This window comes from Xyrauchen texanus, chromosome 11, assembly GCF_025860055.1.
Source record: "Xyrauchen texanus isolate HMW12.3.18 chromosome 11, RBS_HiC_50CHRs, whole genome shotgun sequence".
In the NCBI taxonomy this organism is placed as follows: domain Eukaryota; kingdom Metazoa; phylum Chordata; class Actinopteri; order Cypriniformes; family Catostomidae; genus Xyrauchen; species Xyrauchen texanus.
In genome coordinates, this window is record NC_068286.1 from 43,158,125 (window position 1) to 43,280,020 (window position 121,896).

General features: G+C 38.6%; 1 protein-coding gene across 1 annotated transcript; it reads right to left on the bottom strand.

Moving 5' to 3' along the window:
* Positions 1 to 4,930: 4,930 nt before the first annotated feature.
* On the bottom strand, positions 4,931 to 106,924 carry ptprdb (protein tyrosine phosphatase receptor type Db). The gene is made up of 37 exons (XM_052137734.1): positions 106,675 to 106,924; positions 104,317 to 104,339; positions 94,394 to 94,475; positions 92,232 to 92,271; positions 58,317 to 58,459; positions 53,085 to 53,230; positions 52,637 to 52,778; positions 51,831 to 52,016; positions 40,409 to 40,519; positions 37,106 to 37,375; positions 35,442 to 36,023; positions 34,619 to 34,761; positions 34,386 to 34,527; positions 33,332 to 33,634; positions 32,931 to 33,124; positions 30,949 to 30,972; positions 30,690 to 30,807; positions 28,664 to 29,341; positions 28,126 to 28,223; positions 26,486 to 26,742; positions 25,894 to 25,987; positions 25,512 to 25,721; positions 25,034 to 25,194; positions 23,502 to 23,513; positions 23,277 to 23,392; positions 22,581 to 22,678; positions 20,209 to 20,332; positions 19,799 to 19,974; positions 16,469 to 16,588; positions 14,015 to 14,169; positions 12,845 to 13,130; positions 9,632 to 9,810; positions 9,376 to 9,502; positions 9,151 to 9,276; positions 8,385 to 8,539; positions 8,109 to 8,244; positions 4,931 to 7,905 (listed from the first exon to the last, which is right to left on the bottom strand). Exons 5-37 carry the CDS (start codon positions 58,402 to 58,404, stop codon positions 7,837 to 7,839), a joined length of 5,826 nt encoding a protein of 1,941 aa, XP_051993694.1. The 5' UTR covers positions 58,405 to 58,459; positions 92,232 to 92,271; positions 94,394 to 94,475; positions 104,317 to 104,339; positions 106,675 to 106,924; the 3' UTR covers positions 4,931 to 7,836.
* Positions 106,925 to 121,896: the final 14,972 nt, after the last annotated feature.

Below are 121,896 nucleotides of genomic sequence, written 5' to 3' on the forward strand. Positions count from 1 at the left end.
TTATACTGTATGCATATTAAATTGCTGAAATGAATGCAAATTTACATGCTAAAAAAACTCTAGGCTGTCATTAAAGGGTTATTCATTCAGCACACCGAGTCATGTAACAAAACAACATGGTGCCGATCTCAGCAGAGTTTTGTCTTTCAGAGAAACGGCAACAAAACTACATCTGGTAAGAAACCAGCTTAAGTTTTCACATTAAAACCTGTTTGAGTCAAAAGAGTCTTTAGTTTAATCCAATATGCCATTTAAAAGATTGCATCGATGTATCATGAAACAGCACGCTGTTAAACACAATGCTCACGTACGTGGACAATAGGACTTTCCATAAAAATTCCCCATTGACTGCGCATTATCACATTGAGAATCAATGGATGTATCCAAAAGCTGGAAAATTTAGCTTTCATTGGCTGTATAATATGGAGTTTGGATGAAAATAAAGTGTGTTTCAAACTGTTCTGAGGCCAGTGACTACAGACAGCACACTGGAGGTTAAGTCATTCACTAATTAAAGAGCAATGGAGCATCCTCTTTTATAATGCAACATTTTATTTAAACATGTTTGGTAGTGATTTGGTTATGCTGGCCAATACATTTAATCAGAATGATTTATTTTGCTTTATAGAAAATCAGCTGTAATGTCTATAACCAGTGTTGTGTAGTAATGGAATACATGTAACAAGATTACGAATTTAAAATACTAAATATAAGTAACTGTATTCCATTTCAGTTATATTATTGCTAATTAGAATACAGTTACATTAAAGTAGTATTTTGATTACTGAAGAGATTACTTTGCATTTTATTGTCATTTGTTTCATTTAATATTTAGTCCTTTTCAGAAGGAAAATGTTTATACATACAAATGATGTGATCCAAAGTGTATTTGAACAGCGGTGAATCACTTTCTTATGATGTGTTACATTCATACGAGCAGACAGAGAAGTACGTTTGAAGTAAGTTTGGAGCAGAAGGAATAGAAATAAACCTTGTGTAAATTGTCAGCTTTATGCTAAGCTAAAATGCTATTTCTAGCCATTTTACATGCACATGTTACCAGACACGATCATATTTTTTTTATCAAGAAAATTAATGTTAGATCATAATTTATTTTTTCCTAGTAAAATCTTTGATATTAGGGCATAAATCACATTCTTGATAATAATTTTTGTATTTTTTCCTGTAAAAATATAAAAAAAAAATCCTTAAAATAAGATCAATTTTTTGAAACAACACTACATATGATATTTAGGTTTTTCAGAGAATATATTTTTAACGTGTATTTTGTCTTAATGTACAGACAGAGTTTTTATTGTCAAAACAAGTGCGAAAATCTGCCAGTGCTGAAGAAGAAATCCAAAGAATTAAGAATATGTTACTGACTTTGAGTAATCTAATGGAATGTGTTACAAATTACATTTTACAGCATGTATTCTGTAATCTGTAGTGCAATATATTTCAAAAGTAAGACTTGACAGTAAATGCCCGCTGTTCTGATTGGCTCTCTGCTCTTGACTGACCTGCTCTCTTAATGCCATCTCAGTGCTCATCACTACTGTGCGGGCTACGGAAGCGATAAGGTAAAGTAGGTGTTGATGTGTTGTGTGGGTGTTGGATGCAAATGTGTACCACAGTGTGACATCACAATGTGGAGGAAGTAGAGAACGAGTCGTTTTGGAAGCTTGGTTTCAACAAATGCTCTTTTTTGCAGTTAGGGGGAAGTTTTGAGTTCTGAAATTTGCCGTATGTTTTTATAGCACAATGACCTTATATATACGTGAAAAGATCAAGGAAATTTTGATTCCTCCTGTCATGACTCCTCTCAGGCTGTTGGTACATTTTAGAACTGACACGAGGTGGCGCTGATGCTTCTGTTAATATGCCAAGTGGACGCTGTTATCAGCGCCACGGAAATCTCAAAAAGGTCAAATATTGGCTGATTAATTGTCCTGGCTGATATATTACTCTATCACTAGTCACATCACCAGTGCAGGAAAAGGTAAAAGTATTTTACCCTACAAGTACTGTAACTACAGTGAATCTGATTAGGAGTAGTGAAAGCTAAAATAGATTTTTGGGTTAAAAAGGAACAAATTGTCATTATTGATTGAGTACATATAATCAATGTTCAAAACAATGTTCTCACTTTATTGACTACGATAAACCTATAAAAATGATTTGTATTTTGAGCTGTCGGTTTCTATTTGGTGCAAAATCGCTGGCTTATGACGTTCATCTTTGTATCATTACGTCACACAGTAAAGAAGCACCGGCTGTGTCATGTTCCGGCTGGAGAAACGAACTACGCTGTTCAGCTCAGTTCAGTAACACTCACACAGTTCAAGACAGCATCATTGCAGTCTAGATGGATGTTTATCTGTTATCTGTTTGGCGAAGTTGTTTACCTGCTATAATGCTTGGATATGTTTTCTTGTATAGTTGTTGAACTAATATTGCATGTCATGCATTTATGAATCAATCATTAATCACGTGTTAACCAATCGCGTTGTATTTACGTTGTTCGGTGAAGTTTAATATGGTTAATTTCAGAAATTGACTTCTTGTAATTGATATATTGCATATTTAAGGATAGAATTTTTACGTTTAATAAAATATATTTTATCACCATCATTATTGAATCCTCATTTTATGTTTTTAGTTCACGATGTTATTGTGTGCATTGCATAGACATGTGATTGTAGTAACTGAAACAGGATGATATACACTCACCTAAAGGATTATTATGAACACCATACTAATACTGTGTTTGACCCCCTTTCGCCTTCAGAACTGCCTTAATTCTATGTGGCATTGATTCAACAAGGTGCTGAAAGCATTCTTTAGAAATGTTGGCCCATATTGATAGGATAGCATCTTGCAGTTGATGGAGATTTGTGGGATGCACATCCAGGGCACGAAGCTCCCGTTCCACCACATCCCAAAGATGCTCTATTGGGTTGAGATCTGGTGACTGTGGGGGCCATTTTAGTACACTGAACTCATTGTCATGTTCAAGAAACCAATTTGAAATGATTCGAGCTTTGTGACATGGTGCATTATCCTGCTGGAAGTAGCCATCAGAGGATGGGTACATGGTGGCCATAAAGGGATGGACATGGTCAGAAACAATGCTCAGGTAGGCCGTGACATTTAAACGATGCCCAATTGGCACTAAGGGGCCTAAAGTGTGCCAAGAAAACATCCCACACACCATTACACCACCACCAGCCTGCACAGTGGTAACAGGCATGATGGATCCATGTTCTCATTCTGTTTACGCCAAATTCTGACTCTACCATCTGAATGTCTCAACAGAAATCGAGACTCATCAGACCAGGCAACATTTTTCCAGTCTTCAACTGTCCAATTTTGGTGAGCTCTTGCAAATTGTAGCCTCTTTTTCCTATTTGTAGTGGAGATGAGGGGTACCCGGTGGGGTCTTCTGCTGTTGTAGCCCATCCGCCTCAAGGTTGTGCGTGTTGTGGCTTCACAAATGCTTTGCTGCATACCTCGGTTGTAACGAGTGGTTATTTCAGGCAAAGTTGCTCTTCTATCAGCTTGAATCAGTCGGCCCATTCTCCTCTGACCTCTAGCATCAACAAGGCATTTTCGCCCACAGGACTGCCACATACTGGATGTTTTTCCTTTTTCACACCATTCTTTGTAAACCCTAGAAATGGTTGTGCATGAAAATCCCAGTAACTGAGCAGATTGAGAAATACTCAGACCGGCCCGTCTGGCACCAACAACCATGCCACGCTCAAAATTGCTTAAATCACCTTTCTTTCCCATTCTGACATTCAGTTTGGAGTTCAGGAGATTGTCTTGACCAGGACCACACCCCTAAATGCATTGAAGCAACTGCCATGTGATTGGTTGATTAGATAATTGCATTAATGAGAAATTGAACAGGTGTTCCTAATAATCATTTAGGTGAGTGTAGTTTAAAAATAATAAAGTCTTCAATTGAACTCGTATCAGACATATCACGAGTTTAACCTCTTAAATTGAAAACATTAATAGTAAAACACTTGAATTAGCATAATAGTATGTAGTTACTGGTGGTGGCTGAGGAGAGTCCCCTGTTCTCTATTTTAACGTGCTTTTAGTGTAGTGCCAGAAAATAACGTGTAAAATTCATTCAGATATGTAAATAAGAGTATCTTCTTTAAAACAAGTAATATTCAGTTTTAAATGTTTAATCATATATAACAACATGAAAATAGCATGTAATGACTCCGGCTCATGATCTCACACACGGGTGATGTCCAAGTAAGATCAAATTGGGAGATTCATCAGCCAGAAGAGCAGTGCCAGAACGCGACTAACGTTATTCTTCCGGAATTTGCTTGCAATTTTAAGTTTCAACCACAGATGTCGCTTGAGAGCACAAAGCTATGTAGTGCAGCTTTAAATACATTATTAAAAACGAATGGGACACTCGATATGGTGGACAGTATGTCCTGCTTATAGGTATAAGACCCAAACACCTTTTAGATACAGACATAGCCTTTCAGGATAACTTAATTTGCATGCTAATTAGCTGGACCAGCCTGATATTTATTATTTAATGAATTTTTGTTCATGCACAATTTAAATATGCACAATTTGTGATACCACTGTTGTCAGATTATACTGCAGATCTGAAATATGTTCGTTGGTTGTAATCTGGACCAACCGTTTTGTAGATTTTTCCCCATTCCAGTAGATAGTGAGGGAAAAATCTAAAACGTTGTATGCTGCTTGTATAAATAGAAAATAGCTGCCCGGGTGCATTCCCAAAATGGCCGCCGAGTGGAGCAACTTACCTTGCTATATTTTTGCTCGCCAAACTTGGATGTTTTAACGTTAATAATTAACTGAGTCAATGTACACAAATCACTGAACACGACGATATGTGCAATAATGAATCACAGGAGAACTCTTACCATTTTATTTGTAACAAATAAAACTTTTCCATGAATACAATTGTATTCTCACACATCTGTCCTCACAACATAACGTAGGAAAATTAAAAAAAGAAAACATCCTCTGAAATATTTACATTTACTACAAAATCAGAGGTAAAAGATTTCCCTTTTGTGTTTCACATTAATTGATGAGTGAAATTGCAAAAACCTCTTACAGCGACGCTAGACAGTACGAAAATTGTGATACAATGCATATTTGGTCAGATTACATTATATAGATTGTGCCATTTAATTTTCACATGAAACAATGTCGGTTGTCATGATTCATCAAAATGTGTGCTTTTGCATCGTACAAATAGGGACAATCATGCACTGGAAAATATATGTACTTTTTAAAATGTGAACTGATGCTGAGATTAGCAGAGAAGGATCCATTAAACAACACTAATTGATATTCTCTTGAAAAAATGAAGGATAGCTAGAACTAGTTTTCAATCAAAAGTTTGAAAAACCCTGAAACTTGGTCATGATATTAATATGCTGTCTAATGTGTAACATTATGGGGAAGGTAGATAGTGTAAGATATTTGCAAGGTATACTTAAAATTATTTTAAAACCTGGCTTAAAACAAAAATTATAATAAATAAAAAGACAACAAAATGGCTCGCATGGACAATGGCAAAAAAAAAATAATGGAACCTTATAAGGTGCCAAAACGTTGCGTTACAGTGAAACTGAAATGAGTTGAATTCGCAGTGACCAGACTTCCTTAGGAATTCTTAGATATCATTTTTGAATGATGATTACTCAACACTGGACTAGCAGGAAAACCACTCATTATATACTGTCATCTGTGAAGTATTCACCAATAAAATTATGCACATATTTTCTTTTCAAGCTTTGAAACCAAACGTATTTGTCTTTTTAACACGCAAACTGTGAGCAACACTGTGAAATGTATCTAATTCAACACGAATAACATTCTGTTGAAGAAATATTAAGTGCATAGAACAAGAGTGCAGTCATGTCCAAAAAAACATAACCAGAGTGTCATGGTCGATGATACTGATGCAGACACAGACACAACAGGGGAATTTTTGATATCAATGTATTTGGGTTAGTTGCCGAAGTTATAGGTCTAATTTGCCATGCATTGACTTTTCTGAATCAAGTACTGGGAATCAATGTTTATTGCAAACTACAGTGAAAATTGCAGTTTTTCTTTTCAATCAAGTTTGAATTATTTAGCTCCATTACTTGAGAGCTTATAGTACTTTATAGTACCTAGAATCTGCTCTTGTTAACGTGAAACATTAAATAAATTTAAATGATATTACCCACTAAAATTGAATCTTCAAATATATGTGAAGATGCCCACATAGCCTTCACATTGACTTTTTAAAGAGTTTCAATTTCATACACTCCCTGAAAAACAAGAATGTAGACATTGCTACAAATGAGAGTTGCCTGCAGCATTGGACTGTTCTATACTGAATCATAATTTCAAATGCAAATAAGGTATTGTATATTAATAATGATATAGGCCTGTATATGTAATAGAATGTGAAGTTCTCTTGGCCCAATATACTCGATACAATATACTTTGTGTCCTATCACAAATGGACCAATATTGGCTTTAAATAATATTTTGTAGTAGTCTTGATAGTGCTCGGTAAAACTGCCCTAATGCTTAGAATTGGTGTGAAATATATTAAATATTAATTAAAACTGTATTCTGGCAGATGTAATTATATTTAACAAAGTTTTATTAAATATATATATATATATATATATTATTTTATTTCTTCATTAAAGTAGGTTCATGATCATTTATGTGAAACATATAACTTTTATGGTGAACGTGACTATGATAAGGCACTACCAGTGTTGATCTTTTGTGTTATTGTTTTGAACATGTCACCTCATTTTTTAGAAAGAATTTGATACCATTTAGGCTTAACATTTTATAGTTCTCATTTTGGTAACAATGTTTAGTAGAAGAAAAGAAAAAATCCTCTGTTAACTACTGCTATCAGTACTTTTTCTTAACTTATGTGCACTGACAAGTACCTCACTCACATAGCACACATATATGTGTATATATATATATATATATATAATATATATACATATATTTGTGCTAATAATAATATTTTGTTTTATATTTTATATACTTCATAGGATTAATGAGACAATATAATTACAGTGAGAATATTTCTAATACTTGAGTGGTTTAAAAATATTTAAATATTCCACAGTTTTTGAGACTCCATATTCAGGTTCTGCTAATCTGTGATAGAAATGTACGTATATATCTGTGTGTGTGTAAGTGTGTGCAACAGATATCAAACAGGGTACTGTTTGGAAAAAGCACCAATTACTTAGATTGATGCTCCATCTTATAAGTAATTTTCTTCACTTAAACAAGTGAGTTGGTAGATCCACTACACAACTGGTCACATAAAAACGGTGGAAATGTTAAATTTAAACTTGGACTGCATCCCAAAATAAACATAATTGTGTTTTGGCTGGGGTTTGCTGTTAAAGAAATTATGACAATTAACAAGTACAATCAAACAGTTTGATTGTTGTCTCCTCCCTGTGAATCGCACTGGTCGGTTGAATCAATCCAGACAACACATGGTTCAGTTCATGCAGTTTCATTGGGATCTGTTGACCGATTAGTTGTAATGCAAGAGGACTTTTATTCCACTTCAAATATTTCTTGACAACTATTTGACTGGAGCCACAATTTATTGTGACAATTCTTTGTCCCAGTTGCCCTCCCTGTCTGACTCATAAATTGTGTGCTGTCTGGAGAAATGAAACAGACTCTGGAAGTGTGGGCAACAGAAAGAGGCTGTCAGATTGATCAGACGCAGGTCTCGGGGTGGGGATGTGTCTCTTGGTCCAGGGCAAGATTTTATGTTGCATAGTGATCAAAACTGCCCAGGTACTCCAGCGCTGCTCGATAGCAGAACTGATACTGCTCCTGTGGAGTGTGCACACATGAATTATATGTGAAGAATCTAAGAGTGCTGATCAGTATACGTTACATATGAACGTTAGCACACAAGCGGTATATAAAGTCATTTTTGAGCTAATTGTGTTACCAAAAACGGAATTGAAAAATAATGACCGTTTCCAAACAGGTTTCCAAAACACTCCATTGGTTGTGAGAGCATGCATGCTTACCTCTGTCTGCACCATGGCTGGTCTTTGAGTACGCAACATTTTGACCGTTTGGAAGATGTCGACTACTCCCTCATAACGCATCCTCTCCAAAACTATACTCAGAGTGATAAATACACCTGTCCTCCCAACACCAGCGCTACACACACACACACACAAACACACATTATATGTTACATAAAAGTACATCATTTCTATTAAATCATTATATAACAGTCTGTCATGGCACACAGTAAAGTAAAACAGTAAGTAAAGTACCGTAGTACATATTTTCCATACCTGCAGTGTACTGTGATAGGACCATCCTGGCCAAACTGCTCTTTTGTTTTGTGCACTTGACCAATGAAATCGATGAAGCCCTCACCAGACTTTGGCACGCCCTGCTCAGGCCAATCAGTGAACTGAAACTGCCGGACCGTTCTTGATTGGCCATCCTGAGAGAGAAAGGCACGATAAAAGACACAAATTGTGTGAAACCACAGCATATTGTCAAGAATAAACTCCCCGAGTTTGTGAATGAATTTCATAATCTTTATTTTAAGGTGCATTTTGGCCAAGCCGTTTGAAACAGGACAATGCTAAATGCAGCTATGACGGTCGTCGCCGGTTAGGTATGGATTTAAAGGGAAATAAGGACACAGTCAGATCATTTAAAAAAGCGAATGCATGATCGTGCACAATAGGGACACAGATATGAGCAGCATGCACACTAGAAGCTCAGTTTTCAGGTACCACACTAAATTAGAATTCTGCTCTAAATGTCAGTTTTGCTAATTATTCGAACACAAGTGGTCAAAAGAGACGACCAGGTGTAACAGTGATGCGCCTCACACATACCAGTGTACACATGGCCTCTGTAGGGGACGAATGGTCATGTGGTTGATACACTACAGTCCTGTAGTGTGTGCACCAGCATGACAAAAAACAAGACAGAGTCGCAGAGCACAGACTACAATTTGTGTAGTGTACACTTGGCTTTAGCCTGGTTAAAGCATTTATTTTCAGGAGTAGGAGTGTGCAAGGTTTTAATGAGTATGTGACATACCCTTGCATCCGTGACTTTAAATTCTCTCAGAATATACTGTGGCATGTTGTACTCTGCCATGGGATCCACCACAAAGTACTGATAGCGTGCTGACCTGTCAGATGGCCAGTACTGATGACATTTCTCCTGCATAAGAAACAAAGGAACAAGTTAACACATTACCACATCATTGTGCAATTTAATCTGTTGCGGCTTCTGAACAATAGTGTGTGTATGTGAACTAACCCTTCCCATTTCTCTGAGTTTCGTAAGCATAACTACTATAGTAGAATTGTGTTCCCAAAGCATCCTCCAGTAATCTTCAACTGTCTCGGCCAATGGCCCCTGAGTCGCAATATACGCACTCTGCTGCCTAGACAGTTTGAGAGAGATGAAAATATCAAGAAATGAGAATATCACAAGCTTATTAGTGGCTTGTTTGTAGTTGTGGTGTCTTGTTTAATTTATAGTGATAAATGTAACAACAGCAATCTCAGTGTACCTGTAGCCATCTATAAAACTGCCATTCACATAATCTGAGCCCTCCACTCCTCTGATTGGCTGCAGACACACGCGTGTGGTCTCGTATGGCATGATATTGACCAATCGGTTTTTGAACTTATTGCATGGGAGGCTGGCACTGACGAATCTGGAGTTATGTGCTTTAGCATTAGCTAATCGCTGTAAAGGAAATGCAGAAAAACGGTAATAGGAGAACAATTTTGGAATTTCATATATAGGTATAGACACATTGAAAGCAATCTGCAACTGACACTGATTGTCAGGAAAAGGAAATAATTTATTATAACCACGTACACACTGGGAGGTTTTGGGAGTGATGACTGAATTTAAAGGAACTAAAGTTCTTCTAAAGAACACAAATGAAGATATTTTGAAGGATGTATAATGTGTTTTCAAGTCAATCGGTTCTAAAACTTCCAAGCTCCAAAACGGCATACATGCAGCATAAAAGTTGTTTAATCCATGTCTTCTGAAGTGCTATGATCGCTTTAGGTGAGAAACAGACCACGTTTTAAGAGCTAAATCACTATAAATCTTGACATCCAGCCTTATTGGAACAGTGCTGGATTCAAGACAATAATTTTTTGATGCTGCATTTAGTTGCCAGGTCCTCAATACATCAGTAAGACATTACATTTTAAGTTTCAGAATCAGAATGAGTTTTAATGCCAAGTGTGCTCACATACACAAGGAATTTATTTTGGTGATAGGAGAAACAAGCAAGTGCACTCAGAACATTACAGTGAGACACGGAATATAAAACAAGGTAAGAGTATAAATAGACATACAAAAAAATAGGACACATAGAATAGCGCATGTACATGTGCAAGTGGTAATAAATGTGCAAGGTAGGAGTATGTACAGTTATTGAATTAAATATGAGTGAATTTACATATGTACATGATATATTTATTTACATTATTGCATTATGGGGGAGTCCTGAAGGCAGTTTAATTGTTCATGTGTAAAATGGCCTGAGGGTAAAAACTGATCTTGTGTCTGGATGTCCTTGTGCTCAGTGCTCTGTAGCGCCGGCAAGAGGGCAATCGCTCAAAGAGGGAGAGGCCAGAGTGTGTGGGGTCCAGAGTGATTCTACCAGCATGTTTCCTCACTCTGGAGACGTACAGGTCTTGGAAAGTGGGCAGGGGGACACCAATAATCCTCTCAGCAGTCCTGACTGTCCATTGTAGGTTCCTTCTGTCTGATTTGATGTATGAACCAAGACACTAAAGTTCATCATCAACCCTTTGGCAACCACAGTATATTTGAAAAGTATACAAGAATTTTTCTGTACACATATTTTTCACGGTGAAAACTCTGAATCTGTGTACAGCACTCTGCACATACATTAAGCAGGGAAGTGTGTGAACAAGCTTCTCTCATGAACGTGCCAAGGAGACTGCAGATGTCAAGATTTACAGAGTGCTCAGAACGCTTCAGAAGACATGGATTAAACCACTCGATTCATATGGATTACTTTTATGCTGCCTTTATATGCATTTAAGTTTGAAAACAATGGACACCATTGACTTATATTGTATGGACAAAAGCCTCATACATTCTTCAAAAAAATCTTCAGTATGTATGGGTCCAATACAAGTTAAGCTCAAGTGACAGCATTTGTAGCATGATTTTGATTACCACAAATTTTTTTTGTAATGGCCCCTTTTGAATTCTTTAAAAAAAGCAAACATTTGGGTTACAATGAGGCACTTACAATGGAAGTAAATGGGGGCCCCTCCAGAGATGTTTGATTGGGATCAAGTCCGAGCTCTGGCTGGGCCACTCTTTTACAAAGTACATTTTTTTAACTTTAAAAGCTCACTTTTTCAAAAGTAAAGACACTAGACATAAACAATATGCATGTTAACATGATTTTCATGTGATGAAATCACTTATTTACCTTTTCAGTGTATAGTTAAATCCATTTTTACAACTTCGTTGCCATGACGATATAATGTTAAACCCTAAAACCCTAAACATTTTTAGCCATTTAAAATGACAAGTTATAACCAAAGAACTAATGAAAGTGCTTTTTTAAAGCTTCACATTTCGGCCTTTAAACCCTCCAAAAATTCGCCTCCCATTATGTGTGCCTCACTATAACCTTGATTTTTCCTTTTGTAAAGAAAAGGAGGGACGTGTAAGAATATATTTTAGTGGTAATCAGCACTATACCACAAATGCTGTCAATTAAACTTAACTTGTGTTGAACCCAGAATATTCCTTTAAATGATCAGACCGGAGTAAAATTATCATTCAGCAATTTGTCGTAAACCGCTTCAACAGAAGTGCCATGCTTTGTATATGCTCTTTAAATAGCATTCTTTTTTTCTCCCCTTTTCTCCCTAATTTGGTATGCCCAATTCCCAAAGCACTCTAGGACTTCGTGGTGGCCTAGTGACTCACATAAATACGGGTGGCAGAGGACGAATCTCAGTTGCCTCCGCACCTGAGACCGTCAATCCTTGCATTATCACGTGACTTGTTGAGCGCATTACTGTGGAGACCTAGTGCGTGTGGAGACTTCACGCTATTCTCCACTGCATCCATGCACAACTCACCACACGCCCCACCGAGAGCAAGAACCACATTATAGCAACCACGAGTAGGTTACCCTAATGTGACTCTACCCACCCTAGCAACCGGACCAATTGGTTGCTTAGGAAGCCTGACTGGAGTCACTCAGCACGTTCTGGATTCGAACTTGCGACTCCAGGTGTGGTAGTCAGCGTCTTCACTTGCTGAGCTAACCAGGCCCCCCTTAAATAGCACTCTAATTTCTTGAGAGAAATGTGTAGGCTGACGTAGACCTCGGGGCTGGTACAAGCAACTACCATGGGTAAAGAGACCAAAATCCAAAAAATGAGTCAAGACATATACCTCTGCTCCTGTTATGTACTATCATCGTACCTTAGACAAGCTGTCAGTTTCCAAAACACAGCATTAACTGCTAGCTGTTCTGTTCAATTCTGTACACAGTATGCAGATTTAATGTAAATGTAGTTGTCATTCCCTAAAGTTTTCAGGAGCGAACCAAAATCTGTGTGTACAGAACGGGATTAAGCACTCAGCAGAGGAGTGACAACCATTTCTAGCTGTAGTGTGTACGTGGCCAATGTCACATTTTGAGACATTAATTTATTGTAGTCCAGAATTATTATTTTTTTAAACATTCTTGGGCTGAACTCACTTTAAACTCCTGCTCCATTCCGCTGATGTGCTCTGGCGGCTCCGTCTGAGTTAATCTCTGGATGTATGCATAAAGGTTCCGCGCTGGCACCTCGGTGTTGCCGCAGGAAACAGCCTCCAGCAGCGCTTCATAAATAAATACGTACTGCTCCTCTGTCTGCACCATGTAATTTCGCTGAGATCGCATCAGGTTCACATGACCATAAACATCTATCGTCTTCTCCTGCTTCAAACGCTCCAGCATGGCATCAATCACAATGAAGCAGCCTGTGCGACCCACACCAGCACTGAGAAAGAGAGAAAATAAGTCTGTCAAACATTGCATCACAGCACTTAGGCTGCACAAAAAGCATTAAGTGCACAGACGGACAAATAATAGTTCTGTTCTGTTGAAATTAGGTTAGATATTACATTAGTCATATAGTCAATACTTTTTAAGCCAATGATTATATAGTCCGGTGGTTCTAAACTGGTTTTGCTCTGGGTCCAAGATTTTACAAAAGGCATCAAGTGGCAACCCAGAAGAACCAAAATAGATTAGCATACAAAGCTTGCGATTATTTATTTATTTTTCAGACAGGTCACACTGTGAATTCGGCAAGAGGAGGTTGAAATTTCTGCTGCTAAAATCAGTCTGTGCTTAGATAAATTTGAACCACTGCCCCCAGTGGCAGCAGCTGGAAGTGTTGATGACCAGTTTCAGGAGGAATGTCCACATGGTGGCGCCAAAAGAGAGTTGTAGTTTTAGTTGTAAATGATGTTATTCATTCAACAGGAATGCACATTTTATTAACCCCATGCCCTAACACAAACCTAAATTTAACCGTCAGTAAAATAATTCTATTTTGAAAATGCAACATTTGAATTGCGCTAACCCTTGTTTATGTAAAACCGATTATTTCATGGTTTCCATTGGACCTGAACTCATGTCTCCATGATCAACTGTGCCAGAAAAACAGGTAAACATATTTGAATTAATGCAAAAATGTCTGATTGGGGTTTGCGCTTGTCAGTAATTCAGCAGAATGGGGTCGATTTCAGGGAACATAAGCTTAACATGACGGAAGCAGCATGACGATTCCCAATCAGAACAGACCTTTGAACAATTTTTAGGTTGCGATCCACCAGTTGAGAACCACTGACACTGTCAATATATTTTAGTGCCGTTTACCTGCAGTGAACCACAATGGGTCCGGCATCAGGGTGGTTACAGGCTTTGACTCGTCTCAGGAAGGCCAGGAAGGGAGTGGGATGTTCAGGTACCCCCTGATCTGGCCATGCAGTGAACTGGAACTGACGAACCTCCCTTTTCTCTCCACTCCCACTCTTCCAAAAGAAACAACACAATTCAGCACTGTATCATAAGCTATACTACTACACATATATTAGGGGTGGGAAACGCAAGGTAACTGGTGATATGATATAATATCTTTATTTACTGCAGATCACGATACAATATTATTGCGATGCAAATCCATACAATGCAAAGCCATAAGCATATAAGACCATAATGGCTCCCTATTTCTGTGGTTAGGTCAATGTAGCTAGTCCTTCTAAAAATATATTTTTTGCTAGATTCCTGCTTGGTATGCGCCAAGACGAATAGGATCACACCAAATCTTGGTATAATTAAAGTAGCATGTTTTTGTCAAAATACTTTAGTTAATGTTACTCTTGTAACAATCGTGATACATTTCAGTAAGGGAGGGTGATTATGTGTACAGCATGATATCTGCACCTTCTAAGGGACTGTAGTTGAATTCCTAGATCGATTTGGCAAAGATAATTGTTTTTCTCCCATCACTATATTATAATATGGAAATATTTAAAATTGGTGTGCAAATATCGATACAATATCGTGAGGAACAATATTATGATACTTTATCATATCTATATTTTTCCCACCTCCTAACATATACAGTGCATTCCTAAAGTTTTCAGACCCCTTCATTGGACATGATTTGGAAAGGCACACACCTGTCTATATAAAGTATCACAGCTGAAAATGCATATCAGAGCAAAAACCAAACCATGAGGTCAAAGGAACTGCATGCAGAGCTCAGAGACAGGATTGTGTCGAGGCACAGATCTGGGAAAGGCTACACAAATGTTTCGGCTGCATTGAAGGTTCCAAGAGCACAGTGGCTCCATAATTCTTAAAAGGAAGAAGTTTTTGACAACCAGGGCTCTTCCTTGATCTGTCCGCCCGGACAAACTGATTAATCGGGGAAGAAGGGCCTTGCTAAGAGATGTGACCAAGAATACGATGATCACTCTGGTTGTGCTCCAGAGATCATGAGTGGAGATGGAAGAATCTTGCCGAAGGACGACCATCACTGGAACACTCCACCGATCTGGGCTTTATGGCAGAGTGGCAAGACGGAAGCCTCTCCTCAGTGCAAGGCACATGAAAGCCCGCTTGGAATTGGCAAAAAAGCACCTAAAGGACTCTCAGACTGTGAGAAACAAGATTCTCTGCTCTGATGAAATGAAGATTGAACTGTTTGGCCTCAACTCCAAGCGTCATGTCTGGAGGAAACCAGGCAATGCTCATCATCTGCGCAATACCATTCCAACAGCGAAGCATGGTGGTGGTAGCATCATGCTGTGGGGGTGTTGAAGGAAAGATGAAGGAAAGCTGAACGCAACAAAATACAAAAATATCTTAATGAAAACATGGCCCAGAGCGCTCAGAACCTAAGACTGGGCCGAAGGTTCACCTTCCAACAGGACAATGACCCAAAGCACACAGCCTATTCAATGCAAGAGTGGCTTAGGGACAACTCCGTGAACGTTCTTGAGTGACCCAGCCAAAGCTTGGACTTGATCCCAATCGAACATCTCTGGAGAGACCTGAAAATAACTGTCCACTGATGGTCCACATCCAACCTGAAAGAGTTTGAGAGGATCTGCTGAGAAAAATGGCAGAAAGTCCCCAAATCCAGATGCGCAAAGCTTGTCGCATCATTCCCAAAAAGACTTGAGGCTGCAATCGCTGCCAAAGGTGCTTCAACTAAGTACTGAGTTTAGGGTCTGAATACTTATGTCAATGTGATATTTCAGTTTTCTTTTTAATAAATTTGCAAAGTTAAAACTATGTATATTTCTTGGTCATTATGGGGTATGGAGTGTGTAGATTGATGTGAAAAAATTATAATTTAAAGCATTTTAGCATAAGCTGCAACAACAAAATATGAAAAAAACAAATGAAGAGGTCTGACTACTTTATGAAGGCACTGTATATATACTAGCACTTCTATATATTACCTACTATACATTTACTATTTATACTACCAGATTAGAATGGAATAGAGGTTTTCATTGTCTTTTGTACAAGTATAATATAATTCTTATTCATGATCTGTCATTGCACATACAAAAACAACAGACACCACTGCAAGTCCAATAAATATAATTTACAAATTACATATGTATAAATATTCAAATGTAACAGATATCAAATAAATTTTTTGGGGGTAAAATGGGCCATTGAATCATGCACTTTAAGACCAGTAATATGCATTAAGAAAGTAAATACTATATTTCAGATGGCATTAGGGTACATATGAGATGGTGAAACTGTGTTTGTACTGTGCTTACGTGCTGATTTATGTTGTTTTGTTACCTTAAAGAGAGCAAAAGTCCTAACGCAGTAGGTTGCAAGCTCCACTGTGTCCAGTAAAGAGACCTGCATGAGTCCGTATGTCTCTGAGCCTCTGCTGGGCCAGTACTGATCACACTTATTCTGCACACAGTTCAATAGATGCTTACTAAACCTCTTACTGTTGCATATGTCTTAATGTCAAACATCAGAGGAGAGCTGAAGAACCAGCTGAGACAATCACTGATAATTAGCTGTTGCTTCCCATTAATAACAGTCATCACAATGGTTGTCTCAATCCACTCAGATATTCCAAAAGCTTTTGTCAAAAATAATTTGTGTGAACTGAATCTTTCCCTCTTTAAAAAAATCCCAGAATGTATCATACAAACTAGTGGGCATTGCTTGCTATATCAGCTTAGCTTATCAGAAATGTCACAATGTCTTCCACCATCATAAGAAATGAATAACAGAAAAGGTCCACATACATAAAATGAAAAGATCTGGATCAATTGTATTGTAATTGTACTGTATACAAAACATAAAACACTCTTTTATAAAGCCCATTAAATTAAGCATCATATTGATAAATAAGTTGCTTTTATCATCTCATATTCTTAAAAACTTCATATTCCCGAATTAATATTCAAGATATCCTGATTCAAGTCAAAGGGAAGAAGGGAATGGAATGAGACACAACCTTTAAGAATACGTTTTAGCATGCAGTGATAGTGTGATAACCAGCCAAAAATATCAAGTTACACTCAGAAATTAGTGAGGGAGAGAGGATGTGAGAAGACAGAAACCAGAAAAATAGAGAAAGGGTGTAAAAAAGGGTTGAGACAGAGTTAACGAGAGTGAGAAAAGACGTGATTCACTGAGTGTCAACCATTCAAGTGAAAAGTGAGAGTGATCTAATAAGCCAAGTGAGTCGTCTTGCCTTTGAGAAGAAATACGAAGGCATCTGGAGAGTAACAGACAAAGAGTGTAAGACTTACTCTGTTCCAATATACTCACTGACAAATATGAAAACATTAATGGCATGTTTGATCATTAAAAAGGTTAGTATGGACGGTACGTTTCTTGATGAGTCTGAGAAATTGTCGTCAGTAGCCGTTTCAAAACCTAGTGAGCTGCGTACCTAGACAGCATTTTTAGGCATCATATGCACACTCCCAATGCAAATGCTTTTCCAAACAGTAGGTAAACATTAAGACGACTTCGAAGATACCTTGTTTTGACAAAATTCATTTCATATATCCTTCACAGATAAGGCAACCACAGAATGTACTACTACAACATACTGTAGTGGACATGCAGCGACAGGGTTTTTCCTGCATAGAGAATTACTAGGCAGCCACCTCCGTCAAATTTCGTGCCACCTCCGGGTGTCTACAAAACTCTGGTGGGTGTCTTCATGGAAAACACTAACAAGCATTGCACTCGGTGGATTGTCATTTGTAACTGCAAATCTCGGCAATAATAATAATAATATTAATAATAAAATAACACTAAAATGACAACAATAAAATGTGTGTGTGTGTGTGTGTGTGTGTGTGATATATATATATATATATATATATATATATATATATATATATATATATATATATATATATATATATTGGTTTTGGATAGACTAGATTGACTGTAAAAATGTTTAGTGTTCAGTGACTAAAATGTCAGTATGACTAAATGTTACTAAAATATGACTAAAATGTCAACAGTTTTCATTGACTAAAACTACATTAAAATGCCCAGACTTTATCAACTAAAACTTGACAAAAAAAATAAAATAGGATAAGGTTGACTAAATATAATAAAAACTAAAATGGACATTTGACACAGGAATAAGAATAAATTAAAAAAACAGCTGACAAAATTATCACTATTATTCAGTTGCCAGGTCATTAGAAGTGTATTAATGCAAAGCCAATGTTTACGTGTTCTTAACGTCACTTTTTTGATCAGTATGGTAGCACCTCCGCCTCATTTTGAGCAAGGAAAAACCCTGAGAGAAAAGTGCTATTTATTCTGTAAATATACTTAAATATATACTGTAAACAACTGTAAATATAAGAGTTTCACTAATAGTTTAGTAAGTCTAATTAAACACCAGATTTGCGTTAGAAAAAATCTTTATCCGTCACTCTGACACAGGTCTATTTTTATCTGTTATACTTGTTTTTTAGGGGTGTATCATCCATTACAATGGCATATCCATAACCTAAATCATCACTTTTTTTTTGGACCTCCCAAATTCCGATGGGAATATTTGATATGTGCACAGTTTCATAGAACTTATTTCAGTGTTCCTTATATCACAAAGTGTCACAGGTGAGAAGCACACACATCTCTGAAGTTCTAATGCAGGTACTCCACTAAAATATCTGACAATTCTTCTCTAAATGTAATTTTTGTGCTTACAATACTTTTTTGAGCTTTATTATAATAAGTAACACACTAATCATGTAGTAACAAACTAACGTAATGACTGATGTATGGAGTCATTAATTCAGAGACCCTCTCCTCGAAATCCAAACATAACTGCTCAAAAGAGACACGTATTACCAGGTGTTAATGGTGACGGTGCCTGTTAATAGACATCTTAACACAACTAGGCAATAAACAGGGCACACACATACACAGCGGTAGTATGTATGAGAGAAACAGTAAAGTCGTGTTCACTGTCCTTTTCTGCATATTGAGGCACCATTTTGTGGTCCGTTCTGCATAACGAGGCGGCTCATGTTAGCTTATCGTGGCCCATTCGGCCAGTTTCAAGACCGACCCACTGGCCCGCTCGGTTCTCCCGACGGCCAGTCCACCTCTGATCGGCCCCACAGCGCGTCGGCTAACCGGGAAAATGCCTGTCCAGCACTGATTTCACCCAATATCTGTGTGTTGTGTATTTTTGTGCTTATTAATCTATTGCGTCGTTAGCTTAGCAACATGCTAACATCAGACTCCACTGGACTCCAAGTCTTTGAATTACACACAGAATTGCGGTGAATGGGTGTTCCTGGAGTAAATATCCAGGAGTCTTGAGACACGTTCTTAAAAGTTCAAGTTCTTGCCCATGCGTCTTAAAAATGCTCATGCAAAGACACGGTGAAAAAACAGCGAGATGCGGCGCAACTGTATGGACATCCTACTAGCGCATGTTAACATAGTGGAACCAATCGAAGTCCACCAATTAAAAAAACAGAAAGAAAAGTTGAAAGTAGCTCCCTATGAAAGCAGCTCATAATGTTTTGGAACAGAACTCGAGTGTGTGCTTCGTCTAGATGCATGACTCCAAATATAGTGAACACGAGTGAGCCTGTCTGTGTGCGTTTGATTTAGTGCACGCACCCTGGATTTCTCCTCAAGTTTGGTGATCATGACGATATTTGCTGAGTGTTGCTCCCAGACCATCCTCCAGAAGTCACTGAACGAGTCTGGCATGGGGCCCTGGGTGGCGATGTATGCACCCTGTCTGCGGTACCCATCTATGAAGTTGGCATTGATGTAGTCACCACCAGGAACACCTGCAGAACAGAAAAAACACACTCATTTGATTTCTACATTTCATTAATAAACTTGAATAGGTGTAAATGTAAATATAATTCAAGTCGCAGCAACTGTGAGATATGGAACACTTCAATACGAAGTAGCAGCACAACTCAAATACAAACAACCATTAGAAACCACTGGAATGACTTATTTCTCATGAATGCACATAACAACGGAAATATTGAAATATTGAGCACAAACGCTCTCACCGTCATTGTTGGGGAGTGATACTCTGGTGTGGTCGTAGGCGATGACATTGGCGTATCTGTTCTTTGGCTTGTTAATCTCAAGGTTAGAATGTTCCCATGAGAACTGCTGTCCTGGATCAATAGACTACAAAAAAGAAAGACATGCACTATAAATTCCACTCAACACCTCACATCAATGTTGCCTCTAATTTGTTTTCTTGCTGAAAAAAACTATTTCTACTTGGTGGATCTGAGCACCTGAGCATATATATATATATATATATATATATATATATATATATATATATATATATATATATATATATATATATATATACACACACATACAGTATTTATAGTATATAGCTATATACATATATACAATGCAGCTAAATTTGGTTGTCAGTTCACCTTTTAGTGCTTAATCCTGTTCTTTACACACACAGTTCAGTAAAATACAGACTTGACAACTGCATTTTACAACCGAATTAACTACTGAAAAATGCAGGTAATGACAACCACATTTTCATAAATTCCAGGTAATGTGTACAGAACCGAACTGAACAATTAGTTGTTAATGACGTGATAAATAGCACATGTGAGATGTGTCCTGGTGTAAATCACACAAACAGAGGCATGTGTCTTCATTCATTCATATATTCCAGTCTCTCTCTCCACTGTAGTTTTCTTATCAGCCCTGCAGTCTTGGGGTAACATGAACTTTACAGTCGAGAGAGAGAGCGTGCTGGCTTTTTAACAGCAGCCGCTTAGATATGCATAAACAATCTCTCAACTGCAGCTAACTAATCATTGCTGGATGATAATACGTCTCTGTTGGATAATCTCTTTGCTTGAGGAATAGTTCATCCAAAAATTACAATTCTCTCATAATTTACTCACCCTCATGATATACCTGGTGTGTATGACTTACTTTCTTCAGCAGAACACATTTGAAGAAAAACAGAAGAATATCTCAGCTCAGTAGGTCCTTAAAATGCAAGTGGATGGTGATCAGACATTTAAAATTTCCAAAAATCACAGACAGTTAGCATAAATGTCATACGACTCCAGTGGTTCAATTTATGTCTTCTAAAGCGATACGATTACATTTGGTGTGAAAAAGATCAATATTTAAGTACTTTTTAACTATTAACCATCGCTTCTGGACAGCAGCATTCACAAGATCGCCGAGTTCACGTGGTCTCGCGTGTGGCGAATTTGCGATGAGACATCCAGGATAAGCATACATATACACCATTGTTGATAAACAAACAGATACAAATACAGATCTAAACCAAAACCATCTAAGCTACTGTACAACGTTACTGTACAGTCCTACCAGTTGTAAACAGCGCTGCTCTTCCAGATGTGTCGAATGAGTGCAAGTTCTCACGTGAACATGCCAACACGATTACGTTACACACGCATACCACTACTGACTGGAAGCGATCATATCACTCTAGAAGACATTCATTTAACAGCTGGAGTCATATGGATGACGTTCATGCTGACTCTCTATGATTTTTGGAGTCTGATCACCATCCACTTACATTTTAAGGAGCGTATACTTACCGAGCTGAGATATTTTACATTTTTCTTCAAATGTGTTCTGGTGAAGGAAAGTCATACACACCTGGGATATCATGAGGGTGAGTAAATAATGAGAGAATTAACATCTTTTAAATGAAAATGTAAAATTAGTGAGCATGAAACGGGTTACACTTGTGGGATTCGTGTTTCTAATTTAGGGGATTCACTTAAATGTGGTTGTCACTCCTGAAACTATGTAGTGTGTACGTGGCCTATATGTTAGTGCGTAATTAGGAAACATAATATATGATAAATAATAAAAATGTTAACTTGAGGCCATACTGTCATTTTATTGTCATTTTTTCTCAAAAAAAGTGAAAAACTTAAAATAACTTTTTATTAGCTTTTTGTCGAGATATCTTTTGTCGAGAATAATGCAAAATAATGCATGTCTTCTGTGGGTTTCCATGTGTCACTTTGAATTTTAAATCTCTGTGCTGTTCGCAAATTAATCTTCTTGTAAGGATCATACATTTCGTTCTGATTCATGAAATGTTTCCCAACTTATTTTTGAGTCTGCCTTCTGCACAGAATTATTGCGTGGGGGAAACATCAGAAGAGCACGGCAATGTACGCAAGCAGCTGAAAGGGAACATGCCCTATTTTTCCACACATTACATCCTCCTCATGTTCTATGTGATAAAATTAGGGCTCTCTCAAAAATTCCTACATGAAAAAGAACTCAAGGCACAATATGTTATGCTGTAATGTGGTGCTAATATGCATTATTCATTGGCCAATATGTTTTTAATGTACATCCTGGGGGGGTGTGAATCAGTGTTTGTGTGTATGTATGTTCTGACCTCATACTCTTGAGAGAACCTTAGGTTGTCATTGGCTTTCATCCTCTCTATGTGGCCTGGCAGTTCTGAGATGGATACTGGAGGGTGGCTGGTCATGCCTGTCAATCACAGCATCACACATACAGGTTTAGCCTACAATGTTCGCAAGGAAAATGGCTTAATGAACATTATATAATGTCTAAATGACCATATAAAACTGCTAAAATATTTGTGTGAGGGTTAGGTTAAGGGGTAGGGATAATGTTAAGGAATATAAATTCATTATCTCAATATAAAACCAACAGAAGTCAATGGAGAGCCCCCATCATAATAGAAAATCAAATGTTTGTGGTTATCGGTGTGTATGAGCCAGTTTATAAAGTGAGGCGGTTGAGAGAGAGCGGTAAAAGCTTCACACACTGCAGCAGGTGTCGACAAACACCACCTGTTATTGACTAAATGAGTTAGAAGATGTGGAAGCCAAACAAGTTACTGCATATGTGTGCATTAGCTGTTAATGCAGACTCCAGAAACCAAAACTAACTTGATAACCGTCGATAACCGATGATAGATGCACGAAAACCTAGGAAAGAGAGAACATAATGTTGTGGGCTTCAAGGGAAGCTGGAAAGTGAATTCCTCTGGACTGTGACTTCTGGATTCTTCTGAATTGAGAGTGTGAGTTTGTTTGTTACATGTGTTTTCATAGTGTATTACCAGCCGTTGGGAAGTTGATTCTACGTAGCTCCACTGGGTCAGATGGATGCTGGGAATTCATGGCTTTACCGCTGCTGGGAAAACTGCACTTCGTGCTCTCCAGCTCTGCCCGCTTCCTGTAACATCACACGCACAGGAACATTAAAGCAACGCTCACTTAGCAGGAAGTACTTTATATTGCATTTCAGTCATAATTAAATGTTTGGAGAAATATGATACACAGACCTGTCTGGTTTGCTGGTTCGTGCCCAGATACAACAAGGGAAGTAAAAAAATTAATTAATACAAATGTAGCTTCTGTGTTAGAAAAATATACACTCACCTAAAGAATTTTTAGGAACACCATACTAATACTGTGTTTGACCCCCTTTCGACTTCAGAACTGCCTTAATTCTATGTGGCATTGATTCAACAAGGTGCTGAAAGCATTCTTTAGAAATGTTGGCCCATATTGATAGGATAGCATCTTGCAGTTGATGGAGATTTGTGGGATGCACATCCAGGGCACGAAGCTCCTGTTCCACCACATCCCAAAGATGCTCTATTGGGTTGAGATCTGGTGACTGTGGGGGCCATTTTAGTACAGTGAACTCATTGTCATGTTCAAGAAACCAATTTGAAATGATTCGAGCTTTGTGACATGGTGCATTATCCTGCTGGAAGTAGCCATCAGAGGATGGGTACATGGTGGCCATAAAGGGATGGACATGGTCAGAAACAATGCTCAGGTAGGCCGTGACATTTAAACGATGCCCAATTGGCACTAAGGGGCCTAAAGTGTGCCAAGAAAACTTCCCCACACCATTACACCACCACCACCAGCCTGCACAGTGGTAACAAGGCATGATGGATCCATGTTCTCATTCTGTTTACGCCAAATTCTGACTCTACCATCTGAATGTCTCAACAGAAATCAAGACTCATCAGACCAGGCAACATTTTTCCAGTCTTCAACTGTCCAATTTTGGTGAGCTCTTGCAAATTGTAGCCTCTTTTTCCTATTTGTAGTGGAGATGAGTGGTACCGGTGGGGTCTTCTGCTGTTGTAGCCCATCCGCCTCAAGGTTGTACGTGTTGTGGCTTCACAAATGCTTTGCTGCATACCTCGGTTGTAACGAGTGGTTATTTCAGGCAAAGTTGCTCTTCTATCAGCTTGAATCAGTCGGCCCATTCTCCTCTGACCTCTACCATCAACAAGGCATTTTCGCCCACAGGACTGCCGCATACTGGATGTTTTTCCCTTTTCACACCATTCTTTGTAAACCCTAGAAATGGTTGTGCGTGAAAATCTCAGTAACTGAGTAGATTGTGAAATACTCAGACCGGCCCGTCTGGCACCAACAAACATGCCACGCTCAAAATTGCTTAAATCACCTTTCTTTACCATTCTGACATTCAGTTTGGAGTTCAGGAGATTGTCTTGACCAGGACCACACCCCTAAATGCATTGAAGCAACTGCCATGTGATTGGTTGATTAGATAATTGCATTAATGAGAAGTTGAACAGGTGTTCCTAATAATCCTTTAGGTGAGTGTATAACATTTGTGATAGAGTGCAACAGTAGGGTTCCAGAAGAAAAAATCCCATTCATTTTCTCCATAGACCTTCCATGGGCTTCCATCACTTATTCATCCCTCCCCACTCATCTCATCTTCTCTCCTCCTTTACTTCCTCTTTTAACATGCTGATATAATTGAATCTCCATTCACCTCTATATATATCAATCACTTTCCTGCTTAATACTCTTTCTCTCTCACCTCTTAAAGAGAAGAATGAGGATGACTATGCTGATGATGAAGATGACGGCCAGCACTGGCCCCACCACCCATAGAAGCCCCTCCTCCTCGTCTACGATTGGCTGTGGCTCAACGTCAGAGAATAGCACGGCATCAGAGAATGGACTCGTGGAATACACGGTCTATCAATCAAAGACCAAACAGACACCTGGCACATCAGCAAAACCAATAACAAGTGCAAAATACTCTATGAATAAAACAGAAAGATCTGGAGATCAGTTTTAGCCAGTGGAAAATAACTAAAAATTATTGATTCACTGCGCCTTCAAGGGAGTGATATCATTTTATTGGTTCAAACAGTGTTAAGTTTCACTGAGAATGATGCTCACACACTACAGAAAGTATGTAGAATAGTCAAAGAATGTAGAATTACCACAAAGGGTGCTATCATTTCATTATCACTGTGGTCTCCTAAATGAGAGAGAATGGAGTGACTTACATTCTGGCCCAGTTCAAGAATAGCCAGTACGAAGCAGACATACTCCTGTCCATTAAGAAGGGGTCGGTTCAGGAATACTCCATACACACGTCCATCTCCTAGTTTAAACTCAGCAGGGAGATTCTGGAAATGAGCACTGATGTATGGTTTTGCCTCTGCTTGCCTCCGCGAACGCACAGAGCGACCGGTGCCATTAATCTCCCTCAGCAGCTGGTGAAACCAGCAAACAAGGCAAGCACAAGACACATGTCAAATTAATATAGCTCCCATTTGCTGAACAATTGCCTGATTTGTTTGCACATTGCACAAAATTATTAAAATTAAAACATCTCTTTTTAAAAAGATTAAAACACAATTAGAGCACATCATTTAAATTCTGTACCTCATCAATATTCATCTCATCTGGATCACTCCATAAATTCTGGAAGTTTCCTCCTCGCTGCCTCTTAAGAGGAACAACCACAATGTAGAAACCCCTTCCAAGAAAAATTATAAATTATAATTATGGGTAAATCTCTTGAAGAATACCCGGGCAAAAAACTAAAACAGGTATAAGAAAATAATGCCCATTATTTTAATGACCATTAAGATTTTTCCATTGTGACATTATTTTCATGACAATTAAGCACCAGCCCAATTTTTAATTCTCAGTCATGACAATCATGCCATCCGGACACAATTGTTTTTTGTTTTTGTTTATTTATAAAATTAGCATACATTATTTTAAGTACAACACAACAACATTATATACAAGTAGTTTACAATATAAATAATGTATTGTAGTAATATAATAACGTAGTAATGTATGTGAATAAATCATTTTTTCACATTATAATAATGAGAATTCGATTTTTTTGGGGAATTGAGGACTGGGGTGGGGGCATGAAAATAATAGTGGTGTGTTTAGCTGTACATAGTGAATGTGCATGTGGAGGTGTGCTCAGTGTGGGTGCATTCATTTGTGTTTTGCTGACCTGACATTAGCCTGTTCCTGGACAGTGGGCAGCTGCAATGTAGCAATGCTCTGGGCGCTGGTCTTGTCCAGCAGCTGAGGTTTCTTGGTCAGCAGGTTTGGAGCGGTCATGGCGCCCGCACGGTGCTGCAGGCCTCCAGTACTGTCAGCTTTACTGGTTAACAGGAAGGTATAGACAGAATGAGGCTTTAGCTTAGTGACCAACTTCTGGCTGAGCCGCCCATCCACCTCCAAACTCTCACCATCTCCATATGAGATCTGAAAGCAAGATAAATGGAACAGTAATAAATAAATAAAAAATGCACACTTCTCCAGAACAGATTTTCAACATATTGAGACACACACACTTGAGGAGAGTAGAAAGAGATTAAGACTGACACCTCAGACACATGCTAACATACACACTTACACAGTCATTCTATTCCAGCTCCGTTTGCAGTATGAAGGGGAAGGTGAGGGAGGAAAAATATATACACACACATCAGCGAGTCAAGACCAAACCCTTCAAGATCCAGATCCGGACCATTACCAAACCCCCTTAAGTCCCAGATCCAGATAAATACCAGACCCCCTAAGACCCAGAGCCAGACCAATACCAGACCCTATAAGACCCAGACCAATACCATAACCCCTAAGACCTAAACCCAGATCAATACTAAACCACATAAGCCCCTGATCCAGACCAATACCAGACCCAAACCCAGATCAATACCAGACCCGTAAGATCCAGATGAACACCAAGCCCCCTAAGACCAGGACTCAGATCAATACTAGACCCATAAGACCCAGATGAACAATAGACACCCTGAGACCTCTGATCCAGACCAAAACCAGACCCCTAAGACCCAGACCAATACCAGACCTTCTAAGCCCTAGATCAAGACCAATACCAGACCTCAAAGACCCACAATAATATCAGACCCCCTAAGACCCAGACCGATACCAGACCCCATTAGGCCCAGATCCAGACAAATACGAGACCGCATAAGGCCTGGATCGAGACCAGTTCCAGATCCCCTCAGACCCATATCCAAACCAATAGCTGACCCATAAGACCAAGAACAATACCATCTAAAGAACAAATCCAGACCAATACCAGACCCCCTAAGACCCAGACCAATATCAGACTTCATAAAACCCATATCCAGACCAGTACCAGACCCTGACCTAAGCTAGACCATTTAAGAGCCAGACCTAAATTAGACCCGTCAAGGCCCAAATCCAGAGCAAGAATGAACCTAAAGACCCAAACCCAGGCCAAGACCTACGAGTCCATGAACCAGGCTGTGCAATTTAATGAAGTGAGATTTAATGAAGTGAGATGAATGTCTCGCATCATTCATGTTTCATGCCAAGGCAGTTTTCCAGAGCAAACTCTCAAAATGGTTGAGATAATTATCACCATTAGTGTGCTGGAAATAGACCCAGATCCAGACCAAGACTTCAAATTTAAAGACCCACACCAAGACAATTAATGATTTATGAGACCCAGACCAAGACATGAAATTATCAACAAGAACAAGGCCATGTGGTCTTGAGAGGTCTTAAGAAAAATACTACAAAATCAAGACTCAAACTGTGACACCACATACATACACACACGCACGCACTCACACACAAAAAATGTTTTGCAGTTCTTACAATGAGAGATTGTGCTTTATTACTGGCAGTGCGTGACTCCCAAGTCAGAAGCACTGAGTTCTTCATAGCAGCTTTCACTTTGAAGTTCACTGCAAACACTATTAAACAGAAAAACAAAGAGATCAACATATAAACCATCATACATCAATACATCAGCTCACTTCAGCTGAACCTCTGGCTTCAATCATTCCCACGTCGAAAAGAGCAACATCAGAGAAAAGAGAGCTAGTCACTCTTTTCTCTAGGTACTGTCAAGAGTTTTTTGTTTGTGTCCAAGAGCTCACCTTTAATAAAGCGCACTTATGAGATTATGGAGCACTCCATATTTATCTAGACTCCTTTATAGTAATATTTCTCACCTTTTTATGCCCTTAGTGGACGTTACCCAACAAGAAACAGACAAACACAGATAAACAGAAAGGATCACATATAAACAGAGAAAGGGACAGTCAGTGTGTACATCTTTTCAGAGAAAAGAGAATGTGGTGGTTTGTTTGGGAAGGGTGCCTTGATGTGCGATGATATGCATGTGTCCTACCTTCCTGTGTTGATTGTGTTCTGATGGATATTGGGTGACTATAGGGCCCAGACCCATGTTTGCTAAGCAGGCACACTCTCGCCAAATACTCAGTATCTGCCCTTAGGCCGTTAAGAACTACAGTGGGCTCAGTAACATCAGATTCCATGGCAATGTCCGTGCCATTACTATAGCTGACTGCAAACCACACGCGGTAACCTTGGATCTGCTCGTTGCTTCCTGGTCGCTCCCATCTCAGAATCACAGATGTGGAGTTAATGTTTTCAGCCGTTAAATTAGCCAAAGACGGAATGGTTTCTGGAATGCTTGCATTTTGAGACCTCTCTGCAACCTCAAAGCGACATTCCGTTGTGCCTGGGATGGTAACCGTGTCCTCTGTGGTTGTTACCATCACACTTGGGGTTAGAAGTGTGACCTGACAGCTTGAACCATAACCCCACACGCTACGGGCTGCGAGACGGAACACATACAGCACCCCAGCACTCAGGGACGAGACGGTGTAGGTGCGTTTGTCAGCATCAAGCTCCAGTACCATGAAGGAGTCGGAGGTTGGATCGGCCTGGCCGTATGAGAGCCTGTAGCCCAGCACAGGTGACAAACCGGCTGGAGGAGGCTGCCAGTTCAGCAGGGCATTGCCATCCTCCGATGATGCCACTGAAAGAAGGGGCAAACCTGGCACTGTGGAGCAGATAATATGGGGTATTGTAATATTGTAGTGATCAAGACTGAATATGTAAAGCTGTAGCTGTTTCATACTATTTTGGGGAGTTACTGAGAGTGAAACTCTTGCTTTTGCGGTTAAGGTGCTGTAAGTGATTACAGCTATTTTGCGAACTTACGCAAGACTTCCGTATGTGTATTTGTGGTCTTGTGGACTTGCAATGGTAAACATTTGCATGCGTCTGTAAAGTTCATCGTCATGAAGTCAACAAGACTGTAGGGTTTCACTTATGTCATTTTATTCAACTCAGTAAGTTGTAATACTAAGTTTATGTTGTTGATAGATAGGTAGATGATAAATATATAGGATGCATTTGAGTGAGGTAATTTACCTATAAGTGTTGTTCATAGTAAAGGTGTTCAGCTCTTTTAGCTCACAAAGTTTACATTACGTTCACACAGAAAATCTATAACATAATATGGCTGGATTATTGAATCAATTCTTCCAAGATGTTTCTTTCATTAAAATAAATAAATGAAAGGGGGCCTGGGTAGCTCAGCGAGTACTGATGCTGACAACCACCACCGGCGTCATGAGTTTGAATCCGGGATGTGCTGAGTGACTTCAGCCAGGTCTCCTAATCAACCAAATTGGCCCGATTGCTAGGGAGGGTAGAGTCACATGGGGTAACCTCCCCGTGGTCGTGATTAGTGGTTCTCGCTCTCAATAGTGCATGTGGTGAGCTGTGCGTGAATCGCAGAGTAGCATGAACCTCCACATGCTGTAAGTCTCCGTGGTGTCATGCACAGCGAGCCATGTGATAAGATGCGCGGATTGATGGTCTCAGAAGCGGAGGCAACTGAGACTTATCGCCACCCGGATTGAGGTGAGTAACCGCGCCACCACGAGGTCCAACTAAGTAGTGAGAATTGGGCATTCCAAATTGGGGAGAAAAGGGGATACAAATTTAAATAAATAAATAAATGAATAGTTTAATGCACTGTTAATATGTTGCTATATCATTTTTTTCTCATATTTTCGTGAACAGTATGTTTAAATTAAAGCTGTTTGATTATCATCATGATACATCTTTTTTGCCTTATCTTTGTTATCGTTGACAAAATAAAAAAACCTTCGTCAATGAACATTTTCGTCAATAAACAGATTTTTCCTGTTTGCAGAGGCTAGGGATGTGATTTCTTAGGACACCTATTCCAGTGATATCTGTCAGAAAGTAGGGACGACATCCGTGTGTTATTAAAAAAAATAAAAAATGCTTACGGCACCTTTGGCCTTGAGATAAATTTAACAGCAAGAGTGTCTATCAGTGCATAAATGTGTGTGCATTTGAGTGTGTGTACACACATGAGGGTTTTGTTCTGATGGCGGTAGCTTTGCTTTTTGCTCCATCGCCTTTTGAGTTGAACGCAGCTACAGCCACAGAGTATTCAGTGTTCGGCCACAAATCAGACAAAATCAGCTCCTAAATAAACACATACACACCTTACTGAAATCTTAGTATCCAAAATGCAATCAAACCAAAATGGCTTATAATAAATTAAAATGATATAATTTGCTAAAGAGAATTGAAATTATTGGTCATGTTTAGAGTAGACATACTCACATATTGTTTGGAATCATTCTGTGGCTGCAACATTTAAGACAAAAACAAAGTAAACTTTAAAAAATTATGCCACACATTTTATACAATATTAATGCAGTATTTATTTATTTTTACTAAAGGTTCACTTATAATGATACGTCATTATTAGGTTTTATGACCTTTTTCCACCCGGTCTCCCCCTTGGAAGTCATGTCAAGGGTCAATATTCACTGTGGGAAATGCTTTGATTTTTCTTATCTCAAAAGATTAAGCAAAATGTAATTCCTCTTGATAAGTGATGTAAATGCTGAGACTAAATTTGATTACTAACAACAACAAAATAGAGGTCTACTGAGAATCATTAGTGCAAAATGTTTACTGGAACTATGGTGGTTTAAAGGCTTTTAGACTCTGAGAAGGTTATCAGAGCTTCTGTCTTAGTAGACGGTTAATAACCAGACACTGATGTTGTCTGAAGTTTAAAGAGAAATTAAAGTCCATTTAGGCATTAGATGAGCTAAGAACTCTTATCACTGCCAAACAAACAACTCGTACAGATCAAGAAATAGTTGGGATCTGCATGGTATTTCTAGAGTTTAAATACAACAATATGCTGATGCTGGGGAAAAAAAAGTTGTAAATCCATGAATTACTGTGAATAAGAAATTAGGTCATTTATCTTTGAATTGGGAAAACTAAATATGCAAATAAGGGTTGCTACAAACAGACTTAAAGGAATGTTCTGAGTTCAATACAAGTTAAGCTTAATCGACAGCATTTGTGGAATAAAATTGATTACCACAAAAATGAATTTCTACCCGTTCCTCCTTTACTTCAAAAAAAGCAAAAATCTGGGTTTCAGTGAGGCGCTTACAATGGAAGTGAATTGGGGCCAATTTTTGAACATTTAAATACTCACAGTTTCAAAATTATAGCCAAAAGACATAAGAAATATGTGTGTTAACATGATTTTAGAGAGATAAAATCACTTACTAACCATTTCTGTGTATAGTTATAGCCAATTTTACAACCACGTTACCATGACGATGTAATGTCAACAAACCCTAAAATGTAAAAATGACAATTTAAACAACTCTACAGCTCAAATAATACACAAGTTTTAACAGAAGAATTAATGTAAGCGCTTTTTATAAAATTATAAGCTTTACATTTCTGCTTTTAAACCCTCAAAGAATTGTCTTAAAAAGTGCCTCTCTATAACCTCGATTTTTGCTAGGGTTATTTTGAGTAGAAATTATAATTTGTTTTGGCAATCATCATTATGCCACAATGCTGTCGTTTGAGCTTAACTTGTATTGAACCTGGAACATTCCTTTAATAAGTGTGTTTTTTTGTGTACATCTGTCAGTGACTACGTTTACATGGACTCCAGAAAGTGGATTATTGCAAGAAAGCGGCTTATTTCGAGAATGATTTCTCCACAGCAACATAGTTTCCCCATGACACTTGTGCAAATAACAAACATGGAGTCCGAGGAAGACTTTGCTATTTTATTCTCCCTTGCTTTATTTCTAGATATTCCAGACTTGTTGCTGTGCTTGTTTACTTAACTTTCTGTTGTGACCTGCAGCGGAATTGCGCTGCAATAGTGGGGTTTCCCTCTTACATAAAATTCTGGGATTCCCCCAATGTAGGAGCGCATATGCGCAAATGTGATATTTTAAGTTGGTGTGTATAAATGGGTATAGATTATAGTTTATGTGCTTTTTCCACTGTACTCTCAGAAATGTGGAATTCTTTCCAGTTGTTGTTGGGCTCTGACCTATGCTGTCTGTTCACGCATTCTTCAAAAAACTGTAAACATGGCCACATAAGCTGTGTTCTTAGAGTGAAACCCGCTTTCTCTTAATCCCTCAAGCAGTGTAAGAAAATCTGTGTTCTCATTTGCATGACATTTCAGAATGTAACTTTCTGCAAAAACCCTCAAATAAACCGTTTTCTTAAGTGCATGTAAATGTGGTTAGTGTGCTGTTGTCTCCTACCTGTGAGTCTCTCAGTTGGAGTTCCTTGATTCTGGGAGAGCCTGTTCTCTCCCCTGTTGTGTGCCTGACATATATCACTTGGTAACCACGAATCTTTCCATGCTGTCGCTCAGCAACTGGAGGTTTCCATGACACTCTGGCAGAGGTGGCATTTAAGACCACAACATCCACAGCCCGTGGAGGTGCGCTGGGCACTGAAGGGGCATTTTAGGATAAAAGACAAGTTAACACAGCTGAACATTCGTTCCAGCTCACAGGAGAAGGCAAGAAAAGGAGAGGAAAAGAGGTATGGTGTCGGAGTATAGTTTATTTATCATGATTAATGGTTCGGTAAAACCGAATGAAGGAGAGGTTTAACTTGAGGTCAAGGGTCAGATAAAGGCATGGCCATAGAGACATACCATCTTCCTCAGTGCGAACCAATACCGGCAGGCTCTCTGGCCCTTGGCCTGCATCTGTGTGGGCAGCGACAGTAACAGAGTACAACGTCCCTTTCTTTAGTCCCTCTATCCGGTATCGAAAACAGTTAGATGGGATGTCCATGATCCTTTGTACGGGGTCTTTTTCCCGTTCCACTGCCACATAGCGGATGGAGTATCCGGTTATGATTCCATTGTCGTCAATGAGGGGTGGAGCCCAGTTGAGCAACAGACTTGAGGAGGAGGGGCTTATGCATGTGACATTCTGGGGAAGGGGTATGGACTCTGATTGTAGAAGTGGGAGGGTTTAATTGTGTGTAGTAAGGCATCAGTGGTTAGTTTTAGTGTTAGCGTGGATGATGTGTGGAAATTAAGTCAGAGTTAAAGACAAAAAGACACAAAATGAAAACAGACTACAAATAAAATGCTCTTGTCATAAAATGTTGCTGTCATAGACAGATAAAATTAAGAAGACATGTAACAAAAAAATCAGATGCGTTTTCACTGAACTGAAACAAACAACATTAAACGTACCTGTTTGACTCTGTCTTTCAAGGTGCTTTCACTGAGTGTCTCTTATGCTCTTATCCTTTCTTTACTCTTAACCCACCCACCAAATCTACATCTATGACTTTCAATGATAGATTGGAATCATAAAAAGCAAACAACTAGCTGGGTTTCCATCAAACAATTTTGTGAGCAGCTCAATTTTGTTCAGGACATTTAAAACCCAAGCAAGCTCACAGACAAGTAAAAAATGACCTTTGTATTCATATTAATATTAGTACCCAATTACCCCTATGGGGTAATAATTAGTGATGCAAATTTTTTCAAGCCAGAAAAATAAGTTACAGAAAATTTTACTTTTGGTGGACCCACAAATATGGTCTTCTTGGCGAAGCTGATTGACCAAGAAAGTCTTGCTGGTTAAGATAAGCACACCAGCACACAAAACCCTTAAACAGTTATACTGGTCTTTTCAGCAACAAGAAGGCTGTTTATGTCTGCTTTATATGAAAGTTCAAACAGTACATACGTGTTTGTGGAGTCTGAACAGTGATTTCACTTGTGAATGCCCCCAGGCCATGTTTACTACGTGCTGCTAGTTGGAATATGTAGGTGGAAAATGGCTTCAGATTCTTCAACAGATAACTGGAGCTTGGGTCAAATGTTAATTTCTGGAGGAGAGACATGGAGACATGGAGACATTTAGACTTTTTACCACTTATCTATGCATTACAAAATGTAAACTTGTGTGTATGTGTGTACCTGCTCTGGCTGGTCTCCAAGCCTGTATATGAGCTCATAGCCAGTGATGGCATCTGTGCCACTGTGAGCTGGAGGGATCCACGACAGAAGAATACTTGTCTCTGATTTCAACTCTGCCTTCAGTTCAATGGGCTGGGATGGGACTAGATGAGAGTAGAGGCAGAAAGACGATGCTTATAGAATGATGCAACAGAAACAAAATCAGGTGCAATATTAAAGGTGCACTCAGTATTTTTTTTCTCATTAAAAATAGATTTTAAACATTAAGAAATATATACTTCGGTAGTATTGAAAAATGTTTTTAAAACCATGAACATTCACATTAGATGAAGAATCCGGTCACATCAGTACTGCCCTACAAAGACAAAATGCAGTCACTATGCCAACAATGAAACTGAGAAAAAAAGCTTCAAATTTTTTTCATTCTCCAGCCAAATGTGGATAATAAAATAGTCCCATTCTGCTTTCTCTGGATCTGATTTCAGTTAAGCTGTCACAGGACTGATCATAACTCAATTTAGATACAGCGTGTAGTTACTGCGTTTTGCCTATGCAGTGAAGTTTTTAAAGAGTTGGACTGCCTCATTGGCCCTGCCATGTTGAAAGCACTTGACCAGCCGAATAACTAACAATAGGTAGACCACCTAGAGCATTATCAGACAATTTTTTCAATTTTTCTCATAATGCGAATAGCGCATTACTACGATGGTATTGGTAACCATAGCCCAAGAAACAGCAATTACGCCCAGCAGAAGATAAACCAAAAATTACTCAGTGCACCTTTAAAATCTATAAAATAATCCTGACTTCACATTATGCACACCTCCTGTCTTTGCGATGATGTGCAGGTCACTGGAGAGAGGTCCATCTCCCACGGCAGTGAAGGCAAGCACTCTAATATAATAGGTTTTGTTGGGTGTCAGGTCCCGTATGTTCAAAAAATTTGCCCCACGAACCATTTCCTTGTCCCATTGGCTCACAGGAAGTGATGGATCCGATGTGTAATATACCCTGTATCCAACCACCTGACCATTGGCTTCCTCTGGCTCCTCCCATTGCACCATTGCTGTGGAACCGCTCAACATACGACCTCTGACACGGCGAGGAGGGGAACTAGGTGCCTGTTCGGCTGTACGGGCTTCGACCGTCGGGCTTGGTGGGCCAGAGCCAATAGAATTCACAGCCATGACCCGGAAATGGTAGTGTGAGTAGGGGCTGAGTCCACCCACACTGTAACGAGTTGTTGCTATGGCATCAATTTCTTTAAAGACATCGCTGGAGGAGGTGGGGCGATATTGGATGATATAATAGGAAACAGGAAGTGGATTCCCACTGTCCCACATGAGAGTAATGCTGGTGGCAGATCGCTCCATTACAACTGGAGTTCCTGGAGGATTGGGAAGGGCTGTGGGGTCAAAGGAATAGATGGGTAGAAAGAACATAGAAAGTTACAAAGGACAGAAACTGTGACAGAAAGGACATCATAACTATGCTGCCATCTAAAATTCCACATTTTGGCCATATTCTAGAAGGATAGGTCTCTTCAGAACAATAATGGGTATTTCCCAATCTGTGGCCGTTTTCAAACCGAGATAGGCGTTTCTGAACTATCCAATGAAAGTAGGGAATCTCAATGTAGTAATCAGTGGACATTTCCAAAACCAGCATGGGCGTTTCTGAACTATCCAATGAAAGCAGGGAATCTCTGTAGTAGGCAAACCATGTAAGGAAGCTGAAAAAAGCCCATACCAGTTTGAAAATAACCACTGATTGGAAAATGTATTGATAGTATCTGATTATGGCAAAAGGAATAATACATTCAATACCAAAATGTGTCGAAAAAAATTATTAGTCTAGCTTAAAAATTTACTATTTTATCTAATATTTGATATTATAATTTGTGTATGTGTTGTAGAGTATTGCATAGTTAGTTTAGCTACATGCTAACTACTGGAATAAAGTGTGTTGTCCTGTGCACTTTGAGTGAAGAGAGCGCTATTTTCATGATACGCAGAATTGTTGGCTATATAGAGCATTCCAAATCGGTCACTTATGAGGTTCCATTTCAGTTAGGGTTATGCCTTTGAGGATGTTCAGAGCAAACGAGTTCTTATGCTAAAGATGCAGCGCAATGAATATAAAAGAATGTAGGTCCATTTAGTGCATGTTTACACAGAAAAACAATTAAAATAAAGCACAGATGGACTATGTGACAGGGCAGAATCACGACCTGGCCCCGCCCTCTGCCCAGCTCACTCGGTTTTCAAACAAAGCCTACAACAGCCATTGACCATCCAGTTTTCTAGATGTTTTGTAGAGTGCCACCACCCATTGAAAAACCCTTTTTGGTCAATCTTTAGTTAAGACTGATCAAAAAGATTGAGCTAAATGTTGTTTTTTTTACACTCACCAAAAGATATTTTTCTTACTATCTTTGATGTAAGGACATTCATCTTCAAAGAGTCTGATAATCTCACTTCAGCATACCTTTAACTGTGATCTGGGCAACAGTTTCTATAACTCCCAGTGTAGACATGGCCACACAGGTATAGTTGGCAGACTGGCGTACATCTGTGAGTTCCAGAACATTCCGCCCAATAGGCATATCATCTTCTGGTGTCAAATCCTCGGCTCCCAGCATCCATTTGACATATGGCATGGGAACGCCCACTGCCTGACAAGAGATATTCACACTGCCTCCTGGCATGATCTCATAATCCATCGGTGGCACTGAGAAGCGAGGAGGGATACGACGCACTGAGGGTGTGAAAGAGAGTGAGCAGTTCATTAACTCATGCTAAAGACATTATTAATGCAACAGAGAGCACTGAACCTAATAAAGGTACACCTCAAAATACAGTAGGCTGCAGGTTATGATTCTGCTTGTACTCACAAATAGTGAAATTAGGATGACCAAAAATACAACATTACAAGATAATTGCAAGTACGGTAATTTATCACAATATAGCAATAAAGGCTGAAAATATCAACCACAACATTTTTTATATATTACAAAACCATGTAGTAATGTCTATTTTTGATTATCTTAGTGACTTAAATATTTTCAAATGTTTTGTACGTTTGTACTTGTCATCTAATTTACAAGTACAAAAATAGAAATACATACATATACAGTTGAAGTCAGAAGTTTACATACACTTTAGCCAAATACATTTAAACTCAGTTTTTCACAATTCCTGACATTTTATCGTAGAAAACATACCCTGTCTTGGATCAGTTAGGATCACTACTTTATTTCATCACAGTCCCAGTGGGACAGAAGTTTAAATACACGTTGTTAGTATTTTGTAGCATTTCCTTTAAACTGTTCAACTTGGGTCAAATGTTTTAGGTAGCCTTCCACAAGCTTTTCACAATAAGTTGCTGGAATTTTGGCCCATTCCTCCAGACAGAACTGGTGTAACTGGTCAGTTTTGTAGGCCTCGCACACGCTTTTTCAGTTCTGCCCACAAATTTTCTATTGGATTGAGTTCAGGGCTTTGTGATGACCACTCCAATACCTTGACTTTGTTGTCCTTAAGCCATTTTGCCACAACTTTGGAGGTATGCTTGTGGTCATTGTCCATTTGGAAGACCGAGCTTCCGGCTTGCGGCCAAGCTTTAACATCCTGGTTGATGTCTTGAGATGTTGCTTTAATATATCCACATAAGTTTCCTTCCTCATGATGTCATCTATTTTGTGACGTGCACCTGTCCCTCCTGCAGCAAAGTATCCCCACAACATGATTCTGCTACCCCCATGCTTCACAGTTGAGATGGTGTTCTTTGGCTTGCAAGCCTCTCTCTTTTGTCTCCAAACATAAAGATAGTCATTAAGGACTAACACTTACATTTTTGTTTCATTAGACCAGAGGAAGAATATCTTTGTCCCCATGTGCACTTGCAAACTGTAGCCTGGCTTTTTTAAGGTGGTTTTGGAGCAGTGGCTTATTCCTTGCTGAGCAGCCTTTCAGGTTATGTCGATACAGGATTTGTGTTACTGTGGATATAGATACTTGTCTTCTTGTTTCCTCCAGCATCTTCACAAGGTCTTTTACTGTTGCTCTTGGATTGATTTGCACTTTTCGCACCAAACTACGTTCATCTCTAGGAGACAGAATGCGTCTCCTTCCTGAGCGGTATGATGGCATGGTATTTATACTTGCTTACTATTGTTTGTATAGATGAATGTGGTACCTTCAGGTGTTTGGAAATTGCTTCCAAGGATAAACCAGACTTGTGGAGGTCCACAATTTTTGTCTAAGTCAAAAGGTCATGGTTGATTTCTTTGATTTTACCATGATAGGCAAGTAGGCCTTAAAATACATCCACAGGTACACCTCTGATTCAGTACACCTCCCATCAGTAGCTAACAGGCTAATAGTCTAAAGGCTAGAGATCATTTTCTGGAATTTTCTAAGCTGCTTTAAGGCACAGTTAACTTAGTGTATCTAAACTTCTGACCCCCTGGAATTGTGATATAGTCAATTAAAAGTGAAACAATCTGTCTGTAAACAATTGGAAAAATGGTGGTTAAAGTTGAGTTTTAATGACATCAACATAAGTGTATGTAAACTTCTGACTTCCAACTGTCTACATACACAGTAAATACAACTGGTTGAGCCACGTTTAAAGCAACTGTAAAATAGCCAATACATACACAGTTGCATGCCTTTAGAATCCTGCTTGGCAACAATAAACAACCAACAGTTACACTGTGTCTATGCCAAAACTAAAGCAGTGTAGGCTACAGTTTCTGCTTGGTGTCACATTTTTTACAATTGTGCTGTGGCTATATGGACTATTGAGACATTTCTTGTGTAAAGTTTCACAATATACAGTACACCAACATAACACTAAATTCTAGTGAAAATATTTAAAAGTATGGTGCTGTAACTTATGAAGAAATTAATAAGAAATTCATTAATTGGCCTTTAACTATTCAAATAATCACACAGTTCAGATGAGTACACATCATTAATACATATCACTTGCTATTAGAATGATGCTATGGAATGCAGTTAAGTAGGATCAGGTGAAATATGGAGGATTAGTGTCAGATGACATATGCAGTATTAGGATCTGGAGAGCGAGTAAGACTGTATAGAGGCAATCTGCTGGAGGGGAAGGATTATCTAGATGTAAGGGTCAGAGATTTAGTATATAGTAAGAAACACAGAGCATTTGGTTTTAGAGGAAGAGCACTTACCATCTCTCAGCTCTACAGAAGAGTCCAGCAGTGAGAAATGAGCCAATGGGGAGAAATAAACAAACAATGACAAAATCTAAGGAAATATCTTAAAAGAATCAGACCATTCAGATAATAAATCTACATAGATTAGGTCTCATTCACTATTTCACATTTGCTTACAAAAATTTTCCAACATGAAATATAATTAACAATTTTTACATATTATCATAACAAACTGAATAACTTAGTGACCATACAATAAATCATACTTATATCAGTGTAACACAAATAATATGCATAACTGCTCATATTTACTATTTACATATTTACTAATTACTAATTGCGGAAACATGCTCCCTCATTTTGAAAAATCTAAAATAATCAACTATAGAACAAAGAAAGAACAAATGTATTACAGTATGTATACACTTTAGTTTGAGCACCTTTTTCTTCACCCATACTTATATGTAAATAATAGTGAATGAGACCTATTGACTTTAACGTTTATCTATTCATAAGAATGTGTTAGTAACTTCTAACAGTTCTTGACTTCTCAATTCTACAGCACCCAAATCAGTGAGAGATGCTCGAAGCTTTACCTCTGACATAAAGGTTAGCAGGTGTTGAGTAGCGCGTTCCTTCACTGTTGGTTGCGACACACTCGTATTTACCCTGATCAGTTTCTTTACTCTGATCAATCTGAAGTGCACCTGGATACACACACACATATACATGCAAAGCATTTACAAACAACTAACGCACACATACTACTCCAAGGTTTTTTTTACGGGTTCAAAATAAGTTTAGCGACGCTTTCAAAAACCAAACAATTGACTTATCCCTCTTGTAAAAACAAACAAAAGAGTATGTACATATTTAAAAAAGAAATCTAAGGCATTCTGATTTAAAAGCAGAAATATGTGTTTTATGTGTTTTGGGGGAAAATTTCTTATATTCATATTTCCATACAAATATTTGTATGGAAATATAAGAGCTAGAAAATTCTCTAAATGTTCCTATTAGCAGTGGTTATAGTTATCTAGTTATGCAGTACCAATTAAATTCTATTTCTGAAATTCTGATGTAACTGATTGGAGTTTGCTCCATGAAAATAGCACTTTATTGATAGCTGTTGGGTCCCTTTCTGGTATCCTTGTGCATATTGTGCTACTGTAGTCAAGGAACATTACATGGTCATGACATGCGCGAAGAATGCATCAAAATCGTCAAAAACAGAAGAAGAATGTGAAAGTGAAAGTGGAGATTTACAGTAAAAATGTACTTAAATCTTGATCTGTTTCTCAGCCACGCCCATCATATCAGACACGGCATAAGACAAGGATTAAACCACTGGAGTCATATGGATTACCTTTATGCCACCTTAATGTGCTTTTGGAGCACCCTTTCACTTGCATTGTATGGACCTATAGAGCTGAGATATTCTTCTAAAAATCTTTGTTTGTGTTTAGCATTAGAAAGAAGTCATACACATCTGGGATTGCATTAGGGTGAGTAAATGATGAGAGAATTTTCCTTTTTGGGTGAACAATTCCTTTAAATCTGTATTTCAACTTTTACTCCAGTGCATGCCTTGCCACACAATCTTCTATTGTAAGTGCATTAGCAGGATTTTTGTTTGATTTTACAAACTGAAGGACAAGTCAAAATAATTTTTTTGGCAATGGCAACTCACAGCTAAACTTTTATTGAGCCTGAATAATTAACTTTCCCTCAAATCTGCCAACAGCACAAAACTGGCTTGTATATTAGTACAGAATGATACTGAGGAGAGTTAGACAGCATATAAAACACACACACACACACACACACACACACACACACACACACACACATGTTGTGTTTCCATGTTTTATGGGGACTTTCCATAGACATAATGGTTTTTATACTGTACAAACTTTATATTCTATCCTCTAAACCTAACCCTACCCCTAAACCTAACCCTCACAGAAAACTTTCTGCATTTTTACATTTTCAAAAAACATAATTTAGTATGATTTATAAGCTGTTTTCCTCATGGGGACCGACAAAATGTCCCCACAAGGTCAAAAATTTCGGGTTTTACTATCCTTATGGGGACATTTGGTCCCCACAAAGTGATAAATACACGCTCACACACACACACACACACACACACACACACACACACACACACACACACACACACACACACACACACACACACACACACACACACACACACACACACACACACACACACACACACACCTCAGTTCCTGATGATTCCAGAAACATCTCTAAGAGGATAATTTACCACATAACAAAACAGCATAAAAAATCTTGCCTTAATGTCAGAAAACAAAACAAGCAAGCAAATGAAGCAATTGTCCTTGCCAAAGAGAAAAAAGAAGCACAGTCAGCCTCTTCCAACAAAGTGATTTCAACATAAATTATTCAGTATAGTCACAAACAGACAGAAATGTCTCCAAAAAGAGGTACAGGCTGTTAAACAGCCATACTGCCTGCAGATCAGATACTAAAAAATACTTTATTAAAAAGACGGCATCAAAATAAAAAATGGAATCAGATTTAACATCCAGGTAGGACATTCTTGCTGAAGGGAGAAAGGGAGAAAGAGGTGAAAAGATCCACAAAGGGATCAAAAGAGCATTGGAACAACAACAAAGAAAAATGCTTTAAATTGAGAGTTGAAGTGTCACACACACAAATTATATTATTGTCTGTAATGAAACCAATGACAGCAACAGTTACTGAAGTTTCACTGATATAACAGATTTAAAAAGAGGGTCAGACTTGGTCTATATTGCTCTATATACTGATGTCATCTCTTCCCTCATAAACATCAGTCATCTATGATATCTGCTCCATTACTTAAGGAATGAGTTTGGTTTGCCGACATGATGGTGTATTAGTGCGGCATCCACGTCATTGATGTTACCGACTGCCACCACAGAGGGTGGGGGGGGGGAGGCTGGGTAGGGTGGGGTTGATGAGTTTGGGGGTGGCTTCCGATTTGGCGCCCTACCCAGCTGGTGTGGAATGCCAAGAAACGCCTCACCTATGCCTAGAAATGGCCCTGGTCTCAGGGGCATATTCACATTTTGGTCCAATCACATGCTTTCCAGAATTAGAGTGGCTCCTCCTCCAAATATCTCCTCTGACTAGCAATAGCAAGTAGCAAATGATGATTCATAGATGTGATGCATATGTAAAGGCTATAGAGCGCAATAGTCTTGTTCCAGAAGTAAAAATCCTATAAATGTTCTGATAAATTATAAACCTTTAAAGACAGACCTAACGTGATCTCCAAAGTTGTTAATCAATGGCATATGCTTTGGTTGAAGACATCAGTCCATGTTACAGTATTTCAACTTCATTTAAAAAAACTAGTTTATATGTGAAATTTCTGGTGAAGAACTACACTACCTATGATCATAAAGAGAAACGATCCACCAATCAGGAAATCGAGGTCAACAAAGCAAAATATTTATCAATAAAATGTAAATATATTGTTTATTGCATGCGATTAATTACAAAAAAATTATTATAAAGCATAAACCAGGTAAACACTGGCTGGAGGACTAGGCCGGAACCTTTGTGATGTGTCCACCCGGAGTCATTAGATTGATGCACACACCACCACAAACACACACACACACACACACACACACACACACACACACACACACACATGTTGTGTTTCCATGTTTTATGGGGACTTTCCATAGACATAATGGTTTTTATACTGTACAAACTTTATACTCTATCCCCTAAACCTAACCCAACCCTAAACCTAACCCTCACAGAAAACTTTCTGCATTTTTACATTTTCAAAAAACATAATTTAGTATGATTTATAAGCTGTTTTCCTCATGGGGACCGACAAAATGTCCCCACAAGGTCAAAAATTTCGGGTTTTACTATCCTTATGGGGACATTTGGTCCCCACAAAGTGATAAATACACGCTCACACATACACACACACACACACACACACACACACAACAGCTGTTTCAGTGATCAAATGATGGAGAGAGGACCTCTTAATGCTGTTTGTTGTACAAAACAAGCCTAGATGGAACTTGTGATAGAAATCAAGTACTTTGCATCATGACCGCCAATATGGGTGGACAACTTGACCTTTTGTCCCAGGCTTCACGATTGCTGTAGCAAAGTAGCCATAGTGAAGGATGGGAGTTTAAGACAATTAATGGCCATTGCAATGAAAACGTTGCAACAAAACATTGTTTTTTCAATTAGTCAACCTCCCACTTAAACTTTGCGAAATGGTTAATGTTACTTGAATTTTAGTGCATTTCTATCTTTATACTGTGGAAGGATCACATATGGTTTTTTTTTCTTTGTTAAAAAGTAAATATGTGTATTTAGATGGAAAAAGAAGTATATATAGAGAGATAAAATGTCAGCACTTTCCAAATCTGCGATTAATTGCGATTAACTATGAAAGTTATGCGATTGCGATCATGATTAAAAAATGTATCGACTGAAAGCACTAGTTTATATACTTAAAATCAACAACTTTCAATTAATAGTTTTATAGTTTTCCATACATTTTTATTCAATTACATATTTTACAGTGCTTCATTGGATTGTAGTTCATTTCCTCATTAAAGTAGTTAGTTCTTTTATACTTCACTTAAAAACAATTTTTTTTTTTGCTTCAAATAAAATTTTGCAACACTGAGATTCCCCCTATGGGCTTGTTAATTCAGTTAATATCTTAAAACTCTTTTATGAAAGAAATTATGAAATCCCTATGAAAGAAATGAAAGGGAAAAATACTTCTGGAACCAAGACGTCTGAAAAAGAGGACGCGCACTGTAGCGCTCTATTGTCTATTAAAAACAAAGGGCTGAGCCTTTCCATATGTCCCACTCTAACTTCCTGTTTCAATATCAAATATAAAAACTGCACTTGTCCCAATTCTTTGGGTCTTTAAAAACGTGTCCTTGAAAAAACTACCACTAATCTGAATATTAATCTGACCCCCTCAATATCTATGGTGGTTAAAGCTCTGGGCCCTCATTTATAAAACATACCTATGATCAGATTTGATCCTACAGTCCAAGGATTTGATCCTATGTCAAAAGTGAGGTACAAATTGGGATTTAAATAGGCAGAAACTGATGTTAAAATGGTCTTGTGTATGTCAATTGACAAGCATGAGAACAAACGTTTTTGTGTGCTCATGCTCCAATGCAACAGTGTGCACTGCACTGAGTCAGTGACTGACTGAATTTATTAATAAATGAGTGAGCATGTTTATGTGAATAAGAACATTTCAATATGAGTCAGAATGTGGCCTTATCAGAATATCTAGTTAGCCCTATTTGCACATTTTCACAATAAATGAATTTTAAGACCTACTAGTTGACAGGCAGGTTCAATATACAGTATGTAATATGTCAAACATATTTTCGGAGAGAGGAGGAGGAGAGATTATAGTTAAACAAAGCTAAATCTATATACAGATGGTTAAAAAGCACTGCAACAGACTCTAAATCTCGCCTACATTTTTTATCAATTCATCATTCAGCCTTTTGTCTGCTGCTGTTGGGGGACATAAATTTAAATGAATGGTTTGACTAAAATGCAGCATAATCAAGTCAAGAGCAGGCAGAAGAGAACCTCAGGAAACGAACAGACATGTAGTGTAGTCAAGTCAAGTCATTTTTATTTTTATAGTGCTTTTCACAACACACATCGTTTCAAAGCAGCTTTACATACAAATATACGGTATAAAAAAGCAATGCAATTTAAGTCCTCGTTGTTCGGTTCAAGTGAATAATGAGATTAAAAAGCATGCATTAAATAATTATTATCTTTAGGCCCCTAGTGAGCATGCCAAATGCGACTGTGGCAATCTACACAAAACTCCAAATGATGTTAGTTAATGGGTAAAAACAACCTTGGGAGAAACCAGGCTCACTGTGGGAGCCAGTTCCTCCCTGGCTAAATAGCATGAATATAATGCCAATATTAGTTTTCTAGTGTAGTACAAGTCTTGATTTATGCAAGTAAACTGAGTAGATGTTGGTGTGCAATGTTTAAAACTAAAGGATTTTGTATGAACTGTAAGATTAACGATTTAAGTGTCTATGAATTCCATCCCAAATTGTTTGCCGAAATGCGCATAGATGCACTGTCCATTTATTTAGCTGATTAAGGCTTTAGTTGGTATTCATTTCACCTCTATGTATTTTATTATGAGAGACTGTCGTCCATCCTATGACCAACATGATGATGGCAGAGGTCAGCGAGGTTTGCCTTGAAGTCCGAATAGAAGCTTGGCGGTTCATTTTGGTGGAGTCCGTCCTAAGCCCAGGGTGCAGGCAGTGGGCAGTGAAGTATCCCAGGTCTTAAAGTCCTGGAGTCTTAACGTATACTTCGGATGTCCACGTTACTGACGTGACACAAATTTACTCATCAGCACAGTCTGTTCGGCCTGATGCATGGGGCCCACATTTTCTAGAGCCGCGGATACGGCCTTCGTCTGTGCGCATTGTGCACATGCACCGTTGACTGTACTAAAACAGTATCACAAAGCAGCTGTAGTGGGCATGCATCAAATGCATTCACTGCTGGTCAAAAGAGTACACTCAGAAAGACAACGCGGTCTGCCGGGTGCGATCCGATCCAGAACGCAGAAAAACGGAGTATGCCCTTGCTTTTACTGTTTGAGTCGGAAGTAGTTTATATAAAACACGATTGGCATGTAGACTATGCATATTTTATTATATGTAAACAAGCATGTAAATGTCTTTTTGGAATTCAGGTTTAGTAAGAATATGGATACTGGTTGAAGAATGGTGTGGGTTCACAGTAAATGCAGTCAAACAATGGATTTATAACTGATAATGAAAACGAATAACTGATGATGAGCAAATTGTTGTACGTTCACATTTCAGATCATTATAGGAACATCTTTATAAACGAGGCCCCAGGTTTCATGAGTTAATCCTATTTTTACCTCTAGCTCCTAAAATAGAGATCTCGCATGATTTTGATAACTTTTCAAAGATTCATGTCCTTTACATTTTTCTTTTTCCAAAAACAAAACAAGAACATTCAGATACGATCTGTGTAAAAGGGAGGTAGTTTAATCATGACGACAGAACCCAAACTTCAAGCATGATAAACACAGTCTCTGAAAATGACACGGTTAGTCAAACAATGATGGAAAGAGAGAGATTGAAAGAGAGAAGTAAACAGGGGAGAGAGAAAGAGAGAGTGAAGATATGGTGAGGATAAATGCTGTGGGTGGCTTTAGTCTCTTACCTCGGATAGGAGTACCCCCTGGATGTGTGAGAATGAAAGCAGATGGGAGATTAAAGAAAAGACGAGTTAGTGCAGCGAGGGAGAATGAGAAAAAGACAAAGTGACAGAGAGAGAAAGAGAGAGAGAGATATAGAAATAGAGGTAGGAAACAGGCTACGTTCACACAGTCAATTGTTATGGATTGACAACTGTATTTACTGACAGGTGGGACTCTCAGCTCATAGAACAGCTTACAGGAGCAACTTGAATATTGTCTTTACGAATGAGTAACCAAAAATTTCACGATAGCCATACTGTAACCATAGTAACAGTGACTAAATTACATATCTAAGATAAAGACGCCCATAACACTGGAAAGTCATAATTGAAAATCTAATCGAGACGTGAGTTCATCTTTTAAATCTAGGCCTGTCACGATTATTAAATAATCGTCTAATCACAGGAATTTTATCTAACCACGATTATTGTGCACTTCAGATTCCAATCCATTTTAATGCCCAAATAAGGGAATTTTAAGCGAAGCACCGCGGATGCCAAACAGAGCAACACCTGTCCAGAAGATTTTTCTGATGCGCACACCATCAGCAGAGGCTCGCACCAAACTCCAGCGTAAAAATAAATGAACAAACATAACTTTCATAGCAAAACAGGTTCATACACACTGTCAAGCTTAAAAAATTACCCATAAAAGAACCATAAAATCACAATTAAAGTAGTTCATATGACTCGTGCACGCGCAGCTCCAGCGTGTCAGTGAATGGCGCTGCTCTGTTTACACACACACACACTCTCGGCTATTTTTAGCTTTCACAGCGGTGCGCAATATTTGAGCGAACAAACACAAACAACATCTCAGATGTAGATGCTCAATAGTTCGGTTCACTTATAACATGCATTTAGAACAGGTTTTTTGCTTTTTTACCAGAATTTGAATAAGAAGTGAATTAAACTACTGTGAACTTACCTACAAACAGACACACAAACAGGACTTCCTGGAGAGTTCAGAATGTCAAAATAAAAGCGTGAGGATTTAAACATAAAGGTGCACCACTGAGATATATTACAATACATTACTACAATAATATATTATTATTTGCTTACAAATATGGATTCCAGAAATAAATATGAATGAAAGGTGAGCTGATATCTTACAACTAAATTGAACAAAAAAGAGATCTGAATCCTTTAAAGTCCAGATACAAGTTAAAAAAAACATCTTCTTTTCTACTGATGACTTATACTGGAATTACTGTTAATTTTGCTGGTACATTATCCAGTATACTAGTTAATAATAAAGTGTTCCTTAATAAGCTAAACATTTATATTGAAATAATGTGTAGTTAGAGGTTTGTGTTTCTTTACATATTAAAGAGCAAACCCAATTAGTTTCACAAAATAATGTAAAGATATTCTAAACTGATTATGCAAAAAAACAACACTGGTATCAGATCGGGATTGGCAGATACTGAGATTTCCGATATAGGAATCGGATCAGAAGAGAAAAAGTGGTATCGGTGCATCCCTAAAAATAACATGTCAAAGTAAAGAATTAAGGCATAATAGAATAGAACAGGAATACATACAAAATATTAAAAAGAAATGGACCAAAAATGTACAAAAAATAAATATTGTAAGTATTTAGAAATATTTAGATTTGTAAAACATACTTTTTCATGTCATTCATAACTTTTTAAAGAATTAAAAGAAAATTACATATCCCTATTTTATTCATATAATTAAAGTAAAATTTGTAAAATTACTTCTTAAAGTGTATGAAGCACACATGCACCTTACGAAATGACAGTTTATATGGCCATTAATTGTATAAGCCCAAAAACAGACATGGCGTTTAATCATCATAATCGCAATTATTTGTTTGAAAATTAATCGGAAGCCAAATTTCATACTCGTGATAGCCCTAGTTAAATCTTAAATAAACGGCAGTGGATTTGAATGCTTTATTAATTAATTAATTACATTACATTTATTTATCTATTCACCCTAACTCCAAAACTAGTGAGAGCAAATTTGGTGGTGAAGGTCGAAAATTTTCAGATGACACACAACTCAATTCTCTGTCTCTGAGGTATCAGAACCCCACATGAAAAACCGGAATACGCGCATGAGACAAGCAGTGTGTGCGCCAAAGAGAGTCTCGATCACATTATATTACGTGTCAGACAACTAGTTGTCCGCTTCAGTTCCGTTGGTGAACCATGTCAGGCAGTCCGTTTTATAAAGTGGCTGTCAATCTGATTAGTAACCAAACTGAAAATAACCATATTTAGCCCTCTAAAACCGGTCTGACAACTGTCTTCTGCTGCTGTGTGAACGTAGCCAGAGAGAGGGAGAAAAATAAAGAGGAGAAAAATAGAAACAGCAAGATAGAGAAAGAGGGGAGGAGGGAGACTCACCATGTCTTAAGTACAAAGTGTAAGTTAGAAATTCGATCATCTATCGGACCATAAAAACAGTCGTCTATTGAGCTAATTTCCAGATAAAACAAAATCCTTGGGAAAATTCAATCCAGTTGAGCATCGAACAAGACACAGAGACTTAAGACAGGCAGACTCATGCTCAGAGAGAGAGAGGAAACCAAAGAGGCCTCGGATTTGGGTGAAAAGCCACTGTAACATTCAGCATTAAGATATTTAAACCTATCTAGGCAACAAAGAGAGAGTAAGAGAGAGTAATAAAGAAAGAGCATTTAGAAAAAGTGAGGATTGGGTAGTGATGCAGGAAATCCAGTGCTGAGGGCAGTGAGCATTTGGAGAAGTGAAATAGTGAGCCAGTGAAGGAAGGAGCCAGAAAACGTAAGTGAGAGTGGAAGCGAGAGGCTCAATACCACACGTTAGAGGGACAGTGCTCAGGTAAAGGAGGATCTACGTGACTGTTGTGTGTTAACACAGTGTATTCTGTATGTGTGTGAGAGTGGGTGACTATATTGTTAGGGGAAATATAATATATATACAGTATATATGTCATGTGCTTTACCAATAATGACATGTTTATGTGTTTTGTGCTTGAAAATGTTTGTGTTGTGCCTTAGAATAACACACTTACCAAAGGACTCTGTAGATTAAAACACAGAAAAAGAGACAGCACATTTATCACTTAAGATTCTCGCACAGAAAAAAAACAGAGTGTTTGAAACTGTGAGTGTTTGTGTGTGTACTAAGCTATAGATTGGGGATGTAATTGTCCCCAAATGTATGCTAAATCTGACAAAATCTCTCATTGGAGAAAATCGATTAATAAATAAAGAGTTTTTTAATTGTTAAAATACAAAAGTAATTATTTTACGGTAAGTGTTAGGGTTAATCTATAATAATTATAATTCGCTTCAACTAATTTGTGGCATGATGTTAACTTCCACACAAAAAATATTTTAGACTAATCTTTCCTTTATTTACAACAAGCAGAAATTGTGGTTACATTAAAGTAATAATTCACCTAAAAATGTTCACTTATCATTTACACACCCTCATGCCATCCCAGATGTGTGTGACTTTCTTTCTTCATCAGAACACAGATTAAGATTTTTAGAAGAATATCTCAGCTCTGTAGGTCCATACAATGCAAGTGAATGGTGATCAGACCTTTGCAGCTCCAAAAATCACATAAAGGAAACATAAAAATAATCTGTATGACTCCAGTGTTTAAATCCATGTCTTCAGAAGTGATACAATAGGTGTTGGTGAGAAACAGATCAATATTTAAGTCCTTGATTACTATAAATCTCCACTTTATCTTTCATTTTCAGATGTGACTTTCAGATGTAAAAGTGAAACTGGAGATTTAGAGTAAAAAATTACTTTTTTGGCAATCTGTTTCACACCCATACCTATCATATTGCTTCTGAAAATATGTAACTAACCACTGGAGTCATATGTATTACTTTTATGCTGCCTTAATGTGCTTTTTGGAGCTACAAAAGGTCTGATCAACATTCACTTGCATTGTAAGGACCTACAGAGCTGAGATATTCTTCTAAAAAGCTTTGATTGTGTTCAGCAGAAGAAAAAAAGTCACACACATCTGGTATGGCATGAGGGTGAGTAAATGATGAGAGAATTTTCATTTTTGGGTGAACTGTCCCTTTAAGGCACTTATAATAGAAGTGAATAGGGCCAGTCTATAAACGTTAAAATTCACAGTTTCAAAAGTATAGCCTCAAGATGTAAACATTATATGTTAGCATGGCTATATTTTGATTAAAATGGTAACTAATCATATCTGTGTAAAGTAATATCCAATACTAAGATTGCAGGGTTACAACACAGTTGTAATATTGGATATAACTTAACACAGATAAGGTTATTAAGTGATTTTATCACATTACAATCAAGTAAACATGTATAATGTTTACATCTTGTTACTATGTTTTTGATACAATGTGCATTTGAATGTTTATGCACTGGCCCCATTCACTTTCATTGTAAGTGCCTTTCTGTAACCGTATATATATATATATATATATAATGAGAGAAAAGTCTAAATTGCTTCTTGTGTCAATCAACATTATGCCACAAATGATGTTGATTGAGCTTACCTTGTATTGTTCTTGGAACATTCCTTTCATATAAAACAATAGTCTCTGGTATGTTCACATTTAAACAGCTCAGTAAATGTGTGTGTGTTTAAGGATATTACAGGATGTCTTTACGCGAATGACAAAAATAAGAGCACAGAGATTTTGTAAATCCTTCAATGCACACAAACCTGAGCGTAGTTGTTTGATCCGCCCATGAGTGTGTGTATCTATAGGGAGGAAATCTTTAAACCAGGTGATCTCTGGGTCAGGTGTTCCGCTGGCTGCACACAGCATGGTAGCGGTGAGAGAACGCTCCACCACCTTCAGCTGAGGACCCATATCTATTGAAGGGAAACCAGTGGGGAGCTGGTCCTCTGAAATACACAAATATTGGATCAATCAATACTGGAAGCAGTTATTATTGGGGCTTGTTTTTGTATACTCCCTATATTCATTTTCTATATCACATTGTAAAAGAACTAAACAGTTGTCCATCTTTCACAGTGTACATAATAGTGTTATGATGCTTAAATTCACTTGTAAAATTCTGGATTAAGGTTTTAGCTCTGGATTAAGGGATTTTTTTTCTTCTACAGACAGTATTGTAGATTTAGAATTTACTCCATGCATACTTGTTTCAGAATTTTGGTTCATTTAATAATGCTCTCAGCGCTATTTACTATCTTTAAATCCATTCCACAGAATTCTGTACATTGTCCCCCCAAATCAGCACAGAAAATGCGAACAATATCTACAGATTCCATCTGGGTCTAGCTATTGGTCAAAGCAAGGACCAAATTATCTTGCAACTGGAATCGGCCAGACATTCTATATTGGTACATCCCTATAAACAGCACTGATATCCACTAATACCACAAACGCTGATGTGCAAAAATGTGCCATTAAAATAAAATTTGTACTGAATTTAAGAGAGAAATATAGCGTGGATCAACTAAAGTTTTGGGGAAGCTCTCAGCTGGATCTGTAGACCCACCGCGTAGAACAGTTAGACGAGTGGATGCGCTGATATCTCCCGCTTCGTTAGATGCAACACATTCATACATGGCCTCGTCTCGGGGGGTCCGCAGCGGCTGCACTCGCAACACAGACCCTGAGCCATCCTCAAACTCTATCACCTACAGACAGAGAGAGAGAGAGAGAGAGAGAGAGAGAGAGAGAGAGAGAGAGAGAGAGAGAGAGAGAGAGAGAGAGAGAGAGAGAGAGAGAGATAGATAGATAGATAGAGATGTGTAGTGAGTCTATGAAAAGCTTGTGTGTGTGTGTGTGTTTCACCATATGTATGGAATCTATTTGGCTGGGGCAAATGTGTGAAATTTCAGGGATCGTATTGGGAGAATCTCACTTTAGTAGTGTTACAATCTCGCAGAAAATGTGTATGCTAGTTTTCTGTACAGTTTGTGTGCAGTCTGGTGTGTATATACCTCAAATCTCTGGTTGATTACTTTTTTGCCTTTTCTACTCCATGAGATTTTGGGTTGTGGATCTCCTGTGGCCTGGCATATGAAGGAGGCCACACCCCCCTGCACACCTGTCTGATCAATGGGTGTCCGAGTGAACTGAGGAGGGGCTGGAGAGTGATAGAGAGATTGGTGGTTTGTAAAGGTTGGCAGATGTTAATAACCCCTAATTAACTTTTGACTGGGTGAACACATGCATGGTTTATCTCTTCCAATATTGGGGGCAGGAGTGGCTCGAGTATAGGAAACTGAAAGTTCACAGGTTTAAACCCTAACAAAATGTGAGATTTGGGTTAGCGCCATAGTGACCCCAATGGTGTAAAAAAAGTTGCAAAAGAAATCACATTGGTCCAGGCCTATAATTAAAGATTCTATTCTGCACTGAAAACATTGTTTACCTGCATTTGTTACCTTAAGGATCTATTTCTACTTGATCAAATCTACTAAAACTTCTTTTGTTGGTGTAACCTTATATGCCAAATTGATTCAGTCAAGTAGATTGAATAAAGTTTTTTACTTAAATTAAACCAGTTAATTTAGATGTTACCACATCAGGCACATTTTTAGGTTACCTGACAACACATTCTATCGTATTGTATTGTATTCTATATTATTTATTATTCTTTAACATCACTGAATCAACCTGAATACTTTAGGTTACACCAACAAAACCAATGTTAAATGGGTAGTTCACCCAAAGATGAAAATTCTCTCATCATTTACTCCCCTTATGTCATCCCAGATGTGTATGACTTTCTTTCTTCTGCAGACTAAAATTAAGATTTTTTGAAGAAAATGTTGGCACCCATTCACAATGCAAGTGAATGGGTGCCAACATTTTAAAGCTCCAAAATTCACATAAAGGGAGCATAAAAGTAACCCATATGACTCCAGTGGTTTAATCCATATCTTCAGAAGCATTATGATTGGTGTGGGTGGGAAATTCAGGGCATTTTTTTATCATAAAAAGTCAAGAGTAAACGATGAGAAAATTAAAATTTTTGGGTGAACTATTCCTTTAAGGGTTAGATCAGGCAGAAATAGCTCCTTAAGATAACAATTGCAGGTTTACACTTTTTACAGTCTATTCTATTCAATTCTATTCTAAGAAGACAGCAGACTTGAAAGTGCAAGTTCAGTGCATTCAAACAGGATATGTTCTTGCATTCTGTCTGTGTAATTTACTTTAAAACTGTTTGTCTATTTACACATGCAAAAATGTTTTCATATTCCACCATGACTTTTAAGACACTGTGAAATTCACATCAAGTTCAAGCAATTACATTTATGCAAACACATCTCAAAACTGTTTTTAAATGTGTGTTTCTGTTTTTAAACACAATAACGAGTCCTGAGTGAATACCCATTTAAAGCAAAGGCATACTTTAAATGATTACCATAATTTGTTTTGCTCCAATGTGGAGAAGGACAATAAAACTGACTTTGATTTTGAAATTAAAGCATATAACCCCTTTTAAAAAACAAGGTTGTATATGTTGCATTAAAAGTGCTTTAGAGTTCATACGAAAGACGGAGTGAATTAACCCTTGTAGATGAGGATATGTGCAGAGAATCAGTGTGAATGACGCAGTATGCAGTGGTTGCCTCATCTACTTTGTCTAATCCACTGGATCTGCAAATGATGTCACTCTCCAGTGTATTCATCTGCCCAATAACCCACTGACCAACAGGTCTACACTAATGGCATGTTTAACCAACCAAAGGTTAGCTCAGGTTAACCCAGCACAATGATGTGTGTGTGTGTGTGTGTGTGTGTGTGTGTGTGTGGGTAAATGTATGTTCGGGTCATCATCCCAGATGATGTGCAATGAAATCTCTTCATCTTCATTTTACATGCTTTAATTCAAAATGCTTTGATCCGCATGTACGAAAAGAACAGATGAAGTTTACACAAAAGCAAGCCCTCTCTTCTGTTATTATAAAATACAATTACAAGCATTCTGGTAACAGCACGGGGAGAACAATAAACATCCTCCCCGGACCACGAATAATTTGATCAGCATTTATACTCTTGACATATAGTATCTCTTTAGTCTTTTCTAGAGAGTAAGAGAACGCTGGCCTGATTGTCTTTTTTAATCTTATATCATGGTCATCAAATGAAAAGATAAAAACAATGTATTAAACGTTGACGTCATTTCTTTACGTATTCAGTGAAGGCAACAGCTGTCTTTTAAAAGCTGATCTGGACATTGTGTGGAGTCAAAGCCTGAAATGGAGGATAGTACTACAATCCATCAAATTGTTTTAGCAGTATGAAATTACTTAGCATTTTCAGAAACCGTATTTTTTTTTAATTATATACTTGCATACTTTGTAATAAATAAACCACAAGAGGTTGTGGTAAAATTCTAGAAATTATTATTTGATAAATATCTAGATTTATTAACATAATAATAATCAAAATAAACAATTCTTCTAATATAGTTGATAACACCGTGTCCTAAACATGCGTGACGCAACAAAGTGACAAGCACTGAAAGCTATCTCTTTCATGTTAATCTGAGCTAAAAGTCGCTTGATTTTTATTTCAACAAAGTTGTGTTGGATAGCCCCGCCCACTCTGAAATCCAGTGGCGGACGTGCATTTTAAGACTAAGCCTCCAGTGTGATTCATGCCATTAAGAAAACACAGTTTCACAATGACTAAAACACCCGATGCCTTTGGGCATCATACATTATGTCAAAGCTAACTAGTAATACCAATTGACATTTTAAAAACACGTCCACGGATGAAAGACAGAACTTGAAACGACACTTAAAAGCTAAAGCAAGCCTAATTTTAACTGTAGCATGACTGTTTTGATAAATGAACGTCTCCCGAACAGACATTCAAAAATAAAAATTTTCATATGACTCTAGCAAGGAAGTCTATAATACCTGGAAAAATCTATCTAATAATCTTTCCTGTTTAGTAAATTAAGCATTCACACGGTCATGCAGAACATCTCAGGTTTTTAAATCCTTAAGGATCTCTTTCTCAATGGCGATAGCGGCAGTGATGACAGCCGATTCGTCAGCAAGATCTTGCGCTTTTCACTTAAAACGTGATTGCATCACTCAAGGCCATCTAGAAGGCCTCGACTGGGACATATCCAAAAGATCACACCCACCAAGAACAAATAAATCAATTTTATTGGCTGATGAATCTGACCATCTGACTTTAGTTGCCCATTCATTTGCAGTGTTGAGGGATTCTGAAGAAATTCTGAAGGCCTGAGGGGGTGGAGCTCAAAATCACGCGCTGCTTTGGGAATGCGGTTGTCACACTTTGCATGTAAGCATCAAGGTGTAAATTCTGATTCTGATTTCGTTTTTCTCTATTTGTTTGTAGATTAATTAAGAGTGGAAAGGGATTAAAAATACATAGGCAAAAAGGTCAATGAGAATGAGATTATTTATTTGGCATGTTGGGCCAGCAGAGAAAGCTTTGCTGGCCCTGAGAATTGGCCACTGCCGAAATCTCATTGGACGCTGCTCATGTGTATAAACCTCAAACATGGACAACGACAAAAGCTGCTTTCAAGTCCTTCTGGGAAGTTCGTACTTGAGGTCAGAAGTATTCAGATGATGATGATGTAAAGTGCATTTGATGATTTTGGTATAAGAATGTACCAGTTTAGTTATTTCATATTTGTTTCTCTCTTTTTCACTTACAGACAAATACAAGAAACATTTTTAGAACCAAAACAAAATAAAGTTCAAAGCTGCAATTTATGTATGTTAATTGATGAGTTATCTATTTATGTTATCATCCCTGTGATGGGAAATGTGTTTTTGTTGCACACACCTGTTGCCTCATAAACCGTTTTCTGGCAAGCTATTTCCATTAACAGTCCAGAAAATTATGTACAGTCAAATTTCCCAAGTAAAGCTGAAATATTACTAATACTTGTTTGTTTCCAACATAATCCTTTTATTATCACACCCCCAATTCGGAAAGTCAGGGCTCAGAGAAAATACTGAATTTCCCACTGGTAATAACAACATTTTCGCTTTCAGTGTGGACAGAAAAACTACCTGTCACTGGCATTTTGTTGCGTCGCGCCTCTTATGACATGCAATAAGCCTTACTATAAACTGTTTGAAGTTAGGGATGAGAAACACAGTCATTTGCTGCATTAAAGGAATAGTTCACCCCAAAATAAAAATTCTCTCATAATTTACTCACCCTCATGCCATCCCAGATGTTTATGACTTTCTTTCATCTGCTGAACACAAATTAAGATTTTTGAAGTACTATATATATCAGCTCTGTGGGTCCATACAGTGCAAATGAATGGTGACCAGACCTTTGAAGCTCCAAAAAGTACATAAATGCACATAAAAATAATCCATACAACTTCAGTGGTCTTCAGAGGTGATATGGTAGGTGTGGGTGAGAAACAGATCAATATTTAGGTCATTTTTTACTATAAATCTTCACCTTTGACCAGCCCAGACCAGTAGGTGACACAAATCAAAAGAAGAAGAATGTGAAAGTGAAAGGGGAGATTTACATTTACATTTATGCATTTATTTAGACAATCCCCCCGGAGCAACCTGGAGTTAAGTGCCTTGCTCAAGGACACAATGGTGGTGACTGTGGGGATCGAACCAGCGACCTTCTGATTAACAGTTATGTGCTTTAGCCCTCTACACCACCACCACTCAGATTTATAGTAAAAAATGACTTAAATATTGACCTGTTTCTCACCCACACAAATAATATCACTTATGAAGATATGGATTTAGCCACTGGAGTTGGATGGATTACGTTTATGCTGTTTTTATGCTCTTTTAGGAGCTTTACATTTCTGGTCACCATTCACTTGCATTGTATGGAACTACAGAGCTGAAATATTCTTCTAAAAATCTTTGTTTGTGTTTAGCAGAAGAAAGAAACTGGGATGGCATGTGGGTGAGAAAATGATGAGAGCGTTTTCATTTTTGGGTGAACTATTCCTGTGTGTTTACTAGCATTATGCAATAGCTTCGAACACGACTCATCCAATATAAAATTTGAGTCGAAACTAGTTTAATAAGCTACTGTACATTAAAGCATGCCCTTATCCTTGCCGCACTCCGTAAAAATTATATTAAGGCTATTATAGTGGGGAATAAATATAAAATATGAAAAGAGCCAACAGTTATTTCTAGCTGCATGGTTTCAGAGGATGTCTGTGTGTTACTCACTTTGTGTATGCGTCAGCTGGAGTACGCCCAATAAAATCAGTAGCACCGGCTGATAGGTTCTTCTGTAGATCATATGATCTCTGGCCATCCTCTCATTGGTTGCCTGAGTATGTGGATCACCAAGCTGTTAGTGCACTCATAACCTAAAATACACAAGCGAACAAGCAAACATATCTTTCAGTCACATGTGTAGGCACAGCAGAACATGACATGTGCAGGTACTCAGTCGATCGCATTAATCAATTAGTGCTCTGTGTGTAAGGCTCTCTCTGAGGATCACATAACAAATTACTGAGTGGTCAATCAATTCTTGAACATATCATTTAACATAGGGCCTTCACTGATACTGAAATGTTAAAGGCATAGAGGCAGAAAGTAGTCTAGCTTAAAGGGATAGTTTCTTTCTTCTGTGGAACCCAAAATTAGTTATTTTGCAGAATGTTCACGCAGCTCTTATTTTTATCGGAAGTTATAGGGCACAATAAAAGTAGTCCATACGGCTTGTGTGCTATGTTTCAAGTTTTGTAAATCTTCCCTTTGCCATAGCTCTCAAATCTCATTCACATTCAGGTATATTCAGACATGGCACATTCAGGTGCGTTTTGGCAGGTTTGACATCAATGAAGAAAGTAGTAACCTGCAATTGTTACCTAATCGTCAGATCACATTAAATAAATTTTTTGAACTGTATCAAACCAGTTAATATATATGTTACCACATAAAGCTAATGTATTCGATACACTATATTTTTTTGCAGTGTTCACTAAAATATGTGCTTCATGATGTAGCATCTAAATTAACTGGTTTATTCAAGTCAAAAATAGTATGATAGCATCATTTATTACACGGCCCTCTGGAATACTCAATTCTGGTCAATGGCACCATCCAGTGGTCAGATATTGCTCAGTAACAACCGCACATCCGGGGATTTAGAAATATCAGACCGCTCAACCGAGTTCAGCGAGCCGTCTCTCCTGCTTTTCGGATCACTGTGCGATCTCTACAAGAAAGCTAATAAAATAATTTCAACTCAAATCAATGTGCATTAATCTGATAAGCTGATAGTTGGAGTAATAAAAACTGTTGAAAGTAATAAAATCTGTCCTGGTTTCGGGAAAGCAGCTATACAGATTTCAGGATACAACTCTGAGTAAAAAAGTGAAAAACAGCATGGAATATATACGTGATAATAGATGACAGCTACTAAAGTCCTCTCTCTCTCTAGCAGGGATAAGACTTACCATAAAGTCAATAATTACAACATCCAGCCCATCAATGTATAATCATACTTCTAAAAGTATTGGAGAGAGAGAGAGAGAGAGACAAAGTTGAGTTGGGTGGGCAGTAGAACTGCACTAAGTAAAAGTTGCATTAAATATGAATGCTGTGCATGGTTGATTGCCACAGATTGGGGGCGTGTTGGGAATCACTATGGTAACTCTGCCCCCACGAGCACCACGCTTGTCACATCACATTACATCATTAAGAGAGAAAGAGTGGTTGCAGACCCCCTCATCCGTGCTGCCTCCCTCGTGTCCTATCTATATTTAATTCCTCCACTGCAATCGGAGGCTGCCTTCGCTTTTACAGAGCTGAGAGAGAAAAGACCACACGTGTCACTTCCTATAGGGATTCATGATGATGTAGGGAACGGGGAACGGGGAACGGAGGAGGGCTACAGTGACACATACAAACCCCAAATGTGTGTGTGTGTGTGTGTTCCCCAAGTCAGGAGCTTATTGTGGAGGAAATGGGTCAATCTGATCTCTGACTCATGTAAAACTGAAGCCCTTTGAACCACTAGACTTACACACACAATTTCAAACACACATACACACCATCTGCCTCGTTTGGAAAACACTCCACAGCAGCTTTACACAATCCCTAATACATTATCATCAGGAAACAACGTACATACATGCAAAGCATACGTAAAGTATTTCCATCAAACTTTCGTCTGTATATGTGTTGGGTATGTGTGCATCCTGTATGCTATTTTGTGTGTGTGTGTGGGTGTGTTACTGTAGCTATAGTGCTGGGACAAACTTGGTTCATTTGTACAAAACCTCCCTTTTAGGGGCCGTATAGACCAAACACATTTTGCATTTCAAACAAACACTAGACGCAGTGCAATGAATGGAATAAAATGTAACTTCACAGTGTCTTAAAAATGCTGCAACCCTGCAAGAGGCACTGATAAAAAAGCAAGATTCAGTGTGACGGTCAAAAACGTCCGACTAGGGCTTACATAGAAGAAGAATTAAAAAACGGCACAGACAGATTTAATTTAATCTAAGCCTAAATTTTTCTTTTTGTTTTGTTTTTTGTTTCTAAAAGTGCCAAAAGACTTCTTTTACAGTCAGGTTTAGTCTATAGAAATTATAATTAGCTTTATATAAAACTAGGGCTGTCAATTTAACGTGTTCAATAATTATCTAAAAGATTATGCTTTAAAAATTAATGCAATCAATCATGCCCATTAAAGTGTACATAAATTCCATATTAAAAGTACTTATTTTCCTACCATACCCCAAGTAGGTATAGCTGCTGGCAGGAGACCTCCAAATGGGGGCGGAATCTCCAAAAGAAGGCGTGGTTACTTCAAAAGTGGGTTGTGCCGACTCCAAAAGGGGGCGTCATTTAAAGGTGCACTCAGTAATTCTAATCCAATACACTTTTTGTTAAATTCTGCAAGTATCTCCTCACAGTCTGCTAGCTGTCTGTTCTGTGGGTGGGCTAATAAAAAATCTAGTATTTGTACACAGTCCAGGCTCTGTAAATGGGACAAAAACAAAGTGGATCTGACCAATCCACACAACAATACTCCAGCCAATCAGCAACAGGGGTTGGTTCTTGGGCGTGCACATGATGGGGGTGGGGGCAGAGCAAGAGGGAAATTCATTAGAAGAACGACGGCAAATCTAGCTGATGCAAACTTTCTAAACTACAATGAGGAAAAATGTCAGATAAATATATGCTAAAAAAGAAGGATTATAATAAGTCGAGGGCTAGGATCAACCAGACGTCAACATCGTCAAGGCTTTTCAGCGTGCATGAATTTGGGGGAGGAGCTTACAAAGGAGCACTGACAGAAGGGAGTGTGTTTGTTTTGGCAGTTGAGTTCGAATATCAACAGTGTTTCTCAGGAATCGCTGAGTGCACCTTTAAGGTTAGGGAAAGGGTTAGGTAAAGTGCTCCCTATATCTTCAATGGCGGTTTGGAGCAACCATCTCTTTGTGGAGCAATGCCTGCAATTCAAGCTTGAAGAACGTGTTTTTACGAGCTGCGTCAATAGGTGGCAGACAGTGCGCCTCAACAAACCTCACAAGCAGCGCAGCCGCCATATGAGAACCGCTCGTTGTGGAAGCACAATAGAATATAGGAATCATGAGATTCGATTTTCAAAGTTTCCTCTACGTTTCATTTGACAGTGTCCTAAAAATGTGAGAACTGGACACACTGATGAACAAACATCAATAAGTGCAAAACAGATTGCTGTCAAATCAATAATTTGAGAATAAAACAAACAATATACTGAGTTCCCCTTCTGTCGCTCTCTCCACGTTGTGTCAGAGAAGCGACACTAGGGGTCTCTCTTGAGCGCCGATATTCACCTCTGAACTATGAAAAAAGGCCAATGAGAGTTGGCAACCAGTATTTGCATGTCCGCCCCGGACATACGGGTATTTAAGCGGCGCAAATACGGGAGTTCATTCAGAAAATTTCTTCGGAGCCGATGGTGCGTGTTTGCAGACTGCTGCGTTTACACACCGAGATCCTGCTATCCTCTGCTGCATGCTGTTGGATTCTACGGCGCACAACAGCGGCTTTCTCCTGTTTGCACGGCTGTGCACTTCCTGCCCCTGAGCGCATCGACAGTTGCAGATAAGAAAGATCTCTCACAAGTTCTTTCATTCATTTAAGAGTAATTTCCTCTAAAAGAGCAAAAAACACAGCGGCGTTGAACGTCCTTTTAAGGACGCGTCTTTATAAAGATGCCTTTCCGCCCCTGTGTTGTTCCTGGATGCGGTAGAGTACTCTCCGCTTCCGACGGCCACAGGCGTTGTCTCGTGTGTCTGGGCAGTGATCACACTGAGGCTGCGTTTTTGGATGGTTCATGTTCTCATTGCGAGAACAAGACCATGACAACGTTGCGGTCGCGGCTTGCTTACAACCGTAAGCAAGCCACTCCAACCGCCCAGCGTCGCTCCTTCTTCCCACGGGATTGAGGGCGATGCGGCTGGCGATGGAGGCGATTCAGGGATGGCAGCGGGTGCAGCTCGCCGGTGCGCCCCTCGGACCACCCGCGCCCGGCACGCTCGTTGACTCCCGTCCCGCTCGAGGTGGCGGCGACTCGCCTCACAGCCAGTCTGCCTACCCTCTTGCGATGGAAGCAGATGAGTTCGCGCGACATCGGGGCGTGAGCTCTGATGCTGAGGGCTCCTCTGGGCTGCCGCCTGGGCTTGCACGCCCAGGAGGAGGCCGACGCACAGATGTCCGATATGCTTTCCGGGCAGCCAACAGCGTGGGCCTGGATTGGAACCCTCCATCCTCCTCACAGCCATCACGGCTGGGCGATTGGTTCTTGGCGTGGGCGCGCTCACAGCCTCGCCCCCAGGTTCCTTTCTTCCGGAGGTGCATGATGAGCTGACGTCTTCGTGGAGAGCACCCCTCTCCACTCTTCGCACCGCCACCTGCTCATCCGCCCTCGCCACCCTCGACGGCGGAGCGCGCCACGGGTACACGGAGATCCCCCAGGTGGATAGAGCTGTTGCGCTCCACTTGATAGTAATTTCATATGTGAGTGAAATAATACATGTGAAGATAAATTTGACAGATCCGGTTGAAAGGGCACGCTGGCGCGTGTGGTGGCCGCTCCTTTCTCCGGCTAATCATTTGGCTTTAATGTTTAAATTGGATATTTTTTAATTACCTTACAAGCTTCATAGGTAACCAGTCTGTACATGTCGCCCATGTTTTCCATCGTGATGTGGAATCGCGTTACAGTCTTTGGACTATTGTTGCTGTTTCTGGGTGTCTGCGGACCGTTAATCATCAACAGTTGTGTGATCCAGGACTTACACAATAGTGATATTGATATTTGCATGGACTCCTCTACAATGGCCTTAAGGTACACTTTTCGCCAGCTGCTGAACCTTAATGGGAATCATGCTTTGGGGACTGAATTACGCGCACTTTGCACTACCTACGGAATACTTCGCCTAAAACGTTACCTACATCGATCATCACGGAGTGGGTACTTATGTTCGTCTCAAAATAATATTTTTTATCTGACCGTCTTGCGTAAACCGCTGAAGTCGCCATGGAGACCTACGGGGGTTAATTTTAATAATTTGGCAGTCTTGCGTGAGGAGGCTGCACCAGCCTCGGCTGCACCGGTACGATTGCTGGAATCTGCACTGATAAATGTGTGCTCGATTAATAACAAAGCTTTGACTGTATGTGATCTAATTATGGATCAAAACTGGGATCTCATATGCTTAACAGAAACCTGGCATAAAGAGTCTGATGGTCTACTCCTTAATGAACTGACTCTTGAGGGATATGGATTATGCGATCTTCCGCGTTCAACTGGAAGAGGAGGTGGTATCATTGTGCTGTTTAAACAGCCTCTAGGACTGTGTTCTGTGGATATCCCTTTGTTTACCTCATTTGAATGCCTCGCCTTGAGTGTTTCTGCTTCATCATCTACGGTCATTGTGACTGTGTACAGACCTCCCAAGGGTAGCAAAGAATTTACATCGGATTTTGCTGAACTACTGTCTGTGTTGGTTTTAAAATTTCAGAAAATTTTAATTCTTGGTGATTTTAATATACACATGGACAAAAAGATATTTCATCAACTAGAGATTTTACATCTTTATTAGACTGCTTTGTGTTACATCAAGTTGTGGATTGTCCTACACACAACAAAGGCCACATGTTGGATCTTGTGATTCAAAATGGTACACTTGTGTTTGGGTTGTCTGTATCTGATTTTGGGCTATCTGATCACTTAGCCATTCTTTTCAACTTGGAGTTACCTGATTTACTGACTACTACTTCCCGTATTATTTATTACCGTAAGTGGAGATCTATTGCACCCACCGACTTCTCAGACTTTATTGACTCTGCTATTAGTTGTATTCTAACATCTGGTGCATTGGATGATAAAGTAAATTGTTTGTACACAATTCTTTCATCTGGCCTGGACACTTTTGCTCCTCTGATGTCACGTGCTGTATCTTTTAAACGATCTGCCCCGTGGTATAACGATGATCTGCGCGCAATGAAAACTCAGTGTCGCAAAATGGAGCGCAGATGGCGCTCTACTGGTCTAACTGTGTATCATCTGGCCTGGAAAGAAAGTTTGGGAGAATATAGGACTGAAATTGTATCGAGAAGGTCTGCTCATTTCTCCCAGATCATTGCAAGTAATCAAGATAACCCAAGAAAATTGTTTAATTCTATCAACAATCTTTTAAACGTAAATAATATTCCCAATGTCCCTCCTTCTGTTCAATTATGCAATAAGTTTCTTGTGTTTTTTGGAAATAAGATTGAGGGGATAAGAGATCAGATTACTACCACTAATATAACTGTTACCTCAAAAATAAGTAACATGTAATTTTCTGGGGTTTGTTTTTCAGAATTCTCCATGTTAGATTCTCAATCCCTGTATAATGTGGTTCTAAAAATGAGGGCTGCCACCACAAGTGTTGATCCCATACCAGCTGGGTTGTTTCAGTCATGCTTTTCTTCTTTGTGTCCGGCTGTATTGAGTATTATAAATGACTCACTGTTTTCTGGTGTCATGCCATCTGCACTTAAAATTGCTGCTGTAACCCCTGTTCCAAAAACAAATAGCCGTGACTTTGAGAATCTAGCAAATTTTCGTCCCATCTCTAGTCTCCCTTTTATTGCTAAAATCTTAGAACGTATTGTTGCTTCACAACTGCTTTCTCATTTATCTGCAAATAACCTCTTTGAGCCTCTTCAATCTGGCTTTCGTAAAATGCATAGCACTGAGACAGCATTAGTCAAAGTCACAAATGTCTTATTGATGGCTTCCGATGCTGGTTGCTTATCAATACTGATTAGGGTGACCAGACGTCCCGAAAAATTCGGGACAGTCCCGAAATCCAAGCAGTTGTCCCGAATCCTGAATCCTGCCCTAATTGTCCCGAAAATTAGAGCAAAGTCTCAAGAGCAGACTCTCGAGTAGTTATAGTGTGATAGAATATTAAAAATTGCTCATTGCCGTCCTGCAGCCAGCTCCTGTCGGCTGCTCATTGCAACCATAGACAGTAAAAGAACGTAGAGAGCTGCAGTAGGCTACGTAGACTACGTAGGTGGCAAGGCGCGAATTTCATGCTCAAAAAAGTCACAAGGAGTGATTTGATTGGATGTTGCTGATGTTAAAGCGCAGTGTTTGTTTTATTTGTTTCATGATGACACTTGAGTTCAATGTTTTTTTTTATTTGTATTTCTGTGTTTACATGACAGACAGTCATTTCATTCAGAATTCCTCAATAAATAATTTTGCCCAGATTTCTGAAATTCATTAACCCCCGAAATTCATTCGTCCGTCCCGAATTTTACCAATTCTGATCTGGTCACCCTAATACTGATTCTGCTTGATCTCAGTGCTGCTTTCGACACTATTGATCATAGCACTTTACTCTCGCGCTTAGAGTCTGTCTTTGGTGTATCTGACTCTGCTCTGAGCTGGTTTAAGTCTTATTTTTCAGATCGCAAACAATACGTTGTGCTGGGTGGCTGCAGATCTGAGGCTGGTATGGTAAAATTTGGTGTTCCTCAGGGTTCAATTTTGGGTCCCTTACTTTTCACTCTTTATATTTTTCCTCTTGGCCAACTCTTGAGGTCTCTAGGTCTTGATTTTCATTTTTATGCGGACGACACCCAGATATATGTTCACTCAAAATCTGAGGTAAATGTGGCCGTATTACATCTTTCCAAGTGTATCACAGTTATTAAAAATTGGATGTCTGCTAATTTTTTATGCTTAAATAGTGACAAGACCGAGGTGATGCTTATTGGTTCGCCCCACCAGTTACGCAGAGTGCGCAGAGTGCTGGACCGCACACAGAGCACCAGACGCTCTGAGCAGCTCTTCGTCTGCTTTGGGGGACAGCAGAAAGGGAATGCTGTCTCCAAGCAGAGACTCGCCCACTGGGTTGTCGACGCCATTTCCCTGGCTTATCACACCCAGGCCGTCCCCCCCCCCTTTGCGGGTCCGAGCCCACTCCACCAGGAGTGTTGCGTCCTCGTGGGCACTGGCTAGGGGCATTGCCCTAGCAGACATTTGTAGAGCAGCGGGCTGGGCAACACCTAACACTTTTGCGAGATTCTACAATCTCCGAGTTGAGTCAGTATCGTCCCGTGTTCTCTCAGGTACCGAGCCAGTAGAACTCGGTGGCACGTCCACGATCTGACCGGGTGAATCGCTTGCACCCAGCGCCCTTCCCCTAACCAGGGAAACAGTGCACCTTCTTTCCCAGGAGATCCCAGGTTTGGGACACTGGTTGACTCCTCCCTAGCCCTCGTGGGTCGCAGTTCTGCGGAGGAACTCGCCGACCCAAACCACTGCGGGTACCACTAGCTACCCTGTACTGGTATAGGGGCCCCACAGGTAAGGTCTCCTGTTCGGACTCCCCCTGTGTGTAAAACCACGGTTCTGTCCCCTCATGAGAGTTGACTCCGTGTTTTCCTTAGGCACTTAAAGCTGCCTCGGGTGCCGTGCTGTATGCTTCCCCCCTCTGTGAGGCTGGATCTACCACCGCACTACTGTTCCGCATAAGACCTAAGTATAGGCCATGCGATGTATTTGCCACTCAAAATTTGCCTCCCCTCCCGGGTAGGTGTGGCCTCCGCAGGGTCTTCTCCGCCCTAATAAGGGCTAAGACCCCCTTCCCTCAATGCGTGTAAGGGCCCCGGCCGTAGTTGCTCTATGCGAGAAACATAGAGAGAAAAGAGGCCCAGCCAGGCTTGGCCCGTTCCCATGTTGGCGGCCGTCACCTTGTTCCCCCCTCCAGGGTAACGATAAGGAATCCTGATGGCTTAAATGGGGCATTGGGGAAGGGTACGTGCAGCCTGATACAGTTGGTCGTTCTGCACTTAGGAATACCTGCTCGCTCTGACACAACGTGGAGAGAGCGACAGAAGGGGAACGTCTAGGTTACGTATGTAACCTCCGTTCCCCGATGGAGGGAACGAGACGTTGTGTCTCCCCTGCCACGTCGCTGAGCCGAGCCCCTGTTGTGGCCGGACCATTTCCGGCTCCTCAGAAAAATCCTGAATGAACTCCTGTATTTGCACCGCTTAAATACCCGTATGTCCGGGGGCGGGACATGCAAATACTGGTTGCCAACTCTCATTGGCCTTTTTTCATAGTTCAGAGGTGAATATCGGCGCTCAAGAGAGACCCCTAGTGTCGCTTCTCTGACACAACGTCTCGTTCCCTCCATCGGGGAACGGAGGTTACATACGTAACCTAGACGTTCTTAAGCCACTATTTGCATTGTCTAATCAATGCTTTATTAATTTGCCACAATAATGCAATTAATTTCAAACTGAATTTCAATCCGTATTATATATATACACACACAGTGTTGTGGAGTAACAGAATACATGTAACGGTATTACGTATTTAAAATACAAAATATAAGTAACTGTATTCCATTTAAATCATTGATAATTAGAAAACAGTTACATTCAAAAAGTATTTTGATCACTGAACACTTTCTTATGATGCGTTACATTCATACGAGCAGACAGAGAAGTAAGTTTGAAGTAAGTTTGGAGCAGAAGAAATAGAAATAAAATTGTCAGCTTTACGCTAAGCTAAAATGCTATTTCTAGCCATTTTACATGCTCATGTTACCAGGCACGATCATATTATTTTATCAAGAAAATTCACGTTAGATCATAATTTCTTTTTTCTAGTAAGATCTTTGATATTAGGGCAAAAATCTTATTCTTTATGATAATTTTTTTATTGTTTTCCTGTAAAAATATCAAAAAATCCTTCAAATAAGATCAATTTGATTTATGTTGTTTTAGAAACAACACTGGATAAGATATTTAGGTTTTTCAGAGAATATATTTTTAACATTTTGTCTTACTGTACTGTCAGTTTTTATAGTCAAAACAAGTGAAAAAAATCTATCAGTGCTGAAGAAGAAATCCAAAGTATTTAGAATACGTTACTAACTTTGAGTAATCTAATGAAATACGTTACAAATGACATTTTAAAGCATTTTTCAGTATTCTGTAGTGGAATACATTTCAAAAGTAACCCTCCCAAACCTGTGTGTGTGTGTATCTGTGTACCATATGTGTTTGTGGATTCTTTTCCTCTCCCCTGTGTTAGAGCCATACGCTACCCAGCATAATCTGGAAAGAACAGAGATTATTATGATAACCTGATATTTCCTGCCTCAACTCCATTTATGCCAAAAGTCGATAGCTAAGCTTTGTGGCTGTCTGACTGCATGAGAGAGAGACAACATTAGAGACACTATAAAAGGAAGCAGACAGCAAGTGTGTAAAGTGTGTATTTGTGAGAGAGAGAGAGAGAGAGAGAGAGAGAGAGAGAGAGAGAGAGAGAGAGAGAGAGAGAAAGCAGTATCTGAATTACTAATTAAAAAAATGCAACAAGTCAAATAAATTTAATTTATTAACAAGGAAATGATCACTTTAACACGCACTGACACAATTAGCCTGCAGTTAGGTCATATTTATTCATGATGAGAGGACTAACAGTGTGTCATACAGCAGTGAAAACTCAGCATGTGTGATGAGCTTTTAAACCTTTCTGAGTCAACTGATATAGGAATAGTTCAATCAAAACACTCTCGCATAACGTTCAAAACCAGTATGATTTTCTTTCTTCCGTGGAACACAAGAATTGATATATAGAAGAGCAGAATGTCTAGAATGCACTTTTTCGTAATGTGAAATGGCCCAAAAATGACCAAAAAAGCACCACAAAATGAGTTCATACGTAACAAACTTTTCTATATATTGTTACTTAGAATTATACAATATTCTAAGTCTTCTGAAGTCATGCGATAGCATTGTGTGAGGAAAATACAGGAAAATTTACGTTTTTGTTTGCTGAAAATCTTCCTCTCCACTGTTATATAATATAATATAACATAGCTATTAATAGCAATTCAATTAAAATACATACATTAAGCATTTAGAAATATTTTATTATCATTATATGTCATTCATAAGTCTTTAAAGCCTTAAAGGAAATCATATTATATCATATCCTTATTTTATAATATGATTCCAAGTTAAATATGAACAAATTAATTCTTAAGGTTAATGAAGCATACACTTTAAGAAGTATGACAATTTATATGACAATTAATCGTCATAATGGTGAAAGCCCTAAAACAGACAACTAATCATCATTATCACAATTATTTGTTTGACAATTTAATAGTCAGACAAATTTAATAATTGTGACACCCTACAGTTTAACGCCTGGCACCTGCTTTCCTTGGGCAGTAATAGTGCGAGGTTAATTGCACCAGGCAAATAGTATGGAGTTTTGCGTATGGAGCGAAATCTATATTGAGCCTTATGTACATATAGAAAGGAGGCAGGTTTTTGTGTAAAGGAGTGACAAAGATTAATTACAATACTCAAGACACAGCACTACTTTAGGTCTGATTGTGTCTGCTTAAACTAGACTGCAGGTGGATAGTGAATAGAATGCAGGGTTTTGCACTGAAATACTAAACGCAAAAGTGTTGCAAACAGGGGCGTGTCTAGGGGGAGGCTGGGGGAGGCAGTGCCTCCCCTAGGATAAGCTCTGCCTCCCCTGAGAATTTGAGAAATAATCTGTCCATCTGATCAGAGGCGGCGGCAGCCGATTTTGCCGGGGCTTCAGCCCCGAATGTTTTGAGTGTAGCCCCGAATGTATTTTGAATAGTTGACTGACAAATATGAAACCGGACAAAAGCCGTAAACCCCTGAAATCATAAGTTGCCTTATTTCATTGTGCTTTGGCTTTGCACATACTGCATACAGCCTGTAAAAATAGACATAGGCATAATCTAGCCTATAGAATAAGTTCCTTTGCTGTCGGTAGCCTATGGGCGACTCCTTTTCTTCCTCTCTGTTGAATATGCAGCAGGTAGGGGAGGAGCTTGCACAGTCTTTGACATCAACTAACGTTACTTAGTGGCGAGTTAACGCAATTAGCAGGAAAGACAGCAAAAATTAAGCAAATGAGGCTTTGGGGATTTTTCCGAAAGAAGTCAGTGAGTAAGAATTCACATTTGTTTTTGTCCTTAAAGTCTTAAGATCATCATCTAGTTGGCTTTCACCCACAGTAGGCTAAACCTCAAGAGTTGTAGCATCTAACCTCCTTGTTTAGATTGATGCAGCTTGGTAGCTCCGAGTTAACGCCTCCGCCTCTCACGCCGGAGACCGCGGTTCGAACCCCGTTTGGAGTGTACTTTTCTTGTTTATCAGGTGTTGTTTTCGCTAAGGATAACCAATAAGCATTAACATAAAATGTATGTGTGACTTGTTTCGTGATATTAGTTTGTAGGAAATATACACTTTGATTTGATTAAATGGTTTTGTAGAGTGTAGCAAAGATGAGCAGCAGCAGCAGCAGCAGCATCAGCTGTGCCAGAATCAGGCATGGAAACTGGTAACAATTAATAAGTCACTTTACTTCAGAGAAAGTTAAAAGATAAACATTGTTTATCCCAATGATCCTAATGAAAGGATTTTGACAGATGAATTATTCTCATAGAGATGATGAGAATTATATACAGTTCGATGCCATAGTGTGTCAATGAACTTAGACTAAAGTCATTCATGTATTGCTTTAACTTAGGATCTTATACATCATTTTGACTATTTATGTCAAAAAATATAAATTATTTATATTCAATATTTTTTTTACCTCACTTTACTCACTATAATAACTCTTTTGTGATGACTTTATGGTAATGTACATGAAAATTCAAGAATCATGATAGATATTAGGGCAATCCCACCGATCTGCTCTTCCCAATACATTTTCTTCTTTTGCATCACAGATGATTCAGGGAGGAGAGAGGATGTCGAGGATAGTACTAGAGTGGAAGATTTAGGAACTGTAGAAACAGGCCCAGCCAGAGCAAAACTCAAAGAATACCCTCTCACCAGCTTTGGACTACAGGGAAGCGGTTGCTAGTGTGAAAATAAAATTGTCTGGGCTAAGCCCCGGATGTCCTTCAATGCTGGAAACGCCTCTGCATCTGATGATAAATTACAATTTAAAAGTGGATTGTTTTGTGCATATTTTTCCATCGCTAGCAGATGAGTGAGGTCTGAAACAACAAAAATCCAGTTTAAGCCCTATAGTCTAATAGGGGCCCTGTGCCTATCTCTGGGTTCCTGGCTTAGAAAAAGATATGCACTAAAACAGATTGTGTGTAGTATAGCTTAATTTTGTGCCGATTTTTTCAATTGTTTATGTTGCCCCCCCAAACAAGCCAAATGCCCCCCCCAAACATGATATCCTGGTAACCCCTCTGGTTGCAAAAATATTTTAGAGTTTGCCTCTTAGAAATAGTGCACAGATTTTCGGAGCTTGACAGCTTCATGTCCCTATTCATTTTTATTGTTTGAAAAAGCGCAGTGTGAAAATAATGTAAAATAAGTCTGCATTATTGTTCCATTGAGGAAAAAAAAAAGGTTTTGAACAACATGAGGGTAAGTAAATAATGACAGATTTTTGGGGGGTACAATTGTGAAGCTACATCTCTTATTTTAAACAACATCCCCTTTTGAAAATGGATCCAGAATTATGCAGGATTTTTAATGACTATAATTTAAGCAGCTCTCTCTATCAAAAGATGAGCCACTAAACTGCCTCTCAAATCCTGACTGAGGTCACCACACATTCTTATTTTGCTGAACGGTGTCATTTTTAACCATTAAATCAATTTGTGCTCTAAAAATCTACAGACATGAGCATCAGTTTATAATGGATCTTATTAACAATAGATGGATCTGCGATGCAAAAAATACTACACTGTACTATTAATGCTGTCCAATACTGATCTCACAGGAATTTTCTCTATTACTGAGCAATTTCCATTTATTAATGTGGAAGATAAAGTACTTGTTATTCGTTAATGCATTAGTGAAGTGTATGCATTTGTACATGTACTGTATGTGTGCTTCAGTACAAACCATTGTAATAATAGTGGTTATGTAAGACGATTTTCAGTATTAGGAGGAAAAACTATTTATTCACTCTCACGTTATAAACTCACATGACTTTCTTTCCTCTGTTGAACACAAAGAGACCTTGGGCAGAATGTTAGCTTCAGTCCCCATCCACTGTCATTGTATGGAAAAAAGCTGCAATGAAATTCAATGGTGATTGAGGCTGACATTCTGCCTAAAATCTGTATTTGTTTTCCACAGAAGAAAGTCTTTTGAAGATGGAACAACATGAGGGGTTAAGGGCTAGAGTAAACTGAGTACATAGAGTTAAAAAAAAAGTGTTGAGAAAGAGGAACAAAACATGCTAGCTTTCTCATTTTCTTATTTCTAAGAATATGCATCCCATCCCATGAGCAATCTGACATAAAACGACATGGAAAATCCATTTTTGGCCATATGGCTGCTTCAACTCAACACATGAACATGTTAGCTTGCAACAAACACAAACTCTACAAAACCCCTCATTAGATCTCTGCACAACAGATGCTGCTGTCTGGCCATAAGAACGATGAGGACAAAATGACATGTAGATGTGGGACAGTGTAGCTGGCAGGCACCCATTGCTTTGACAGTGCAGAACTCCAATTAGAGCTACTTTGACATGGAGCATCTGTGACAGTTAGCAGGTACACATCTGTCTCACCATGGCCGAAACTGACCCGTAGCTTATGCATTTGGAACACCAAGTATGATGATTGCATGAGTCTTCAATGCATTCAAAGTGAAAAGATGACTTTGAGTATTTCTATGCAAAAAGATCAGACTATCTAGATGCCTGGATGTGAATAAAATATGTCTGTTATTAGGCACTGGCAAGTAAATATTCAGATTTTACTCGCCAGAGATTGAGTTGTGTAGTGGTGAAGAAGATCCTTTTACTAAATAAGAACCAGGCGATTTGTCTTTTACAGCACGTTGTGTCTCGTGAGCGCACACACTCTGAAGCAAATTGACCTTATTTGGCTGCAGTGGGTCCTGAGTTGTCATGGATCACACTGTCACCATAGCTTTAGTTGAGCCATCAAATGGCATTAACATTGACATTGCATTTAAGGACATCAACTCTGGCTTTGATTAAACTTTCCCCCGGACTGTTTTCACAACATTCTCAGATTTCAAGCATGTCTACAGACCAGTAATGCACCTGTTGGACGTCTGTTAGAAGGTAAAAGTGTTGCAAAACTTGAGAGCTTGTATTTGAATTACATGTGCAAAGATTTTTTGTATACAAGTCAATACGCTAAAAATCAAGTAAAAGTTTCCATTTGCTTCATTACATGTCTTTTTTTTTATTCTTTCTGTTATTTATTGTCAGTTGGTGATCAAAAAGGTAAAAAGAAACATTATTTTTAATAATACATTTCACGGATGAGGGAAAAACAACCATGCAACTTCTCTCTCGTTCATGTGTGCTCATGGAGCACCAGTTTAGTGCTTGTTATACATATCAGTGGTGGTGGTGCAGTGGCTAAAGCACAGGGCTTTTAATCAGAAGGTCGTTGGTTTGAACCCCACGGCCACCACTGTTGTGCCCTTGAGCAAGGCACTTAACTCCAGGTTGTTCCGGGGGGATTGTCCCTGTAATAATCGCACTGTAAGTTGCTTTGGATAAAAGCATCTGCCAAATGCATAAATGTAAATCTCAATGTAAATCACACGATTGCATATAACCAAACATGTAACGTAATGTAGTAAGTGTAATAAATGTTTAAATACATAAATATTTAAATCCACAATCATACATTATGAAAAATTTTAACTTCAGAACTTCACTATAAACATTAAAGAATTAAACAAATAAGCTTGTGATGCAGCACAATGGTTTGTTCATTTTTTACATAGTAGTTTTGATATAGTAGCATTTAAATTAATGTTTTTATAATATAATTATTAAATAATTGTTGAACATGTGTAGTCTAATTTTTATTATTTGGCTCCAACTAAAATTTCAAACTGTGACAAAACCTTTTATTGTTATTAAAAAACTTCATGACATCATATAAATTCATAGAATGTGAAATACACAAGTTGAAATGTGCATCAAATGATCAAAAGTGAAATATTAAAATAAAATGTACAATCTTGCATACTATATTGCATGAAGCCATGTATTTGAATACTAATATATATATATATATATATATATATATATATATATATATATATAAACGCCCCTTCTCAGTTTTCTATTTTAGTTTTCAGTTGCATTACACTTACATGTTGTCAAAAGTCTGGCAAGTAAAAACAAAAATGAACTAGCCAATGGTGATTCTTTCTCCAACGTGTCTTTAGAGGGTTGATTTAATATACACTGTCAAAAATTACAAGGATTTTTACCAGCAATTTCTATTGTGGTGAGCTGCTATTGTGCAATGCTATTGTGGTGAGCTGAGTGGTTGTTGTCTCTTTCTATGAGTCGTCAACCGTCTTTTGGATGAGATGTTAAACTGAGGTCCTGACTATCTGTGGTCATTAAAAATCCCAGGGCACTTCTCATAAAGAGTAGGGGTATAATCCTGGTGTCCTGAGCCAAAACAATTCCCACCATTGGCTCTCATCAATCATGATGTCAACCTAATAATCCCCATCCCTGAATTGGCTACATCACTCTACTCTCCTCTCCACCAATAGCTAGTGTGTGGTGGACATTCTGGCGCACTATGGCTGCCGTCGCATCATCCAGGTGGATGCTGCACACCGGTGGCGGTTGAGGAGATTCTCCCTATAATATGTAAAGCGCTTTGAGTGCCTAGAAAAGTGCTATTTAAATGTAAGGAATTATTATTATTAACTACATGTATTTACTGTGTAATTGTTTTGTAGAGCTGCTTGTATACACCATACTGTTATTATCATCACTGTAGTAATTAATAATAGTAACATCTAATATGTGTAACACATACACTGTAAAATAAGGTGTTTTTCAAAATTCAATGGTGACAACTAACAAACAATTATCTATAATTAACCTTAAACATTACAAAACAAGTAAATGTGGCTACACAACAAAAACAGTATCAGCAGCAGCAAAATAGACCAGCAAATATTAAAAATAAAATGCAACCACATCATTTATTCATGCCTCACTGATAATAGCTCCCCTAGTAAATGGGGGTTACTTGACGCTTTTCTGTACTTCACAAAAACAATCAGTTCCACTCCATTCAGAGCATCAGTGACTGGCTTTAATTATTACTTGGCCACTAATGTTTTTTGGTATGACAAACAACCACGTTTTAGTACTGACATTCAAGCTAAATGAGCAAAAAGTATAATAATAATAATAAAAATGTATTTAAATTCCCACTGCTGTTTTTAATGTATTAAAAATACACTCAATGAGACACACAGTTTGTATAAATGGATTAACATAATTTCATATTTTATATCCTACAAATGGTATTTGCAGTTCCCAAACATACCATGATCACTCTCACAAGCCTTTTAACGTACCTGAGCACCAGTGACTGAGGAATATTCACACAGTTTTATACTGTATATATAATTATCACACTCCCATATTTGTCACAACAAAGTCCCTCTATTTCAAAAGCACAGTGGAACACAGTATGCAAGAAGATCATTATATAAATGTACTTGCCATCTCCATTTAACCGACAATAAAGATTGCAATAAAACAACTTGTAAAGCACTTATTAATGTGAAACCATTAATAAAAGCAAAGGAATGACAACCCAAAATTAAGGAAAACAAGAACACATGATTATTTGTTTTATTTTACTGTTTGAGCAGTAGGTAGTACTAGCCTAGAATAGGTGTAGTTATTCACCCTTCCAAGTATAATGTGTAAGTTCCAAACAAGAATGGTTGAAGGAGGACCCTCCCTTCTTGAGTCTATAAGGAAAAGTGTTGTAAGAAACAGTGTTACTTATTGTGAAACAGCGACAATCAGAAATAGGATGGGAGCAACCGACTAAACAAGAGCACGTGAAATCATGTTAATCACATTGAACACCCTCACTGATGTGACTAGATTTTATCTACAACACGAAAATGCCATGCATAGACTTGCCATGCATAGACTCTGGGAATGGTTTGATTATGTAAAAAGTCTCTGAATATTTTCTTTTTTTGACTGATTCACTGAAAAAGCCAATTCAAAAGAACCAGGGCTAGACTGGTAATCTGGCATACTGGGCATTTTCCCAGTGGGCCGACGCACTTTGGGGCCGATCAGGGGTGGACTGGCCATCGGGAGAACCGAGCGGGTGTCACGAACCCCGCTCCCTCGCTCCGCCCCCTCGAGCTTCCACGCTCGTTCCGCCCCCTCGAGCTCGCACGCTCGTTTTGCTCCCTCGAACTCCCACGCTCGTTTTGCTCCCTCGAGCTTGCACGCTCGTTTTGCTCCCTCGAGCTCGCACGCTCGTTTTGCTCCCTCGAGCTCGCACGCTCGTTTTTCTCCCTCGAGCTCTCATAGCAGGTCTCCCTCCTCGGGCTCGCAAGCCCGCTCTCAGTCACCACATTAGTTTCACCTGTACTCATCTGATCACCCATCATTTTTTACACCTGCACTCGCCCCTATATATATTACAACCCTTTCGTCTCACGCGGGTTGGTTATTGTATTTAGTTTCCCGTGTCTTTGCCCCCCCCGCTAGTCCCGTCTAGTTCCGAACTCCCTTGTGATTGTTACCCCTTAGCTTGCCAGCTCTAGTATTCCCCTAGCTCCCGTGTTTAGTATAGCTCGTTATTCTGATCCTGTTTCCCGGCTTCGACCTCCCGCTCTCGTTGACCACTCTCTCCCGGATTTGCCCCTTTGCTCTACTTTGATTCCCCGGCTTTTGACCCTATGCTTCCCTCGACACTCTCATTTGGTTTTTGCCCTTGTTTGTACTTTTGCCTGCCTCACTTGTTGGAATAAAAGTAGTTTCCCATCGACATTGTGACTGTCTCGTCTTGTGTGTGTGTGTGTGTGCGGGTTACAGCGGGCCAGTGGGTCAGCCGCGAAACGTGCCGAATGTGCCGTGATCAGCTAAAATGAGCAGCAGCGTTACGCAGAACGGACCACTAAACAGAGCCGCGATATGCAAATTTTGGGCCAGTTGCTATGTAAAAATCCCGGGCCGATTTCTCTTCCCAGTCCAGCCCTGAAAAGAACAGATTCACAGAAATGAATCACTTTTCCTAACTTTGGTCCTGTCCCAAATGAAACCCTCAGCCCTTGCAGTCCCCCTACAAGACTTTGCCACATGCACTGGTGGAAAAAAGTTGCACTGAAGAAGCATAGTAACCTTCTGAAACCTAAAATTATTATTTCAATACCTATGGTCTCGTGGACAAGGCCACAATTCCATATCAAGTGCACTTGTTAAAATAGGGCCTCTATCTATAGGGCTTGACTTGCACTTGAATTTACCCCTTCTCCTTTTAATAGATTAGACTACACTACTACCAGGTAATTTCACAGGATTATTTAAATTCAAAAGTAATACTGATTATAGAGCTCAAGCACAAACTTGTTAACTGCAGACTTCAGTCCTACATCAATTCAAATGCATCCGGCTTAGAAGACAGGGATGTACTGCTGTGAGGCTGCTAGAACATGCTGTACATCTACAGTATATGACTGCCTACAAAGGGAATTACTAATAAAGTCACTGCATTCCCTTCCATTTTACACATAATTTCAGTGAAAGCCAAATATCACCCCCTCCATATTATTTTAACTGAACATTCTAGAAAAATGTAAGTGAGCAATGTTACGTAATTTAATTCATAATCTGTTAAAACCACAAAATATGCATCAATGACTAAAGTTTGTCATAACAATGGTATGTGGGTAAATAAGTATTCAGTCTAATTGATTCAGCCATTCAACTGATTCAGATTAATGTCTGCAATAACTCAAGAGTTTGATTCAGACCAATTTATTGAATTGGTTCCACTGTTTCATTAAAAAGTCCAGACATGTTGGAAATGTTGCCTCGCAAGTGCAAGTGCATTTGCATGGCTCAGGATGTATCAGGTTTCCCCTTTCTCCTAATCATTTCCTGCCCTCTTACTACTTTCAATCTAATAAAGTCTATCCAATAAAGAGGTCAACAAAAAAGTACTCGTTCAAAAGAATGATATGTTCATGAATTGGACTGCAAAGGAAACACTGCCATCATGATAGTCATAAAACTGGCAACAATATTTTTTTAAATATTGGGTTGTATGCTATACATAAGTGTTTCTCTTAGTAAATGATCTTAGTTTCACAAGTTTGCTGGTACATATAGTCCTGGAGCATATTAAGGTAAACGTATTTGCTGTGCTGTCCATAGCGGAGGGGCTCGAGCACAGGACTGGGCTTCAGCTCTGTGATCCCCCTTGGACCATCAGACTAAAGTGAGAAATCGAAAGACCATTTTGAAATAACTGGTAGAGGTGTTATGAAATATACAGGTGGATATGGGAAGATGGAGGGATGCCAGAAGAATCGTCGCCGTGTGAGGGAAGCAGTCGCTTATATATTCTTGGGATGTAATTGGCAGGCCTAGACGAACAAGTTCCTCATGAAATTATGTTTGGAACTTAATTTAGATTTGAGCATCAAGTTCTCATATTCACCTAGTTCTTACATTTTCTATAGGCAAGCATAATGACTAAAACATCTATGAAACGTGATTCCCAGCTAGATGTGAAAATATGGTACTCCTCAAAAAGTATAAGGGATAATGTACAGTGAGCCAGTCATAGTCATAAAACCCCTACTGGATGATCCACATCCCGATCACTGTTAAGGCCAAAGCATACTTGGTGCGTCCGCGTTGTGGATCGCTCCACGCACAGTATGCGTGACATCAATTTCATCATAGTCCAGGCGGTCTGACCGTGCACCGGCCAGATTTCCTCAACATGCGGATCCAGATGTACAGTTCCCCAGTCATTATGTGAACATATTTGACTACAAAATCTGATTCCCTGGACATCAGACTTGACTGAGTAGCCTATACACAAATCCAACGATAGTACATTGATAGCAATACTATGTAATAGTGATAGAGTAAAAACTGTTCTCAAGAAGGTTAGAAGACATCCTCCAAATAGAAGCTTTGAAGTTCTGACAGTAATGCACAGAACACAAGCAGATCAAGCCTTAAGCATTGAGCACATCAGTGCTATTAAACTCTTCTCCAGTTTCAGGAACAGATTTTACTGCTAGCTTTCAGCTCTGTCATTCAACTTTCCCTCGCAGAAGCACTTAGGACCCACACCTATAAATGGTATCAGACACACACGTCAGCGTAATAAGTACAGGGATTGTACCTCTGTTATGTCTGCATTATTAATATAAACCATATGTCACTGAATATGAGGCAACCTGGTTTTCGAATGTGCAAGTTTTCAAGCGTGCTGCTGCGAGCCACCTTTAGTCTGCAAGTTTGGATAAATAAATTATTCCAAACGTCAAAATTCTCTCTGAGTCCATCTGTCATTTTCTCCCACTGTTTGATCAGGCTCTTGCTAAAATGGGTCAAATATGTCATTTACACCTCACAGCAACACCCAAACATCCTCTCTCCCCCTTTCCTCCAAATTTGTTTTCTTACATGTGCAAACCTTAATACCCTAACATAATAATATACCTTTATCTCTCTCCCTCCCTCCTTCAATCTCTCACACACTATGTGCATTAGGAGGTATGGTAGAAGACTTCACACATAATCCCCTTCCCTGTGAACTTTATTCAAATGTAGAGTCGTTCCGTTTATTGGTCCATTAAGAATATGCATTTAATGATCCATGGAGAACATTCCATCATAAACTGTAATACTTTAAGCTCAGCATAATGCCCGCAGGCACTGGGTTCCCCAAACATCACTGAATGATCTAAAAGGCAAAACACGAGTGTGGAAACCACAACTAAAATGTCAATTAAAACTGGCAATCATACCAATGCAAATGGCTAAATTACACCAAACCGCATGTTCCCTTTATATGCTATATATTTAGATATAAATATGAATGAGCATGAAAATATCAATATTAGAAATTCAATAAACAATAAGCAGAGCGCATAATACACACCGCATAAGCAGTACACAGCAGCATTATTGTTGATATTTTAGCAAAAATGCACAAAAAGTGTTAATGTGCAATTTGTGCATGCAATACATTCCACTGTCTTCTGCACGCGCGCGCGCGCACACACACACACAGCTTGCTCATCGATTCTCATGCAATTGTGGCTCGATGTGCACGAGACCCAAAAACATCAGAAAATGCTCTTTTCATATTATCCATAGCAATCAGGAAGTAGATAGATGGGGAGTTTACTCTTCGCCTACCTGATCAACATCGCTGTCGGCTTCAGGTTTTCATTCGGGTCTCGTCGGATCGGTGCCGTCTGCGAATTCATATACAAGCATCACAGATATACTTCAGATGCCCGTACTTGCTACCTCTGATGTTCACCGGCGCTGGGCTGAACTATAAAAAGCCCAGCAACAGCAACAAAAGCACTGCGTGTTTCCAGCGCTTGTAAAGAGCTTGCAGTTGTCTCTTTTTTCCCTCGGTGCAGAGGGATGCTCTGATGATGCTGATGCTGTGTGTGCATCCGAGCGCGCGAGGAAACAGAGGCGACGGGCTCGAGACAAGGCTGGACAGAACGGCGACGGCGGCGTGTGACGTCAAGACAAGTGCCCCGGAATGAATCTCCGGTTCAGGGAAAATTAATAATTTGGAGGGATTGCATTTGCACATCGGAGTGATTTAAGATAACGTCCAGAAACGAGGCCAGTCAAATTTGACAGCTTGTAGGGTGTATGTCTTTATATGTTTAACCTCTTGAGAGCAGTGATTCATAAAATATTCATTAATATTTCAGAGACCATTTGTGCCACTATTTTAAGTCATTTAGTGTATCATAAAGATAACAAACTCAGCTTTATTCCAAAAGTTATATGACGATATTATGGTGTATATAATAATGGTAAAATGCAGTCTTTATATAATATCATATCGAAAAAAATATGAATAAAATACTCAAATGTGTCACTAGTGTCACCAAATGGTATTGCAAAAATAATTAATGTTTTCAGCCAGGTTTCCTACCCCCCACCCCTCAACATATGCTATTGGTTGAACCAGAAGGCCATATTCACAATAGCGCCTTATATGATTTTTGACGGGAATAAAACAATGCAGTCTAAGTCAGTGTTTCTCAAACTGGGCTAAGCGTACCCCTGGGGATACACAAGATGGGGGTACGCTAAAAAAAAAATATATTTTGTGTGCCCTCTAGAGTAGAAACACCAAAATGGTCATGTCATAAAGGCCAGATAAATCGCAAACAAAGATTCTAATCTTTTAGGGTTAAACAAAATGTATCATGCCTATCTCAAATATCTTCTTTTCACCCGCCCAGCACACTGCAAACTGACGTAGCGATAGTGATAGCAAATAAAATGGATACTTTGCTGTTTTAGACTTGCACTATTTTTTAATCATTATTAATATTATTATTGCAGATTGAAACTTAATATGTATATAATTTGTAGATATTTGTGTTCCTTGCCACAGTCGCCTACAGCTTGCTCACTGGGGTTATTAATACAATTATCATTTAATTATTTTTAAACACTATTAAAAATCGTATTTTATCTAAATTACACAATGATTATTAACCGACTTTATAGACATTACAGTTTTATCGTCTGTTAATGCTGATATCCTGTAAAGCTGCTTTGAAACGATGTGTGTTGTGAAAGGTGCTATACAAATAAAATTGACTTGACTTGACTCTATAAGGAGAGATGCATAGGGACTTTTGATTCTGATGGTGTAAGTTCATAAGTTTTGATGACAGATGTCACTCGCAAAGTTGCGGCCAAAAATGTTTTTACATTCACATGCTGTAATTTTTACTCGCATATGTATTTTCGCCTTGTATTTTTCATTTTTGCATGATTTTGTTTTCAGAAAATGAGCTTAACCCTTCTGATAGTATCAAAAGGGACATTAGAAAGCACCTTGTGCTGACCGAGCAATTGTGCAATTACTTCCCCGCAGTGCTCTTGTACCTGCAATGACTTGCAATTCCAGACACGGTACAGGCAGCTATTCTTGCATACCGACAGCTCTTATAAAGTGCTGGTACTGTGTCCTGATCTCGTGACACAATGAGGGAAGAGTTTGCAAATTATGCAGTTACATGTATGTGATTTCTAGCACACCCATCTCATTAATCAGTAAGCCATTTATTGAATATGGACAGAATGTGATAATATAACTATGTTGTCTATGTGTTAGAAAGGGGGAATGCAAAAGGATGTTGAATGTTTAGGGATATGCCACTGTAAAACGTTTAGGAACCACTGGTCTAAGGCAATCCCCCGCCAGTCAAATTCTCACGACAGTCTCATCGCTGTTCATTAGTTTAGGTTTAGGGGAAGGGTAGGTGTAGGTTTTTGCAGGACTAGACACGACCATGTAAAAGAGGCTGTGAGGAGATGACATGTGCTGTATAAAGCTCATAGATTACATCTATTAATTTTAATTGAATTTTTTTGGCTACTGAAAATGTTTTGAAAGATGTTTTTTTTTTTTTTTAATGGATATGCCTTTATCACAGTCCACGTGTCGTCACATCCTGCTCCGAATAGTAGCGTAACCAAATATCTGCCCATCGATCGGTCTGGACAATCACAGTTTCTCTAAATATATTTAGCCAACTTGGATGCACTTGGCAGTAAACATCAGCCATTTAATCATTTCTTTGGAGTAACACGTCACCATGTGTAATTTACCACTTTAATGTGTAATAGTCTCTGAGCGAGGCGATTATCAGCGCAAAGATTTCCCAGTTCATGAGGAGCTGCGCGTGCTGTTCAGCTTACTCCCAGAGGATTTTTGTGCTCAACTCAGTCCAAAGAGACAGCGTTTAAGTGTTTTAATGTCATTGTTTTCGCTATTGTAAATATAGTACAGTTTTAGACACTGGGACATTTTCATCTTTATGTTTTACTTACATTGCATTCGGATGTGACTCGTGAGTGGACGATTCTCCAGTTATTGTACTCAAACCACGAGGATATAACTCCACGTTTACAACGATTAAACCAGTTATTTTCTGTAATCGGACTATGGGATGGAAAGGTTTCTTTATTTGAACATTTTTAAATGGATCTTATGTCATATATGGAGATTATAATAAGTAAGTACATGAAAGCAATGTGATCAATATCATCGCAAATACTCTGTATAACATTAAATTGGAATATACTTTTACTGTATACCCATGTCTATTTTCTAACGCTCTTTAATGTGTAACGGTATTCTTGTTTGTATATATTCTTGCATTCATCTAATAAAAATATATACATAATTTACATCCTGCTTAAAATAATAAAACAACATGACACCTTTTTTCTTTCCTTCATCGTCCTTAAGTAATGATTCTTCGGTGAGGTAGATCTGTGTAGATAAAGTATTTGAGAGGAATTGTACATAAAATAATCGTAATATTTCCACGCTGTGGACACTATCGTTGAAACAGACTGCAGCGGAAGTTATTTTACGCTACTAAGCGAAGCTCTTTATCAATCACTTTAAACAACAGAGCAACCCATTAAAGAGACTGTACTTCTATTCCTCACCACTATCGCCACCTACTGTGCAGGAGGGAGAAAGAAAAGTATAAATAATGCTAAGTTCGGAATAGCATACTTCCGATACTACTCTACTCACATGTGTCTATGGCAGAAACAATATGAGCAGTATTACAATCTGAAATCAGCCTAAATCATATTTGCACAATAGCCCAGTAGGTGGCGATATAGACGAGCAAATTGCCAAAAACAAAAGAAGAATTCAGTCCTCTTGTGAATGTACACAAGATGGCTGGTCAAAAGTGGAGAAGTATACAAAAAAAGGACTTAAATATTGATCTACTACTCATTCACACCTACTAAATCACTTCTGAAGACATGGATTTAACCACTGGAGTCATATGGATTTCTTTAATGTCACAATTCACTTTGCATTGTATGGATCTACAGAGCTGAGATATTCTTCTAACAATCTTTGTGTTCAGCAGAAATAGGAAAGTCATACACATCTGTGGTAGCATGAGTATATTATGAGAGAACTATTCCTTTTAATTAAGGGGAAGTTAACCTATGAATGGCTTACAGTTATTTTATCTCCATATATCAAGATGGGATAGGAGAAAGTATTTTAACATAAAGAAAATGACATATACACTCACCTAAAGGATTATTAGGAACACCTGTTCAATTTCTCATTAATGCAATTATCTAATCACCCAATCACATGGCAGTTGCTTCAATGCATTTAGGGGTGTGGTCCTGGTCAAGACAATCTCCTGAACTCCAAACTGAATGTCAGAATGGGAAAGAAAGGTGATTTAAGCAATTTTGAGCGTGGCATGGTTGTTGGTGCCAGATGGGCCGGTCTGAGTATTTCACAATCTGCTCAGTTACTGGGATTTTCACGCACAACCATTTCTAGGGTTTACAAAGAATGGTGTGAAAAGGAAAAACATCCAGTATGCGGCAGTCCTGTGGGCTGAAAATGCCTTGTTGATGCTAGAGGTCAGAGGAGAATGGGCCGACTGATTCAAGCTGATAGAAGAGCAACTTTGCCTGAAATAACCACTCGTTACAACCGAGGTATGCAGCAAAGCATTTGTGAAGCCACAACAAGCACAACCTTGAGGCGGATGGGCTACAACAGCAGAAGACCCCACCGGGTACCACTCATCTCCACTACAAATAGGAAAAAGAGGCTACAATTTGCAAGAGCTCACCAAAATTGGACAGTTGAAGACTGGAAAAATGTTGCTTGGTCTGATGAGTCTCGATTTCTGTTGAGACATTCAGATGGTAGAGTCAGAATTTGGCATAAACAGAATGAGAACATGGATCCATCATGCCTTGTTACCACTGTGCAGGCTGGTGGTGGTGGTGGTGTAATGGTGTGGGGGATGTTTTCTTGGCACACTTTAGGCCCCTTAGTGCCAATTGGGCATCGTTTAAATGCCACGGCCTACCTGAGCATTGTTTCTGACCATGTCCATCCCTTTATGGCCACCATGTACCCATCCTCTGATGGCTACTTCCAGCAGGATAATGCACCATGTCACAAAGCTCGAATCATTTCAAATTGGTTTCTTGAACATGACAATGAGTTCACTGTACTAAAATGGCCCCCACAGTCACCAGATCTCAACCCAATAGAGCATCTTTGGGATGTGGTGGAACGGGAGCTTCGTGCCCTGGATGTGCATCCCACAAATCTCCATCAACTGCAAGATGCTATCCTATCAATATGGGCCAACATTTCTAAAGAATGCTTTCAGCACCTTGTTGAATCAATGCCACGTAGAATTAAGGCAGTTCTGAAGGCGAAAGGGGGTCAAACACAGTATTAGTATGGTGTTCCTAATAATCCTTTAGGTGAGGACATATTTTTGTGATTCCAAAGGTTTTATGATAATATTAATATATGATATAATAATGTAAAATTTGTTATATATATATATATATATATATATATATATATATATATATATATATATATATATATATATATGAATGTACTACGATGGACTGGCGACCTGTCCAGGGTGTCCCCCGCCTTTCGCCCAATGGATGGATGGATATATGAATGTAATAATATTATTGTAAAAATAAAATGACATCATAAAAATTATAATATAATCATTGCATTATGACAATATTATATAATGATCAAATATTATGTATGAGATATAAATATAGTTGAAAAATTATTATAAAATATTATTAATAATAATAAATAAATAAGAAATATGAATCCCAAAACATATTTGTTTCTGTGTCTAAAGTGGCTAGAAATATAGGGGACTATATATTGAACTGTTTTAATTAACTGGTTACTGCAGCGAAATTAAATTATATGCAAATTGAGTCTACATTATTCAAGTGGCCTGAATCTGAACAATATACAAAATAAATGCAGAATGAAATGTGTCTCATGCTTACTGTCTCTTTCTCTCTCACATACAAAAACACTCCCAGACACAAAGATGAATGCATCATCAGCAGCCCAGTTCCCACAGAGATATGTAAATGAGGGCATTAATTTGCTTTAGTTGCAGTTTAGTTTTTTAGAGAAGATGCGCCACAGATGGTCGCCTCGGTGTGGAGCTCTCTAATTCTTTTGTTGTTTTTGTTTGTTTGTCCTGTGTTTAGTCATTTTTTTCCAATCAGTTTTACCAGGGACGAACTGTTGAACATTCAGTAGCACATACCAGACAATCTTTTCCTGGTTTTTGATTATACTGACATTTTGCTGGACATTTTAGTCAGAGGCGCAACTGTGTTATTTAAGTGCGCTATGAGACGCATGCGAGGTATGCAAGCCAGCGTGCTGGTCAAGCTCCATTAGTGCGGCTTTCGAACAGCACTGCTGAGTATTCATCCGCTCTCTTCCTAATAAAACAGACGAACTACATCTCCTCACCCATACAAACAAGGACTTTTCAAACTCTGCTGCCATGTCTTCACAGAAACCTGGCTGAGGGAAGCCATCACAGCATGTTACATCTGCCGGGCTTACAGCTGTTCAGAGCGGATCGTATTGCGGAGTTAACGGGGAAAATGAGAGGCGGTGGAACGTGTTTTACATCAATGAATGTTGGTGTACAGATATAACATATAATGTTAAAGAATATGTGCTGTCCTAATTTGGAAGTGCTCTTTATCAACTGAAAGTCTTTCTGCTCGCCACAGGAGTTTTAGTCTGGTGAGTGTTTATATTCTTCCACACATGTGCATGAATGCAGCGCTGCAACAGCTGGCTGATCAGATCACAGACAAAGAACAACAATACTCAGAATCAGTTAGCATTATTCTCTGCGATTTTAACAGAGCCAGTCTCACCCATGAACTGCCAAAATACAGACATCACACAACATGCCCCACCAGGAACAGAAATATACTGGACCACTGCTACACAAAATTAAAGGATGCATATTGCTCTGTCCCTAGAGCAGCTTTGGGACTCTCTGATCACTGTCTGGTACATCTTCTTCTGACCTACAGTCAGAAAATTAAATCAGCTAAACTTGTAGTAAAGACTGTAAAAAGATGGGCCAATGAAGCAGAGCTGGAACTACAAGCCTGCTTTGACTGCACTGATTGGAGTGTTTTTGAAGCTGCAGACACCAAACTGGATGAGCTCACAGATACTGTGACATCATATATCAGTTTCTGTGAGGATATGTGCAGTCCTACTAGGACTTATTTAATGTTCAACAATGACAAACCTTGGTTTACAAGAAAACTCAGACAGCTTTGTCATGCCAAAGAGGATGCATACAGAAGCGCGATTAAATCTTGTATAATCAGCCCAAAAACATACTGACTAAGGAAATTAAAGTGGCTAAAAGAAGCTACTCCGAGAAGCTGAAAAACTTATGACCCTGCATCAGTGTGGAGAGGCCTGAAAGGCATTCTAACTTCAAGACACCATCCCATAACACTGTAGGGAACCATCAACTGGCTGATGACTTGAATATGTTTTACTCTAGATTGAAAAGCCCAGTCTCACACCCCACACCCGCTCTGACCTTCATTCACACAAACACCAACACCTCCTGCTACTGAACCTGCACTTAAGATCTGCGAAGAGGAGCTGTGCCTGGTCTTCCGGAAACAAAAGACATGGAAAGCACAGGGCCCAGATGGTGTTTCACCCACTTGTCTAAAATAATGTGCTGACCAGCTGGCCTCCATCTTCACACAGATCTTCAACAGATCACTGGAGCAGTGTGAAGTTCCATGCTGATGTCTATGGTCATGAAGTAATTTGATAGACTGGTGTTGGCCCACCTGAAGGACATCACTGGACCCTTTCTAGTCCCCCTTCAATTTGCTTATAGAGCAAACAGATCTGTGGATGATGCAGTCAAAATGGGATTGCATCATATACTGCAACATCTGGACAGACCAGGGGCATTTGCAAGAATCCTTTTTGTGGACTTCAGTTCAGCTTTCAACTCCATCATCCCAGCTCTCCTATGGAACAAATTAATCCAGCTCTCTGTTCCCACGTCCATGTGTCAGTGGATCACCAACTTTATTTACGGACAAGCAGCAGCTAGTGAGACTGGGGAAATTCACCTCCAGCACATGTACAATCAGCACTTGTGCTCCCCAGGGATTTGTTCTCTCCCCACTACTCTTCTCCCTGTATACCAACAACTGCACTGCCAAGGACCCCTCTGTCAAGCTCCTGAAGTTTGCAGATGATGCTACGGTCATCGGCCTCATCCAAGATGATGATGAGTCTGCATACAGAAGGGAGGTTGACCGGCTGGCTCACTGGTGCAGTCATAATAACCTGGAGCTTAACACACTCAAAACAGTGGAGATGATACTGGACTTTAGGAGGAACACCCCAGCATTTACCCCGCTCACCATTCTGAACAGCACTGTGGCAGCAGTGGAGTCAATCAGGTTCCTGGGCACTACCATCTCACAGGACCTGAAGTGGGAGACCCACATTGACATTGAAAAGGCCCAGCAGAGATTGCACTTCCTTCGCCAGTTGAAGAAGTTCAACCTGCCAGAGGCGCTTCTAATCCAGTTCTACTCAGCAGTCATTGAGTCTGTCCTCTGCACTTCAATAACTGTCTGGTTTGGTTCAACTAAGAAATTGGACATCAGAAGACTATAAAGGACAGTTCGGACTGCTGAGCGGATTATTGGTTGCCCTTTGCCCTCCCTTCAAAAACTGTAAATTTCCAGAGTGAGGAAAAGGGCTGGTAAAATCACTCTGCACCCCACTCACCCAGCCCACTACCTTTTAAACTGTTGTCTTCTGGAAGACGCTACAGAGCACTGAGCCCCACAACCATCAGGCACAAGAACAGTTTTTTCCTTCAGGCTATCCATCTCATGAACAGTTAAAACTATACTATAATTACATGCAATAAACAGCCTTGTCAATTATGTTATTTAACATCTCCTACCACCTTCTGCATTACATGCCCTTGCATTGTATATAACAGATTTGTATTTGTACATACTATATGTACATTTTTGTCTTATTGTGTATTTCTGTATATATTATTTCTTATATTTCTATTCACTCTTTTTTTTTATTCTAGTTGCGAAATTCCTTATATGCAGAAGCATACTTGAAAATAAAGCTCATTCTGATTCTGATTCTGAGAAAGTACTCAAGTAACCACAGAGCCGGCAGCACTTGCATACAAACACACATACAAAGGAGAATTATTTCTGGAAGTGCTGTTAATAGACCATGAGAATATAAGATTGCACATTGCAAGTATAATGCACCATAAACGCAAACAAAGGTTCTCCATATGTTGAGAGAGAGATGAAGGTGTTAGATGCTCTTAATCAGAATGTCAGTCTAAGAGCAGGAGGCACTCGACATTTCACACCAAATTACCACACAGCAAGATGCCAAACACGAGCACTCACACACATTCACCACATCAGAGTGTTGACATTTAATTAATCTATCTTGATCTGGCCTTTGAGAAAGAACAAGATACAAAGAGTAACAGAAACTTATATCATCTGTGCTGTGTATCCTTCAGTGAACCGTTGATTACAGATTATTCAGTGTTCTCCATCACTGATTTTGTGTTTCAGATGCTCATCCAATTTCTCTCTCCCTCTCTCTCTCTCTGCATGCTGTTCTCTGAAATAGTTAGTGCTCTGTAATCCTCACTCTAATCTGATGTCTTGTGTGAGTGTGAGCACGTGAAAAAAAAGAGAAAAATCCAACCCATCCCTCAGATATTCATCCTTCCTTTCTCTCTCTCTCTCTCTCTCTCTCTCTCTCTCTCTCTCACACACACACACACACACACACACAAATTTAACTCACTTGTACACACAAAGACACACATGAAGGGCATTATCCTGATCTCATGACTATTGTCCACTTTTTTTGCTGAGCCGAATTAAGTGCAAGACACCACCTCATATACTGATTAACTTCAGCTAGCTTCATGCAGTAGTATATAAACCTGTCTGTTTAATTCAACTAAAGTAAAACAAAATCTAATTTAAAGTAACAGTTTGCCCAAACAATAAAATACTGTCACAATTTACTCACCCTCGTGTCGTTTCAAACCAAACAGGGGCAGTTCAAGGGCTTAGCCTAGACCTCTGTGGATATGTATGAGACCATCCTTTGATGTAATATCAAAATATATTACACTTCATAAAATTTTTAAATGTTGCATATCGTATGTGAGGTGTAATTTATAAAGTAACTCTTTAAATATTACTGAAACTAAAAGGTCCCACTGATTTTAATCTCAGGTTCAGTGCGGGGGTATTTCTCCTGAAGTCCACTATCATCTCCACTGTTTTGAGCATGTTCAACTCAAGGTTGTTGTGACCGCACCAGACAGCCTCCTGATCAACCTCCTGTATGCAGACTTGTCACCATCGCTGATGAGGCAGATTATCATGGTATTGTCTGCAAACTTCAGGAGCTTCACTGTGGGGTCTTTTGCAGTGCAGTCATTCATGTACAGGAAGAACAACGGTGGAGAGAGAATGCATTCCTGAGGAGCACCAGTGCTAATAATTAAGGTCCCGGATTTGAGTTTCCCCAGTCTCACTAGCTGCTGCCTATCTGTCAGAAAGCTGGTGATCCATCGACAGACTGGGGTGCGCACGGAGAGCTGGGTCAGTTTGGTTGAGAGAAGATCAGGCATGATGTTATTGTAGGCTGAACTGAAGTCCACAAAGATGATCCTTGCATAAGTCCCAGGTCTGTCGAGGTGTTGCAGGATATAATGCAGTCCAATATTGACAGTTTCATCCACAGACCTGTTTGCTCGGTAAGCAAACTGAAGGGGGTCCAGCAGGGGTCCAGTGATGTCCTTCAGGTAGGCCAAAACCAGTCTCTCAAATGACTTTATGACCACAGACGTGAGAGGGACAGGTCTGTAGTCATTAAGTCCTATGATTTGGGGTATACTGGGGACCGGAATGATGGTGGAGCATTTGAAGCAGCAGGGAACTTCACACTGTTTCATGTGTGAAGATGGGGGCCTGTTGGTCAGCGTAGACTTTCAGATAGGCAGGTGAAACACCATCTGGGCCTGGAGCTTTCCTAGTCTTTTATTTCTGGAAGACCTGGCACACATTTTCCTCACAGATCATAAGTACAGATTGAGTAGCAGGAGGGGTGTTCCAGGAGGTGTTGGTATGATTGTAGTGAAGATCAGAGCAGGGGAGGGGTATGAGACTGAGGTAAACTGCGGACAATATACAGTATACACAACAGACAATACACTGTGTGTATGCAAAAACTGTGTAGGGTGGGAGGTAGCTATTTGAAAAACAGTCCCAGGTTTTTATGTGTTAGAGATGTGATTTATTAATCCAATTCATCGCAATATATTCTGTGTGATTTCTAGAATTTCTCCATATTGGAGTATAAAATGATATCAAGACAAAGATGTAAAAAATAAAAAAAGGACAATGATAAGTATATTCTAGTTCATCGTTACATGAGACATAACATGAGAGGAATGTTAAGTAACTTCCTAACATGAAATCAAGTACTAAACTCGCCAAGGGAGATGGTTGGATGATTATATACATTTTAAAAATAAATACATAACCAAAATGTATTGTCTTACCTTTTAATGTGGCACATGCTGCTGGTCAGAGTTACTGAAGCTGACATGAGACAAACAGAAGAACATTTAGTATTATCAGATATTTTGGCTTGTGTTAAAATATTAACAACCAGAGGAGGGCAGCAGCGGTCTCACAAATATAATCAAAATTAAAATTATGCCTTTATTTACACACCCACATAGCAAACTCCTCTTACTTTTTCTTACATAAAGGGCAAAATGTGAAATTTGGTGTAAGAACATACTGGCTTTATTTTTAATAAAATGAAAGTAATTTGGCACAGGTCTGTCAAGTTCCAAAATGACAAAAAGCACCATTAAGTATCATTAACATTATCCATATATTATTTGTGCACTATTTTAAAAGTCATTGGATGAGATGTGTCTACAGGCACCATTTTTTATTGTTCAGATGATGTTCAGTCAGTACATTTACATGCACTTTAAATTTATCTTTTTTTAAATGTCATGTAAATGCTTTAGTACTTTAGTCAGACTAGAAGACAGATCATGCAATTGTAGTTCGGCTTCATTCAGCAAGTATGTTTATTTTTTCAGACCACAATTTACTTGGGTGATTAATAGAGTGAAAAATATATTTTATAAAGTCCTAATCACCAATTGTACTTATGATTTGTGTGACAATGACAAAAAACACAGTTGTTGTAGCGCCTCTAGTGTTTATTTCACCAGAAAACTGCAGCGAAACATAGAAACATAGACAAGTTTTTATACAGTAAAGTTAATTCTATGAGACCAGGTTGCACAAGGCATATGGGCAACATTTAGGACACTTTCATGGTGCTTTATTTCATGGTCATTTTGACAGCACATGTCCCAATTCACTTTAATTTAAAAAACGGCCAGGATATTCTTGGAAAGTTGACCTTTTGTGCTTCACAGGAAAAAAGGGCAAGGGGTTTGGAATGATGTTAGAATGAAAAAATGATTAACTATCTTTTTAACTTAACAGCAAAACTTGTGCCAAACAGAGAGAGAGATAGCCCCTGCTGTGTTTCTGCTTTCTGGTTTATTTGTGCCTTCTATTTTAAGATGAGCAATGTGGAATATACCATCTTCATCTATCACCTTAATCCACTACCAGATTCATAAGTACCACCTCTAATAAAGAGATGGAGAGTTACAGAGAGAGAGAGAGAGAGAGAGAGAGAGAGACAGACAGAGAGAGGGAGGGAGAGAGAGAGACTGAGTGAATGGAGGGTGAATCAGAGTGAGAAAGGGATAGTTATTGAGCGAGAGAGAAGAGAGGGGAAAAACAATCTAATGTATTAATGCAGCTCCAGTTTAGCACATTAAAACAGACAGACACAAACACACACACACACACACACACACACACACAATACAGGCAACAAGAATAAGGGAGGGAGTGAAAGGAAGTGATGGACAGACAAATGGAGAGAGACAGAAGGAAAGAAACCAACACAGAGGAAGAGAGAGAGACAGAAAGAGAGAGAGAGAGAGAGAGAGAGAGAGAGAGAGAGAGAGAGAGATATATGAGGTAAGTATTTATTTTTAGTATATTACATCTTCAGTGTCAGAAAGAGCTGGATGCATCTGTGAGGACCTTTCAATAATGCAGCAGTGTATGCACTATAAAACACACGCGCACTCAAAAGCACTAAATCTGCTGAGGTTTTATGGTCATATACAGTATTCATGTGTGCTTTATTTGCGGCTGACAGCAGCTGGTCAGAAATAAACTACTTTCTTTAACAAAAACTATGTGAGAACTCAGGAGATGTGGGAAAATTTTGGGAATACAGCAAAGCATTTGTTCTTGCGCATGTAATGGTGAACAATCAAAAAGAGTTTATGAGTCAGGTTTTGCCTGTATTGTGGGGAACCAAATGTCCCCAAAAGCATAGTAAAACCTGAAATCACCCAAATTGAGGGAACCAGCCATATGTGCTGTCTGAGGTTATTTCACTCTGATTTCTCCTCTTTCCAGTTGTTAAAAAACTTTCAACATATAGAATAATGGTGTAAAATAAATGAATATGACATTTGTGTGACGGTTAGGGGATAGAAAATATAGTAGGCCTATCTTTCACTAAATATAAATACAACTGAAGTCCATGAAAAGTCTGCACCATGATAGAAAAATAAAGTATGCTTATGTATGCAAGCAAACAACTTACATGTGTTCAAATGAGTTTAAACCGAGTCTAAACTCAGTTGTCTCTCGCTGGGTGAATGAAGAACAGACTCCACAGGACTCTCCTGAAAAATGAAAAACTCATTAAACACACACACACACACACACACACACACACACACACACACCCTTTAAATCTCTGAAACATTCCCACACAAACTGAAGCATCAGTCTGGATTTGTCTCATTTATGATAGTTTCAGGACTGTTTGGAAACAGCTGACACAAGTATTCCAACATTTACACTCTGAGATACATCCATCAGTCTGAATTTGAAGGTCTTAGTGAGAGAATTTCACTTTGCCAAGACTGAATTAATTCTATGCCTATAATTCGACTTTTAGCATTTGTAAATGTATAGTCTGCATCACTAACTACGTTTCCATCCAAGGACTTTTTTGCGAAAAAGTTTTAGCGCATCAAAATAAAGCTGATGGAAACGCACATTATCGGTAAAATGTCACAAATGTCGACATAATATATTTCCATTTAACTCAAGCACATAAACTCTATGTCAATACATCAAACCTGGTGAAAAAATGGTTTGGAAACACTTTTTGTTGATAAAATTGGCATTAACGCAAAAATGTAGCGTCACATGATGGAGTTAACCTGTGTTAATCATGATGACAGTACTGAAAGCATATTTATTATAGACTATACGTGATTTTGGATTAATATTTCAGCATTTCAACGTCATATAGAGCCGATCTACAAACGTAACATTTCCAGGAGTGCCAACACAAACATCTTGTGCACATTGAACAAATGAATGGCCACTGTTTGTGATTAATTTAATCACAGTATCCATCAGTTTATTTATTCAAGTTTCTTTTCCACACCATTCAAAATAATAGACGGCAGTCACGGAATTAGCCCACAGTACATAAAACATAACATTTCCGTGCATGAAGATGTTTTAAATAAAAAAATAAATACACAATACTAGGAGAAAAGCTTCAGCGTGCTTTCTTTTTTTTTTTTTTGGAACACTTACAACCCAATTATATTAAATTATAGTTTAGTCTACTTTTGAAAAAATGCCAGCAAAATTCCCTGTATTAAATTAAATAAATTACCAAAAAATAATTACCGTACAAAAACGAAAAAAAGCATTAAATAAAAGAAATACAAAAAATACATTACACAAACTTAACTTAGATTTACCCTGTTCTGTAGACGAAAACAGTCAGCTGAATGATATTATCAGAATGTTCTGCACTTTTTTCTAGACTATAAAGTATCAGAACTATTTGTCCAATGCTGATTTCACGTTCAGAAAATGAGCTTCTGAACGTTTTAACACGTTTAAACACTTTAAATCTAACCATCTTTACCTCGGATCGTATTTAGGCCTACTGCTTCTTCAGAAAATTAAAATTTGCATTATGAAGCTAAAATACATTTTAGATGATAATCAAGTTCAGTTGGTTGTTAAAAGTTGTTGGACAAATATGCGGGACATTATGCAGTTGTTATGGCGATGCTTTTGATTAGATGATTGTTCAAAATATTGAATATCAGGAATGTATCATATGTTAACCCTGATACTGCACCACATCAGTTTTTTATTTAATAGCTGCACACAGCATATACACATGGATGGATGGATGGTCCTTATACTAAGACCGAAAGTTTCAACGCTACTTGTTGTGGGTTGCCAGCTTGAACAGGGCCATGATGATTCGCTTTCGGGTCGGAACCGGTGGCAACCTGCGATAGGTGCAACATCAGGACAAATATTACAGTCCTATTAGAAGAACAACTGCTCCCTTTTGATTGCAATTCCTCCTCTTCTGATTGCTTTTATTTGTAAATTAAAATGACAGTAAGCTGACTAATTTTTTAGTTGAACAAACTTCAGAGGAAACAAATTAGGGACATCTGGGAGGCGAATTAGTGAAAAACATTTCTGTAAGGAAACGGCTTCAGGGCAGATTTATTTTGCGCTAAACCAAAACCTATGAGACAGTGTTTTTTTTTTAGATATGACGTCATCACGCACACCATTTTTATCGATAAAAGGCCATTTGAATGGAAACATCGCAATATCCGCATTTTCATTTTGTCGATAAAAACAGTCGAAAGGTGGATGGAAAATAGGCTACTGTGTTATATTCTCCCATGTTAAGACAGTCTCAGTTCTGGACATAAAGAGAACGTTTGGGATCTTAAAAAATGCAAAGAAATATTATGACATTAAATGGACAAGAAATATTTAGTAAATTCTTTATCTCTTATTAATATTTATTCTGCACTTTTTCTAGGACACTAATCAAATATGAGCAAATTTCTGACATTGACTCCTTTGTACAAAAGGTCAGATTTCCATGCTTCCTTTGAAGCACACAAGATATGCTCTTTGAAACATTCTCAAATCACGCTGGAATAACATGGAACTGTTTTGCACAAATTTGTGGATTCAATGCCAGCTCGAGTGTATGTTAACATTAACGCAAAAGGGATGTACAAAAAAGAAAAGAAAAGGATACAGAATGAAAATCTAAAATTGTTCTGAAAATGTGAAGGTATAATGCAAAAATGTAACTTCAAATCACATTATAATTTATATATATATAATAATAGAATTTATAAGAAAAATGCCATATAGAAGCATTTTCACTAGTGGTGCAGACTAAACACTACTGTATGTGATTTTTAGTGTGTGTGTGTGTGTGTGTGTGTGTGTGTACCTGATGTACCTATTATGTTAGGACCATAGATCTAAGAGATCATTTTCATGTGAGAGATTACATGTGACAGATGGTGTGGTTTGGGGGTTTTGAGAGCAGAATTGTGAGTCAGTGTCAGAATTCTTTTTATTTTTTTATTTCTCAGTTTCAAAGACAGTGTAGTTTCTGCATTTAGGCTTTTGTAGGTAAGGTCAGTCAGGTGACTACTGTGTCTGTAGAAGCACTAAACCCATAACTAGAATAGAATAGAATGGAATTAAATATATCATAATATAACAACATAACATAAAAACCTAGGAACTCTACACACATTTTAAATATCCGAGCATTTTTGTGCCTGGGCTGTTAATGTCAAACACTGGTATGACTGCAGTAAGGACATACGGCCACTAGGTTGTGCTGTTTACTTTCATACATCAGACACAGTATCGATCACTGACTGGGGGGGGGGGGGGTTCAATAGATACACTTTTTTTAAGTTCAATCAGTACAAGATAAACCCTGTCTCTGCATTGCTAGTAATTTGTCTGTTTCAGTCATTTTTTATTTATTTACTTTGTGCTGTGCTTGAGTATAATTTGAATTTCTTTTCATCACTGATGTATCTGTAAAATGACATGACTGTCAGCTGGAAAAAGAAAATTCACAATTATTTACTGCTCTCAAGTTGTCCCTCATAGAGTCCCCCAATAGAATCTTAACACAATATTTTCTTTAAGAATCCTAAAGCTGCTCTTTTCCATACTAAAACAGTTCATATTGAGCACTGCTGTCAAGGTCCAAAGATAATTTTTTTAAAATTAAAATATCATAAAAGTAGTCCATACACACCAAGCTGTTTTTTGGCTCTAGAAAGATTGGAATAAAGTGCACAAGTCATTTGGACAACTATTATGATGTCTTTATACTGCACCTTTACTAGTGCTTTATAATATTTGTCCTTTTGAAGCTCGACTGATCCTGCTCACTATAAACTGTTATTCTATGGAATAGAGATGCTTAAAATATATTTCCCCATCTGTCGCTCACTTCGACATTGTGTCGAGTAAAGCGACACTAGCGAACTTTCTAAAAGGCCAATGAGAATTGGCCATGCCCGCCCCCTTGCGGGTTCGAGAACACTTGACAAAAAGTGTGGCATCCTTGTGGGCACTGGCCAACGGCACCTCCCCTAGCAGACATTTGCAGATCAGCGAGCTGGGCAACACTCAATACCTTTACGAGATTTTACAATCTCAGGGTTGAGTCGGTCTCGTCCCGCATTCTCTCAGGTCCGAGCACGTCGAACTCGGGAATGCGGAACGTCTGACCAGGTGTTCTGCTTGCACATAGCACCTTTCCCTTCCACTGAGGTATGCTCTTTTCCCCCAAGAGAGTCCACTAGATTCTCGCTCCCTGGATGTTCTTCCTCCCTAGCCCTCTGGTCTGCGAATTCAGCAGAGGAATTCCCCGACCAGACCAACTACGTGTACTAAAATTACTCTGTACTGGAATAGGTGCTCCACAGGATGGGCCCTTGTTTATTAATCCCCCTGTGTGTATTTTCCATGGTACGGTCGCCCTACTGGCGGACCTGCGTCTCCCTTGCGTAGTCCCCGCTCCCCCAGTCGCCGTGTTTGTAGCAACTCCTCCCTTGCAGCAGGTAGGATCTACCACCATGCCATTTTCATGTGTGGCCTGAAATCCCATGTGGAGTATTTTGCCACTCTTTACCTCCCCCCAGCCTGGGCTGGTGGTGGTCTCCAAGGGGTCTTTTCCCCCTGAAAGAATAGGAGTTGGAAAAGAACACCTTCCCCGATGCATGTAATAGCGTTAAGATGGCCCCAGCTGCTTTTACTCTATGCGAGAAATATATATAGAGAAAAGGCGTAGCTGGCACAGCCTGCTCCCATGCTTGGCACGTTGCTTTGTCGCTCCCCCCCCCCCGGGATGCCGGGAACCTAAAAAGTTTAAGCCGATTTTTATGGGGCGTTGGGGAAGGGTACGTGCAGTCTGACGTAGCCTGTTGCTTTGTGTTCCGAATGAGACTTTGTGTGCCCCTGGCCGCGACGCTCGAACCGATTCACTGCAATGGCCGAACCTTATTCTCGGATCCTCAGTGCAAAACCTGAAGGAACAGATGCATGATTCCCTCCCTTTATACCCGTATGTCCAGGGGAGGGACATGCAAATTCTGTCAGCCAAATTCTCATTGGCCTTTTCTCAAGTTCAGAGGTAACGAGGCCTTCAAGAAAGTCCCCTAGTGTCGCTTCACTCGACACATTCATTCAATTCATTTACAGTATACACACATTCGCTCTTTGTCTTAAAGCCTGATATGCTGAAAACGACTCCGGTAATGTTTTCACATTCACAATTATGAATGACACACAAATATTTTCATTTTGAAATGGCTAATTTCGCCAAATGGAGAAGAGTTTGCACCCTTGGAAATTACTTTTGGTAGGTACAGGTTTCAATCATAAAACAGTGCATGTTTAGTTAGATACTTACATCTTACATGACACTAACACTTTTATTCTGAACTGCTTGATTAGGGCTGGGCCATAAAACAATATCAATATTTATTGCAATAAAAAAACTCCATGATATCGACAATAAGCTTTTGAGTAATTTTCGATATTTAGCCTGTGTTCGACATCTAGACATGCGTGTTGCTAAAAACACTAGCAGTTTGGTTTTCTTGTCGTATGTTTCCAATGGCACGTGCTGAGCGAATGTGAGCAAGCGCTTTCAATTCCTTCCTACGGAAGCCGAGGTCAAGCTCGCGAGGTGGATTGTAAAATTTACATCTGCGCAGGGCAAGCGGTTCCCTAGCGTTGGGACTGGCTTTGTGCGGATTTCTTCCGAGTCAGTGGAAACGCAGCCTCAGACTGTATGAAGTTGCTATTGCCCCCGCTACGCAGGTCACCGCGTTCCAGATCCCAGATTGATTACATCTTGACTGCAAGACTTCATGACGACGGTTATGCCCTCTCATCATCTCTAGTGATCAGCAGCGACAAAACAACTGCCGGTTATATCATATCTGATCTTTCTGCGCTGTATTCTTGAATATTTTTCTCTAGCACTGAAACACGCTTCACTGATGCCCTGTCCCTTTGTAAAGACTATTTAGACATTTTAGGATTTTGTTTTCTCTTCTTTTTTTGGAAATTCCAAAAAATTTGCAATGTGCAAATGTGATTGAATATCGTGATAAATATCGATACTGAATGATATGAAAAAGAATATTGTGATAATATTTTTTGCCATATCGCTCAGCCCTATGCTTGATGACTGGAATAATCTGAGGTTCCTGCTTAGCTTCTTAAACTTGTGAGTGTTCATATGTGTTCCTGTGTAGAACTGAATTTAAACTGAAGAGCATAAAACAGGCACCCCTTTGTGTGTGTGTGTGTGTGTGTGTGTGTGTGTGTGTGTGTGTGTGTGTGTGTGTGTGTGTGTGTGTGTGTGTGTGTGTGTGTGTGTGATAGAGAGAGAGAGCCTGAAAGGGTTTAGAGAGAAGACATTTCACCCCCTCACTGAATGGAGGTTTTATTGATCTCAGTGGACATCAACGCCTTCCAGCATGGCCTCAGACAGAAAGGCACATTAAAACGTCTAAACAGTGTTAGAGCACTGAATATGACATAAGACACGCATTTAACTACTGGCTATAAAAGAGAGTGAGAGAAAAATATGCAAAAGGGCTCTTTTCATGTTTTTATGGGCTCTGGGTGGGTTTCTTCAGATATAAAGAAAACGTTTTCTGTTTCACGAGTAAGAGGACAATACAGCATATCGTCCAGGCCGATTAATCGGCCAATACTTAGCCATTTTGAGATTACTGGCACCAGCCAATAATGGTCCTCAGTTTTTGTTTACAAAAAATTCCATTAAACTCCCCTTGTCTTCCATTGGTCGTTCCAACTGATAGTCCTGCCCCAAACACATATTATTGGTTGAGCCAATGTTGCTGTGATGGGCTGGACCAGTCAAACAGAGGAAAGTTTTGATATAGCACCACAGAGCCAGGCTTACTCTTTTAGGTGAAATCAACATACAAACTGCTTACTGTTAACTCAGCATATTAGGCTGGGATACAAGAAAAAAACATGGCATGAAATCCAAATTGACTCTAATTTTATTTAATTAATGCATATTACTGATATTATTGTGAACACCTGTGTGTGTCTGTGTATCAACTGAACAACAAACAAACTCAAACTTCCTCCACTCTGGTATGCAATGCCCACTTTTCACAGTCCAATCAACAACCGATGGTTGACTTCCAACCGAAATTTTTTCTTGTTCCATAAGCCGTTTCAAAAGGAAATACATACATAAAGTCAGTCACGATTTCCGTTTCATGCCGACTTTACTGTAACAACAAAAGATCACACACATCATTTTTTTTATTGAATTATCGGCTTCATATCAGCGATTGGTCACCCTGCTCTCTGGGTGTTGATATTGGCATCAGCCATCAATAAATACGGACCACTATCTGTTAACCACAACAACTGAATACCAAATAGTTTTCAGCCTGGTCTCATGAAATGCATGTGAGCATTGCAATTACTTTAAAAGTTCTCCTTCTGTTTCTCTCTATCAGATCCTTTTTTTTCACTCTCATCTTCCCTCTCACATTCGTACACACAGTTTCACACCCACATCTTGTGTAAAGTACTGACTTCTTCTTGTTGGTCTAATGAATGCTGAAAAGACACTCCAGATTGAATACACGAGTTCTCCCTTCCATAAAACACAGGCAAATATGGTCACAATTATTAAAAGCAAGGATAAAACGAGACAAAACCATCAAGGCTGTGTTAAAATAGAATGCTCTATAGGCACTTTTTGGGAGCATTGCAAAATTTTTGCAAAGCTGAAATTAAGTGCTTCATTACATGTTTGGCTGCAGTTTTCAAGTGAAATGTCCAGCAGGGGGTGCCAAAACCGAGCGAAATGAGGTTGTAATTAGACGTGATTTTTAAAGGGGTCATGACATGAATCCTTGATCTTATAATATAAGAATCATTGTACTATAAAAACATACTATAAGTTTCAGAACTGAAAAATCATTCATTTAAACCAGGCTGTTGAAACGGCTCGGTTGGAATTTGTGGAACTTGTGACGTCGCAAGGACCAAATACATCTGCATAGGACTGCCTCTTCAGTAAGACATCAATTTGTATGACAATGACTGTCAACACCTAGTTTTCGTCATTGCTCCTTGGCCCCGCCCACTTGTGCTCAGAGAGTCACGCTCACACAGGTGAAGAGGATAGAGGGCTTGTCATGGGAGACTCATTCAAAGGGGACTTACACAGGTCAACTTCATGTGCCTATCTGGATTTAAATATTTTTCTACACTAGATAAATGGATTTGACCGTTATCATAGATCTCGCACTGCTTTTAAAAGACGCCATGTCAAGTTAGAACTCTAAAAAGGAGACCCTCATTCTGTTTCATCTTGCTGTTTGTTTGCTCTCTTGCTGTTGTGCTGCTTTGAAGGCAACCTGGACCATTATTGCACCTGTCTGCTCATTTTAATTGTTAGTCTTTTGTAAACATGCACTATATGAACGTCTTTGATCTTTTTGATGCATTTCTGGTGATGTGCGCCATGTTTTAAGAGTGGTGCAATCCCAACTTTTAAAAAACAAAACTCATTCGGCTGCTGCCACTGACTGGGAGAAACACATGCCATTCTGTGTATAAACAAACACGGAAGATCTGAGAGATGTCGCCCCTGTAAAGAGCAGGCTTTCTGCTTTGGCCTGTTAAAGCCGGTTGAAGCTCCCCAGCATCACCGTGGATTGTATTAAGTTTTCAAATTCAGAACTATCAGTGTGGATTGCTTGTGTACTAGTCACAATATGATTCAAGCTTGGCAAAGGAACTTTTATTGAAAGATGGGGCAGTTAAATGGACTGCAAAAACGTATGTAAACAAGTTAATTCATGAATTTTTCATTAATATTTTCAGATGACATGTGTTCGGTGTACGTTATGTGTTTACCCTGAAATGTAGTTTTATAATGTTGTGCGGAGTTTTTTCTTCGGATTGCATTTCAAATATGGATGTATTTGAAGGGCTGCACGACGTTAGCCAATCATAACAGTGGGCCTTTACGTTGATGTCTGAAAGGGCAAAAGAGCTTTAAACCGAGCTTTTCAGACCTAGGACCAGAGACAGGGTGGAAAATTATTATAAATGACTAAATGATGGCTGATTTGGTAAAAAAAAAAAAAAATTAAAAAACTACATTATACTAACATTATAAGTGGACCTCAGGGAAGATAATACAATTATAAAAAAAGAGCATTTCATGACCCCTTTAAGGTTTTGAGGTTTTAATAAGTAAAATGTACCCCCCTAACCTAAAACTGTACCCTAAACCTAATCAATAGTGTCCGAAAAGATAAATGAGAGTTTAACAAAACAGACATCTGTACCCTTTACCAACACCTAACCCTTAACCGATAGTGTTTAAAAATGCTAATTCGGGGAAAAAAAACCACACACATTAACTGAAGCAACCACATCATTTTGTGTAGTCACTTTTACTTTTGTGTTTTTGGTTGGGCTCGAACCCCAACTGTAATAGAGTGAATGAAATATATGTTTTCATAAAATCAAAATCAGCAATTGCACTCGTGATTTGTATGACAATGTTTAAACCACACAGTTGTTGTATAGCGCCTCTAGTGTTCATTTCACCAGAAAACTGCAGCGAAATTTAGAAAGCGGCACGTACAAGTCAGTTTGCAAAAATACGTTCATTCTACGTACGAGAATAGGTTGTTTTTCATGCCAAACTCATAGCTCATGATTAAGTTTTCTGGTTCAGAAGTGTGCATTAATACAGGCATATTGTTTTTAACCATATTAATCAATATCAATAAACATAACACAATAAACGCTCTGCTTGAACACATTTGAAATAATTGGACTATACAGCTCTATACTGTCTACCGTCACAGTACATTTTGGTGGGGTTGCAGTTTCAAGAGTTGACTGGAGTGTTTTTTTGTTTTGTTTTTATTAATCCAAAAACAGACATATGCTGTAGCTAATGATTTAAAGGGTTTCTGAGTCAAACAAACATAAAGACTGATCCCTGCCCTGGGCCAAATTTCAATTATCACATCTCGTTCTTGCTCCTTCACCCTCCTTGTTATTTTTTCCAAGCTGTAAAAATACCAGTATGAAGATCTCACTTACCTCTGTGTTCTACTCGAGTCAATCTGGAGAGAGAGAGAGCGAGAGAGAGAGAGAGAGAGAGAGAGAGAGAGAGATGAATATAGTCATCCAAAATGACAGCATTACATCAACACTTCATTATCATTCAATTAATTTCCAGACGAAAGATCTGCAGCATTCATAAACTATGCCGATTTCAGTTGGTCTGTTGTACAAAGATGGCATAATGACTTGCAGTCACATGGTATATAAACTGCTGTTGGCATATACAATATTTTAGGGTTATTCAGCAGGTTCAGATCAACTGCTTGACAGGTCAAGGAGTAATGTCAATCATTGCACTAACCACCACATTTTGTGAACGAGCCACACGTGTATGTTTGAGTGAAAATCGAGCAGGTCATGACTGTGGCCAAGGCCTGTCGATCGTAGACTCTTACTTTAAGAGTTCTGTTTCTCTCTATCAGATCCTTTTTTTCACTCTCATCTTCTCTCTCACATTCGTACACACAGTTTCACACCCACATCTTGAGAGAGTTGTTTGACTGTGTGCCTAATGATAATAGATGAGGTGTCAGGATGAAGGTGAGAGACACTATGTCATCCTCACAGCACGAGGGTGAAACAGCTCATCCCTAGCTCTCTCGCTCTCATTTTCACCTTGCCTAAATCTGCAGTCGCTAAAATAGGAGAACAAGTGCCTATAGAGCTTCAATTTTAACGGAGCTTTGATGGTTTCGTTTCGTTTTATCCTTGCTTTTAATAATTGTGACCATATTTGCCTGTGTTTTATGGAAGGGAGAACTTGTGTATTCAATCTGGAGTGTCTTTTCAGCATTCATTAGGCCAACAGGAAGAAGTCAGCACTTTACACAAGTCTTGTGAGAAAATCTCAAAATATGACAGGGCTGTACAGAAATAAAGAAAACTGCTTATGCAAGCCTCTTGTCTCTCAGACAATCACTAGAGTAAAATGACCTCTGGCTTTCAAGAGCATTCATATACTGTATATTCAGAGGATTCACAAACTAACATAAAGCATGATGCATGTGTGTTAAAGGAATATTCTGGGTTCAATACAACTTAAGCTCAATTGACAGCATTTGTGGCATAATATTGATTTCCCCAAAATTTTATTTGACTCGTCCCTTCTTTTCTTTAAAAAAGTAAACATTTGGGTTACAGTGAGGCACTTACAATGGAAGTGAATGGTGCCAATCTGTAAACATTAAAATACTCACAAAGAGGTATTTTAAACGTTTAGCCACAAGGTGTAAACACTATACATGTTAACATGATTTTAGTGTGATAAAATCACATCCTTACATTTCTGTGTAAAGTTACATCCAATTGTACATATTTGTTGCATAATGACATTACAACGTAAACATTAAAACGCCCGTAAAACGTACATTTAAACTACTTTACTGTTCAAATAATACATGAGTTTAAACAGAAGAATTAATGTAAGTGCGTTTATAAAATTATAAGCTTCACATTTATGCCTTGAAACCCTAAAAGAATGGTCCCCATGCCTCACTGTAACCTTGATTTTTATTTTTTTATTTTTTTAAGAAAAGGAAGGATGAGTCCAAATTCTTTTTGTCATAATCATAATTATAACTCATTGAGTTTAACTTGTATTGAACAAGGAATATTCCTTTTAATCAGGGAGTATCACTATAAACTTCACATTATTTAATGCATAGATTACAAAAAATATTGTACAATCCAAAGACAGATCAAAGATACTTTAGCCCTAATTTTTCACTTCCCACATTAGGGAAGCAAAGGTTATTACAGACATGGTTATACTTAAAAAATAATAATAATAATATACATCTTATATATATATATATATATATCAAAGGACTATTTAATTTCTCTAAGAAACTCTATAGAAGTCTGACAATGTTTCCTTCAGTTACCCAATAATAAGGGAAAGGCTTCGGAGGTCTTGAAATGTTTTTTAAAGATCACTGAGTGCATAAATAGGATATTTGAGGCTACTTTAGAGTGTCTGGAGGACCTCCGCTGGGTCCAATGTTGCCTCGAGTCTCTTAATTTTGTACAGTGAATCATTTCAAGTGTGTTAGAAAGCCAACGAAAACTTCCAGATTAATTTTAATGACTTCCCCCTGTCCTAAAATGTTCGACAGAGCTTACAAATCTAATAAATAATTCAATTTGAGGGCAGTCTGCTCATTTACGGCTGAATAACGACGTCTTCTGCGAAAGCACTATAACATCTTGGACATTAATCGACTCGGACGAACAATAGTTTACCTTTTACAGAATATAACACACACACACACACAATTCCCTTGTCCAAAATCTGGCAACCTCGTTTCTTGTGCCACTGAACCTATAACCTCTTACCGGATGCTGCAGGTGTAGTGGTGGAAGGAGATCCCGGTGGAGATCCGTCTTTCTATCCGCCCGAGCGAAAGTCCAAGATCCAGTAACTCCGAAATAAAGACGAGTGCAGTCTGTACCGTTCTCAAAAACCCGACGAGACCACGCGTGCAACCCGATACAAGTGAATAGCTTTAGAAGCTTTGGAAGTGACGCGCTTAGCGCGAGCGGTGATGTGTTCTCACGTGCTTTAAAAATACTCTCCAGACGCAGGTGGTCCACGGGGTTACTAGCCGGAGTGCAAGTTGAGCCACATCACATATCTGATGAAAATGCGAATGAAGATATGCAGGATGCATATACGCGCGCAAACACACACGCTCACTAAACCAGCGCGCAGAGGGGGCGATTTAGGGTACAATCTTTAGGATATCGTCTTTGTGAAGCTTTTTGCAATGAGCAATTCACTTGCATTTAAGCTGCATTTCTGGTAAAGGGGTCCACGTGTATTAGTGTGAGATGTAACAAAGAGGACAGGTTTCAGACAACTTCATGATAATAAAGGTCCAAAGGGGAGCTCAGCCAAGAGCTATTGAAAGCCAATCATCATTCATAAACTCATCAAAAGACAACACACACACACACATACAGAGAGAGAGAGAGAGAGAGAGAGCATCTATTCCAGGGCATCCCATGGCTTCTTTCTCATTAACAACAAAACACAATGCTTTAACAGCATGTATATATATTCATGTCGACATATTCAAGGAGCACATTTTGGTGTGTGTATCATTGTGTCAACGTATTTTAATCAGAGAGAGTGTGTGTATGTGTCTGGGTGAAAATAAAAACTAGGTCGTATAGCCCACCCAGAGCTTCCTGTGCTTATGGGGGCTGTGTAACACACACAAGCACACACACACAGAGAATAACACAACATGCAAAAAGCACTAAATAATGACCTCATCCCAGCTTTCTTCATCTCTTGTTCTCACATTCTGACTGCCTAGTGATTAAATGAGAAAACACAAAAGGATTGAATGAAAAAACAAGATACAATTTTATTTGGTATTCAATTTACAAGGTAACTCATGAGAAAACCATTTATTGCTGAAAGGTTATTTGTGTGTTCTTTTGCCCTCTCACCTAAAAGGTCGAGTGTACAGGTTTAATTAAGGCCGGAAAACACACACACTTGCAACTCAGCACCTTGCTCTAAGTGAGAGGGGTCAAAGATGCACAACCATAACTCTCTATGACCAATCCCAGGAGAGTGTGTATGTGTATGTGTGGGTGTGTGTGTGTGTGTGTGTGGAGAGAGAGAGAGAGAGACTTAACAAAAATTGAAACAAAAAACTGCCCCAAACCATGAGAGACCCCAACAGCAGAGAGCACAGAGCTATGCTGAAGTTGTGGCCTGGCCCCCTGCCACACCCACGACAAGCAGTGAGCTGGTGCACAATAAAAAGATTTAACAAACACTGTGCAACCAGCTTTTACAGAAATAAGAACACTATTCACACACGCATACACACACACACACACACACACACACACAAACACACACACATAAAGCAAAATGAAAAAAAGAAAAAACAATACAATAATGTAAATTGTTTGCCATTCATTTGTTTACATGTACAATATATTTTACATGTTTTCTCTCTGTCTTACCAAATAGGTTTATCTTTAATATTATCAATGTGTTAATTACTTATAAGTTGTTGGAACATTATTCTTCGACATTTGGCATTAAAAGCAAAGACCCAGAATTTTTAAACTGATAGCGAAGATGTACTATGGAGCTAAATTCATGACTAAAGTCTTTGAAGCATAAAAGCCCGGTGAATTGCTCTAATCGAAAACAAATATGCATTGTATTATCAGTGCTTGCATTTAATTACGTTGAATTTACAGTGCTTGCATTTTGCGAAGCTGAAATTGAACATGGTTATATTTTTAAGCATTGAATATTTAATTTCAAAACTAATTTCATTATTCAAATGTAAAAAATAAATATTTATCTTCCAAAGTTATTTTTCAAAATATTCAGTTCATTTGAAAATACCATCTAGATTTTTCGACAGTTAAAATTCAGCCTCGCTTAACAAAATTTGCTTAATCATATTCAGTGGTTCAAATTCAGTTGGAAATTCAACCTAAAAGCAGCAGAGTAATGATGCACAATCTCAACCTGGTGTTATTCATTCTCATCAGAAGGTGGTGCAATGTGATCGCTTGTTGACTCCTGAAGACCAAAGCTGCGTGTAGAGAGAACAGCCGTGTATGTTTTGATTGTTTGTTTTCAATTTGAAAAGAAATAAGCAGAAAAAAGAAAATTAAATATAATAATATATTACAATAAATATAATAAAAGAATGAATGAAAAATGCATTAAGCCTAAAACAATAAACAATAGGCCTGCCTTTGTGCACGAGTTGGTACAAAGTGGCCGCATGATGTAGTAACAAATTCAGAAGAAATTATGTCGATGTTATACTGTATCTATGGGGAAATTATCTATTTATCTTCCCACATTCCACATTCTTTACAAACTTCTCTGACACCGAAGGATCCTGTCACACACACTATGTTATGTACTGATGATCAGTTTGGGCGCAAAGCGCAGATCTCTGCTTACTCAGTTAATGTTTGTACATTTACCCTATGTCAGTGCTTCCACTGCCATATTGTATATTAGTCCTGCCAACATGTTAACCTCTATATACTTTTTATATAGTCTTCATAGACCCTAAAAGCTTGCACCCCGATGGTCGACCCACAGGTGATAAATGAAACATAGCAAATGCACATTTGATGAACAAAGCAGTGATTGTGTAAAAACAGTAGATCGTAGCCTCCAGCACAAACATAATTACAAAACTATGTATTTAATTATGTGGTTCATTATTTAGATTGTTTAACCTGTTGATACGCATTTGTTTGCACTCGGGAGTGACGTCACTCTGCTTACATTTAATATATAATTTACTGTCTATATATGTAATTAATGTTAACAAATTATACAACTTTTCAAAGGTCTAAGGGTTCAACATTGATATCTGATCTCTGTTTCACAATAGCAATGCTCCAGAAACAGCAATTTGTTTATTTGTGCCAGGAGTACAAATGAAAACATGCAATATCAAAATGGGACTTCATATTTTTATTATGAAATTGCGATCGCCAGATGAATCCAGTTTGCCACACTTGGGTCAATTGTTCAAGACAAGGGTTCACTGTATAACATCCAATAGCACTTTTTGTCCATAAAAGTGATAAATCTAAGAAATATTGATATATTCTCCATTGTTTACATGCGATCTCACCTGGAAGAATTACCCTTCGCCTTCGTTCTTCAACAAACTATTCAATCTGAGCAGCATTCACATTGTAAAACTGTATGTGATCTTATATATTAGAGTCTTATAAACAAAACGAGCCCATCTCCAAATCTATTTTTTAAAAATCTGCGTATTTTCATTCATAATATCCAAGCAGTGCCGTCAGAGAATGTGTTGAATTTGAGAGGCAGAGCCTTCATTTTACTCTGTATGCTTCCAGCGATTTAACAGAGATAAAAGCTCACAGGAACCTCATTTTTTGTTAGATCATCTTCAAATTTGAAACATAACTTCTTTAGACTTGTGGCTTTGCGAACATTGTTTCTGGGTTGTCTTGGCACTTTTATTATTGTTTTTATTTATTATAAACACATGTTCAGCACAAAATATTTCCATTACTATAAACTTCATAGTTCTCTAACTTTAAAAAATAACAACATATACTAATTCTGAAAAACTTGGGAAATAAAGCCCAAAGTGTCTTCTTTCAAACGATACTACAACTGTGTCCATACTCCAAACGGTCCAGTAAATACAACCATTTACTGTAATCCATTTTGATAATTGAATTAATATGTATGATTATACAATGATCTAAAAATGACAATGTGTAATCAATGTACTATGAATAACTGCATTATGAATGTTATTCAATATGTTAGATATTTAATCAATCATTTATTGATTTAATTATCATTTGCCCAGTTTACAGTTTTTTTCAACTGGTCACACAATTTCTGAAACCTGACACGCAAACACCAGAACCACACACAAAATCTGAAAAACCATACACTAATTCTCTGCCTTCGACTCGGTTTTCAATTTCATAAAACACATTTTGCAAAACACAACACTCAATTCTCTATGTAACACAAAAATCTAACAGGAAGTATCTTGATTTTCCTTTTCAAATGCAACCAATCAAAATGCCACACTAATTAATCAGTGCCTCACACTAACACCTCACATGTGCAAACACTCATTGCTTTACACCAACCAATCATTTCTTTAGAATAGGCCTATTAAGATTAAGAATAGGCCCCAAATTTCAAGTTATAGGTTTTGAACAATGGATGCAAACAATGCAGACAGAGTACACACACACACACACACACACACACACACACGGACACACGGTTGATGTATTTCTTTTCTTTCGTACTGTGTAATACTGTATTCACAACCACAAATGCTTACAATAAAAAAATTTATAGTTTGGTTTCAATCTTGCTTTGGTGTTTACCGTGAATTTTTCAACATCTCTCTGCCAATGACTTTCAATCTTCTACAGAAATGTACATAGGAGCTCATGAAAGAAGAGCTTTAGGTTTTGAATAACTGTGTGTATATGATATATCCAAAAATATAATATTATGGCAAAGATGTTTGCAACGTTAGACAAATGTGTGTTTGTGATATTTTGAATGCAGTGCTTGTGAGGCATTATTATGTGAGGCATTTTGCGTTTGCAATTCTTGGATTTGTGTGTAAAGTTTTGAGAAACAAAAAAAAAGAGGCTAAGGTTTGAAAAAGTATGTAAGCAGTTGAAAAAAAACTGTAATAATCAAAGTGCAAATCAATGGAAAAATACAACTTAATTTCTCTATGGAGAATTACAGCCTCTCTCTGTATCTCTCTGTATGACCCTTTCTGTGAATAACCCAGAAGGAGATGTGTGTGTCAGTAATAAAATGATGAGCTAATGTTTTAATTAGAGCACAGTCAGACACTACCTGGTGCCTGAAAGATGCAGATAATATATGCGCGTTAATTAGTGCTAGAAACGAGATGAAACAAATGTGTGTGTGTAATAATACTGGAGAGATGGGTGTGTGTTGAGGATCAAACACTTCCTTCTTGGGATGTTTTGTGTAACCAACAACTGTAATAAGGGAAACCATTTAATATGCTAATCAAATTAATGCAGAAAGTAATGATTGTTAGTCAAAATAAAATATGTAGGCATATGAAGTGATTACAGTGTGTTTTATGCATATACTTAAAATGAAATATTCATGCTTTTGCCACCATTGAAGCAAGTTGGGTCAGGATGACCAGCTAGAAGGGAGATGGTGGTGAGGAAACTAGGGGGGCATGAGATGATTTTATTGGATGAAGAGGGCATCACCCAAAGTGATAAGGAGAACAGAAACTATATAAAATATGCATGTTTTAAAGTGTCATTTTAGATGCTCCATGGACCACCTCAGTTTGTTACTCTGTAATAAAACTCTATTTTTGTAATCACAACTTTGATTCGATTAGGCCTATCTGCTGAGCGGAATATACCAATTCGGTGAGAAGCACGACACAACCCGTTTCAATTCAACAAAACCATATTGATTTTCTTATTTGAAATAAAAACTATTTTCTAACTACATTTTCTAACAGGAATATGATTAATATCATGTGATATATTTTGCGTGCGTAAAAAATGCAGATAATTTTTATTTGCAAACTAGCATATTCTGACAGATTTGATTGGGTGGACCAGCTGTCATTCTGGGTGGACCAGTGCTGCTTGTCAAAGTAACATCATTATATTTGTGTATAACTTTATAAACATTGGCAATTTACCTCCCTAGAAATGTTTAAAGATATATTCATCTTAATTAACAACATAATTAAAAAGTTTTTTTGCAATAGGTTTTTTTTCTTTTTCTTTATTTTCTCTCCAATTCCCAATGCGCTCTAAATCCTTGTGGTGGCGAAGCGACGCGCCCCAATCCGGGTGGCAGAGGACGAATCTTAGTTGCTGAATGCCTGAGACTGTCAATCTGTGCATTTTAACACATGGCTTGTTGAGTGTGTTATGGTGGAGACGTAGTGCTTGTGGAGGCTTCATGCTATTCTCTGCAGAATCCACACACAACTCACCACGCACCCCACAGAGAGCAAGAACCACACATTATAGCGACCACGAGCAGGTTACCCCATGTGACTCTACCCTCCTGAGCAACCGGGCCAATTTGGTTGCTAAGGAGACCTGGGTTGAGTCACTCAGCATGCCCTGATGACTTAGGGAAACAGGAAGCAAAACTAAGATGTATCGTAAGATGCATTCTACGATCTAGGCTTAAGATGCTTTTGTGAAACGAGGCTCAGAGCTGCATAGTGTGCTCACATCTACAATTAAAAAATTGCGATTAGAAATTTGAACCCATTCACATGTGAGCGTTTTTTGTCTATCTTGGAAAATACAATGCAATTATTCCATTAATATGATTTGCTGGAACACCTATTTTTTTTATCTAACATCGTACCATGGTGAAAACTTAGCCTTGTTTATTTATTTATTTGCGTTTCCAGAACGGCGTTGATATATGCGTATTAATGTCCGGTGCTGAAGTAAATAATTCCAAAAAACCAAGGACTTCTACACAGTGGATCATTTTAAAATGAGAAATGTAATTGTTAGTCATAACATTTCTTAATACAAATTAAAATAACCTTATCTAGGCTAAAAGTATATTAATTTCTAGCAGAGACATATCTGCATTTGTCAAAGCTCAGTTTTCAACTTTTCTAATGTTAGATAAAAGAAATAAAAAAAAACATGTTCCTGGGATAGACTCCAGTTGTGGGAATATATTAATGTGTATTTTTTACCAAAAAAAAAAGCACTTAGATTGCTTGTTATAAAGTAGAACTTAAATGCTTTGTTACAGGAGCTGTCCGGTCCAATGCTGAAACCTTGCTCAATATGTCCAGGAGTTTGTCTTCTCAACATGACAATAATGCAGAAATACTGACAAACATTGAAATGATATGTAACCTTGTCGATATGCCAAACGTTAATGATGATCACAGCATTTAATTAAATAAATAATAATGACTTTGGTAAGATGGAGTTTCAGATTTATGTTCAACTTTATAGAGATTAATGATAGAAATATATGTATGTGAACGCATGCTTGTGAGTTATGTGAGGTTTACTTTGCTGGAAACTGAATGCACACGGTATTGTAATTTTTCTAATTCATTAAATGCATCACACATTTATTTATTTTCCTAAACGAAATTTTTAAATTAGTGAATGTAAAACCTGGCATAGTACTTTTTGGCATTTAGTGCAAATTGTCCATTAATTTACCTGTGCATTTGTCTTCTGGATTTTTTAAAATAATTATGTAACATTATAAAATAATTTAATCACATTTTATGACTAAATATTAAGCCTAATATTTGGATATATTAACAGGCCTACCAACTCCATTGATAAAAGTGTCATAAATTTGTTTAGGCTAATAAATACATTATAATGTAATGCGGTTCTAAATAGAAAATACATGTTGCGCTAATAAATTTGACATTTGTGAATGGCAATTGTTGTTAAAGTTACAAAAAAGTGTAACCAAATATATCAATACATGTTATTAAACATTCCTTATTCTCTGATAAACTGTGAAAATGAGAGGAAGATACATTTAAGTTGCACTTATGACTTTAGAGCGGATGACTTTAGAGTTTTTACTTTACTACTTTGATGCTTCTTGGAAAATGCGCAGAAGATAATAAGTACACTTTAGTGATACTAACATTCTACTTAGTGCCTCAGGAAACCCAGCTATAGAAAACAAATTATGACACGGGCTGTGGGTGTGCGTTTCATGTGCAAATCAAATATGTCTGAATTTGAGGAAGCACATTTTGTTAAGTGAAATAGAACAGGCTGAATTTTAACTGTTGAAAAATGTGATGGTATTTTCAAACATTTGAAAATACCATTTGGAAGGTGAATATATTTTTTTTACTTTTAATAATGAAATTAGTTGTGAAATGTTTCTGAATGAAATATTGAATGCTTAAATATACAACCATGTTAAATGTCAGCCTCCCAAATGCAAGCACTGTAAATGTAACACATTTAAATGCAAGCACTGATGATAAAATGCATTTATTTTTTCGATTAGGCAGTTCACTATGCGTTTATGTTTCAAAGACTTTAGTCATAACTTTAGCTCCATAGTATGTCTACTATCATTGTCTCTGAAACATGGTGTCGACAGGATCTGCTTACCCACTGTCCCTCAGGCTACTATGAAATAATTGTGCCCTCAGTTAAATTAAGTACAGTCCATCGTGAACGAGACTCAGGAGGGATTTTGGAGTGGTACAGAGAAGATCTGGCCAAACACATTTCTACTATTACACGTGGAAAATTCCACTGTTGGTTAAAACTAAACAATGAAATTTGCATTTCAACCACTGACACATATCTCTGTGCCATCTACATTCCTCCAGTGGAATCCCCTTACCACGATGAGGAATATCTGAACAACATCCACACAGAGATGAACCGTTTCCAGGTCCAGGGAAATGTGCTGCTGTGTGGAGACTTTAATGCAAGAACTGGAACTGAACCTGATAATATAGACCCAAAGGGCAACAAATATGTACTTGGCCAGAACCCCCTGAGCCTCACAAAAAAACTCCCAGCACTGAACAATCTCGACCAAATTGTAAATAAAAATGGCAAAGAACTAGTGCACCTCTGCCAAGCCTCAGGCCTGTACATACTTAATGGCAGGATCGGAGGGGACTCCTTAGGGAGGTTAACATGTTATTCAGGTCTTTGGGCTAGTGTAGTTGACTATGCCATCAGATTGCTGTCAGACAGCAAACTCCGCTCTCAGACCAGAACCAAACTTACATATATATATATATATATAGAAGAACTGAAAAATCAATCTCACCAATAGCTTACACAAAACTGAACAATCAATAGATCAAAATCAGTTCTGGGATTCTTGGAATAATTTGAGCAGAACAAAACAACAATATTGATGGAGAAATCTGGACAAAAAAATTTTGAAAACACAAAAAAAATCAAAATTCAAATTCAAAAAATGTTGTGGCGCTGACAGCATCCTAGGTGAATGCTAAAACACAGCACTCCTGAGCTGCAGATGGCTGTGCTCAAATTATTCAACCTTGTACTTAGTTCAGGCTGCTTCCCTGACATCTGGAGCCAAAGACGTCTTACCCCAATTCACACAAGTGGAGACAAATTGGACCCTAATAATTTCAGAGGCATTTGTGTGAGCAGTAATCTAGGGAAGTAATTTAGTAGTATTTTAAAGTGTCCTGAGCAAGAGTCAGATTGTCTTCCTTCCAAATCATAGAACTACGGAATGTACCACATTTACACCCACACACTCTAATCAATAAACACGTAAACAACACCAAAAACAGGAAAACAGTTGCATGCTTTGTTGATTTCAAAAAAGCATTTGATTATATTTGGCATGACGAACTAATTACAAACTGTTACAAAGTGGTGTAGCGGGTAAAGTTTATGACAACATAAAATCGATGTATTCGCACAACAAATGTGCAATAAGAATGGGCAACAAACAAACAGAGTTCTTCACCCAGAAGAGAGGAGTGTGGCAGGGCTGTAGTCTGAGGCCAACACTGGTAAACATTTACATTCATGAATTAGCGGTGCAGTTGGAACAGTCTGCTGCCCCTTGACTCATTCTGCAAGACAAAGACATAAAGCTTTTGCTCTATACAGATGACCTGGTTCTGCTGTCACCAACCCCACAGGGACTACAGCAATATCTGGACCTGCTGGAGAATTACAGCCAGAACTGGACCCTGGCAGTAAACCTCAAAAAGACAAACATTATGGCCTTGATGTCAGGAGCACAGATACCAGTTATCTCATGATGCAGTATACTTACCTTGGCCTGATTATCACTGCATCAGGGAGTTTCAGTAAGGCAGTGAATGCACTTAAAGTAAAGGTTGAAGAGCACTATACGCTATTAAGAAAAAAATTATATAATATCATATGACCAATTCCAATCTGGTGTAATATCTTTGATAGTGTTATACAGCCTATAGTGCTGTATGGAAGAGCGGTATGGGGTCCACTCAGTGATCAGTCCTATAGGTATATATATTAGATGGAACAAACATCCAACAGAAGCTCTACACACAGAATTCAGCAAATTAATTTTGAAATTACAAAGCAAATTACAACTACAATGCATGTAGGGCAAAATTAGGATGATTCCCATTGATTATAAACAAATTTGTTAAATTTTTAGATACATTTAAAATCACAAAATCATTACATTTTAAAGCTCTACAAACCCAAACCTACTGAACCCTGAAAAAAGTCCCCTCAGTCAGCTGGTTCTGAGACTCGCTAACTCGGTTAAAACTACTAACACTAACCAGCCTCAGACCAGCACTGGTTTACAACCAAACTTTAGAATAAATCAGATCATCAAACAATCTAAAAACACCTATCTGGAACATTTGGGATCAAGAAACTACAACACAAAGCAAATTACAATTCTATCGGACTCTAAAATCAAACTATGAATTGGAACAGTGTCTGCTGACTGCCAGAGATACAAAGCAGAGACAGATCCTGAGCAAGTACAGGCTCAGTGAGCACAGTCTAGACATCGAGAGAGGCAGACACAGAAAAACATGGTTACCCAGAGAAGAAAGAGCGTGTGTGTTCACTGGACAACAGGTGAGGTCGAGACAGAGGTGCACTTTTTCCTACACTTTCCAAAATTCAAAGAAACAAGGGACATTGATATGGATGAATTTACAAACAGCATGAACAACTTTACAACCACGACAAAACAAGAAAAAATCTAAACAATACTTGGAGAGGGACACACAGCAGCACTGGCTGCAAGATACGTTTTAACGTGCCACAGCCTGAGAGACCATGGGTGAATATGTTTTATGTATATTTCCCCAGTTTTTCACCCAATTGTTCACTACAGTGATCCTCAGTACATGTATGTGTGTGAATATACCGCATGTGTATACAGTATGTAGATGTGTTATTGATCTTCAGTTTTATGTCAACAATCTGGTCTTCTGCTATTCAGGCATGTTATAATATGTTGTTGTTTAACTTTTGTTAAGCTATTGATTAATATGTTTTTTTTATTATTATTATTATTTTTACATACACCTCTGCTTTGACAATATTGTTTTAGTCACAGTCATGCCAATAAAGGCATTTTCAATTGAGAGAGAGAGAGAGTGAGAGAGAGAGGCTACTATATCAAATGGTGTTAAAAACACAAAGTAAAGAGCAGTTTGTCAAGATAGACAAAATATCTTGCTTGCAAGTTTTAATTAGGGAGAAAACCTTCCTTCTCACCTTTTCTCTCACTGTTTATTTTGTGTGTGTGATACAGAGACAATGTGCCTAAGGAAGTGGGTGTGTGTGTGTGGGTGGGTTTGGGTGGTTCATGAGTAATTTTTTTAGGTTATAAACTGGTAATTACAAGAGTATTATGCTATAAATGTGGTTTATGAGGACATTTCTAATGTCCCCATAATTCAAATCGCTTAAAAAACATACTAAACAATGTTTTTTATTTTATTTTTTTATTTAAAAATGCAGAAAGTTATTTGTGAGTGTTAGGTTTATGGATAGGGTTAGGGGATAGAATCTATAGTTTGTACAGTAAAAATTACTATGTCTATGGAGAGTCCTCATAAGGATAGCCAACATGCGTGCGTGTGTGTGTGTGTGTATATGTGTGTGTGTGTGTGTGTGTGTGTGTGTTTGTTTGTGTGTGTGTGAGAGAGAGAGAGAGAGAGAGAGAGAGAGAGAGAGCTGATGTGTGAGTTTGTGTGTGAGTGTGTGTGTGTGTGTGTGTGTGTGTGTGTGTGTGTGTGTGTGTGTGTGTGTGTGTGTGTGTGTGTGTGTGTCTCATCATCATACAGCTGAGACTGCAGGTGGTGGATCTTTCAGTGAAAGACTGTCTCACTTCTCATAAGAATCACTGCCAGATAACACACACAGAAGCCACTGTTAATCACACACACACACACACACACACACACACACACACACACACATACACATACAAACTTGTTTTTATATCATTGTGGGGACTCTCTATAGACTTCCATGGATTTTATACAGATCTAACAATAATTTATATCCCCTACCCCTAAACCTAACCCTCACAGAAACCTTTCTGCATTTTTACATAAAAAAAAAAAAAAAAAAATATATATATATATATATATATATATATATATATATATATATATATATATATCGTTTAGTATGCTTAATAATCCCTTTCCCACATGGGACTGCTGGCTGGGCCCCACAAGGTAGGTGTTCTCAGGTTTTATTATATTACAATGTAGTACACACACACACACACACACACACACACACACACACACACACACACACACACAGCTCAATACACTGGATAGGCTATTTTAAAAAACATATTTGATCCTGTCTTATTCTACAACAGAATTAGCACACTCCTTTCTCACACTCACAGTCTCAGTTTCATGCTCTTCCATCTCCTTTGTCTCATATTCTCCTCCTTCACAGGCTAAAACGGCACAGGGACCAATAGATGTAAAGCAGAAACAGCTTTGATCATCTGTTTGTCATTAGATCACATGAGAATATCAGACAGAGGGAGACAGAGATGGGTGGGTGTTACATATTTCAGTTGGATACACCAAATTTGTAGCATCACATTGTTTTCCACCTAAAACGAATCTATTTTCCTCATATTTGCAGTAAAATACCTTTTTATTTAGATAATTTTTAAGTGAAGCAAACTTTAATCAATTCTTCTCACACAAATGGTGTTGCTGCATCAATATTCAGTAAAAAGCAATACATATTTCTGATCGTCATATTCTTTGGGACCAGATTATATTTCAATAGGGGGCCTAGCCCCATTGTACCCTATATGATTCCATAAAATGTGTGTATTGAATTGAAAATGTACAGTATGTGTCTTGCCCTTGGTCTACAAGGGATCATTTATCACTATGTCACAAGTGAACCATACAACACAGCACTGCTTTTTAAAATCCTCAATGCAATGTACAAGCATCTATTCCCAGAGAGACAGCACAGGAGCCTAGATCACATGGCCTGTGGTGTTATATGGGGCAATGTCAGCTTCTGCCATTTACACTAGTGCACATACAGTACAAGAATGACTCACATATCCTCCTAGATGATATTACTCCCACAATATCACCCTTTCCTAAATCCAGTTGAGTATGATTAGATCCATATGAACATGTAACTCTTAATGAGGTAATCCACACAGACTGCAATGACATCACACCCAAGGCCTGTCATTCAAGGCATTGTTTCCCCTGCTGTTTGGCCAAGGAACCAGAATCCACTGTCATCCGGATGGCAGAATACTGTAACATCTGTCCTTATGTATTTCTACAACCTGTCCAGGTACCGTAATTGACAATGGCACAGTATTTGTTTCATATTCAGTATGTGTTACAGACACACAGTATGTGTTACAGACACAAATTTCATATTGTACAGTCAACGCTATTGTATTATGTGCATTTGCTTGTGGGTATTACAACTTTATCTTTCAGAATGTAGAAGAATGAGTTCCAGATTTTTGTAGTGTCAGATTGTTTTCCCTGTAAAATCCTTCTTTTGCACCATAGTGTCTATACTGGTGCTCAGTAAGTGTGATTCTGACTGATAAGTTTGGTTTAGGGCTTTTAGTGAATAGGAAGTTTTTCCCTTTTGTTTTTGAGGATGTGGTATTTGATAACTGCATATATAGTTTTGGGATATTGATTTATGATTATGTGAAACTTTTGTATCCAACTGAATAATACTGTATTAAACTACAAATTCTTTCATCTAATGTGGACAACAACTCAGTGAAGTTGTCACAGAATCCAGTCAGTAGCACCAGCACACACACATGTGCTCTTGCTGTTGCACATGTCTCCATGTTTATATTTGTGTCAGGGGCAGGGCCAGAAGGGTGGCATAGGGTAGTAGCTGCCACCCTAAAAATTTTCTTTTCCACCCCAACTTGTGTCCTGGAGATGGTGCGCAATGGCTTAACCCGTCCATGTCGCTTCCATGTCTGGGAGGACACCACACAACCATACTATAAAAATGATTTGTATTTTGAGCTGTCGGGTTCTATTTGGTGCAAAATCGCTGGCTTATGACGTTCATCTTTGTATCATTACGTCACACAGTAAAGAAGCACCGGCTGTCTCATGTTCCGGCTGGAGAAACGAACTACGCTGTTCAGCTCAGTTCAGTAACACTCACACAGTTCAGGACAGCATCATTGCATTGCTTGGATATGTTTTCTTGTATAGTTGTTGAACTAATATTGCTTGTCATGCTTTTATGAATCAATCATTAATCACGTGTTAACCAATCGCGATATATCTACGTTGTTCGGTGAAGTTACTGCGACAAGTTTAATATGGATAATTTCTGAGATTGACTTCTTGTAATTGATATATCGCATATTTAAGCATAGAATTTTTACGTTTAATAAAATATATTTTATCACCATCATTATTGAATCCTCATTTTATGTTTTTTACATTTACATTTATGCATTTGGCAGATGCTTTTATCCAAAGTGACTTACAGTGCATTTATTACAGGGACAATCCCCCTGGAGCAACCTGGAGTTAAGTGCCTTGCTCAAGGACACAATGGTGGTGGCTGTGGGGATCGAACCAGCAACCTTCTGATTACCAGTTATGTGCTTTAGCCCACTACACCACCACCACTCATGTTTTTAGTTCACAATGTTATTGCGTGCATTGCATAGACATGTGATTGTAGTAAGTGAGGCTGGACAATTTAGTATAAAAATAATAAAGTCTCCTATTGAACTCGTATCAGACATATCACAAGTTTAACCACTTAAATTGAAAATTTTTGTGCAATTCAAATATTAATAGTAAAACACTTGAAAAGAAGTGTTAAAGAAGTCCTCATTAACCAAATAAACCCGCCCACACACACACGCACACACACACACACACACACACACACACACACACACACACACTCACACATAAAGAGCTGAGAACCTGCTGTCACATTTAGGACTATCATTCTTTCTAACAC

Coding starts and splice junctions, on each gene's coding strand:
- ptprdb (XM_052137734.1), bottom strand. CDS start 58,404: ATGGCCAGAGATCATATGATCTACAGAAGAACCTATCAGCCGGTGCTA. Junction 53,231..58,316: donor CCAGCTGACGCATACACAAA/GTGAGTAACACA, acceptor ATCACTCTCCAG/CCCCTCCTCAGTTCACTCGG. Junction 40,520..51,830: donor GATCAAACAACTACGCTCAG/GTTTGTGTGCAT, acceptor GTGTGTATCCAG/GTGCACTTCAGATTGATCAG.